At 37.7% G+C, this 144,179-nt stretch overlaps 2 protein-coding genes and 2 long non-coding RNA genes across 5 annotated transcripts; 3 read left to right on the forward strand and 1 right to left on the reverse strand.

The window, feature by feature from the left end:
- Positions 1–36,888: 36,888 nt before the first annotated feature.
- CD9 (CD9 molecule) lies at positions 36,889–92,693 on the reverse strand. Its single transcript, XM_031938300.1, has 8 exons — positions 92,504–92,693; positions 60,267–60,369; positions 48,219–48,316; positions 47,359–47,433; positions 40,991–41,092; positions 40,749–40,838; positions 39,427–39,510; positions 36,889–37,351 (listed from the first exon to the last, which is right to left on the reverse strand). Exons 1-8 carry the CDS (start codon positions 92,567–92,569, stop codon positions 37,286–37,288), a joined length of 684 nt encoding a protein of 227 aa, XP_031794160.1. The 5' UTR covers positions 92,570–92,693; the 3' UTR covers positions 36,889–37,285.
- On the forward strand, positions 64,546–74,144 carry LOC116419253. 2 transcript variants are annotated; one of them, XR_004229514.1, is made up of 3 exons: positions 64,546–64,611; positions 67,846–68,319; positions 73,841–74,144. It is a non-coding gene; the product is annotated as an uncharacterized LOC116419253 (long non-coding RNA). The 2 variants fall into 2 exon arrangements; XR_004229513.1 differs by lacking the exon at positions 64,546–64,611 and having other exon boundaries at positions 67,806–68,319.
- Positions 92,694–92,814: 121 nt separating the features above from the next.
- LOC116419252 lies at positions 92,815–96,143 on the forward strand. The gene is made up of 2 exons (XR_004229512.1): positions 92,815–93,316; positions 94,667–96,143. It is a non-coding gene; the product is annotated as an uncharacterized LOC116419252 (long non-coding RNA).
- A 16,540-nt stretch (positions 96,144–112,683) lies between these two features.
- LOC116419254 (ETS domain-containing transcription factor ERF-like) lies at positions 112,684–115,033 on the forward strand. The gene is given in 2 exon segments (XM_031938301.1): positions 112,684–112,977; positions 112,980–115,033. Coding segments are annotated over 2 exon segments (1,356 nt in total). The 5' UTR covers positions 112,684–112,760; the 3' UTR covers positions 114,119–115,033.
- Positions 115,034–144,179: the final 29,146 nt, after the last annotated feature.

A 144,179-nucleotide genomic window follows, 5' to 3' on the forward strand; every position in this document is an offset into this window, starting at 1 on the left:
CTCTCAATCTCCACCCTCGGACCTCAAGGCTGCAGCATTTTTGGATGGCATTCATAGCAAGTTTCTACCAGTTCTGGCTTGAGTACACCATAAGTAGGAATTTCTCTTACTTCCTCAAGCTTCTACCTCTACCAATCCACCAGACATTGGAAGCAGCACTCTTACTCCTAAACAATGTACTCTCCCACCCCAAATAGAAAAGGACGTGGATAGTGCTGTTCAGAGTCAAAGGGAACCATCATTACCAAGATGGAGTGATCACAGCTCGAGGAAGCCGTCTCCGCTGGGAGATGAAAAGATTTTACATAGCAGGGGTAATATAGTGTCCAGAGACATTTCTGAGGTTACAGAAAATAAGAGTAAGATGGTCCCATATACTTAAAATCACCTTGTGGGGAGGGGGTATTGTGTTCAGATCTCCTATTTCGACTCCCTTTTGGGTATTCATAGGATACACTGCAAATTCCTGGACAGTTTCTACCTTTTCCAGTTACTAATTATGGAAAAAAATATGTAAAAAAAAATCCAAAAATTGACAACAAAACTGAAAGTAGAAAGCAAAGTTTGTATAGAAGGGCATATTCTCTGGGAGATGAATGCATTAAATTATAACAAAATTCCATGGAAGGCAGAAAGATGTCTTAGGTGTTCTCATGATAAGAAATAAAATTTCTGGAGATACTGTTTTAGGATTTGGTTTGGGTTCTCTGAATGGCTATCAAACTGGACTTTATCTGGAGGGCTGAAAAAAATATAGCATAGAAATGGGAAAAAAGATAGAAACTCAAATGGAGGTGACATGAGGAGGGCCATAGAATCAGAAAATTACATTTAGAAACACGTAGAGAGTTATGGTTATTCTATGAGATTCAGGAGAAAGGGGAAAAAAGAAAAAAAAAGCAATTTTATTCAGGTTACCCATTGTGAACAAGATATTATCCTATAAAGAAGGAGGTAAATCACAGAAAATCTGGACTGGATATTCCATCAGGTTCCATTTCCTGAGACTGAACATACAGGCTGAGAGATACACTGAATATCATGTTCCATAGCTATGGAGCATAATAGTGCTGGGCATCTATGAATTCAGGAAAACCTGAGTTTAAGTCTGACTTTAAACACTTAAAAGCTATGTGAGCTTGGGTCTGTCAGTCATTTTCAGTTTTTTCAGTGATGAAATGGGGATAATAATAGGCTCTACCTCCCAAGGTTGCTATAAAGACATTAGAATAAAGAAATATTTGTAAAGCGTTTAGCACAGTGCTTGGCACATTGTGGGTGCTTAATAAATGCTTATTCCCTTCCTTTCCCTTTCTTTGAACAGTTATTGGAACTTTCTTTGATATACGTTGCTCAGGTCCAGATCTGTGCCTAACATTAAATCTGTCCCCTCTCCAATCCATTCCCTAAACAACTGCCAAAATAATATTTTTAAAGCACAGGTTTACCATATTAAACTCCAATAACTCCCCATTATTTCTAGGCTCAATGCCTCTGTTTAATATTTTATAACCTGACTCTAACTACCTTTTCGGTATTTTTATACACATACACTACAATCCAGTCAAATTCACCTTCTCGTTATTCACATTTGATAGGACACCTTTTATTTCTGTCTTTTTGCAGACTTCCTCAATTCTTGGAATTCGGTCTTTCTCCCCCTCTTCCTCTCTAAGTCTCTAGCTTCCCTCAAAGTTTAGCTCAAGCACCAAATCCTGGTCACCCAAGTTGCTAATTCTCTCCATCAAAATGAACTTATATTTATTTTGTCTATATTTTGGCATATCCTTTTATGTAGGGATATGCTGGTAAATGTTTTAAAAACAGCTTTGAAGTTGGGGTACTAATTGTATATGAAACCATGAGGTGTTATCTACAGTTTGTTTTTTTCTGTTATGCATATCTTTTAAAAAGTAAAAGTAATCCAAATTTAACACAATTAGTTCCAATACTATTTTGCTTGTCTTTGTCTCTTTCTAAACTTCCGTCCATTCTCTTTTGCTAATTTTAAAATTATTATTCTTGGCTTTATTTTATTTTTAATTTATGGAATAAAACAAACATTTCCATAACTTAGTACAATAAAAAAGATTGCATACAAAATTTCAAGCCTATGATGCACAAGCAAGATAACTGTATAACTGTGTATACATATATTGGATTTAACATATATTTTAACATATTTAACATGCATTGAACTTCTGGCCATCTAGGAGATGGTGTGGGGGGAAGGAGGAAAAAATTTGGAACAGAAGGTTTTGCAATGGTCAATGTTGAAAAATTACCCATGGATATGTTTTGAAAATAAAAAGCTTTAATAAAAAAATCTACCATACACAACTTGCTATTCCTTTCAAATATACAACAAAATTATTATGTAAATTTCTTTCCTTCCCTCCATTTTTCCTTCCCTACCCCACTCCCCTACCATAGAGATGGCTACTAGTAGATACAAATATATATATGTAAAATTATTCTATATGTATTTCTATTTATCAGTTCTTTTTCTGGATGCAGATAGTATCTTTCTTCATATGTACTTTAAGTTAATATTATTATTATTATTATTAATTTAATGTCCTTTAAGTTAAGTTAATAATTTGTTAATAATAGTAAAAAACATTCACTCAAAGTCATTCTTAAAACAATATTGCTGTCACTGTAAACAATATTTTTTTTTGCTCATTTTAATTTTCATTATTTTGTGCAAGAATTTCCATGTTATTTTTAAGATCTTCGAGCTCATAATTTCTTATGGCACAGTAGCATCTCATCATAATCATATACCACAACTTGTTCTTTTATGTATCTTATGTATGTTTTTCCTTTTTTTTCCCCTTTCTATTTAATGAAACAAATAGCTTGTATTTGAAAATGTATTTTTCATTCTGTACCCTTAGTGTATCATTTCTTTGCCAGAGGTGGAAAGAGTAATTTATTATCATTCTAAAGATAAAGAACCTGAGATGCAAGGATTTTCCCCGCATCAAACAATTTTGTCCTCTAATTTTAGCTCTTGTATTCTTTTCATTGTACCATGCTGTTCCCACTGGTATCAGGGAAGGAGCTCTGCCCTTGGGATCCTTCTTAGCTGATTGTCACATATTATACAGAACTGGATTAGGATCAGAGGAGGACATTTTCATCTATAAAATGACTTTATTGTTCCCTTTATTGTTGTTATTCAGCTATTTTCTGCTGTGTCTTGTTTTTGTGATCTCATTTGGTTTTCTTTTGGCCAAGATACTGGAGTGGTTTGCCATTTCCTTCTCCAGCTCATTTTATAGATGAGAAAACTGAAGTAAACAAGGTTAAGTGACTTGCCCAGAGTCACACAGCTAAGTGTCTGAGGCTAAATTTGAAATCCGAAAGATGCATCTTCTTGACTCCAGCTTTGGCACTCTATCCACTGTGCCATTAGCTGCCTACCTGAGGTTTCCCCTACCAGCTCTAAATCCGATGATCCATCTCCTCCCAGAATCCATAAAGAAATAAGAGGGAAGGGATGGGAAGAGGGGGAGTCAGAGAGGGAGGGAAGAAGACAAGGGAGGGATCCATGGGTGGGGGGATGTTTAATAATGGCAAGGCAAGTTAAGGAGCAGAATGAAAGCAGAAGAGTTAGCAGGGATAGAAAAGAACAGGTAAGACAGACTTAAGAGAGAAATCTACTTTATATGTCAGCCATACTTGATGTTGTTTTGAATACATGTTTGCATGTGGGTGGATTTGTGTATAATATATATGTGTGTGAGTATATGTAGATATGTATGCATGTTGCTCTATGTATACGTGCATATGTCTATATGTGTAAGAGGATCTGTGGGTGGGTGTGAATATATATGTATATATATATATATGTATAATATATACATAGCATGTATATATGTACATGTGTGTGTATATATCTATATATGTTTATAATATATAATCTCTGCTTAACTATATAGGCTGCTTGGGGGATTGGGGAATGAAAGGGGGAAAAAAGAATAAAGTAAAAAAACATAATAACCTACAAGGAAGCAAAGATGGATGCTCATGAATATAATTCCATCTACTATTATATATCTTTCCTTGAACTGGTGATTTATTATTATGTATTTCATATTCTCTCTGATGTTCTGCTGGGCACTTGACAATGTTCTGCTTTGTTTTGTTTTCCTTTTCTGTTTTTCTTTTTTTCTATTATTTTTAAAAATAAAATAAAAAAATAAAAAGAAACAAAATGATGAAAATTGGTGTAGAACCAAGAAAACAATTGTTTTTTCTTTTTAGAAGTAATTACCTTTTCTTTATATATTTTAACCTTCATTAAAAAAAATTTAATTCTAAATTCTCTCCTTCCCTCCAGCCCCTTCCCCACTCATTGAGTAAGCAATAGAATGTCTATAATACATGAGAAATAATGCAAAATATGTTCAAATTAGACACATTGCAAAAAAAAAAAAAAAAAAAGACAAGAAAAATAAAGTGAAAAAAATATGCTTCAATTTGTACTCAGAGCCCAACAATTCTCTTGTTGGAGGTTTTTCAATATGGTTTCTTTGGAATTGGTCTTGATCATCGACTTCAATGTTTTTAATTATCATCTCTAAACTGTTGATTCTTAGGACTACTTATCCAGATTAGAGAATCTGTCACCTCTTTTTGGTTAAAATCTTTGATGATTTCACTTTTAAAATCCATGTTTTGATTGTCTTTGTTTTTATTATCTACCAAGTTTTTTTTGTTTTTTTTTTTAAATCACTCAAAACATTCTTGCCATGCTTCTGGAAAGTCTAAAACATATATTTCGAGCATTTGGCTAAATTTATTTTTTTAACTAAAAAAAGGTTAATAATCAACATACCATAAATGTTTGACAGGTTTGGTATCTACAATTCTGAGATTATCATAGGATATTTTTGTCAGTTTCATGATTTCCTTAGTCAAGATTTCAACAAGTTAAAAAACATTTACATCGCTCTGAACAACTAAGGTCTGAGAATAGAAATGTAAGCAAAAGATGGTCTCTACCTGAAAGGAAGACAACATAAAGAAATGAAAGGAGGGGAGGGAGAGGAGGGGGGGCGGTACCCAAGAGGAGACAAACTCCAGAGAGTCAGGAATGGAGCTTAGAAAAGAATTAAAGTTGGTTGACCTGAGCATTTACTCAAAATGGTGATTCTAGGAGGAATTTACTAGTGGGAAGGAAGAATGGAAGGATCTTTCTTCCAGAGTGAGAATGCAACTGAATCATGGTGGGGAAGAACTTCCTTAATTCCTTGATCTAGCTAATTAATAATAAATATTTCTTGAAGGAAAGTAAATAATATTCTATAAATATATGTTGGATTAATTGCAGCGACTAGAAAAGATACTAAAAGGGGCTTGAGGAAGCAAGAAAAGTGGGAGGTGATCTCCTTGTTTGTTAGCATTTGTCCTGTCAATCAATAAGCACTTGGAATTGGTGGTTTGTGTTTTATCTAAATAAAGATAAAACTTTAAAGTCAGGGTCTGAGCTCTTTGCAGTCGCTATCAATCTACGCATAAAGAATCTTGTTCAGTTTCCTCCCATCTCACTCCACCCTGTAGTTTCTATGACTTTTCGCTGATAACGGGTCATAAATCACGGGGTAATAGAACTTAGAGGTGGAAAAGACCTTGATGATCACATCATTTTAAAATAGAAACAAATCCCAGTGTGTAGCACATTGGTTTAGAAACCACAAATTTACTTGGGCCAACTAGAGGGATACAATGGATACAATCATGGGTCTAGAGTCAGGAAGATATGAGTTCAAATTTGGCCTCAGACACTTAATAGCTGTTTTACTTTGAGAAAGTCACCTTTTATCCTGTTTGCCTCAGTTTCCTCATCTGTAAAAAATGAGCTGGAAACATTGTACGATAATCATCTATGTATGACGTAGCTCTTCTCAGCAATACAATGATATAAAACATTTCCAAAAGACTCATGATTGAAAATGCTATCTACAGGGAGAGAAGAACTGAAGTAGTCTTGATGCAGATCAAAGCACACTATTTTGGCTCATTTTATTTTTTCATGGTTTTGTTCTTTGATCTGTTTTTTCTTTTACAACATCACTAATATGAAAGTAAATTTTACATGATTGCACATATATAACCTATATCCAGTTCCTTACTATCTTAGAAAGGAGAGAGAGCATGGAGGGAAAAAATATAAGATTTTATTTAAAAAAATTAATATTAGTGGATAGAACACTGGTCTTGAAATCAGGAACACTAATGGAGTTTAAATCCAGCCTCAGACATTTAATACTTTTTAACTGTGTGACTCTGGAAGTCACCATTTGACTAAGCAAAAAAAAAAAAAAAAAAGTTAAAAATTCTGCTTATATGAAATTGGAAAAAGATATAAGATACTATTCAAGATTTAAAAAGAAATTTTAAAATGAGTTGGAGAAGGAAGTGGGAAAGCACTCTAGCATCTTTGTTAAGAAACTCCAAACAGGGTCACAGAGAATAGGACTCAAGAATATCAACAAATTTTATATACATATACATATATATAATATATATATATATTTTTTGTTAAACATTTCCCAATTACAGTTTAATGTGGTTCTTGCTACCTTTTGCAGATCTCAGGTAGCAGTTTGAGTCTTATTTTATAGGAGGAAACAGACCCAGAGAAATTATATGACTCTTATTTGATGGTAGCAGAATTGGAATCCCAATCCAGGTCCTCCAACTCCAAACAGGGCAGATGAATTTCCAGAAGGTGAGCCTATCTCGGAAGGTGAGATATCTTCCCTCTCCTTTTCTCTTTTAAATTTACTGAATGTCCAGATCCCAGAACACCACCTAACCCATAGATAACTCCTTGAAGATGTCATATTTGGATCTGGTGCAACAGATCAGAAGTCAAGGGATTTTGAGGGGATTTGAGGTAATGAGAACTCCTATCTTGTATGCAGGATATAGGGGTTAGGAAGTGAATATATTAAGGGGATTCTTCGCGATAGGAATGAGCTGGAACCAGTTTTCTATATGAGTATTTTATGCTTGAAAAATGGACATGTGCAACAAATCAGGGCTTGAGTTATGGTTTTATTGATTAAGATTTAGTAGCATTGTTCATTTTTTTCAATTGTGTCCAACTCTCTGTGATCCCATTTGGGCTTTACTTGGCAGAGGTTCAGGAGTCTTTTTTGCCATTTCCTTCTTTAGCTCATTTTATAAATGAAGAAACTGAGGATCACACAGCTAGTAAATATCTGAGGCCAGATTTGAACTCAGGAAGATGAGTCTTCTTGACTCTAGATTTCTGTGCTTTATCCACTAGCTGCCCCCATTATTTATCTTTGTCAAGAAAACCCCAAATGGTGTCATGAAAAGTTGGACATGACTGGGATGACTGAACACAAACATAACTAGGAGAGATGGGGAAAGGAGAAATAATGACTTGCAGTTGCTTCAGAAACTTTACCACTTCCAAACCATTTTAGAGTCATCTTGTCCCAGGGAATCTGAAGAGGAAGAAAAAAGGACTAGGATGCTGCAGGAGCAGTCAATTAGTCAGTTAATTAAATGTTTACTAAATGCCAGGCATTGTGCTAAGTGATGCAAAAGTAACCCCTGCCTTAAAGTAGCTCACATTCTTTTTTTTTTCATTTAATTTTAATTTTATTTTTTCTCAATCACATGTAAACAAAAACTTTTTAACACTTTTTTAAAAATTTTGAGTTTCAAGTTTTCTCCCTCCCTTTCTCCTCTCCCTTTCCTTGAGAAGGCAAGCAATTGGGATGTAGATTTATACATGTGGAGTCATGTACATCATTTCCATATTAGCTGTGTAGCAAAAAAAAAAAAAAAACCCCAAACAACCCAAACCACAAACCACAAAAACCCAAGAATAATAAAGTTAAAAAAAAAAAAAAGTATGATTCAATTTGCATTCAGACTCTATTTATTATTATTTTCAACCATAAGTTCTTTGGAATTGTTTTGGAAAACTGGATCTGGAAATGACTAAGTCATTGACAGTTTATCATTGACAAATATTGCTATTACTATGCACAATGTTCTCCTGGCTCTGCTCATTTCACTTTGCATCAGTTCATGTAAGTCTTCCCAGGTTTTTCTGAAAGTATCCTGTGTTATTTTAAGAGATGATATACCACTTCTATGCTACATGAGGGAACAGATCTCCCTCCATAAAACATATACGGATGATTTAGAGAGTTCTTTTTTTTTTTTTTTTTTTTTTTCAGAAGTAGGATTTTAAATGAGGTTTTGAAGAACAGTATTGGGTAGCTTTGATTCTCTTTTTATTTTCCTTAAAGATTATAGGTATCTGCAACCTAACGTGGTGGAGAATAGATGCACTTGGCTTGTGGGTAAAGCTGTGGAATAGATTGATAAATTTGATAGGGACAGACCTAGTGAGACAGAAGGATCAAGATGGTAGTCATCGGAAAACACTTTAAACAATAAAAAGGGACATATAGTGAGAATTTAAAAAATTAATTCACCCACTAAAGTCCTTTTCTGATACTTTTCATGTTGTGAAGATGGGTGTTTTTGGATTTTTGGAGGCTATAACCCTAGAAGTACAGACTCTAGCAGGTCCCATGAAAGGCTATGAGGACAGCCTGGCAGGAGACAAAGACACTCTTGCCCCTGGCTAAGTTTAGAGGGCATTATCCCCGAAAGATTGGCCATAAGACAAAGAAGGAAGGAGGGCTGGAGAGAACCCCCATGTCAGGGAAATCAAGCATCAATTATTCAGAGTAGCCAAGAAGATGCTGACAGACTGAGAGCCTGAGGGGAGGAAAAGAAAGTCAGAAAAACACACAGGAAAGGTGCTTTCCCCATGGCAATGGGCCATCTTCTCCAGCCTCTCACCCTGTAACGTCTTAACCACAATGTACCACCAGAGGGCACTGCAGAGCTAGGGATAGTAGCATGCTGGAGTCCTATCTCCTTGCTTCCCTATTGCCCCCAGCCCAGCTTCCCTTGGTCTTGAGGTTTTCCCATCTCTCTCTCTCTCTCTCTCTCTCTCAGTCTCTGTCTCTGACTCTGACTCAGTCTGTCTCTGTCTCTGTCTCTCTTTCTCTGTCTCTCTGTCTCTCTCTGTCTCAGTCTCTCTGTCTCTGACTCAGTCTGTCTCTCTGTCTCTGTCTCTCTTTCTCTGTCTCTCTGTCTCTGTCTCTCTGTCTGTCTCTCTCCCTCCCTCATCTCAGCCCCCTCCATTCTCGTTTCCGTAGGTGGGAATATTTCACAATTTCCAGTCCAGCATTGAAATCTGTCTTAGATTTAGGTTGGCCTGGTCAAACGTTGAAAATTGACTTTCAATCAGATGTGTGTGTGTGTGTGTGTGTGTGTGGTGAATTTCTGAATGAAATGAAATTTTATCATCATCTGGTATCTCAATTGTACTAGCCTTTTATAATTTAGCAGAAAGCTTCAAAAAAAATGGAATAATAAAGATCATAATGAGATTTTCACATCCAAATCCAAATCCAAATCTAAATCAAAAGAACTCCAACTCTCTCTTTTCTGTCGACCACCAAAGGGATTCCAGGGAACAGCACAGTTCCCTAATTTTCCAGCCCAATCGCAAGACTTCCATAGGTCAGAGTTTATGCTTCCATAGCTGTGCTTTCTCTATCTCATTACTCTTCTATCAGCAATTCTATCGATGCTCCCCTATTCCATTGTGTCTTTGGACATCTTCTGCTGAAATTGTCCTAGGAATTGCTTTGCTGCTTTCTTGAGAATCTTCTCTAGCAGAAGGTACCAGTTACCTCCTCTCCAGGAGGTACCATCTCTGAAGAAGTAGATGACATAAAATTTTGTCCAAGGATTAATTGATAGGTGCTGCTGTCCATCATGCTTACCAGCAAAAAATATGCTCCTTATATATTCCTTATATCACTGGAAAATTTACATTGTAGTCTCAGCTCACAGTGAGAAAAGTCTGACTCCTGGGACTGTAAAACATAGGGAATTGTTGAAGGTTTAAGTAGTCTGTAGCATTTAGTGACCCAGAGGTAGGAAAGACCTGTTACATAATACCTAAGTTTTTAGGAGTTCATGGAGTCGCTCCCACTTTCTTAACATTTGTCTTTCCTTCTCCTATTTTTCTCTGGGACAGCTGGCCTAGATTATGCAAATGAAGCCAGGCTATTTCTTGGAGATTACCAAAAGAGAAGGAGAAGGAAAGGGTAAGATCTTTGCCTCCCAACCACTGTTCCCAGGGTTGGGCCAACCCAGCCTACGTAAAGTGTCTATGACTCAGAAGGAGAAGGGTAACCCCTTTGCTGTGTTCTAATTGTTTTACCTTAATCCCGGGTAACCTGGGTAACCAGAGTAAAACCCTGGTAAGGAGAGTATGAGCAAAAAAAAAAAAAAAGGGGGAGAAGGAAAGGTGGGGATATAAAGAGAGAGGGAGGAGAGAGGGGCGTGATGAGAAGTTGTTTAGGTATGGGGTTAGAGGGAGTGGAGGAGGAAAGCCTGGCTGACTTTCTAGATGTGGCCAGGAAGAGGGAGGCAGTTCACCCCACAGAAGGACAGAACTAGCTTTGTGAACTCCTAGGGGCAGGGAACTCAGGCTTTTCATTCCTGTGGTTGACTGACTTCCATGGTAGAAGGATGAGTCAGCCTTCCTTGGGGCTTCCTGCCTACCCACTCCATCTGCTCCCCCTTATCCGCTGCCCATCCCCATCCTCCCACAGTTTGGGCAAACTAAACAGATATAGCCTTCCTTGTTTTGAAAGTGCTCAGGTTGGAATTAAGAACGCAAGGGGAACTGTGTACTTTCCCAACATCCCTTCCCAGCATCTTTTGCCCCATCTGGGGCTCAGTTTCTTCCTCAGGCATAGGTGGGGAAAGATGTTGTGTCCTTCCTAGAATCCAGGAGTCCTGATCTTCCAGTCCAGGTGCCATAGATTAGCACCTATGAGAGGCGGTTATGGAGCAAGAGTTGTGGAGGAAGCAATCCAAGGCTCAGTGTGGCCTTTTACTATTTGCTAGAGCCAGAGTGGGATGGTCACATAGAGACCATATGATTTCATGCAGGAAGGGATCCTTGAGATCTTTTAATATACTGAGGCTTAGGGAGATACCATTGTTTGCCCAAAGCCTTGCAGGTAGTAAGTACACTTGGAAGTTGAACACAGTGCCCTTTCCAATATGCTATGCTGACTTTCTGGACCTCAGTCTTCTCATTTGTATATAAATTGGGTAGAAAAAATAATAAAATGGAGCAACCCATGTAATATTATTGAGGAAAATGTTTTATAAGCTATAAATCTATATAAACCAATCAATAAACATTTATTAAGTGCCTAGTATATTGCTAAGCACCAGGGATAAAAAAAAAAGAGAGAGCAAAAGACCCCTAACTTCAAGGAGTTTACAATCTAAGGGGAAGGGGCAAGGAGAAAATGTGATTTAAACTTTTTCATGTATTTACTTTCCACTTCTTTCCCTCCCTTTTTTCTTTCTAAGCCTCAATTTCTTTATCTGAACCTTAATTTATTTTTTTAATCCAGTAGAATAGAATTGAAGGAAAAGCTTTTTTTTTTTTTTTTTTTGTGAGGGAATATTTTTGCATGGGCAGTTAGGTGTTCCAGTGCATATAGTGCCAGGCCTGAAAGCAGGAAGACCTCATTTTTTTTTTTTAATAGTATTTTATTTTTTCCAGATACATGCAAAGATAGGTTTCAACATTCATCCTTGCAAATTCTTATATTTCAAATTTTTCTCCCTTCCTCCCCCACTTTCCCACCTCCCTAAAACAGCAAGCAATCCCACATAGGTTAAACATGTGCAGTTCTTCTAAACATATTTCCATAATCATCATGCTATGCAAGAAAAATCAGATCAAAAGGAAAAAAAAAATCCATAAAGACTCATCTTGGATTAAAATCCTGTTTTAAGCATTTACCAGCTGTGAGACTGTAGGCAAGTCATGCAATTCTTTTCTGGTTGGAGAAGGAAAGTGCAAAGTACTCCAGTATTTTTGCCAAGAAAAGCTCAGGTAGGATCCCAAAGATTCAGAGAGAACTGAAAAATAACTCAATAACAACAAATGTCTGCATCCTCAATTCCTTGCGTATAATTAATGTTTAATAAATATTTACTAATTTGAATTAATTTTAGTTATCTGCAGGCGTGAAAAGTTAGTTGGGAGGCTCAGCTGATCAGGGCAGTTTGGAATTGGGGATGACTTGACCCATCTAAAAGATAAGGGAATTGCCTCAGTGAGTACTCAGTGCTTTCTCTCTACCATTTTTTTTGCCAGCCCTCTTTTCTTTCTCAAGATGGTTAGTTAACAAAACTTGAGAATGTTATATAGTTCTGTGCCCCTCTCCCCTCAAAAATGAAAACCTAGAGGAAGGCAGTGGATAGAGGTTAGAAATGATAGTACTGCTTTGTGCCCACAACAGGTAACTAATCTGCCTTAAAAACCTATCCTGTCTTAGTAATGTGCTTTGAGATCCATAGGACTTAAGGACCTTTAATTGTCTGCTTTCTCCTTCCCTTCTTCCCCCCCACATTCCCATTGTTCTGGTCAAAGGAAGGAAGGAGTATATCCTATTTTTTCCTATTTAAATTTAAATGGTTTAGTAATATGAAGTGGGTCTCCATACCAACCCTCCCATTAACATTATTCAATTTTCCTTGAAGGAGTAACAAACACACTGGGTGGTTTTTACCTACACCCTTAATCTGTGTAAATTGAACTAGAATATTTTCCTGAACCACATACTCACTGAAAAGGGCAGATTCCTTCCCAAATTGAATAGACATGGCTTAGGTTAGTTTTTGGGCTGATGATTTTTCCCACTTCTATGGAAATAATAAATACCTTCCTTGGGACTCTGAAATTTGAACTGCCAGAGGTAAGACTTAGGGGTCTTTGGGACTGATTGATTTACTTGAGAGATACCTAGGCTTTTATTTAGACTTTATCCCATTATTGATTATCTTGTTGTTGTTGTTGTTGTTGAGGCAATTGAGGTTAAGTTCAGTGGAATCTGAGGATAGATTTGAATTTAGGTCCTGATTTCTGGGCCAATGCTCTATCCACTGTGCCACTTAGCTGCTCTGCTTATTGATTCTAAAACAAACACATCCATACATTATAGAGTATTGTTTGGAAGTTGTTGCTCTCTTATGATATTTTGTTAATTGCTCTAGATGAGAATATTCCAGTTGAAAGGACCCTTAGGGACTAACTTTCATGGTACAGCTGTAAACACACATGTAGGCTTTAATGATACAAATAATTTGTACCTTTGCTGTTTGATCAGTTTGGGTGCTCTTTAGTCCCTGGGGACTTAGAAAGACAACAGGCATTCAGAGCCTCATAAATCCCCTGGTGTCCCTATTTAACTTTTGTAAAGGACACTCTGTAGTTTCCTAGGGGATATGGTGAGGCAGGACAAACATCAATGATTGTCCCTTGTAAAAAGGAGATAATAGGCTTTGAATGACCAGTTTCAGCAGGGATGTTGTGATGAAAAAGTGCTTTGCAATCTCAACGTAGTTTCTGCATTTGTTGCAACGTAGAATTTGTTGAAAGAGGTCCAGTCTCAGGGAGAGAGAATTGTCTTAGGATAAAGAAACATTATAAATGCTAGGGGATTGAGTGTTATTATGTTATCATTTTAGTTAGTCAAAAAAAAAAAAAAACAAAACAAAACATTCTTGATCTATGTCTGGCCACAGGACCCAGAGGGCTTTGGAGGGGAAACTGAGGCAGGTGAATTTGCACAGCCCTCCCTCACTTCAATCCAATTCACCTCTAAGTCATGACATCACCTCCCTGATGTCCTCGTCCTCTCCCAGAACGAACCACAAACAATCGAGCTTCTTCTCTATGACAGGCACTTTACCAAGTGGTGGATAAATTATTCTCATTTTTTTAATTGATCATTTTAATATCTTTTCCATCCGTCATTTCCCTGAGTTTCTGGCTTTCCCAGAAGCAGAGAATTTAAGAGTTAGACGGGACTTTGAAGGACATCTCATCTATAGAAAGAATCCGTAAAAGGAATCCCCATGACAGCAAACTTGACAATGTTTCTTTCGCATCCCCTCCGGCCGCTTTCCGAGCCAGCTGAGTTACTTTCTGGACAGAGGCTACAAGAGCTTCCCTTTTTCTTATTGGCCCAGAAACGTGGTCTGGTTCAGCCGCCAATGGAAGATTCCGGCAAGGAATCCCCAGCCTGCTTTGACTCTTTCCCTGCCCCTTCCCGCCTCTCACTAAGCTGTTTTAGGGCATCTCCCCCTACCCCCCCCCTTTTTTTTTCCAGCGAGGCGTGTGACACCCTAACTCCCCACCCTGCCCAGTTGTTCTCTAAGCATTCAGCGCTGAGCAGCTGCCGCCCCTTCCTTCAGCTGTTTACATTCCTCTTCATTCCTCTCGGCCGTTTCTTACATCGCCGACCCAGCAAAGAGTTCCGGACTTCTTCACTTGGGTCCAAATCTCAGCTTGTCCGGGGCCATACAGGTAGTAAGTAGCAGAACAGGGATTTGAACCCAGGGCCATACAACACATTAGAACGAAACATAATAAAAACCTGGAAGCAGGAACAGAAGTAGTTCTACAGACGTTGTGTAGAATTCTATATAAATATATCAATTCTCCTTGTCTTTCTGATTGCTCGCAACCCTTCCTTCTTCCCCCTTCTCTTGTTTCTCCACTTTCCGTTTCCCTTATCCTTTTCCCATCCTCTCACCTTTTTTTCCCTCCCTTTTCTCTTTTCCTCTCTCTTCCCCCTCTTTTCAAACCTCTCTCCTATTAACTTTTCCCCTTCTCTTCTATCTTGCTGCTTCTCCTATCCTTTCTTTCCTCCTTTCTATTCCGTTTCTTCTTTCTCCTCTTTATTCTGCTATTACTTCCTTCTCCTTCCCCCCACCCAACCTTTATGTATCCAGGTTCCCAGGCTAGATTACCCTTCTTCCCCCTACCCAACTTTTATGGACCCAGCTTCTCGGATTAGATTGCCCTTTTCCTTCCCCCTGGTGCCCGGGCTAGACTCCCCTTCTCCTTCCCTCTACTCAATTTTTATGGACTTATGTTCCCGGGCTAGATTGTCCTTCTTCTTCCCTCTACCCAACTTTTATGGAGTCAGATTTCTGGGCTGGATTCCAGTGTCCCTTCATACCAGGGACAGCCCACCTCCCTTCCCCCTCTCCCGCAGTAGAATTTGTCCCCAGTCTCTTTTCCATAAAAGCATAGGTCAGGTTCCTCTCTGAGCCTGCATCCCATTGTATTCCCAAAATTCTCCTTGGGAACTGACTAAACATGGGTAAATATTCTCTGTTTGGGTTTAAGGAAATAGGAAAGAAGGAAAGAGGAAAGGGTGGGTGATAGAAAAAATGACTCAACACATGACTCCAGAGCCAGACAGAATGACAAGGGCCCTGTTCTGGTTACCACGGGTGCACAGTAGAAAGATATGTTGTTCTTCCCTAAACATTTTCAGTAGGGAACCCTGGGCTTCCTCTACCAGCTTACTCTGTTTATAACTTTTTTTTTTTTAATGCAGTTGACCCAAATCAAGAAGGATTCTTCAAGTTTCTGAAATAGATACTCACCATTCCACAGTTTCTCCATGGAGTTAACAGTTGGGGCCACTGAAGCTGATGGGAAAGTTCCATCCCTTAAACTGGGGCTCAGATGGGTTGGACCCCCTGTTTGGCTGGGTCTGATCAATGAACTGGGCTTGAGAATTTTCAGAAAAATGTGAGCTTTCTTACTATTCGGCCCAGTAAGAAGACAAAAACTAAAGAAACACACACCTGCTATTGCAACAGAGATTCAGCCACCTGGCCAGGGTCACTCATGTGAAGAAGTGTACAGGAGCAAGATCTCAGTGGAAGTATATGTTCACAGAGGAGTCTGAGAAGGGAAGTTTTTCTACCTTAAAGATAAGGTTGACTGAGAGCAGATAATTGATGTCAGATATTTTGGCAGGGACACATTTCTAATCAGACCCAGAGATGGTGAGGAAATTCCCCATGTCCTTATCAATAATAACTCTGGTAGGAATTTTCTACTTGGGTCTAAAAATTGGGTGATTCGTTATCAATGACCCTAGAAATGTCTATTAGTATACTGCCACTGTAGAAAACTGAGAGCCTTTCAATTAGGAACTTTGATCATTTATATATATAAAACATAGGGTCAGGATAAGTCCAATCACTAGAAAGTACAAGCTGTCGCTACTTTTATATTTATGATCATTAAGACCACTTAGCTTAAACAAATCCACTTTGGAGTTTTATCATTTATAATTACAACATTAAGCAAGATTTTTTAAAAATCACATTCAATCACAATTTTAAAAAATCACAATCACAAAGAGGGCTTGTCTTAAATTGGAAGGTACCACAAAAATTGTCTTGTTTTGAAATATTTGCTGAAATTGTTTAAATTGTCCTTTTCTTCTTTAAACTCCCTCCCCAAAAGTTGATCCTCTAAAGTATCCCAAATTATTAAGGGATTTCTTCTTTTTAACAACTGGCTGGGAGGAGCTATTCTGGAAGGATGAGAATTTTAAACTCTCCAAACTTGACTACATTTTGAGGGCTGAAGAGGCAATTTTAGGGTTTTGGTGCCTAGAAGATAGGGTACAGTCACTGAGGTGCTGAGCAGTTAGTCTAGGATTAGGCTGGGGCTAGAATATTTATGCCATTTCTTTTCTAAAAGGGCTTTTCTGATCTGGATCCATGAATGCTTTTGGACCAGGTTCAGTTCTGGGAGAATCTGACCTTTAGGGAAATAGATCAGACTCTTTGTCCATTAAATTCCCATTTCAGTGCTCTGGAGGCAAAATTTACTAATAGTATAGGTAATCCAGTCAAAGGGGCATAGATATTACATTATGAATTATAGGTGAGACAGGTGATGGAGTGGATAGAATGCTGGGCTTAGAATAAGTCAAATCCTGCTTCAGACTCTCAGTAGCTGTGTGACTTTAAACAAATCAGTTAACCTCTCTCAGCCTCCATTTCCTCGATTGTAAAATGAGGATTAAAAAAAAGGGGCATCTATCTCACATGATCGTTGGAAGCATCAAAAGGAATAAAATATGCAAAACTTAAAGGCTAGGTAACTGCCGTTATCATTACTATGCAAGAAATAAATGCTAAACATAAAAGACTCAGTTTGCAATTACAAAATAAACAGGATTTCATAATTTAGCTTGTAACTGGTTATAGTCTGCTGGGACATTGCTATTTAAGCCTCATCAGTTGATAAAACAGTTTGCTGATTGGGCTTTGTGCTATCTGTGGGAGATAACTAGGTTCCTGTGAGTACCATGTGAGAGTGAGAGAAAGAAATCTAGGATAAAGTCAAGTGGAACAACAGGAAAATTTCACAGGACCCCATGCAAAGGGAGGAGAGCAAACAAGAGAAGGATAGGACTGAGCTTCGTGGGGCAGATGTGCTCCTGGGGCTGAAGTCCTGCTTATCCCACTAAGCCCCAGTACCCTGTTCTTTGTGGGTCCCAGTCTGGGTGCTTGTCAGAGTGTTAGTCATTCCCATCATGGTGGGTGGGGAAGAAGTGGGAGATGGGGGAGGACCCTGAGGGTCAGCAGCCCAGAGGGCAAGTAAGGACAGCTGGGCAGCGGCAGCTCCCCAAGATGTTGGCACGTGGGGCAAAGTCTCATCTATACTCTGCTTGTTCCTGCTCTGGCAAGGTGAAATGAGGTGGGTGGATTTCATTACTTTTGAATCTCAAATCTCTTGTTTCTCAAATAGGAAATTTGCCACAGTAGGAGGCTAAAGGAGTTCCCAAGGGAATCGACAAGAGAGAGAACAAAGGATTATTTCATCCAAATATGGATGGCAAGGAGACTTCTGCTGTGACCTGTTGAGAGTATGTTATGTTTGTGTTTTTTGCCAGGAGCATGTCACACCTGTATATGTCCAAAGTGCAAATTGTCTAGATGAGAAATTGAAAGAGCTACAGGAACTCATTTCTCTTCTGCAGGTCATCTGGGAGAATGAAGTGTTTCTTGAAATAATTGAAGTGCTTCAGGGAGGAAAAAAAGAAGGAAAAGGAGGTTAAAGAGACAGAAGGGATTTTTCTGCTGTGTCAGGAAGGATTTAGGAAGTGAAAAAGAATGCAACCATTGGAAAGAATGGTTTATTTATCATATTTAATTGATCATCATTCATTTGTTATAATTTTAATTACAAATTATGATGAATAAAATTAAATTTTTGTTTCAAATATTAAGTTCTGAAAATAGTATTTAAATTATATATATATTAAATTCTTGTATATTCTAAAGGTACATGATAGAAATTATGATCTTTGTAAATTTTACTTAGGAATACTAAACAACATAAGTTAACTGTTTTAAAGATGCAAATATAAAATTGCAAATTGGGAGATATTTTTTCAGAGAAAATACATATCTGAGTAATTTTTATAAGTATTCTTCAGTTGTTCACCTCTGAAAAGGCAAATATCCAAATATAAATAAACAATGTTACCAATCCAAAAGGAGGCTATGTAAATACCATATATGTATTGTGTTTTAAATGCATGTATTAAAATATTTAAATATTTACTTGTTAAAAAAAAAAAAGAACGAAGAGTACAAAACAGTTGGAACATTAGAAAATATAGGGTGTAGAAAGAAAAACTAGGTCCTCTTTAGAAGTGGGCAAATGAAAAAGAGGAAAGGAAAAAGCCAAAGAAATTTATAATACAGGGTAATAAATGATAAATGTATCAGAGAGTGGCAAAACAAAAAACTATTTGGTATTATATCTGAGGAGGGGAAAGATCCTTATTAACAGAAGGAATTGGGGAATCTTCATGGAAAAGGTAGTTTTTTAAACTGAGTCTTAGAAGCATTGAAAAATTTGCTCAATCAATTACTGGAGGTTTTGGGGTTTATTATGTTCATTGTGATGTCTTCCCTTTCCCCCCCACACACTTTTTTTTATATCGTTATGGTAAAAAGAGTTCCAGTTTTGCTTCTAATTAGTTATGATGTGACCTGACATATGAAATTTCCTTTCTGGGCCTCAGTTTCCTGATTTGTAAAATGAGGAAGTTATATTAAGTGATCTTTTAAGTTACGTTCCAGTAAAATTTTGGTGAAAATAGGAGCCATAGTCTTGGAATCTAAGGTTCAAGAACATAGATTAAGTGCTGTTCAATGCCTTTCATTAATCAATCGATAAATATTTATTAAGCTTCTATTACAGAGGCAGCATGCGGGAATAGATAAAATACTAGACTTAGACTTTAAGTTATGGCCCTATGTGCCAGACATTGTGCACATAAGTGTACAAAGACCATGGTTAAAGTTATTGCTCTCTGGGGGCATATGGTTTAGCCAGAAGTAAGCATATATAAAACAGAGGAGGGAGAGAGTCACTGGCTTGGGGTGCATCAGGAAAAGCTTCCTCCAGCATTTAGTGCTTGAGTAAGAGCTTTGATGCAAACCAGGGATTCTGAGAAATGGAGGTGATGAGTGAATGAATTCCAGACGGGGGGGATAGTCAGTGAGAAAGCATCACTCAGTTTGACTGAATCATTGTATTTATGGAAGGGAGTAATGTGAAATAAGGCTGGAAATGTTTTATCTTGGAATAGGAAGTCACTTGAATTTCTTGAGTAGTATGCCTGACATGATGAAGTTTGTGCTTTGAAAATCAGTTTGATGGGGCAGTGGCTAGAGCATTGGCCCTTGAGTCAGGAGGACCTGAATTCAAATCTGGCCTCAGACACTTAACACTTCCTAGCTGTGTGACCCTGGGCAAGTCACTTAATCCCAATTTTCTCAGCAAAAAAATAAAATTAAATAAAAAAAAAATCAGTTTGGAAGCTAAGTGAAGGATGGATAGAAGAGGAGAGAGATTTGAGGCAGGGAGAACAATTAAGAAAGAGGCTACCAGAAGAGTCTAGGGAAAGATAAAGGATTGAACTAGTGTGGTACCCCCCAAACAAGGGATACCACATAGATAACAGGATGCTGGGGAGTGGGGTGAAAGGAGCTCTTGAGATGGAACAGGCTCTCTATTCTCAAAGAGGTGTTTCCTTGCCAGTTGTTCACACTTTGTTGCTCCTTTCCTCCCCAACAGCCACCTGACATCAGTTTCTCACCAGTTCTTGTCATACCGTGTTCAAGACAATTACTGGTCTATCACAGATCCGTTTCCATTCTGAAAACCCAAGATTTTCTGCAACTTCTATTCAGCATATTTTTGTTGCTGTTTCAGACTCTTTGAGCATGCAAGGCAAAGACATTTCCCATTGATTTCCCATTGACTAGGTACTATAAAAATTATATCCTATCTGGAATGCCTAATTCCCCTATGTGAGTCTGCCCCGCTAATTATATCTCCTAGCCATCTTACCTCCTTAGGCTTTTGGCTTAAGCAGGATAGACTTCTTAAGAGATTTGCCCAGGGTCACATGGATACTATGTGTCAGGACGATGAGTCTCCCTATCCACAGTACTACCTAGATGCCCTTATTCAGCATCTAGCTTCTTTCACATTTCCTTCTCTAGCACTCCCCTTCCCCAACGAAGATCAGAGATTATTATCCTAGGATACATAGATCTTTGATAGATTTAATAGGATCTGTGAATTTAGATGGGAGAAAAAAAAACACACCTTTATTTTTATTAATCTCTTACTGAAATTTAGAATTTCTTTCAAATATTTGAAAAACATTGTTCCAAGAAGGAATCTATCATTTTTACCTGATTGCCAGAGGTTGTCAACGACATAAAAAAAAAGACAACAAATGATTTAAGAACTCCTGGCTTAGATCTATCAAGGGATGACAGCTTCAGCAGATGATCATCTTCCTAACTTTCCTAACATATTCTCCCAAAGGAGAAAATTTGGAAATTCCTAGAACTTCAGATCTATGAATAATCAAGTTTGGAGGGTAGGTACTCTTTTGGGATTCTGCCATTCATAGCAAGGCATCTTCTCCCTCCCCATCCTCCAAAGAGTAATTAGAAATGTTATGTATGCAGGAAGAATATTTAGTTTTCGAAGACCTACTTGTTTATCCCAATTCACTTGAATTTACTTGAGAATTGCTTGACATAAATTACCATCTGCTAGTTACTGTCCTGGTTACTGTCCATTGATTTCATGGTGAAATAAGACATGACATCAGTTAACACAAAGAAAGAAAGGAAGAACTGGGGTCAGATCAATCAAACACTTACTGATCCATGACTATGTACTTAGTACAGGATCGTATAAAATATCCTCTCCTACAGCCCAAGAGTGCTGAGTCTACTTAGAGAAACAGATGAATACGTATGAAATCATTGTGAACCACACAAGAAAATCTATATTTAAGCATACTACATAATTAACCATACAACTGTGTGCTATAGTAGATTAGAGCACAGGGAAATTGGTGAAATCTGGAGCCTGGAAAGATGGAAGGCTTGACTACTATAGACACCCAAGAAGTTGAAACTATTTGCACAATTATACCTGCAGTTATTCTAGTCCTAATCGCTCTCCCTTCCCTCCATATTCTTTATATAATAAATGAAATTTTCAACCCATACCTTACAGTCAAAGCCATGGCCCATCAATGGTACTGAAGTTACGAATACACTGACTACGAAGATTTGTCATTCGACTCATATATAGTACCAACCCAAGACTTGACTCCCGGACGATTACGACTTCTAGAGGTAGACGATCGAGTAGTTCTTCCTATAGAACTTCCAATTCGAATGTTAATCTCATCAGAGGATGTACTCCACGCATGGGCAGTACCTTTTCTAGGGCTAAAGCAGATGCTATCCCAGGACGATTGAATCAAGCCACTCTAACCTCCACTCGCCCTGGAGTTTATTTTGGTCAATGTTCAGAGATTTGTGGCTCCAACCACAACTTCATGCCCATTGTACTAGAAATGTCGACCCTAAAATATTTTGAAAACTGGTCGCATATAATGCAAACATCTTTGAGAAACCAATATACTACTGGTCATCCTGCCATCTGGGGGAGGGGATGGGAGGTAAGAGGTGAAAAATTGGAACAAGAGGTTTGGCAATTGTTAATGCTGTAAAGTTACCCATACATACAACCTGTAAATAAAAGGCTATTAAATAAAATAAAATAAAAAAAAGAGAAACCAATATAATACTCAAGTATATTGAGGTTTAGTCGGTGGAAGATATGTGTCAAGTACCCTAGTATGTTCGAGAAGTTGTGTGTATGGATTAGGGGTTTGATTGGTATTTTGTTTGTCAGTGTGTTAAGTTCTACTGCAATTAGGATGCCCGTGATGGTTACGATTAGGGCTGAGAGTTTTGTTAAGGTGGGTATTGTTATTGGAATACCTTTATCCGCCACTCACGAAACCCGCCATCTGAAGATACACTATCCTTCAGAGCAAGCCCATAATCTGCGGACGAACCTTATTCCCTCTGACTGGCTACCGGTTGTTACTTCAGGCCCATTCGTTTCTAAAATTCAGCTTAACCATGCTTTTCGTGGAGGCATTTGTGATGGCAACAATGCTGTTTGGCTTCATATCGTGGCATCTCCAGTGATTGTCACGGCATTAGGTAGTTTTTAATTTGGGGGTGGTTTATCAACAGGGCGGGAGCCTGGGGGATGCCATTAAAAATGCAGACTTACATAACAAGGCCAATAACATTTCAACCTGACATCAACTGAGAATGAACATCGGACACGCGTTTATTTCCAAAATGGTGTTATTCAATGAATGATAATTAAACATAATATTAATCAAAAGCAACAATAACATACAATGTTTAGATATTAAGTTAAGTAATTATAATCAATTATATTAAAGATATAATTAATCAATGATCGATAGACATATTATTATTATATTACTAAAACCTCACTAGATATGCGTTTATATTCCCCCCCTCTCCACAATATGTAACCCATCGACTAAACGAACGTACTAAGGGTGTAATTATGTGTGAGTGTGAGTATCTGTGTGTGTATGTGTGTATGTGTATGTGGGAATGGAACCTTGAAGAATAAACGTTATAATCTAAGAATTCTAGATCCTGGATGCTTTGGTTAGAATAGCTCCTGGGAAATGGAAGTGAAACAAAACAAAGAAATAAAATGTTAGCTCTGATTCCTCAGCTCCCTCTGTTTAGATGAAGATCCAGCATTCTTTGTTCATTAAAAAAATTACTTCTGGACCCAAGGGGTTGGGGTCCTACATCCTTTCTCTACTTTTTTCTCCAATAAGGCGGTTCTCTGCTTTGGAACCTTATATGTGGTCCAGAAGAAAGCTTCTTAAACTGTGGGTTGTTACCCCATATGGGGTCCTATAACTGAATGTGGAAGTCTTGAAAAAAAAAAAAAAGGTATCAAAAATTTCACCACGATTTAATTCTTTACATAAAAATAAACAAGCACATCCATCTCACTAGTATGTAAATTTCCTCCTCCTCCTCCTCTTCTTCTTTCTTCTTCCTTCTTCTTTCTTCTTCTTCTTCTCTTCTGTCTGTCTCTCTTCCTCTTTCTTTTTATCTTAACCTTGACCTTTCTGAAAGTGTAGCAGTGACCACTGCTGATAGGCACAGAAACTTTGACCCGCTGTGTTTATGAACTGAATCAGTTCAAACCTCCTTGGGTAGCCTGGTGGATCCCTGCTCCTGGTGATGTAAATTATGTCCCCCTTTAACCTTTGGGGGGGCCCCCCTGAAACTCTGTCCCCCTTTGTGGGGAATTCCTGAGTCTCAAACTCTCCCAGCCTCTGGACAGGGCCATACCCATCTGTGGTAAATAATCTCATTCAGTTGGAAATCTCACCTGGGGCCCAGTCAATGTCTTTTTGAGCGGCTCAAACTCCCAGTTAAGTAATTTCATCCAATTTTGAATTGAACTGAATTGAAAATCAGTGTCTCATATTCATTCAAAGATCAAAAAAGCCTCAAACTTCAGAAGACTAATAAAAGGAGACTCTGAACCCCAAATCTTTGCCAAATTCCTAATCAGGAAGACCCACTGATGAAGATATTTTCATCTCAGTGTAACGTATCTTTGCAGTTGTCCTAATAAGACCTTGCCCACTAAGAAAGCTGTCTTCTTAGTGTAAATAAATCCCCTTTTTGCTGCAGACTTCGGGTTTGCAAATTCCACAAGGAATCTGCAACATAGACCAGAGGGGATCTCTTAATCTCAATTCTTGTATTTTATCACTGGGGCTCACCAAATTGGTTCCAGATTTAGTATAATCTCACTTTCAACTCCAGCTCTGCTGAAGCACAGAAAATCCATGGTTAAATGATCCATCAACTTCAATCTCCCCCATTAGCAAGGATTACAAGTGCATACCACTAATTTTTATTTTAAAACTAATTAAAACTATTGTTTTTGTTTTTATGGAGCCTAAAAATTTCAATATATCTTTCTTCCCTTCCCTTCCAGAGAAATTGATAATATAGAATAAAGATTAAAAAAAATCAATAGAACTAACCAATTCTCAAAATCTACTAATTTCACACCATTCAAGTTCATTTGTTTTCTTGTTTTACTCCTTATTTGCATTATTATAGTTATTGTCATATTATGTTCTTGGCTTTGTTTATTTCATTTTGTATCAATTAATATTAGATTTCCATGCTTCTCTATAAACATCATATTCATTGTTTCTTATAACACAGTAATATTCTATGACATTCATAAGCCTGTATTTAAGAGACATTCTCTAATCAATGGACATCTATTTTGTTTCCAGTTCTTTGTTTTTATAAAAAGTCTTGTTATAATATTTTTCAGTACATAAAAACTTTCTTTATATTGGTAACCTTCTTGACACATATGCCTTGAAGATTTTGGGGTCAAAAGTTAGGATTTTATTCACTTTCTTAGCCTAATTCCAAATTGTTTTCCAGAATAGTCTGAATCAGTTAATACTCCTTTGTCTTTCTGAAATTATGTATATTTATGGTACTAAAAGATAAAATATGTTGTTATTATATAAAACTACACATATATTTTTTGTATTTCTGAGTTTCTAAACTTTTTCTGGTCATCGGCTGGCCTTTGCATCTTATATGTACAAAACTCCCCCTCATATTCCCATTTAATTTTTTTATGCCAAGCTATGATGTATCAAAATATGACAGGGAAAGTTGCGATGTGGAAGGGATAACTCTACTGAGACATGACTAATGAAAATTCCAGGAGAAATAAGAGAAATTCTATGAATTGATAAATTTGCCATGCACTTGAGCAAATTAATATCACCTGATTGATAACAACTTTTGAATACATGATACGTAAAATTTTCTCTTGTATAATGATATCTAAGAAAAGCTTTTAAGTAAGTCATTTCCCCTTTTAAACTGAATATTGTTAGGTAATATATATCTGTTACACAATATTACTATGCGTCTGGAAACTGCTACTTGACTAGTTAGACTTGTTATTTTTATATACTAGTCAAGTTATAAAAGTTATAAAACTTGACTAGTTATTTTGCTTTGAATTAGAAAACAATAATGACTCATTATTGGGTAAAAGAGTAGCAAATTCCTCTTTAGAGGTCCTTGTTTGGCAAGTTCCTTCTCACTTCCTATTTAGGCTAGATTTTGAGATTTTAATAGCCTTTCTGACAGTGTATTGCAAAACTGCAGCATTGCAATTTACATAATGTAGTCACTATTCCAGTCAAAATGGAGAAAGTTTTAATAATAAGTGAATTTTATTTAAGATCATCAGGAAAATAACAAAATTGCGTTTTCAATCCAGTTATTCACAGTCTTTATGTGGATACAAATGCTGATATTTTTTAAGACAATAACTCTAGTTTCTTACAATGATGCTGAAATGAAGAAGTAGAAAAAAAGAAGAAAGCAATACAAGGCTCCAGATAGCAGTCTAATGGCAACTTACCTAACAGCCCTTTGTTCAATTTGCCTAGCTGTTAAGAATTATGAACAATTAATCCTATTTTTGGATTATTTGTCCAAATATGGACAAATGTGGATGTCCATATTTGTATGGATGATTATATTACTTATATTTATCAGCTAGATTCATATAGTTAGACATGTAATAAAAGTATAATTGCTGCATTGCCCTTCATCACACCCCCCCTAACTCTTTAATGTACCATAATGAGGTTTATTTGCCTGGCTTTTAATCAGTGTACAATTTGAGCAATATCCTCTCATGTGCATCCTTTAAGCTACTATATATGCTACTATAATGTGACATTTTTTCTAAATTATTGTGAAATACTATTAATAGTAGGGGCCAATGTTAAAGAAGTCATTTCCTTCTTGAGTTATTAAAATGAACATGATAATAGTCTTTTACAGTTGTAATAATGGTCTTTCTCCCTAGAATTCTTGTGTTTTAACAAGTCTGTTTCCAGGTATAATCATTGAGAATATAGCCTATTATATATATATAAATAAAAAAATTATTTATATATATAAATCTATAATATAGACTATGATAGAGGATCTCATTTCATTGATTCTGTTCTCTGTGAAATGAATTCTAATTATGGGATCTCTCCTGAATTTTATACTCTATATCATCTTTAAAGTTCTGGTCAAGTTGAGCATATGAATTCCATTTGAAATAGCCTGATGTTCTCCTCTTGTCTTTATTCTGTTTGCCTAGCAGATCAAGGTGGGAATTATAGAATTATGTATAGATGAAATCTGAGAAGTTTGATGCTACTATAATGTGACATTTTTTCTAAATTATTGTGAAATACTATTAATAGTTAGGGCCAATATTAAAGAAGCCATTTCCTTATTGAGTTATTAAAATGAACATGATAATAGTCTTTTACAGTCGTAATAATGATCTTTCTCCCTAGAATTCTTGTGTTTTAACAAGTCTGTTTCCAGGTATGATCATTGAGAAATATTATTGATTCAGCAGCTAATGAGAATGACATCTGCAATTCCTTCAGGTAAAGTTTTGCTACCAAGAAAGAGGGGGAGAGTGACTTTGGGCTAAGGTAGTACTCTCCAGACCTGACTTTTCCATTGGATCATTTCCTCTTGAAATGAAAAATTTCCCACCTGACTGAAATTCTTTTTTTTTTTTTTTTTTTTTTAAATTTTTATTTAATAGCCTTTTATTTACAGGATATATACATGGGTAACTTTACAGCATTAACAATTGCCATACCTCTTGTTCCAATTTTTCACCTCTTACCGCCCCCCATCCCCTCCCCTAGATGGCAGGATGACCAGTAGATGTTAAATATATTAAAATATAAATTAGATACACAATACGTATACATGACCAAAATGTTATTTTGCTGTACAAAAAGAATCAGACTCTGAAATATTGTACAATTAGCTTGTGAAGGAAATCAAAAATGCAGGTGTGCATAAATATAGGGACTGGGAATTCAATGTAATGGTTTTTAGTCATCTCCCAGAATTCTTTCTCTGGGCGTAGTTAGTTCAGTTCATTACTGCTCCATTAGAAATGATTTGGTTGATCTCGTTGCTGAGGATGGCCTGGTCCATCAGAACTGGTCATCATCTAGTATTGTTGTTGAAGTATATAATGATCTCCTGGTCCTGCTCATTTCACTCAGCATCAGTTCGTGTAAGTCTCTCCAGGCCTTTTCTGAAATCATCCTGTTGGTCATTTCTTACAGAACAGTAATATTCCATAATTTTCATATACCACAATTTATTCAGCCATTCTCCAACTGATGGACATCCATTTAGTTTCCAGTTTTTAGCCACTACAAAAAGGCCTGCCACAAACATTCGTGCACATACAGGTCCCTTTCCCTTCTTTATAATCTCTTTGGGATATAATCCCAGTAGTAACACTGCTGGATCAAAGGGTATGCACAGTTTGATAACTTTTTGAGCATAGTTCCAAACTACTCTCCAAAATGGTTGGATTCGTTCACAACTCCACCAACAATGCATCAATGACCTGACTGAAATTCTAAGCCTGCCTGTGACATTATGTCACTACAATTGGCTGCCTAGATGATTCTTACCTGGAATTGAAATTAAGTTAGGGAAGTATTTTTCCATTCTTATAGCTATGTCCCTTTTTTTCTTTCTATGACAAATTTTTATAATCTAAGCAGGTGCTAAGTTAGCACCTAACTATTCAACCTGAAATTAATGCTTCTTTCCATATTCTAAACTATTAGACAAATGATCATTTGCACTTATGTCATAATGTCTAATATATCCCTATTACCGGTAATCCAGGATAAAAGATAATATCCTCTGTATATCTCACCTTTACAATTTTCTTTTAACTTATTTTCTTTTGTGTAATCTATGATCAAGTGATACTGATGTGATATCAAATGATGGCAGGTACTAGAAGTTGGGGTTCGGTCGTGTGAAGAATTCACAATGGCCATTCTCTTTGGCAAAAGGTAGATTTATTAGGGAATAGGTTACAGACAAAATGAAGGGATATAATAGACACTGGGAATAGTAAATATGACATAGAGTGAGAGAGCACATGAAAGACAAATTTCTCAGTGGAACTCACAATTACTCAATAGAAAGGGAACACCCCATGAGATTGGGGCAAGCCCTTTGCCAGCAGGTTAAATCCTGAAAGGGGACTTAGCACCCAAAGAGTTAGCTTAAGGAGAAGGGGGTTGGGAAGCAGTGGACTTAGGGGAGATATCACATGGCATGGGGGAAGGAAAAGACATCACAAGGTAGAGTGCTGTGATGGGCTGGTCCTAAAAAAGGCAGCAGCATGGGATGGTCCATAAGTGGGTTTTATAGGGAAAATTTAACCTCAGGGACATGACTGGGATTTCTGACAGGACAAGGCAGAGTGAGACTGCTGGAGACCTCAGCAGAGGTTGAGTCTCAGGAGTTTCACATAACTTGGATTTCAGACAGAAGACCTAAACTGATCTCTCTCAGAGCCTTCTGCCAGCTTGCCTCAGGGATCAATTCTTTAATTTCTCTTGGTCCAAAACAATGTTCAGGGTCTCAAAGGTGTGCACAGTTTGACACCTCTTTAGCCATAATTCCAAATTGCTCTCCAGAATGGCTGGATCATTTCACAATTTCACCAACAATGCATCAGTGTCCCAGTTTTCTTGATGTATTTTCTATTCAAAACTCCATCTTCCAAATTTGTAATTTTTCACTTATTGTCTTCAATGTCTACAACAAAGCTTCCCCCATTGCTTTCCAGGTTTCCATCAAGAGATTTTTGCTGATTTCTCCCAGTTCTAGTGCATTCTCTCACAAAGTACCTCCATTTTAACTTTGTGTGAATGTCTATATCTTGTAAGAATGCAATTATTTGCATGTTACCTCCTCCATTATAATGTGAACAGTAGGGGCTGTTTCTTTTGTTTTTTTTTTTTTTTTTTTGTCTTTCTTTCTACCCCCATCATTTAGAACAGTATTTGATATATGATAAGTGCTTAAGAAATACTTGTTGAAAAAAAGATTTTTAAAAGGGAGGAGAAAGGAAAAAGACCTATATGTACAAAAATATTTGTAGCAGCTCTCTTCTCAGGGCAAAGAATTGGAAATCGAGGGGATGCCCATCAATTGGGAAATGGTTGAATAAATTGTGGTGTATGATTAGTCCCTTCTCTCCACTTTTCTTTCTTTCTTTTTTTTCTTTCACTGAGGCAATTGGTGTTAAGTGACTTGACCAGGGTTACACAGCAAGGAATCGTTAAGTGTCTGAGAAAAGATTTGAACTCAGGGATGGTGCTCTATCTAGCTGCCCCTTCCTACATTTTTTAAGGGTAGAGATACTTAGGACTAGTTGACCCACTTAGGTTTTACCACAGGAGGATTCTGATCTAGCAAATATTTAACAATCAGCTCTCAAAAAACTACCCATGACACATTTTTGATCTAGTCTGCATTACTAATATTTTCTCAATTAATTCTAGACAGTTGACAAAATAATAAATCAAGCCCTGCTTTGTAGTTCTGGTTTCCGAGGTATAAAAGACTCACACTAGAAAATTTAACAATCGGCTCTTAAGAGCTAATTTGAGCTAGTTCCACTACAAGTTCTGGTTCTGTACAAGTTATGTTAGGTGGGGGCCAAATGTGTCATGGTGCCTTACTTGTTCCTTCCCTTTTTTCAAGTACTACTAGTCCTTAGGTTGGTGAAACTTAAAATTCAAATCATATTTTCTTCTTTTTGAAAAACAAGTTCTCAGGGATGTCTGTGTCACAGCATCGTGTACAGTGGAAACCACAGAATTGGAATTAAAGGATCTTGATGCATTTTCTTTTTCTTTTCTTTATATTGGAAGCAGTCTGGGTTAAATGATTTTCCCAATGAAGGTCAGATTTGAACTTAGGTTCTATTGATTCTAGCGCATTGCTACCAGCTGCCCCACCTGGGCACTTCTGGACAAGTCACTTCATTTGATAGACCCGTTTCTTCCTTTGTAAAATGAGCAGATTGTACATACAAATAGGGGGCACCAACTATGCTTAAGGACTTCCAGGAGTGACATTGATTTAGAAAAACATAAATTAACATCTGTGTTTTATTGTATTTTCACATAATTAAATATTTCCCTATTACATTTTAATCTGATTTGAGTCACACTTGGGAGTGTTATAGGCTGCCTGGGGGCTAAGGTATGTTTGACATCTCTGGGTTAGATTCCCATGTAACAGCTAATTTCTGGATATTATTTTCTTTAATAGTATTTTATTTTTCCAAATGACATGAAGATAGTTTTCAACATTTATCCTTGCAATATGAACAGACAATTTTCAGATGATGAAAGTGAAATTATTACCACTCATATGAAAGAGTGTTCCAAATCATTATTAATCAGAGAAATGCAAATTAAGACAACTCTGAGATACCAATACACACCTGTCAAATTGGCTGACAGGAAAAAATAATGATGATTGTTGGAGGGGATGTGGGAAAACTGAGACATTGATGCATTGTTGGTGGAGCTGTGAACGAATCCAACCATTCTGGAGAGCAATCTGGAATTATGCCCAAAAAGTTATCAAACTATGCATGCCCTTTGATCCAGAAGTGTTTCTACTGGGCTTACACCCCAAGGAGATTCTAAAGAAAGGAAAGGGACCAGTATGTGCCAAAATGTTTGTGGCAGCCCTGTTTGTAGTGGCTAGAAGCTGGAAACTGAGTGGATGCTGATCAATTGGAGAATGGTTGGGTAAATAGTGGTATATGAATGTTATGGAATATTATTGGTCTGTAAGAAACGACCAGCAGGATGAATACAGAGAGGCTTGGAGAGAATTACATGAACTGATGCTAAGTGAAATGAGCAGAACCAGGAGATCATTATATATGTCAACAACGATACTGTATGAAGATGTAATCTGATGGAAGTGGATTTCTTTGACAAAGAGACCTAATTCAGTTTCAGTTGATCAATGATGGACAGAGGCAGCTACACACAAAGAAAAAAAACACTGGGAAATGAATGTAAACTGTTTGCATTTTTGTTTTTCCTCCCGGGTTATTTCTACCTTCTGAATCCAATTCTCCCTGTGCAACAAGAAAACTGTTTGGATCTGCACACATACATTGTATCTAGGATACACTAGGACATATTCAACATATATAGGACTGCTTGCCATCTAGGGGAGGGGGTGGAGGGGTGGAGGGAAAAATCGGAACAGAAGTGAGTACAAGGGATAATGTTGTAAAAAAAAATTACCCTGGCATGGATTCTGTCAATAAAAAGTTACTATAAAAAAAAATTTATCCTTGCAAAACTTTGCATTACAATTTTTTTTCTCTCTCTCTCCCTTCCCCATTCCCCAAGACAACAAGCAATCTGATATAAGTTAAATATGTGCAATTCTTCTAAATATATTTCCATATTGGTCATGCTGCACCCCCCCAAAAAAAATCAGATCAAAAGAGGAAAAAAAAATAAGAAAAAAAAACAAGCACATAAACAACAACAATTAAAAAAAGGTTAAAATATTATGCTTTGATCCACATTCAGTCTCTATGGATGCAAATGGCCCTTTTCATCACAAGTCTATTGGAATGACCTCAAACCACCTCATTGTTGAAAAGTGCCAAGTCTATCACAGTTGATCATCACATAATTTTTTGGTTAGTGTGTACAATGATCTCTTGGTTCTGCTCGCTTCACTTATCATAAGTACACATAAATCTCTCCAGGTCTCTCTAAAATCATCTTCCTGAATGTTTCTTACAGAACCATAATATTCCATAACATTCATATATCATAGCTTATTCAGCCATTCTCCGACTGATGGGCATCCATGCAATTTCTAAATCCTTGACACAAGAAGGGCTGTTACAAACATTTTTGTACATGTGGCTCCTTTTCTTTCTTTTATGATCTCTTTGGGATACAGAACCATAATTTTTGTTATTTAGAACTGGAAAGGAACTCAGAAATCATTTAGTACAACCCCCTCATTTTTAAAAATGTAAGATTTTTAATGTTTCAATCAAATACAATAAGTTGAAATAGATATATTTTTTGATAATGTTGATTTGGAGCAAACAAAATAGCATCCCTTCCCTTTGGGTTATCAGCAAATGCAGTGTTTGTTGAACAACAATTTTATTTAATATTAGAGCATACCTAGAAAATCATATATACAGCACCAGATTTTCTCTTTTTGTGGACATTTTGTACCAATAAATTTATCAAAATTTCAAATACATTTATGTGGTATCTAATCTTTCAACAAGTGTTTCCATAAACATTGTGTGTCTGGCAAGAAATCATACAGAATAACTGCAAGTTATTCAGAAGCACTGATAAACAATTACTATATTTTGATAGAGCCATAATCATTTCAGGGACAATCCCCTTATTTTACAGCTAGGTCTCAGTGCAAATAATGAATCTCTTGAAATGGTAGCATGTATTTGAGTTTAACCTATTCAAAGTTAAAATTATGTAAAATTTGGCCACTGGAAATGTCATGTGAATCTGAATAATATGACTACTTCAGCAAATTTATTATTTACACTAATTGGGACTTAAATTATATAGAAGAGGAAACTGGAGTATCCACTGACCTCTGTCTTCCTAATTTGCTCTAACTTGGAAATATCATTCACTATGATTTTTTTTTAAGATTTCTTAAAAAGGAGTTTTGTTGAGGAACTTGGTTTTATTTCTTCCTACTACTCTGCCATGCCATCTTGGCTCCCCCTATTACAAATGTCAAATTTCATTTAGAAAATAAAGATGATGATTTTTTTTTTCCCATTCAAGTTCTTGGACTCCATAAAATCTAAACTTGGGTCCCAGGTTAAGAACCACTGAGTTAGAGGGAAGTACAGAAGATGCTATAATGACTGATGAATCCATTAAGTACAACTCTTGGCCCTGACCCAAAGGAACTGTAAAAACTCCCCTGGTCTTTATCATGTTTAATGCATTTATAAATGGTTCTAGCTGTCTTGATGCACCTCTGTAGAACATCCTTTGGATTTTAACTGCCCTGGGCCATCCAAATCTGTCTGAATAGGATTGATTACCCTGATTAATCTTTCAGAGCCAAAACCCAACACTGAATGAAACCTGGGTGGTTGTGAGGGAGTCAGGACACATATTTTTCTTCAATATCTTATGTCCACCAGGTTGGTTTGTATGCTAACAAATAACCCTATAGTTTGATCAACAACAAAAAAGATAAGAAATAAACATATTGTGTTTCTTTATAAATATTAATTCATACTCCATACAAATATTATTTTATTATCAAACAACTATATTGGTAGCTAGGTGCTATTATTGTCATCCCCTTTATACAATTGGGAGTCTGAGGGAATTTGAGTTTAAATGACTTGCCCAAAAATGTCTGAGGGAGGTTTTGAACTCATATCTTCCTGACTATGGATCTAGATGCCTCTTAATGTAAGGATTTCTTATGAATTCCTGGGTTAAAGTACAGAAATAGGACTTTGGGCAAATTACTTGTTCAGACTGTCTCTTCATTTATGATTGCTACTATCCCTTCTAGCTCTGACATTTTGTGATTTTTCATCTCTGAAGATATGTGATTTTTCATCTCTGAAGATATGTGACAATGTGACTTGGGATCTGAGTATCAACTAAAGAGAATATTTGTAGCAGTTTGGGATTTTTCCTCCCCTAACTTCTGGTCTTAAAAATTCACTGAATTATAAATAAATTATAAATTTAGTGAATTGTAAATAAAATAAATTTCACTGAATTTATAATACCAGAAGTGAAATTCACTCTACCTATTGGATGGTGATTCTGGAGGGCTTTTTGGGTCACTTGTTGATTCTGTTGTACGTGGGATGCCTGTTACCTACAACTCGGCTCAAGAGCAAGGGACTTCCTCACAGATGCCTAATGAAACCTTTTGATCAGATGAGATAGTCTGTTGACATTTCCACAATGCATGCAGCTGGTTCATGGAAATCCAATTTAAAAGGAAAGGAATTGTGTTAGCTGCCTTGGGGTCTGCTAGTGCTTCAGTGATGGCAATTATGTTGGTGCTCAGAACTCTACCAATAACAGTAAAGGTTAGGAGTTGAAGGGATCTTTGAAACACATCCTGTCTGTGTTTTATCACCATTGGAGTGGAGAAGAGAGAGAAGTGAACAGAACTCTGAAGCTTTCCAAGGGAGGTGCTTTGCTAGCGATTCCCAGGCCTTCAGCATCTCACATGGCTCCCCCCTCTCTCCCCACCCCCCCGGTTTGTTTATTTATTTTTAAAATTTATGATAGGTTTTTATGTTCCAAAATACATGCGAAGGTAGTTTTCAGCATTCACCCTTGCAAAACCTTGTGTCCCAAATTTTTCTCTCTTTCTCCCCACTTCCCTCCTACTCTAGACAGCAATCCAATATAGGTTAAACATCACATGATCTCTTATATCTTAATTAAAGCCCAATGAGAATAACTCCTGCCCAATTTTCCCTACTTAGATAAAGGGACCTATGAGATTCTGATGGATAACAGCAGCGACCAGAAAATAGATAGTTATTCCAGAAAATATTTCCTTAGCTTCCCTCCGAAAAGCAGCACTGTGGGGGAGGCAAATATTCAGGCTCCAGTATGCACCTATAATTACAACTATCTTGGGGTGAAAAGTCATTTGTGAAAATAGTTTACCTCATGGATCATCATTTGCTGATTTTTTATTTAACCAGTTCTCTTTCTTTTAGAACAAGTTCTAAAACTTGTAGGTTTTAGCTCAAGTAGCAATCCATTCTATGGGAAAGTTCTCCCAAGAGATGTGTGTGTGTGTGTGTGTGTGTGTATGTTGAGAGGAAAGGTTGATTCTTCAGGAGAGATTATTTTGTATTTCATGTTCAACCACTCAAAAGATATCTCTACTTGAATGTCCCGTTGGTGCCTCAAGTCAAGATGTTTCAGATAAGAGTTCTCTCTAAACTGATTCCCCTTTCTGACTTTGCTCTTAGTGGTAATGCTATTTACACAGGATCCCATGTTCAAAATCTGAATACTGTCTTTGACTCATCCCTAGTTTTGCTTGTCACAGCCAATTCATCACAATGGAATTTATTTGCACAGTATCACTTACATTTGCCCCCTTCTTTAATTTCATCGCTGCCATCCTAATAGAAGCCTTTAGTCCTATTAGTCTGGACTATTGCAATTACTTCCACTCTCAAAAGCAGGCTCTTTTGCCTTCACTCTGTCACTATACATCCTACTCACCCTTGCCAGATTTATTCTCATAGTACACACAAAAGATTTCTGACTAAATGAATAAAATTCAAGTTCATTATCTTGGCATCCAAAACCTTTTACATTTTAAAAAATAATATTGATGTTTACCCTTTTTTATATCACTATAGTTTTCCTTAGTATCCCTCATCTCATAGAGTGCTGTCCTATATAAAAATGGTGTTTTTCAAGACAAAAAAGAAAAAAAAAAACCTAGCATCACTAACCACTAAAAAGAAAAAGTCTGAAAAATATGTACAATGTGCTCTCAGATCTACAAAGAAGTGGGTTGGAAATCTCTTCTCATATCTCTCTTTTTTCAAGTGCATGAGTCAAGGTATTGGTCATCACTGGCTGTCTTTCAAAATGAAGTATTATAAAATTATCTAGTATCAACTGGACTGCACTTGAGGATTTACTAGCCTCAGAGGCCATTTCATATCATTTATCTCTACTTATACTTCTTACAAAATCTCCTCCTTCCATCCTCTGAGGATGTTGCCTCATGCCTCATTGAAAAAATTGAAGCTGTTCACTTCAGAAATCCTTTTCTTATCCTCCTCCTTATCATGAATTGCTTAAAAAGCCTTTCCTGGTCTCTGTCTCTGAAGAGGTGGTTTTCTCCTTTCCAAGGCCATTTCTTTTATATCTGAGCTGTGCTGCCAGAACTAGTCTAGAATATAAGGGAAAATGTTTAACAAAATAAATGAAAATATTACATAATGTTAATTTGTGATTTTCTAAGTCAACATGAAGTCAGGAGATGTGTTTCTATTTTGAGTCTGAACATTTGTTCACACCTTATTTAGAATAGTGCTTCCACTATTATTGCCATTTTAGTTCTATATCTCTCCTTACCTACTTGTTTCTTCCTCTATTCTTATTTGATGGGGATTAGCAAATGTCCCAAGTACCTCCATGAGGAGGACTTGCATCTGGAAGAATGGTGATGTATGACATGTATTTGAAGAATTTTGGGAAGACTTGAGCATTTGTAAGTGTTTTATAACTTATTCCAGTCTACTAACCCACATAGTTAGAAGACTTTTTGATTGTTTACTTAAGCAGAATTCCATTTTTAAATGAGTTGGCGGAGAGAAAGGGAAGATATGCAAGGTATGGATGCTCCACAAAGAGCATCCATAAAGCATTAAAAAAAAAAAATTGGATTTAATTTAATTATTGAATGATAATAATGGTCAAGGGAGAGGAGGCTATTTAGAAAAACCAGTCAAACTTATTGTCGTAATCTTTATTATGTATGAAATTGTCTTCAACATAAGTTACATCCTGATTAAATCTGAGATAAGACTTTTTTTTTTAATCTATTTAAAGGCCAACATGGTCCTTTTATTCTATTCTGTACAATATTTTTAACTAGAGTCTAGCAAATATAGTACCTTTCATTGCAGGATTTCTTTGACCGTAAAAGCAAAAACCAAAAAACCCTCAACTATAAACATCGGTATCAAATAAGGCATTAAAAAGATAACAAATATAGAACAACTTTGTCCGTTTAAAAATGCAGAATGAATACTAAAGTTAGTGGCAAACAAAACAAAATAAAACAAAAGACACAAACAGAACAATTCTAGAGGGCAGACTTTCCTGCTCAGGGGTTGAAAGCAAAGACTCTAGACCATTTCTCGGTTCCTCCGGATAGCACAGCACAGAATCATACTGAAAATCATGCCAAAGATCTGGAAAAAGAAGAAGTCAGACATCAGATAGTTCTACTAGAAGGAGAGCAGGCTGTCCCGCGCTTGGCAAAGATGCATGAGGGTGTAGAGAATAAGACAGACATTTTCAAACATGGTTAATGATTTGTGCTGTTTCACTATACATACTTATTTTAAGGGAGAGTTTTATTTGAGAGGTGATAAGGAGTCAAAGGTAAAGGATGTTTTTTTCCCCTCCCAAAATCAAAAGTATTAATAAAACATTTAAAAAGGAAAAATGAAGGAGGCTGAAAAGAAGGTAATGTAATTATCATCTCTAAGGTAGGGCAAATTACAAGCAGAACATTGTCTACAGGAAGCTATTGCTTAAACTCCTCAGCTATAAACATTGGTCTCAAATAAGGCATTAAAAAGATAATATGGAACAATTTTGTCCATTTTAAAAATGCAGAATGAATACTAAAGTTAGTGGCAGACAAAACAAAAATATCATATAAGAGAGTAGCATAAAATAATAGAGACAGAACACCAGATTAGGCATCAGGGGACTTGTTCTAATTTCTACTTAATACCTAATTAATATTAATAACATAAGCACTTTTTTGGGCCCCAATTTCCCCGTCTATTAAAATCAGGAGTTTAGACTAGATGATTCCCTTGGGCTCTGGATCTCCAAATTCTAAACTAACAAGCCCAGAGGTAAAAAGACTTGTCTAAAGTCAAAGGGAAAAAATGGCACAAGTAGGACCAGAATCCAGATCTTTAGATGAATGCATGATTATTTCCTCTGTAGTATTGATGTAATAGGACTCTGTCCCTGATCTTTGTGGAGGGTGGGCCAACTGGCCTGGAGAAATTCCTAAAAACGATCTCCACCCACCTGAATCAGGCTCTGGGAAAACTACCTGGGGTTCCCACAGGAAACTTTCACCTCCAACTGATCTGGGAATCACTTTGGTCTGGGAAACGATCACCATCCTTATTGATTTGGAAATTAGCCCCTAATTACTTCCTAGTCCCAAACCACAGAAATCTAAATAAAAAATAAAACTCTGTACCCCAAACTTTGCTATCTTCCTAATCAGGAAGAGGCCCATTGAGAGAAAGTTTCTCAGTGAAATGAACACATTGTAGGGATCCCCATTGCTGTTAGGGTATCCTCATCCCTCAACAGTATGAGGACCAGCTTGGGGGGTAACAAGGACTTCTTCATCAGAGGTCTTTGTTTTCGAATTCAAGTGGGAGATCTGTCTCAGATCTCTTTATCTAGATTAGAGGGAAACTTCTGTTTAAGAAGGGGCAAGCTCTTTTCCCACTTTTTTAAGGCAGTTTTTAGGGTGGGTATCCTGTTAAATTATGCCTAATTTCATGACAGATTAAAGAATGTTTAGGTTCCTAGATAGCTTACTTATATTAGGTAGGGCAACTGTTCTTAGCTACTAAGCAGTAGCTCAGAATAAATTGTAAGCTGTGTTGATAAGCCATAAAGTGAATTATTAGCTAGTTCAGGATTTTTTTTTTCAAGTTTCATTCCAGAGGCTCTCTCAATGCTGGTTTTGGAGCAAGGAAGAGGTAAAAATAAATGAGCTCACAATGATCAGCACTGGTTTTTAAAAAAGCTGGCAAGGTAAGAGTTTACAATTAGGGCAAAAGGCAGTCTGAGGACTGTGTATAAATAAGAGCCTGAATAATTATATATAATCTGACATCAGCCCTTGGAAAACTGAGCAGTCCATATTTGTGAAGTTGAGGGGGAGGTGTGGAGAATCATTGCCAACATAATTGGCAGTGTGACACACACACAATGCACAATACTGTGGGATCCCCCCTGCCCTATTTAATCACCACATAGGGTTCTTTCAACTGTTCCTCCCCCATCACCTTTCCCTAAATGGTACCTACCACTTAACAAACACCTCACTGTTCATTCATACCCTGGTTTAATGGTCCTATTCAGGTGCATATCTTTGTAAATACCAGTGCCCATCCTGGAGGGCAAACTTCTCAGGTAACTGAGGCCTGATTTACTTCCTTTTTAACATGGCCTACCATTACACCATGAGCAACCAAGGCCTTCCTCCCCGGCCCCTTCTCACCATAACAACAGCAATCCCTATGCCGACCGCTCCAATGATGTGGAATTTATTGTTGAAGACTTCCTCAATGGCTGCTGGGCAAGACTGGGGAGAGAATATAAGCACATGTATCACAACCCATGCTCTGGCCCGGCTTTACCCATTAGGTATTACTCATCTTCTTGCAAACAGCATGTTCTGGGATAAAATGAGGAAAAAGACAACAAATGGGGAAAAGGCAGAGAACAGGAGAAATCAAGAGAAGAAATCCTGGTAGGGAAAACTTGGAAAAAGGTTTACTAAAAACTGGTTGGGAGATGTAGGGAAAAGTAAAATTTTAAGCTTCTGTCTCAGGGTTTGGATCTGGTCTCAGATTAGATACTTTCCTCTGAACCAAAATTGCATGAATACAGCACTTCATATTTACAAATCATTTTACACTTCACTATCATCTGAGATTCAAGACAAGCCTGGAAAGTCAGTAATATATTATTTTTGTTTTCCAGAAGAAAAAAACAGAGGCTCAGGTGTCAAAATTATTTGTTCAGTAATATACAGATTAAGTGTCAGATCAAGGAATCGAACTCAGGTCCTCTCGTTCAGTCTTCTTTTAACTATACCATGTTAAAAACCTTTATGTGGTGAATCGAAGAAAGTAGCTCTAAGTTTTTCTCTCTCTGTATCTCTCTCTCTTGATACATATCTATATATAGATATATCAATATCTATCTATATCTATCTATCTATCTATATATATATACACACACACACATATATTTATACTCCATCTATGAGACACTTTAGGAACATCTGCACTCACAGGGGACAGTCAGAACTGAATGTGGACCATAACCTAGCATTTTCACTTTTTCTGTTGTTTGTTTGCATTTTGTTTTCTTTCTCATTTTTCCCCTTTTTGATCTGATTTTTCTTGTGCTGCAAGATAATTATGGAAATATGTATAGAGGAATTGCACATGCTTAACATATATTAGATCACTTGCTGACTGGGGAGGAGGTGGAGGGAAAGGAGAGAAAAAAATAGAACAGCATTTTGTAAGGGTGAATGTCAGAAATTATCCATGTATGTATTTTGAAAATAAAAAGCTTTATTTTTTTTTTAAAAGATACTTTAGGCATTATAGTGATTGCCAGGAACATCTGGGTTCTCTCCTGAGTCTCCATTTGCTTTGCTATGAGGTAGAAGAATATCATACAGAAAAACATAGGGAAGACAAAGTTACCTACTATCCCAGAGGGGAGAAGGGATTTTTTTAAGAAGATATTTGGAGACTATAGCTGGGGTGGGATGGGGTGGTGAGGAGAGAAGAAATTAGTTTTTACCTTTATAGTTATGGCTGTGGCCAAGTCCTGGTGGGGGCAGGTGTCTGTGATAAACTGATCAAGAACTCCAGTCATACCGCAACAATTTAGCTGTAATGGAATAAGTGCAGGGCACATAAAAAAAGGACAGAAAAGTTTGGTTCAATTATTAGCTAAGTTAGCACGACATAGACCGGCACATGAACTCACACCCCTACCCCTCTGTTAAAGTCAGAATAACTAAGCGTAAAAGGAAGACTTACCGCATGGTGGATGGCTTTGAGGGTGTCCCTGTATGGGGGGGTGTCTTTGGCCTTCAACTTGTTGTATGTTTCCTTATAAAATTCCTGGATTTCTTTAATCACCTATAGGTGGATGGATAAAAGGAAGAAGAATGTCTCTTATACTACAAATTTTTTTTACTCATTCTTGGTAGCAACTGTTGAAAACTGTTTCTATTTAAGTACTTCTCCTCCCTTCCCTCTTTTAGTAGATGAGTTCATTTCTTATTTTTGGAGAAAACAGAGTCCATGTGAGGTGAGCTGTCATGTATCCTTCCTCTTCTCTCCGGGAGTTCACATTTTCCCTTCTCTCTATCCTTAATCTTCTTTTTACTGGCTCCCTTCTGCTTCCAAACACACTTAGGGGGACTTACATCTTCAAACAAAACCCAACCCTTTGCAACCATCGTTCTCATTCCATCTCCTTCTAATCATCTCAAGAGCAGAAGTGGTATGGCAATGAAGGGAGCTATTTAGGGAGACGTCAGAGTCAGACTTTTATGAAAATGCACACACTCTGATGCTATTATAGTTTGCTCTCTACGGCATGCTGGAATGTGTTTTGTGTACCATCAATCAAGTCCCACGGGTTCTAGAGTGAAGTCCTCAACAGGCTAGAATGATGAGTCAAATTGAAGAGGGAATCTATCTAAAAGCCTGTTTATGTGATTAATTTGTTTTTCTGAATTAAAATATTAACATAAATACATCATCCTAGCTCTGCTCAAGAGCAGAATCATAAAACCTATAATTACCAAGTACCTCATTGTCGACTTGAATCTACAGGAAGCTCTTTTGTATTATACAAAATTCCTAATTTACAAAACTTTTCACTTTGCTGCTTCATCCATTGGTCCTAATTTTCTCCCGAGACCAAGCAGACACATGTCTAACTTTTCTTTCACAGAAAAGTCCTTAATTTGTTTTTCTAAATCAGAATAAAACATAAATACACCATCTTAGCTCTGCTCAAGAGCAGAATCATAAAACCTATAAATGCCAAGCTCCTCACAGTCAACTTGAATCTATAGGAAAAATCTTTGTATTATACTAAACTCCTAATTTATAAAACTTTTCATTTTGCTGCTTCACCCATTGGTCCTAATTTCCTCCTCTGGGACCAAGCAGAAACATGTCTAATCTTTCTTTCATAGAAAAGTCCTTCATATCCTTGGACATAGCTATTGTGACCCTCTTACAGTCTTTCTTTTCAGGATAAGGCTCTCTTTCTCTAGGTTCACTCCATCCAGTCATTGTCCTGTCAGAGAAGGTCATTTTCCCATCTTTTCTCAAGAAGTTCAATACCTGAATTCCAGTCATAGGACCAAAGATTTAGAGCTGGAAAGAAGTTATTTAAGCTGAGGAATGAGGAACCTAGGGCCCAGAAAAGCCATCTTCTATCTGGGGACTTCAATACACAAGTTAATTCCACCTCAAAATCTGTTTCTTCCTAGTTTAATCTTAATGCTCATGATCTGCATCCACCTTGTCTGCATCCAACTGTGGTCCACCTTGGCCACACAAAGTGATGGTCATACAATTGATCCCATTATTCATATATGTTCAATTTCCATACTTCATAAATCTGGGATTCCTGAACAGAACCCTTTCTACTATTTTTATTTATAAATAACCATTCCTCAGCCTGCTCTGTTTTCAATACAATTTTTAGTCACTTCACACCCATTCATCTTTCACAAGCCATTAGTATGCCTTCACTATTCCGCCTTTAAAATTTTGACTTTATAGTCACATCAATTTGTGACAAATTTTTGACTTTATAGTCACATCAATTTTTCACTGTCTTTGACCTCAAATCCTTTGTCCTTTGGTCCTATCAGTCAAAAAGCATTTATTGTCCTCGTGTCATGCATTCTAGACTCCCATTTTCTGCCTTCTTAGTTCTTACTTACTTAAGTTAAATCACACAATTATATTATATCTACAACAACTTTGTTATCTTATCTCTTTTTAGTCTTCTCCAATCAATCGTATTCCTTTAATTCATATCTGCCTGGGAAATTTAAAAGCCATCCATTAACAATTCTCTCTTCTACTAAATACTATATTTCAAGTCACGGCACCACCTCCCTTCATTTTTTCCCCTCCTTTTCCTTCAAGTTCATAGGAGCAGGTGGCTCTTTTTGATAACATCAATCCCTTTCCTCATGCCGTTGATCCCAAACCTTCCCCTTGCCTCTAAGAACTTTGCTCTTCAATCATCCCTTTTTGTTTAATTTTTAACTCCTCCTTATCTATTGCTGTATCTATTCTGTTAGATCTCACAGCTATATCTCTCTTATTCTTTAAAGACCTTCACTTGATCTAACCATCCTATCAAGCTATCATCCAATACTTTTTGTTTCTTGTTTTATATGTAGATTTCAAGGAAAAGATATCTACAATGAATGCTTCCATTTTCTCAACTCCTTATGATAGGGCTTAAATCCCTACGAATTAACTGCAACTACTTTCTTGAAAGTCACTAGCGACTGTTGTCAAATCCACTGATGTTTACTCAAGCTCTCCTTCTTTTTGACTTCTTTGTAGTGTTTGAAGTGCTGGCCACCTCCTTTTGAATAATTTCTCCTCCCCGAGATTCAAAACATTGTATTGATGGATCTTTCTCAATCTCCTTTCTAAAATCTTATCTTTCTGAAGTTACACCCAAATCCATATTTCCAGTTCTCCTAGACCTCCTATTTCTGCTAGTTCCAGTCCCCTAACTCCAATCACCTGTTGGACATCTCCACTAGGAAGTCCCAGGGGGCATCAGCATGTTCCAACCAGAATTCGTTACCATTCCCCTAAACTCTTCTTTTCTCCTACCTTCCTTTTTTCTTTTTTTAAATTTCCTTTTATTTTTTCCCTTTTTCTTTCAAAGATACTGGTATTCTCCCAGGCACCTGGGTTTGAAACCCAAGTGCCAAATTGACTCTACATTTCCTCCTTCTCTGCCTGATATTTTATCAGTTCACAAATTCTGTGGCTTCTACATCCATGACATCCTTTTGTGTCCATCCATTTCTTCTCACTGACATCTGAGCTACTCTGCTTTCAGGTTTTCTTTACTTTTTCCTTGGGCTATTACAATCTCTTCCCAATTGTTTTCTTTACACCTGCTTTCTGTGTACTTCAATCCAGCTAGCTAAGTTGATATTTCTAAAGCACAGGTCTGACAGTGTCACTCTCCTATTTATTAAACTTCAAGCATTTCTCTATTGCTTCTAAAACAAAATTTTCAGTCCTTTACAATCTAGTTTCAGTCTATCTTTCCTGGTAGATTATGTTACTTCTCCTCAGACAGGTCACATTCTAGCCAAATTAGCCTACTTAATATTTCCTGCATATATTTTATTCTCTGCCTACTTACCTTTGCATAAAGGGGCTTTTGTATGATGCCTAAAGTATTTTCCCTTCTTACCTCTGACTCTTGGAATCCTTAGCTAATTTCAAAACTTGAGTGACTTTTTCAAGGACTTTTTCCTGATTTTCCGAGTTGTTAGTGTCCTTTCTGAAATTATTTTATGCTTTTTTGGTATACTTCTTATTCGTGGAAAACTGACCTCAGAGAGGCAGGAAGATCTGGGCTCAAGAACCTTCTCTAATATATACTGCAAGTCAATTTAGCAAGTCATTTAATCTTAAGTGTTCCAGACAACTTTCTGACACTGTATGTTTCAGAACAGGTGTCAATCTGTGTTGGTGAAGGAAATTTCCTTACTGAAATCAGAGGCCTGGTTCGAGTCAAAAAATAAATTCTAATCTTTACTTCTCTGGGAACATGTATCTCCCCAGGAGAATGCAAGTTTCTTGAGAACAGGGATATATTTTATTCTTTGCCTTCTTTGCTCTCTCCTTGAAATCTCTCCATGGACCCCAGGTTAAGGCTTGTCACTTACTTTATTTTTTTAAAGAAAGTCAATTTTTTTTTTTCATAAAACCAAACACATCAAGTTAATATTTCTATTTCTTTTCATGCCCTTCTTTGGATAAAACTAGAAAATTACAGAACTTCTATAAATTACAAGGACTCTGACATAGAGATGAGATGGATGGTCTCAGAATTTCCTTTCATCTCTAAGGTTCAAGGATCTCGAGTGATCATATTGTGAACAAAGTTGTTTGCTAAGGATTTAAATGCTTTTTCCTTTTTCCAGTCATAATTCAATAAATACTAAGTGCTTGCTTCTTATAAGACATTATGATAAGTATTGAGGAGAGGTATAAGATTCATTACTTTTATAATATCATCAGATGGCATGAATTTAAAAGAGTTTCATTATACTTTGAACACTGCCCAATTCATCTAAGTACTTCTTAACTGTAACTCAGAAATGGATACGGAACTCCCCATTTCATCTGAACAGGGCAGAATGCAGGGTTATTATTTCCTTTAGTCCCAGATATAGTTTAAAATTTCATTAGCTTTTCTTATAATGAAGCAATACTGACTCAAATTGAACTTGTAGGCCATCAAAATCTTAAGATTTCCCTCCAGACAAATATCAGTTTAGACCTATCATATCACTAGACTGTGAGCTTCTTGAAAGTAACTTTTTTTTTTTGCTTCTTTTTGTATCCCCAGAATTTAGCACATTGACTGACACATAGTAGGTACTACTGACTAGTAGGTACTAACTGACATATGAAATGAGATTTTTTGAATCCAAGTAGAAACTTTATATTTACTACTATTGAATTTTATCTTATTTTATTTTATTGACCCTTAGTTTCTCATCTAATAGATTAGCAATAATAAATTCTTTTATCCAGCTCATTCATAAAACCAAACATAGATTTCTGGGGTACTCCAGTGAACATCTTCCGAAGTGACACTGAACTGCTAATACTACTCTTTAGGTTTGACTATGCAACTATTCCAACTGTACTATTTTCTAGCTGATAAATGTGTAGAATTCATTTGATCTGTTAATCTAATAATCCTGTCTAAAAGAAAAAAAAAGAAACTTAGGTTGGCCTGAGCTGTTCCTGATAAAGCCATGTTTATTCTTTATCACTCCTTGTTGTCTCCATTGATTTTCTTCTAACAGTGCAGCTGTTTTCTATGGTATCTAACTTAGCATATCTCTCTATCTCTGGGTGCATGTATACAGTTAATAATTAAACTCAATTATACCATTAAGGCTTAAAATTATACCAAGACTTTGGAGGTATCCTTCTTTAACTCTTCATTTCTCTACTCAAATGTGAAATGAGAGTGATATTAACCACTTTGCATAAAGGAACAATAAAATATTTTCCAACAGTGAGCTGGAATGACACAGCTAATGGAGATATGTGTCTCTAAATTTGCAAAGGAAATGTGGCTGATGTACTGAATTTCACAAAAGATATCCTCTTGGAGTAATTCTCTTTTAATTGGACTTAAATGACAAAAGTTTTGTAAAGTTCAGAGTTGCCAGCTTCTTAAGATTGTAAATTTCTAGAAAATAAAGAGTGTATGTGTATGTGATGAAAAGAACCTTATATAGGATTATTGTTTAGTATGTGTTTATCAATGCAGTTAGTGGATAAAGAACGAGAACAAGTCAAAAAGATAGTAATTGGCAAATTACTGGACACATGCATCTAGATTTATATCCAAGACACATAAAACTATACTACACATTTATATGCATATAGATATGAGCATTTATCCACATGTATATCCATTTGCATGAATATATAGCTATATATGTAGATGTGGACATACACAGTGGGTATCTCAAGTCTCAGTGAAGTTTTAGGCTTCCATAGCTTAATTTCCACACTGAAAAGGAAAGATGAGAGTGAAATCTCTTTCCAGCTTGGAGCATTCAGTCGTTCTTCCACCCTCCAACTCATGTGATATTTTCTCATGTGATTCCTTTACTGTGCAAACTAAATGACTCTCCCTTTCTTTGTCTTGCTCAACATTTCTTACCCCATCTCTAGAATTTTACCTTCTTCCCCAAAATCTTCTTAGATTACCTTATCTAGGTAAGATCTCTCTTAGCTCAGAAACTTAGAATATTTTTTTTTCACCTCTTATAACAGTCATCATGTTCTGCCTGGTATTCTGGTTATCTGTTATTGTTTTATCTCCTCTACCAGAGGAAAAATCTTGTTTTCTACAGTTTTATAATCTCCATAATATTTATGGCTTTACATTTATTGAATAGATACTCTATAAATACATACTGACTCAATAAAGATAAGTGTTTTAAATATATATATACTTGTCAAGTATGTATTTGTGTTACTTCATGATAAACCAAGATTTCGTTAAAGACTGGTAAAGAGGAGGAGCAATGTCATTTCTTCAAACCTATGCAAGAAATGGAAGAGTCCTTTCAGGTAAAACTTACCTCATCTTTGTGGGAATAACCCCAGATGGCAGCAGCTATTTCAATGGCAAAAATCACCAAAAGGAAGGCAAAGAACTAAAAGACAAAAATGGGTATCAGGTATCAGGATTAAAACACTCACACGCACACCAAATATTTAGAGCATGTGATTTCAAGATGTGTTTTGTATAATTTTAAAATATATCCTTTGCAGAATTCTCAATGTGTCCTGGAAAAAAAGGAGGATGGAAACTCTAGGGAATGGTCTTCTGGGGAAATAAATAATTAGTCACATGCCAGGGGAAAAAAGGGAAAGCATTATAGTAGCAGTAGAATTAAAAGCAGGGGGAAAAAAGCCAAGGATTCAGAAGAGATAAAAATATAGATAATAGGAAGTTAATAAGTTTACAAAACATAGCCACATTTTACTTGCAAAGATCCTAAAGATCTTGGGAAAAGGAACAAGAAGTGGTAGATGCTGGGAAATGTTAAGGGAACTAGAGTTATTTTTAGTGGAGAGAGGTCAAAGATACCTGTGGATTCAGGGAAAAAAAGCAAACGTGGTCTTCAAAAAAAGAAAAAGCAAAGTTCTGGCACTTAGTTGTCTAGGGACAGCCATGGGATAGATTCCAGGAGGAAAGAAGAGAAAACCAGTTACCACCAGGGAGGAGAATTATGTATAATGAGACCGATCACTCATCACCCCCATCTCTTGCTGAAACATAGGGAGGGCTAGGGGAGATACTGGGACAATTCATTTCCTTGGAGAACCCTATTATTCCAAGCCAAAGAGGGGTTCTGTGCTATCTGGAACACAGAGGATTGGGGTGTGTGTGTGTGTGTGTGTGTGAGAGACAGACAACTTCAAAAGGGACACTCACCAATCCCAGCATGCACTGTGACTCCTGTACAGCCCCACAGCAGCCCAGGAATCCTACCAGCATCATGAGGGCACCAGCCCCAATCAGGATATAAACACCTAAAAGGACAGATGGGAGAGAAGGAAAAACACTGCAGTTTTACGATCAGTTTTTAGTGCAGCTCTGCAAATAGTTTAACAATCCAAGGAAGTGGCTGATGTACTGAATTTCACAAAAGATGTTCTCTTGGAGTAATCGGATTGGACTTAAGTGACAGAAGTTTTGTAAGTCCAGAGTTGCCAGCTTCTTAATAAAATAAGGATTGTGTGTGTGTGTGAAATTTTGAAAAAAAGAACCTTATTTAGGATCTACTATTGATAAGCACATATTAAACAAAGAGTTAGACTTGGAATCAAGAAGACAGTAGTAACTGGCAAATTACTGGACAAATAAATCATTTAACCTTTTTTAAAGTTCAATGCTCTATCCGTCTTTTCTCCTCCCAACCTCTTTCCTGAAATGGTAAGCTATCTGCTATAGGTTATACATGTACAGTCATGTAAAACATTTCCATATTAGTTATTTTGGGGAAGAAAACTTGAACTAATAAAAAGAAACAAATGGAGAGAGGAAAAGAAAGAAAAATAGTATGTTTCAATTTGTATTCAGTTCTTCTTCCAGGAGGACAGCATTTTTCATCATTAGTTCTTTGGGAACTGTCTTGGATGACTGTATTCCTGAGAAGAACTAAGTTGTTCACAGTTTATTCTACAATGTAGGTAGATGTTACTAATATTCTCCTGGTTATGTTTACTTTACTCTGCATCAGCTCATCTAAGTTTTTCCAGGTTTTTCTGAAGTCTGACTGTCATTTCTTATAGCCCAATATAATCCAGTATAATCATACACCACAACTCATTTAGCCATTCCCCAATCAATGGACATCCACTCAATTTCTAGTTCTTTGTCACCACAAAAAGAGTTGCTATAGATATTTTACTACAAATAGATCCTTCTTCCTTCTCCTGATCCTTAAAAAAACAAAACAAAACAAAAAACTGTTTGCAGTAGTACTCCTGGATCAAAGGTTATGTACAGAATTTGATGGTCCTTGGGAAATAATTCCAAATTGCTTTCTAGAGTGGCTAAATCAGTCTACAATTCTACCAACAGTGCATTTGTGTCCCAGTTCCCCCACATTCCATCCAAAATTTATCATTTTCCTTTTTTGTCATATTAGCCAATCTGATAGGAGTGAAGTGGTACCCTAGAATTGTTTTAATTTTCATTTTTCTAATCAATAGTAGTTTAGAAGCATTTTGACATGACTAGGGATAGTTTTGATTTTTTTTCTTTGACTATCAACTGAGGAATAAAAAATTTGATTATATATCTGAGAAGTAAGGCCTTTATCAAAGATTTACTATAAAATTTCTCCCCACTTTTTTGCTTTCCTAGTAATTTTGACTACATTGGTTTTATTTGGGTAGACTTTTCAATGTAATTATAATCAAAAATATTTATTTTATGATGATCTCATTTGTTCCCAAATTCTTCCCTGATCCATAAACCTGACAGAGAAACTATTCCATGCTTTTCTAATTTCCTTATGGAATCCCCTTTTATGTCTTAATCATGTACCAAGATATACTTTATCTTGGTATATAGTGCGAGATGTTGGTCTGTACCTAGTTTCTGCTATAGGTTTTCCAGATTTTCCAACAGTTTTTTGTCCTCAAAGGTTGTATCTTTCAGTTTATCAAACACTAAATTGCTACAATCATGTACTGTGATCCTAATCTATTCCATCAATTTATTTCTTAGTATCAAGTTGTTGATGAATTTTTTAAATTCTGGAGGACACGAGAGGAAAAGCCCTGACTTTGGAGAGCTTTGCAAATAAAGATACCTATTGGCTTGGTGGAATACTGTCCTTTTTAGAGGCTATAGCATGCTCTAATTTTTAAAAAGGATAGAACATTGTTATTCCTTGTCTAATTGAGTATAAAGACTCAGAAATGTCATCTGGGATGATTGCTATATTATAATACTACAATTTCACATTCAGGGAGCATTTCTAAAACTTCTCTTATGGTCCAGTAACATGTTTGTCCCTAAAAAGTAGAATGATTTGCCCATAGTTCCATGGCTAGTCTACAAAATGATACTAAATGACCTAAGGCAATGATGATAAATACTAAATGACCTAAAACAATTCTTGCTCTGAAATGGTTCATATTATTTTATTTGGATTCATGTATGTTTAGAACGGAAAGCTTTTGGTCATCCTCACTTGGTCATGAATGTGGAGTAGAACTTGATAAACAATACCATCAAAGCCTGAAAAGAAAAAGGATTTGGAAAGAAGATAGGAGAAATGTATGGGTGCTTCATAGGAGAAGCACTAAGATTGGTGGGGATGGGGTCCGTTCTGGCCATACTCTGCCAGACAGCCAGGGAAGGAGCCTCCGGAGGACCCAACTTTTGTATTTGTTCATCTTGCCAGGTTATTGTGTATGCTACTGTTCTCAGAAATGGTAAGCATAATTAATCGCAATTAAATAAATTAATGATAATTAAATAATTAAACCTAATTGTGTGTCTATACATCCAACTGGATGACAAAGGCAATCCCAGAATACAAACAGACAGAAAAGTCTCATGGGACAGTTGACTTTTTGAACCTATATTAAGTCCAAGAAACTGTGGAAAGGTAAAAAAAAATATTCTTTGACTTCAGCAGGTCTGAGAAATTGGACTTGTGAGCTTCCTGGCACAGGGAGCTCTTGAAGGGAAGCTTCATTTACCTACGCCAAACTGGCAGCTTCTTAAGAGTCTTCGAAGGTTGACTAGGGGCAGGGGGAGATTGAGTTCTTTGGCCAAGTCACAGAGCCAACGCTTAGAATGGGGAAGGAGCTACTCGTCCAGTCTGGCTGGAAATAAAGTTCACCAAGAACAGCGTTAGGAAACAGCTTCCTTGTTGTCTCTTTTTTGGACCTGTTTATATAGGTGTTTCTCCCTCATCAGAATGTAAACCCCTTAAAGGCAGGGAGTTTTTTTTCCCTTTGTATCTTTAGTGCTTGGTCAATATTAAGACTAGGACTTGGGTCTTTAAGACTCTACAAACATGGCATATGATCTTATGAATACATAGAATTACATTTAAAATGATAGTTACTAATATGAGTAGTGTTGAGATTACTAGACTAAAATCATATGGTCATAGAGATAAGACTTGAAAAGAACCTCAGAGTGCTTCTAAATTAATTCCCTCATTTTTCAGATGAGGAAGTTGAACTTCAGAGAGGTTAAGGGATTTGTCTGATCACAAAGATAAAAAGCAAAGCTGGCATTTGAAGTCAAGTCCTCTGCCTTGTAATTCAGTGTTCATTTCTCTACCCAGGGTTATTGCTTCTTTCAGGGGCTTCCTGCTTTTATTTATTTTTACTTTTGTTTCAATAATTTTCTTTCAGTTTTATTGATTTCTCCTTTTATTTTCAAAATTTCAGATTTGGTATTAAATTTTTTTATTCAATAGTCTTTTGACTTTATTAATCTATTTTCAGAATTTCAAATTTGGTATTTGTTTTTTTTTTTTGTTGTTTATTCAATAGTTTTCTTACTTTCAATTTTATTATTCTCTCCTTTTATTTTCAGAATTTAAAATTTGGTATTTAATTGGAGTTTTTTACTTTGTCCTTTTTCTAGCTTTTTTAGTTGTATGCCCAATTTATTGATCTTCTCTTTATTTTTTTTATGCAAGCATTTAGAGATATAAAATTTCCCCTAAGAATTGCTTTGGCTGCATGCCTGGCTTCAAGCTATGTATTTCATTCATTCATTCATTTATTGCTGAGTTAATTGGAGTTGAGTGACTTGCCCAGAGTCACACAGCTAGGAAGTGTGAAGTGTCTGAGGCTGGATTTGAACTCATGTCCTCCTGAATTCAGGGGCAATGGTTCTCTAGCTAGCTGCCCCGCTTTTATTTCTATTTATAAAGTTTAATAACTACTTCCAATTTATGGATAGAAAAAAAGGCTTAAAAATGGACTTATTGAAAATCAGTAAATACGATGGTGAAGGTTCTCATCCCCATTGTACAAATCCAGGCCAGAAATCCCCAGGCTCAACTCACTACTGAGCCCAGCTTTGCATACAATGACCAAGATGAGTGATGAGGGACTGGAAGTGAAAAATTCTTATTTCCTCTGTCTTCAAGGACCACTTCCTATCTGCAATGATATCTAGTCTTATTGCAAAATCCTTGCCAATTATGGTTTCTGGGCCATCCCAGGGGAAGAAGTACAATCCCAAATTATATTTAAATGTTGAGTTTCATAGAATCATACAGTGCTGAATGCAATAGGTATAAATTCTACACCAAACTAGTAGAATCATAAAAGATCACAGCAGCTAATATTTTATGGTTCTTTATGACAAAAAAAAAAAATCACATGACAGAGAGAGTACAAGTATCATTTCCATTTTGGAGAGGATGAAATTGGGGCTCCATGAGTTTAACTGATGCTCACAGCCACAAAACTAGAAAATGTTAGAAGGCAGAATTTGAAACTACAACTCCTGGCCCCAAGTCCAGTGCTTTTTAATCTACAAACAACATTTCTTAGCTGGAAGTTAGGAGGCTGAAGTTCTGAACTCAGAGCTGCTTCCAAGTTGGCCATCCTCCCCCCCTGACTTTTCCTGCTGCTACCTGGGGCATGGAAAGGGTGAGTTAAATCAAAGCATTCCACAATCTGGCTCTAATCTACTTCTCTGGCTCAGTTTCACAGCACTATTCTTGGTAAACTCTTCATGTCCAGCCAGCCTGGACAAGTAGCTACTCCCTGAACTTGACATTATATCATTGCCTGTCTCCAAGAATTTAAATAATCCCTTCCTTCAGATTCCTTATCTTATTTCCGACTTTCTGAATCTGGACCCCAATTCTTGGGGCTTTCCTTCTTCAATCAACATTCATTTACTTATTTCTGGATTTATTACATCCTCCAGGACAAGACAAGCTTCTAGAGGATTAAGGATATTTGACATCCTTTTATTCTTGGATCCTGGAGCCAATACAAATTTGGTGATTAAACATTCTTTACTGAATTGACTGAAAGGTAGTGCAGAATTTGTTGAGTTTAAATCCAACCTCAAATACTTAGTTGTGTGACCCTGTGTAAGTCAATTGATCTCTGTGTGCCTCAGTTTCCTTATTTGTAAAATGTGGATAATAATAATAGTACCAAACTCCCAGGGTTGTTTGGAGGAGAAAATGAAAAATCTGTAAAGTGGTTTAAAATACATTAAAGTGCTATGTAAATGGGAATAATAATAATAGTACTAATAATACTAACCTCCCAAGGTTGTTTTGAGGAGAAAATAATCTCTAAAATGCTTCACAACACATTAAAATGTTATGTGAATGTTAGCCATTATTTATAAGAACGATTAAGAAATTAAAAGTAATTTACAGATTATGAAAGTGGAAAGATTCCTCTGAATCTGTTCCAATCCTACTTTATATAATAGGGAGAGATGATTTCCATGTAATTCCATGATTACAGGAAGGGGGGTTATTAGAACTTAATGTTTAGAAAACACTCCTATTATTTGGTTATCTGTCCTAGTGGTTAGAAAAATCAAGCATAAAGTTCTCTCAATGATTTTTTTTTTACTTTGACAGGTATAGAACAGATTGTTGGTAAAGATGGGGACTTTTTTTGGTTAGTTAATTTATTAAGCATCCACCACATGCCAGGTACTGTGCCAAGTGTTAGGAATACAAAGAAAGACAGAATTCAGATCCCTGCTGTTCTCTAGGAGATCCCAATCTAATGAGGGTGAACCTATGCAATCGCTTTTAGCCGGAGATACCAAATTATATAGTAGTCTAATCAGAAGCCAGGCTCCTAGTTAACGTTTTTAGATTAGAGCTAGGTTTTTTAAATGGACAGTTATTTAGTCTCCAAGAGAAATTCCATCCTTATTTTCAACCCCAAACTCTTAGGATCAGCAGCCAATGATAAGCTTGCTACAGTTTACAAAACAAATGCATGTTAGCTTTTTGAGTCTGACTCATGGAAAAAGTCATCTGTCACTAGACATTCTCTCCTCTAGGATTACAGTATTAACTTCTGCAATAACCATGTTGTTTATCCCATTCTTTCAAGCAGGCGCTTCGGGCCTCATACAGGCATTTGAATTAGGAAAATTTGAACTGTGGGTGTGACAGTTAAGGAAATGCAGAGATGGTCATCTCACCGGGAAGATAGGGCTAGTTTTCTCAGAATCAGCAAAAGAGAAAAGAAAATTTCCTACTTGTTCCTCCTGCTCCCCGCTCCTCTCCCTATCCACCCCCCCCACCTCATTTCCTTTACTGAAATGGTACTTAATATATTTAGCTACCTGTACCAGAGAATTCCCAGACGTGTGTGTGTGTGTGTGTGTGTGTAAATAAAGCCCAGGAAAACCTTTGCGTTCTACTTATTTGGAACGAATATTTCTCCCTTTTTTCCCCCCAAATTCCGGCTTTCATGTTTATTGCCTAGATGATTGAGATACTCCTTTACTCTCCTTGTGCATCAGTTTCTTTTTTTAAACATATATTTTTAATTTTTAATAGCTTTTTATTTACAAGTTATATGCATGGGTAATTTTACAGTATTGTAAAAGCCCCAGCCCCAGCCCCAGCCCCCAGATGGCAGGATGACCAATACATGTTAAATATATTAAAGTATAAATTATCATTTATTTCTTATCAGAGAAACACATATTGGGATTAACCTTGGGAAACAACATTATATATCAGATTCTCTTGATATCGATTTTTGTCATTCTTTCTTTGAAAATCAGTATCCTTTAGGTGGCCCAATGGAATAACAATTTATTGTCTCTTTCAGATGCCCAAAATATCTGGTTGCCTGCTCAGGTCAAAACACATTCTCCGCCCCCCCTGCCCCCATGATAGCAAACTTCCCTAACCCCAACACATTTATTCCAAGCATCATACTGCTTGTTAGACCTACTAATAATAAGAACGCCTTTACCCTGAGTTAACCAACAAGGAACCCAGCCATTAGCATTAAACCCTCCCAATGGCAAAAGCTTTGTCACCTATGAAGGTTCTCTCTGACCACAGACCTTCTGGTAGGACTGCTCCCACTGTAACAACTCCAGATGTTAGCCACAGGGATGGAGTGTCCACTCTGTTAAGCCTTGGGGTGCCCTTATCTACTGAAGGGTCTAGAATATGTCCTGAGAACAATGATACTGATATACTAGTACCTAGATGGATTCAACTCTCAGGCCCAATTCATGAGATTCTCATTCTGCCTGAATAAATGTTCCAAAGTATATTGTTCATGTTTGTCCGAGTGACTTGTTCTGGTCACCTAAATAAGTGGCTGGGCTACTCCTACTACTTCAACTGCAAGTACAAGACAGAGGGAGGTGGGGGGTGGGGGGGTCATTCCTGCTGGGATCCCAATTTATCAAGAGTCTTTGTGGAGGAAAGAAGGGTCGCTATTACCTGGACCCAGGGGTAAAGCTTTTGGGCTTATTCCCATGCAAAAGGACTTCTAAGAAGTTTCTGCAAACTATCTGCTCCCTAAAATGATGATGGAGGTGAGAAGATTAAAACTAGAGCAACTTCTCTCTATATACTCTTCAGTACAGTTGTATTTTTCAGCCCTTACTTAACTGCCAAAACATTTCCAACGCCACAGTCATACAATATGTCTGCTATATAAAATGTATTTATTTTTCACCCCAATAATTAGCTGAGCCAGTTTGCTATTATCACAGACACAAATCACCTATTTCAGCCAGGCCCACTGATGCCCGTGGCATTTGGCATATGTAGTTAAGAGAAACTTAGGAAACGGCTGGCAGATAAGAAATGGGCACGAGATCAAGGGAATAATCACTTGGGCTAACCTATGGCCACGTCCCACCCAACATGATTTCCCATTATCTTCATTCATTTAGTGATGGTTGTGCAGTTAATGGGAAGCTGGCTTCAGGTTCAAAGTCTGTCCATGATCCTAAGTCACTTCTACCTTTCAATTATTTTTTTATTTTTATTATTATTATTTTTGCTGAGGCAATTGCAATTAAGTGAACCTGTCAATTCTTGAAACAATTTCCCCAAGTTTATAAAATGCTGGACTTATCAGTAGAGGGAATTTCCTAAACCACTGAATTCACAGATCCAATTTCCCTCTAGAAAGTGGCTGCCTTAAAAAAACCTTCAGCCTATCCAGAAGAAAGTAATATCTCAAAAATGGTACCTGTGATTAGCTAGGAAAAGATGGCAGTAGTTACATATTGATGATACTGGAAATTCTCAGTGTTTTTGATTGTTGCTTTTTTTTTTTTTTAAACATAGGGAAGAAGGTTCTATTTTTGTATTCCTTAATAAACAATTCTTAAACAGTCTGCCTATACAAAAGAAAAAAAGGTTTGGCTTTTTGAAGGTGATCTTGAGGGGCCTTTCCAAGTCTAAATCCCAGGAACGTGTGAGATTTCCTGGTTTGTTCCTCAACTCCAGTTTCACAATGGTTGTCCCTTAGGGTTTTGGACTTAGGTACCCAGGGTGGTGTGAGCTTGAGAAACAAATCTCAAAAGCTTTTAGGTCTGCACATAGCCCAAGGCAGCTGATCTGGCTTTCCTAGGGGGATAGTCTGGGCTGCTGGGAGTGTGTGTGTGTGTGTGTGTGTGTGTGTGTGTGTGTATGGGGGGAAGGAATCACAGTTCCTGCTCCATGAGTGGCAACAAGGATTAGGCTCTTGACTGGCTCTTCCCACTCTTCCAGGCATTCAGAGCCATTTTCCAGCTGGCAGTATTCCTGCAATGATCCGATGTCTCCAAGTACAAATGAAAGAAGGGCTTGCCCCTTAATGTGACATGGGACTACCTTCCAAACCATAGGGGAAAGGTTTCATGGCGAGGGAATAAGCATTTATATAGTGCTTACTATGTGCAAAGTGTTTTATACAAATATTATCTTATTTGACAGATAACACCTGAGAGATAATATTGCCATGTTTCCTCAAGTCTCCACCCATTCATTCCATTTTACAAAACAGAAAGCAGCCTAGGTATATTCTAAATCTGCCCTCGTTGGCAAATTCAGCCAGCATCCAGGCTATAGTCAATAAAATAAACATCAGCAATCAGAAAGGGGAGGTTATTCATTCTGTGGGGAGTACAATGAAAGAATTAAGGGCCTTTTGAGGGAGGAGGTAGAATATTGATATGCCTTTGTACTTATGTCAGGAAGAAGCATTGAAATGACTTTTTAATTTTCTCTATTGGCAACTCTACTTTCCCTAAAGTATGGATCAGAGAGTCTCAGAGATGGATAGAAGGAAACAAGCATTTATTAAGTACCAGCTATGGTATGACCCAAGCATAGAAATATAATCAAATGATGCTCAGGATCACTTATACCTTGTGAGGTAGGTGCTACAATTATTCCAATTTTACAATTAAGGAAACTGAGGTTAAGTAACGTAACTCCTAAGGAGCAGTATTTCCTGAGTCCATGCTCAATGTTTTATTGCCTTGAAACAACTCAAGAATCCATCTTGGGACACTCTATCACTGTACGGTTCTTTTTAGGATCATAGGATCCTCAATCTAGAGATGGGAAAGTGTCAAAGGTCTTCCATTCCCTTTCTTTTATTTGAAAGAAAACGTGAAATCTTTAGATATATAACTATATATATAGATATATAACTATAACTTTGTCCAAATTCACACAGAATGTAATGTATGTTTCTGCTTCCAACATCCAAAGAATTCTTCTTGAAGACTTTGTGAGCAGAAACCCATTTTTGTTATACAGCTGTGTCTGACTCTTCATGACCCCATTTTGGGGTTTTCTTGGCAAAAATACTGGAATAATTTGCCATTGCCTCTCCACTCATTTTATAAATGGAGAAACTCAGGCTAACAGGCTTAAGTGACTTGCCCAGAATCACCCAGCTAGTAAGTATCTGAGCCTGGATTTTAACTCAGGTCACCCTCCAGGTCTGGCAGCTACTCCCTGAACCACTTTGCTGCCCTAAGAACCTACTTCTATATATTAGGAAATTTGTCTCGTCTTCCTCTCACAGTTTGGGCTGCTGCCCTCTGCGGCTAATAGGACAAATTGAATCCTGATTCCACATGACATCTCTTTAAATACTTGAACTTTCTTTCTGGCCTGAAAGAATGAGGGATTTTTTTTTTTAAAGCAAAAGTACTGTATTACAGCAAAAGGAGATTATCTGCCTCCCATCCCCCCACCCCCACCTCCAAAGATCCTTCAACCCCATTCCCCTATTTCCTTTTAAGCTACCTCTTTGTAAACATTTCTCCTGAAGCCAGCTGTATAAAACGGCAAAACAACCCTCCTGTGGCCTCTCCCTCGCTCTCTGTTGCTAAAAACAAGCCAGGACACTATGGAAACCTGTTCTCTTAAAACTGGTTTTTTGACACTGTGCTCACTCCTCTATTTCACTTTCTTTTGATAGTAGGTGGTACACCCTAAAATAAAACAAAAGACAAAAGAGTTAAGCCCCAGCACTGAGTCTTGTTTGGAATGGAACCAAACAGGCAGTGTAAACAGCCTCCTTCCAGTTCTAACCAGGCTCAGTGGAAAGTCAAAGTCAAAACTCATCTCATTCCACCAATATTGTTCTCCCCTTCTTTAAATGCCTTCTTTGGTGAGTGAGGAAGCTTGAATTCTATGATAGCCTCATTTGAAAATTATGAACTTTCTTTTGTTTCTTATAAAAGTAGCCATCTATTCAAAATATTTAGCAGAAAACAGAGAACTTTCCGTGTTTTACTTGGAAGCCTGGAAATCCAGTTTGATGGCTCTCAACCAACATTAACTCGGCCTTACACCTTCTATTTGTGGTGAGGCATTCCATTACATAATGCTTTTTCAAAGTATTTTGAAGAGCTTAAATGTATGAGGAAATGAATCGAAATAATGGTGAAGATTGGCTGTAGAAAGCAGTTGAGAAGATGTATCCTTCTTCCTTTCTCTGCAGAAAAGTGTAGGTTTGCTGTATTGCTTTTTATTCCATCCCCAAAATCTTATTTTAGAATATTTGTTACAAGGGGCAACATATTTGGTTGGTAAAATAGCAATAAAAGCTAAGATTTAAAAAACGGAAAGCTCTGGGGTGGAGTTGGGGGGAGAAGAGGTACATGCATATCCATGTAGGAAAAAGTTGCATTTTTAATACTTGTTCAAATGTTCCCATGAAGTTAGGTGTCAAAATGGATAGAGCACCGAGTTAATTCAAACCTTAGACACTTACTAAGAGTGTGATGTTGGGCCCTTAATCTGTTTCCTCAACTGTAAAATGGAGATAATAGTTCCTACTTCCTAGGCTCTTATGAAGACCAATGGAGATGATATTTGTAAAAATGCTTAGCACAGTGTCTGGCACAAAGTAGGGGTTTAATCACTACTTGTTTTTTTTCTTTCCTATATCTTTCCATTTAAAATCTTTACCATGTAATACAAGCAACTTGGAATACAAATGCTGGGGTTCACATCTGAATAGGAAGTCTACATTCTTGGAATCTTTGATTTACTCTCACAAAATGACTTAGGAAAGAAATCTGAACTGAGTCACAGCTTCCCTAACTTGGGGGAAAAAAAGGGAACAACAAAGCCTTCCCAGTTCCAGCCCTGTCTTTGGGTTCTGGTAAGTATGAGTGAATCAAAAGCACTTAGTTATTTGGGTAAAGAGATAGCAGAGTCAAGAGATGTTCAATAGGGAAGGATTTTTTCAGCCTTTGAGGTTTAAGCAACCTTCCTGTAACCAATTTAGTATTTCTGGCTCAAAATACCTTCTACTCAAGCTTAACTGGAAAAATAATCCTGCTGCTTTCCCAGGCCCACCTTTAGCTAAACTCCATGATTCCAAAGTAGTGAAAATTCCACAAAGTGAACTAAGTAAACCATAGTTAGCTACAGAAAAGACATTCCCCCAGTTCTTCCCTGAAAGATCACTTCTCTATGGCTGGGAGGTTCCCATCCTCTTCCTCCCTTTCTGGCTTTACCTGTATAGAAAGTAGAGTTGTTTTCTTCCTGCTCAAAGATACTCTTCGTCTGAGAATCAAATCTGAGCCATAGGCCGATGGCGAGGACCGCAATTCCTGCGAGCTATGAAAAAAAAGGCACACCCATATTAATAGCTATTACTGAGAATAACACTCCTGAGCTCTGCATTGTCATACTATCAAAATGCTTTGTCCTCAATCAGGGCTCTTTACCAAAAGCCAGCGAAGGTTATTTATTAGGTGGCAAATTTTACCCACAAGCACTCAAAGGAGGACGAACATGGCGGATCTTAAGGCCAAATTGTATGAATGAACGAATATCAAAGAATTAGTTTTGCCCCTCCTAGTCTCTCTTATTTACCTTACTTCCCACCAAACCCATGAGCCCTAAATGAAAATATTTTTCTCTAGTAAGGATCCATTAAATATTAACCAATGAGATCATGTTTGCCCAGCTAGAAGAAATCATCTTATTTTAAAGATGGAGAAATTGAGCCCTGGGAAAATGGGGGATGGATAGCTTGCCCAATGTGTGGCAACTTGACTATCTTTAGGTCACTAGGAGAAAGACTGAGCCAGATTTTCTAGTTCTATGTGCTCCAAACCACCCTATCCTGCTCCATCCTATCTGTGATTCATTAGAGATCTCTACCTAAAATTTTAACAGCTAAGTGGCTCAGTGGATATAATATAAGGGCTGGAGTTGAGAAAACTCCTCTTCATGAGTTCAAATCCAGCTTCACACTGTTCCTAGTTGTGTGATCCTGGATATCAGTTAATCCCCATCTATAAATAAATGACTACAAATAATATTTGTACTACCTACTTCACAAGGAAGGCATTTTATGAAAGCCTTACAAAGTGATCTTTGCTGTGGATAGTCTGCTTGAAATCAAATTTGTCTAGCAGCAAGGGAAAAGGAGCATCCATATGCTACTCCCAAGTTACATGTGTCTTCTCCATAGGGAAAGTTCCAAAATGATTTGGTAGTTTTTTGTAAGCATTTTCCCAGAGAAAGAACAGAGAGATTCTTGGATTTTAGTTTGCCTCAGAGTTTTTCTACTTTTAGCAAAAAAGAATAAGGCACCATTATCTGCCTAAGTATGGTTAAAAGGCTAGAAGGTCAGTCAGCCAACAAGTGTTTATTAAGGACCTATACTGTGCTAGGTCCTGTGCCAAGATCTGTGCTTTCAAATTCAAAGAATGAAATAATCTCAACTTGCAAGGAACATACATTTCAAAAGAATACAAGTACAATAAGTACAAAGAGAATAAATACAAATAAATGCAAAATAGTTAAACACAAGATGGCAATTTTGGGGCAGGGATGTCAGAAAAAGTTTCATGTAAAAAATGAAGGCAATATTACTGCCTTCCTTACTTCATAGTCTCAGGCACCATATAAGGAATACCTTAGTTTTTTTTTTTTTTTTTTTAAACAAATTGAAGGTTTGTACAATTCTATGTTGAGCAAGTTTATCAGCATCATTTTTTCCAACTACATGTGCTCCCATTATGTCTCTGCATCACATCTTATAATATTTCAAGCTTTTTCACTATTACTCCATCTGTTATAGTGATCTGGAACCTTTGGTGTTACAACTGAAATGGTTTTGGGGCACCCTGAAGTGCATCCACATATGTCAGTCAATTAATTCATAAATGCTGTTCATATTCTGACTGTTCTACCCACTAACAGTTCACTACCTCCCTCCCTTTCCCCTCAGGCTTCTTTATTTAACCAAGATACAATACTGAAATTAGGCCATTTAATAACCCTACAATGGCCTCTAGGTGTTTAAATGAAAGGAATAGTCAATGGATGTGTTGATCATTGCTTTATTCTAAGAAATTGCCAGTCAGCCCAAACTTCAGCAACCACCCTGATCAGTTAGCAGCCATCAATACTGAGGGGCAAGATCTTCCACCAACAAAAAGATCACACATAACTTATTGAAGGTGCATTGTTTAGCAATAAAAATTTTAAGATTAGACACCATACCAAAGCTTCTTAAATTGTGGGTCACAACCCCAAATAAGATTATATAACTGAAAGTGAGTCACAAAAAAATTGGCAACAGTAAAAGGTATCAAATATTCCAAAAATTTAATTTTATATATAAAAGAAGATTTATCTCATGAGTATACAAATTAGCTTTTATCATTGATAAATGGTAAAATTTATATGTATATCAAAGAATTTTTAAAATAAATGTCTTTATGATTTATTATCAGCAAGTGTTTGATTTGTATACTTACTTTATGTAGCTATAAACCTGGGGTCAGACAAAAGGGGTCATAACTGGAAAAAGTTTAAGAAGCTCTGTACTGTATACTATATTACAGTAAATGGTAACTTTTTTATTCACTGGGAAAGAAAAAAATTGTGACTCATTTTGATGTGACATTTACTTTACTGTAGTGGTCTGGAATGGCAACAGCTAGGGGATAAAGAGACGGTTTTGCAATCAGGAGGACCAGAGTTCAAATCTGACTTCAGACCCTTCCTAGCTGTGTGACCCTGAGTAATTCCCTTAATCCTGTTGTCTCAGTTTCTACATATGCAAAATGAGCTGAAGAAGGAAATGGCAAACCATCAATGTATCTTTCAAATATGTCTATCAAATAGGCTAACAAGGAGTCTCAATCAATTAAATAGCAATAAAAGCCATTCCAGTGTCTTTGTCAAGAAAATCCCAAATGGGACCATAATTGAAATGACTCAACAGCAGGGACTGTTTTTGATTTCCTTTGTATCAGTCAGTAAATACTTATTAAGAACTTACTGTGGGCCAAGCAGGGCCTGTTTTTTATTTTCTTTATATCAGTCAGTAAAAACTTATTAAGAGCCTACTGTGTGCTTCTAAGTACTTATTAAGAGCCTACTGTGAGCCAAACAGACTGTTTTTGATTTCCTTTGTGTCAATCAATAAATACTTAAGAACCTACTGTGTGCTTTCCTTTGTATCAGTCAGTAAATACTTATTAAAAGCCTACTGTGGGCCAAGCAGGGACTGTTTTTGATTTCCTTTGTGTCAATCAATAAATACTTAAGAACCTACTGTGTGCTTTCCTTTGTATCAGTCAGTAAGTACTTATTAAGAGCCTATTGTGGGCCAAACAGGGACTGTTTTTGATTTCCTTTGTATCAATTAGTAAATACTAATTAAGAGCCTACTGTGGGCCAAGCATGGGGCTAAGCATAAGGAATACAAATACAAACATAAGATTACACTCTAATGGGGAAGACAATAGGTAAAACGAAGCTGAAATGGCTAGAGTCCAGGAGTGCAGCCTGGTGGGAAATGAACATGTAGCCGGGCATTAAATGGAGGTTCTGGGAGGAGGCTTTCAATCAGAAGGAGGGGCTAGGCATCTTGGGAATTTCCCAGGCTGATTATCCAAAGATAAAGGATGAAAAAAAGGTTTCCTAGCCCATGATGGAGAAATCCAGAGCAACACAACCTGATGACAAAAACAAAACAAAACTTAGAAAAATTAGAAGTAAAGGATAATAATACAGGATTATGATCCTGGGAGATAGGAAGGATAGAAAGTGCCTTTGCCAGAAATAGGACAGTTTGGAAGAAGAGTCACACAACGTCAACACAAAAATGTGTGTTCATGTATTTCAAAAAAACAATTTTAAAAATATTTCATTCCCTCCAATTACATCTTAAAACAATTTAACATTTGTTTTTAAAGTTTTGAGCTCCAAATTCCAACCCTTCCTCCTCCCTCACTGAGACGGTAGACAATATATGTGGGTAAGCAGGTAAAAAATTCACGATAGTCATTTTGTATAAGACTCAAAAAAAAAAAAAAAAAAAAAGGATAGACAGAAAGAAGAGTGAAAAAATAGTATGCTTCAGTCTATATTCAGTCAATATCAGAGGTTTGGATATCAGAGGTGGGATAGTATCATATAAACTTTTTTTTCTAAACAAACATTTTATGACAAATGCTGTTTTAGGAGCTGGAAGGGCCATGAACTTGATATAAGAAAAAGTCCATGCTTTCATAGAATTTATAGTTAATGTCTCTCTCTAGATATGTATGTATACATACATTTTTGTGTGTATATATATATGTGTATACACACACACTATATGTAAAATTACAATACTGCATTATCATGGTAAAATATTGTTATTGTTTGTCCTACATTCTCAAACAGGATTGTGACATGCTGTGACATAGAGGTGAATTGAATTCAAGTGAGGGAGGGCTGGGCAAGGTCACCTGCCTCACTTTCCCCTCCAGAGCCAGCAGGGTCCAGTGGCCAGATAGAGACAGGAAGACTGGAGATGCCCTGGATGCAGTGGGAGGCCATGGCCTTTTCAAGGTAAGGACTTCAAGTTTGACTGAGACTATAACCCAATCAGTGATTAAGGTTAGGTAGCAATTGAGGCAAAGAATTACAACAGGGTTAAATATGCCTTTCAAGGGGATCAAAGAAGGAAGGGATTTGGAAAAAGGAGGCATTTTGAATTCATTCAACAGTGATGAAGCATAGGAACCCCTTTCCTGTGAATCACAGTGTTAAGGTCACTTGGGATTGTCCTTTGAACACTGACTAGTCAATCCCACCACAGGTCAGCAGACTAAATGGTTTATTGCTCAATATCTGTGTAAGTTTACTGAACTTTGTGATCCGATTTGATAGCAGAAAACTTTAGAAGAAAAGAAAATTAAATTTGAAGGAACAGACGATTTTTAGATGAGACAAGTTGGTTAAATTTTTATTATAATTACAAATATTCATGCAAAGAGACATTGGTCCACGGGCCTATAAAGAAAAATAAAGCATCACTTCTTTAAAAAAAAAAAAAAAAAAAAAGCAAAAATATATTCTCTATTTCCCTTTCACCCTCTTCCCTTGATGACCCTATTTAGGAAAAACATAAGATTACAGATGTGGTCTGGAAGGGACCAACTAGTTCAACATCCCCATTTCACAGATGAAGAATTTGAGGTTGAAAGATAAAGTAAATTGCTTGGGATCACATAGCTAATATAGTTCTGGGGCAAGATCTGATGAATCTTTGTGCTCTATTCACTCTGCCACATCAGCCCAAGGACCTGATATTATCAAGGGTTCTGGCTAGCAAAACTGTGTGAAGATGGATTCTTAGATGCCTTGATAGGCCTCTGAATTGGATTTTAAGGAAACACTAAATAAATGATTCTCTAACAGGGGAGCAGGAAAGTTGATTCACTCCTTTAAACAAAGCAGTTCATTTTCAGTATTAATTAAGTAGTAAGGACAGCAGAAAATGGAGGAAGAATGAACAAACTCATATTGGCTTCCAAGGACAGAGGGAAAAGTAACAAACAAGTCTCTCCTGGTTCCTTCTTTCAGCCCCCTGGCTACCTTATTTGAAAGGTTACCATCTAAAAAGCAAATAGAATACAACCCTACACACAGTTATGGGCCCTGGCAGAAGGCTCAGGTTTTGGACAGACTTCAGCCCACAAATATTTTTCCTCAATCAGTAGTGCTCTTGTGATGGACCGCAGCTGATAGCCAGCACAGTAGTGACCTGGGGAAAGACCATCCTTTCCTCCTCTGAACTTCTATTAAGGGGGCAGCAATGGCTTGAGTCATTTCAAGGCATTTTACTTATTAGCAAATTATTGAAGCTATCCAGTTATAGTGTTTTTCTTGGCATATGAAGGAATATAAAAAAAACAACCCACCATGAAAAGAAGATTTTATGTGTTTTTTGTTCTCATCTCAACACATGAAGATGTAGGAAAAACTGTGGCCTTGGAAGGAGTCAGATAGAAATCAAGTTCCAATCCCAGTTTAGCAACTAATTTGATTTTGTGAATTTAGATAAAATCACATCTCTGTGACTCAGTTTTGTTCTCTATGAGACGGCTGGGATAAGATCTCTTCAAATAATGTAATTTTAAATGAAGAATATTAAGCTTCTCATGGATAGCAAACCAAGGTAGAAACAGGTTAAATGACTTGTCCATAGTCACTTAGGTAGCAAAGGACATGGCTAAGATTCAAACCAACATCCTCAGACGCCAAAATTCAGGTTTTTTTTTTTTCCCTATTGAACCACATTGGATTCTGAGAAATGCTGAGAAGCTGCAGAAACCACTGAGGGCAAAACCACATCCAGAGCAGAGGGGTCCCCATTACCTGGGATGCCAATAATGCTATTGCCTGTTTGTGTTAAAGATAAAGAACTTAGTTACAAATGGCTCTGGAGAGGGAAAATTACTTATGTTCCAGTCTTTCTGAGTAAACTTAAAAGGAAGTCAAAAAGAAAGGGAAGTGAGAAAGAGTTGGCGTAGTTCTGACTCATGAAACTCATAGTTATGATGGAAGGATGGACGAACTTTGCTTCCTTTTCTAATTAAGGATCTAAGCCAAATGGGAAGATGTCATGATTGCCACTGAAGACATCATTTTTACCCTAAATCTGATGAAGTTCTCTTCCAGGCCATACAAGGAGGGCTAATAGAAGATAACAGTAAGTGGTTCCAAAAATAACAAGTACAACGTGGGCTCAACACAAAAAAGAAAATTTATTAAAGAATTTAACTTTTTTTCAAGTGCTTACTGTATATAAGGCAAGAGACATCATGGAACTGTGGATAGAGAACTGGCTTTGTGATAAGAAACCTGCCTTTGACAAATACTCATTGTGTAACTCAGAGAAGTTTTTGTTGTGGATCCATGTTTTTGAAGAGAAGCCATAATGACATCATGCAAGATGTTTTGACTTGCTCATGAAGTGGCTGCTTTAAGGGGGGCAAAGTTGCACAAAGTTGTTAGCCTTCCAAAATCCTTGAAGTCCAGTGGCAGGAGAAAAGTCAAGGGGACTGGTGATGGCCCAGAATGCAACTTCAATGTCTGAACAACTTCTGAGCAAATGGTCAAATAAATTGTTCATCTGTCCATTCCACCAAGGGAAAGTCTTCACAAGTTTGGGGTGGACAAGAAGGGAAAGTCTTCACAAGCGTGGGTTGGACATTGCCTTAACTTACTGATAATGTCTGAGGTCTTCCAATTACCCTTAACCTGGTTTAAAAGCCCATCTGCTGAAACAATTTTTACCAGGTTCAGGAAGCATTCCAAACACAGGGGACAGATAACTTGTGAGATGAGGTAGAATGGTGAATGGTCTCTGGGTCTCAGTTTCTTCATCTGTAGTTTAACTTACTATATTTAGATTATAACAAAGATCCTTTTTGACTTTAGAAAGATATGAGAAATGCCATATTTAAACTCTGAAAGGGTCAAACTAGAACATTCTGATTCAAGCTGCCATTTTGTTTAGAGTCCAGGAAAATACCTGTAATTCCCTTAAAGAGAATTTTGTCCTTAAATGAAAAATTCTATGAATAATAATTAAAAAAAAAAAAAAAAAAAAAAGACTTCAGAAAATAAACACATGGAACTTTGAGGTTAAGAAATTGCCTGGAGGTCCTTCAGTGATGATGAAATGAAACTCAGCCGTGAAAATGACAGCACATAGTTGTCATGCTCCTTAACAATAGCTGATATTTTAAGTTTCTATAGAGCTATTTACACAGATTATCTCATTTTATCTTCCAGTGAACCTATGAAGTAGGTACAAAAGCTGCCATTATTCTCATTTCCCAAGGAAGAAAATGAAACTCAAAGGTTAGTCATTTGACTCAACTTTGGCCACACAGCTGATAAAAATGGAAGATAGGATTCAAAGTCGGGTTTCAAATGCAGAATTTACTACATCATCTTTCCTCTCATACTTGTTCCATTATTGTCTGCCATCAGAGCATTACTATCTGTCTGGTCGAGAATGTCTTCTTCGGAAATATTTTACCCGGGGGGTCAGAAGGGAGAAAGCTGCTTTTGCTCTAAAGTCACATTTATATCATGTGACAAGTAGGAAACGGCTACACTCACAGTTCAGGCTAGAACTAGCTTATTCTACCTTTCATTTTATTTTATTTCATAGTAGAACCATAATCTTTGCCGAGAAAAGCACAGAGCACATACCAACAACAGACTTGTTGATCTGGCCACTGGGGAAAAAAAGATGGAAGGGTAAGAACTTCTCATGTTGTTCTGGATAATTGCACTATGTTTTCAGTATCTTCTTGGGTGCTGGGTCTGTCGGATAAGGGATCAGTGCACCCCATCCTCCCTTATTTCTTCTAGCTGGACCATGGTCCTATCTTTTACCCCTTCTTTCCATTGAATTTCCAAACTTCCCTATCATCAGAGGTCACCCAGATTCCCAACCTACCTGTCCTCCCAAATCCCTCATTATTCCTCACCCCACTTATCTGTCATTTGCTGAGTCTTGCCTATTTTACCTCCATATTACTGCCTGAATGTGACCTCCTCCCTACTCCCAGAGCTACCTTCAGGCCCTCTTCATTTTCTTCCCTGAACCATTGCAGTAGCTTTCTATTTGCCTTTTAGGATGATACAGTAGATAGAGTGCTGGACCTGGAGTAAGGAAGCTCTCAGTTCAATATCCAGCCTCAGATACTAGCTGTGTTATTTAATTTCTGGCTGCTTCAGTTTTCTCCTCCGTAAAATGGTCATAGTAATTTGCAACATCTACATTTTAAGGTTGTCACTGAGAAATAAAGTGGGATGTTTTTAAAAGCAATGTGTAAACCTTAAAATGCTATATAGGGCAACTAGTGAATAGAGCACTAGGCCTGTAGTCAGGAATACTCCTTTGTGAACTTAAAAATCCAACTTCAGACTTATTATGGACAAGTCACTTAGCCCTGGTTTACCTCAATTTCCTCTTCCGTAAACTATAGTAGCAAAGGAAATGGCATACCATTTCAGTATCTTTGCCAAGAAAACCCCAATCTGAAAACAAGGTGCTATATACTGCTTATTGTTGTTAATAATTATAATTATTGGTTCTTCCACTGAAGTGCTAAGGTCATTTCCCTAAAATGCAGGTCTGAATGTGTCACTCCCCTGCTCAAAGTCTATGGCCTTTATAATCATATAAAGGTCTTTGGTGGGCATTTAAAGAGTGTTACAAATCTGGCTCCACCCTACCTTTCCAGCTTTGTTAAATATTACTTCCCTTTGTGCACTCTGTAGTCTAGCCAAACTAGCCTTAATTAGGCTAGCCCCTAACTTATGTCACCATCCCTATGTAATGATCACCTCCCATGGCTGGGATCTTTCCCTCCTCATCATGGCCTTTCAGATGGCCTTGAAATTACAGCTCAGATTCATCCCTTTACACAAATATCCCTAGATGCTAAGGCCTTCCTTCTAAATTATCTTTCATTTATTTTGAATCTTGTTTGCCAACAAGATGGCAAAATGTATCGAGTGCTGAGCCTGGAGTCCGAAGATTTGAGTTCAAATCCAGTCTCAGACACTTACAAGCTATGTCACCCTGTGTAAGTCATTTAATTGTTTGCCTCAGTTTTCTCATCTGTAAAATGAGCTGCAGAAGGAAATGTAAAACCCTTCCAATATCTTTGCTGAGAAAACCCCAAATGGGGTCACGTAGAGTTGGACATGAACAAAAAAAAGACTAAGACAAGAAAATTTATTTGAATCATGGGTATGTAGATAAATGATATGTTTTCCTTAAATTTTGAAGGAAGCTAGAAATTTTAAAAGTGAGGAGGAATAAAGCTTATTTTCAGACATGGGAAATAATATACCTATTCTAATGAATGGCAGGAACCAGTGTGCCAAGGTTTGTAAATAGGAAGTAGATCAATTAGACTTAGACTTAATAGGGGAGATGAAAGATGTCCAGATCTGGAAAAAGAAAGTAGATTACTTTAGGAAGAGAGATGAAGGAAAGCCATATTAATCTGAAAAGGTAGAATGGAGCCGATCTCAGAATGATTTTAAAAGGCCATACTAAGGAGATTGATTGTATCTTAGCCTAAAGAGACTAGGGAGCCACTGAAGGTTCTTGAGCCAGAGAATATGGTTCGACTTGTGTTTTAGAAAGATTATTTGGTCTATTTAGAAGAAGTGCACATGTTTAGCCTATATCAGACTGCTTGCTATCTTAGGAAGAGAGAAAAATTTGGAACACAATTTTGCAGTAACTGTTATACTTTCTTTGCATGTATTTGGAAAAATAAAAACAAGAAAAATTAAAATTAAAAAATAGATTATTTTGGATAGTTATGTGGAGAATAGGATAGAATGGAAAGAGCACTAAGCCCAAGTTCAAATATCAGTTTTGTCACTTGCTATGGAAACTTGAGCAAATCAGAGCTTCTCTGTAAAATGAAGAGGCTAGACTATGTTCCCATGCAAAGGAAAAGAATGGAGATCATCCAGCAGTTTATGGAATAGTCCAGCAAGAGGCAAGAAGGCTGCCACATAGATGAACAAGAAAGATAGATACAAGAGATATTGGGAAAGCAGAATTAAAAAACTGGACAACTGACTGGAAATTGGAGGTGAAGAAGAAGACGGAATTAAAGATAACTCCTGGGTGACTGAAAGGATGGCGGTATACTCAACAACAATTGGGAAGTTTGGAGGAAGGGTCAGTATGGGGAGAGGAAGGAAATGAGTTTCATTTAAGAACTCTTAGTAAAGGATGAGCAGGGAGCTAGGGAAGTGGAACTGGGGTCCAGGAGAAATATTGGAAATTGGAGGACTTCCTAAAACATAAGATAGGGAAGGAGAATAAAGAACCAGGATTTCTGGCCTTTGTTCCAGGGTCTCTCACTAGCTAGCTGTGGGGTTTTTCTCTCCCTTTGCACTTATAGCCCATTTCCTTTCCTATCCCAAAGTGACAGGAACAATAGGTAGCCAGATTACCTGAATGTGGAATGGACACTTGGCTTTGGGTCGAGTATGATTGATGTCCGATTTCATGGTACCAAGAAACTCTCGGGTTCTGAGCAAGACAAGTTTCAAGATGCCAAGAAACCTAATGTCTGGGTGCTAGATTATTTTAAAAGGCTCTCTTGGATGGTTTGGTGAAGCCTTTGCAGATAAGGAAATAAACACTGAAAGGTTAAAAGCACTTGCTTTAAACCACATAGCTGGCAGAGTTGCAGAACTGAATTTTCAAATGGACCGCTAGTTCAATCTATACTAGAAGCATAATCCCCTCCTAGATCCCCCATTAGGCAAACCTGGATCTCCTGAGTTTCAGGCCATGAAGCTTTCTACTCACCCAACTAAATAGTTTGAGAGTGGCCAAGCCATATTAAGTTTACATTCATGAGTCATTTCAGCTTTGGCAAACCAAAAAAGTTCCAAAATAAGCACTAGCTCACCATTTCTTGTTATTCCTCTATCTATTCACTTACTTCTCTAAGTGTATTTAAGCTGAGCCAAAAGCAGCATTCATTAAAAAAAAACAAACAAAAAAACAGTATTTTATTTTTCTCCAAGTACATAAAATAATATATTTGAAAGATTTACCCTATTTTTAAAAAATATTAATCAAACTTTTTAAGGATAAGATTAAAAATCAATCTAACAAAAGCACCCAGAGTTGAAATTAGAAACAAGTTTCTATTGCAAAATGGGGCTTAATTTTTTTTTTTTTTTTTAAGTATTATGGAAATTTGGGTCATCTGGCAGTACAAAAGTTGCCAAACTGGTTTCTATTTAGAATGTGAGTAAGTATTTCTATTCAGTCAGCCAGTTCAAAAGAAATACTTGAAGTAGGTGTGGATGGGGGGGTGGGTAAAAGATTAGGAATCTGGGGGCAAATGAAAAATTACACATGTCAATAAAAAACAGGTTTAGCTTTATCAGAGAACCACAAAATGTCAGTTAGAAGAAATATCTTAAACCAAGGAGTCCAACCCATATCTGAACAATAATCTACCCTGCAACATATGGCCACCACACAGACAGTTCATTGGTGTTGTGGAGAGAGTGCTGGGTCTAGAATCCGGAAAACAAATTCATAGCTTGCCTCAGCACTTACTAGTAGATGGAAGATCTGGCAAAGGTCCCCCAAACAAGTTGTGAAGGCTCCAAGTATTGCTTTGCAAATCTTAAAAGTACTATATAAATGTTAATTATTCTTATGAGGGTATCTAGTATCTACTTGCCCTTTAGAGAAGGAAAACCACTTGGGGTAGTCCAGTCTACTTTAATTATTTAGGAAGTTTTAATTATTAGAAGTTTTTCCTCCCATCAGATCTAGGTCTTTCTTTCTGAGACTTCTACCCTTTCCATCTACTCCTTGTTTTGCTCTCAGAAGCAGAGTTAATTGCTCTTTGATTCTTATATGGCATGGACTCCAGTTCTGTCCATATCTTTAAGATGGAGTATACCTTATTGGATTTCTTCTTCAAATATGGTGTTTGGAACATACTTCAGATGTCATCTGAACTGGGTGATCGCTGCTGGAACTGTGACCTGTCTAGTTCTGTCTCTCTCTTAATGAGGCTTAAGGTTACACTGGGGGGTGACTTCTCCTTTGAATTTATTCCATGAGACCTTTACCTGTCCTTGTGAAATCTGTTCTCCAAGGCAAATCTGTTGAAATTAGCTATCTCCTTAAAGCAAAAATTCCCAAGCCGTTTTTACTTAGCATTTTTCTTAAGTTTCTTCCTTATCAATATCCTGGATTTAATGCATTAATATATATTTGTGTGTAATTTCAATGTCGATTTTAAAGGATTGTTTCCATACCCAAGCCTTTATAGTACACAAAAATCCATATCCATTCTTCAGAATGGAAGCCAATATGTACTACTTTGTCCTGGGATCAGCCTAGAGCCTAGAATGTGTGAAAACACAATGTGTTTTCACAGCAGTTGTCCATAGGTGTTTACTTTGAATTTATCTGCCTCAGAGTTAAGGTAAAAGTTTGCTTCTTAAAAAATAGAAAGTACAGAGTTGGAATCAGCATGTTTTGCAGAAAATTTTCTTCTAAATCCTGACTAAACCCTACTGAAGGTATTATTTCTTTTGCTAATGTGACCTTAAAGAATGGGGACAGGGACACATGGTGAGGAGAAGGGAAGGAAGGAGAAAGATGCTGCAGTTGGATAAAGTGCTTGAGAAGATGGGGTAAGATAGCAATGATACACTTAGAGGCCGAGTAGATTTTGTTCTATTAGGGAAGGCAGTTAAAAATACTGGGAAATTCAGGACACCAGCCTGCAAGGCTGGTGGTGGGTGGGAAGAAAGATGGAAAAAGGGGTAACAGGACAAACTTCCCAGTTACCCCAGAACCATGAATTCAGTTCCTTGAGGCAAGAAGGATCTAACTTAATTAGATACAGCAAAAATATAGGTAAATTTCCTACTAGCCATTTGGCTTTCTAAAAACATGATGTATGTGGCCTTTTAATCTTTGCAAGGTACATTTATAGCATTGAACTTACTAGAATGAATCTCACAACTTTGGGATAGTTATTATTAACATTATTTTACGAGTGAAGAGGTTGAGGCAGAAAATGTGAAATGACCTGTCCCAAGTCATTATTTTATTAAGTTTCTGAAGCAGGTTTCTTGCTGACTCATAGAAAATCCCTCCATCTGCTTATATTAACACTGCCCCTCAAGCAAATAGTAAACTCCTACTAGTCCTCAGTAAAATGAAAAATTCCATTCATTGTTCCTTCTATCTTCACAGGTAGTGAGGTTCGATTAAGAAAATGCATGTAAAACATCCTGAAATCCCTACATAATTCAAGAAATATTCATGAAGGTACCAGCTGTGTAAGGGTATTTGGAACCACAGAAAGTACCAGACTTGGACTGATCTCCGGATGCTAATGCTCACCAACCCAGTAACCACAGCAATCACTTCAACTTTCTGAACCTCAGCAGCAATTTTACCAGTCACCCATGTTAAAGTTGGAAATTTTTAAGCGGATGGAGACCCAACACCCAAGAAAAACACAAATCTTTGATTTCTGTTCAAGACATAGTTCAGCTGGGGATAGAAAAAGAAAAATAAGTGACCAACAACCCTTGGGATTGCTGAAAACTAAAGGAGAGAAGAAAATCTGGAAAGAACTCAAACAAACACAGAATAAAATAGAACATGTTTAGGACAAAACAGAGAGCCAGACAAAAAGTCTAGAAGAACAGCTAAAGAGCGAGAAGTCACTGGTATATATATATAGTGCATATTATTATTATTACTTATTTTCTTCTGACGATCATGAATATGTTAACCAGGGCCAACAAGGATCTTCTTATCCATTTCTACTGTCACTTACCCTAAAGTCGAGAAAACTGGACCTTAGAGGAGGGTAACAAAGCTACCTTCTTCCTAGCTTCCACCTTGGAATTCAATCTGCCCATCTACCTGCAAGCCCTTGGTTCTGTTTCCCTGTTTCCACCAGGACCAACTTCTTCTGCTTATCTCTCCATCCCTAATCTCTCTATCCTTTCTTCTCCTTTTGGCTCCAGAATACTCCTTATTTTCTGTGGCCATTTCCAGGTTTTCCTTCTATCACTGTCAGTCAGCAACTTCTCCTTTGAGGTTCACATTATACAAATAATCCAGATTCTGGTGGCAAGTTATCTAATGACTTTCAGGACAGTCTTTTTCCTTCCTCAGTGAGGAATGAGCCTCAATGAGCCAGTGCTTGGCTCCCCTTCTCTCTCCACCACAGATCCTCCCTTTATACTAGGGAAATTCAACAAATATATTGATGATCCCTCAAATAATTAATACCCCACACTTCCTTAATCCATTCAACTCCCAAGACCTATTTGTCCATTCTATCCAGATGTGATTATACCTTTGATCTTTCCCTCATCCACAAGGATTTCACCTCACACACTCGTCAACTTTACCAATTGGACCCTTACTACAAAGGGAATTTTTCTAATTATTTTTACGTCAGTTTTCACAATAGCTATCCCAAATCTTCCTTATTAAGTCTTCCACAGCATCTTCTCCCTCTGCTTTCTTAAGCTGAGGACCTCATTTTATAGATCCTGCTGTTCTCAGTCTCTGTGACATCACTTGGGGTTTCCTTGGCACAGACACTGCAATGGTATGCCATTTTTCTTCTTTAGCTCTTTTTCATAGATGAGGAAACTGAGGCAAATCAGATTAAGTGACTTGCCCAGTGTCACAGGGTTCAATGGGTCTGGATTTGAATTCAGGTCTTCTAGTCTATCCACTGTATAACCTGGCTGACTCCTTACTTTACACTTCATTGAAAAAATTTAAGGTCCTTGTCAGAGAGCCTTATTCCCTATCTGTCTTAAATGAAGAAGGGGCCTTTCTCCTTGCTAAGGCTTGTATGTTGACTCTTGATCCCATCTCCTCCCATCTTCTCCAGAAGATTGCCCCCCATCCCATCATTCCCAGTCTCTCTTTAAATCTAAAGGTTACTTCCCTATTGCCTACAAACCCTTTGTCTTCCCCATCCATAAAAAAAAAAAAAAAAACCCAAACCTCTTCCCTGTTCCAACAATTCCTGCCAGCTACCAGTCTAATCCTTCTTCCCGCTTCTTGGCTAAGTCAGAGACTTTCCCTTCCCCACTCTGTCCTAAACCCTCTACAATTTGGCTTCTGACTTCATTGTTCAAATGATGGCCTATTAACTAGCATTCTCAATTACTTTTTGGTTTTGGTTCTGGTCTATTTTAGCTCCTACTTTATTCATGTGAGATGGAAAGATGAGGCAATTATTGAAGGATTTTAATGGGAGAAGGGCAACATGGCCTAATGGAGTTAGAAAGACCAGGAACCAGGATCCAAATTCCATCTCTAACACATACCGAGTGTGTGTCTTTTTACTTTTTTGGGCCCACTGTGCAACATGGTCCTTTGCTCTCAAGGACCATGACATCAGGGAGGGGATGCTGTGACTTGCAAGCGAGTTGGACGTGAGGAAGAGCTGGGCAAAGTCACCTGCCTTACTTTCCCTTCCAGAGTCATCTGGGTCCAGGGGCCAGATATGGATCAGGACCACTAGAGATGGAAAGCAGTTGCTGATCTGCATTGATAGAGGAAGTTTTCCTACTGGGAATTGCCTCTACTGATGAAAACAGACCTAGTTCAAACAAAAACAGCATAAAACCTCAAAAAAATCCCACTAACCTCATGCAAATTAACCACAAGAAAACTAAAGGGAAACATGACGGTGATCTTTCAAGTATTTGAAAGGCTATTATGGGAAGATGGGTTGGACTTATCCTGTAGCAGTTAAAATTGCAGAGAGGCAAATTGAAGTTTCCTGTAAGGAAAATGTTCCTAAGAATCCAAGCTACACAAAAGCACCAGGGACTACTTTGGGAAGTACTGGGCTCCTCACTGGAATCTGACAAGCAAGAGCTGGAGGATGTGGAGAGGATGCTTACTGCGACACTTCTAGAACTCGTGTACTTGGGTTCTGCGACTGGCTACTTTCAAAGGTCCAGGAGGAAAGTGGAAGGAAGCTGGGGGTGCAGGTAGTAGAACACCAGGGTCTAGGACTCTTCCTGTGTCTCTGCCAAAGAAAAACTACCAATGGGGTCATAAAGAGTCAGATAAGACTGAACAACAAGACGCAGTCAAGTTCACGTGGTAGGAGTAAGCCAGGAAAGATGATGGATATACAGGTTTTTCTCACTTCATCCAACTTATTTCCTACCTTTCTGCCTTGGGAACTTGTTAGACCTTTGCTAGAACCTCAATGTGGATCAATATTGCTACTATCCTCCGTTCTGGACAAGGACCATGACCTCAAGGAGGAGATGCGTGACATACAAACACATTGGCCAGACAGAGATCAGGAGGACCACTACTGCTCCTTCCAACAAATACTCTGATGTATCTGTGACTGTGCTGACATGGCCCCTTCCTGGAATGACTCAGATCTCCTGTGGCTCATTCTGTGGGACTGCTCAGTGTCTTCCTGGGAATTCCCTGGAGCCTCTCCCTCCCACACTGGCCGGGAGCCTCAGTCCCCAGTCTTTGACCATCACGTGCACACCGATGGAGCACACAAGTTAGCCTAAGGTTTCCCCATATAACCAGTCCACCTTCTTTTGCAATTACCCATCTGTCTCCCTGAGGAGGCATTTTGCCATTTCTCTTGTGTAATTCCTTGTGAAAGGTTCCACATGCCCACCACACCCTTTGATTCTGAGAAGCTTCAATTTAAATCCTTAGGAAACTGATGATACATGAGTTATACAGAGCACTACTAGGATAAGGGGTATGAACACTTCATCTGTTATTTTATTATTATACATCATATCTGGTACACAGAACTGCTGGTTGAGAAAATTCCCTATATTCAATCTGCTTAGGTAGCTAGAAACTTTTGACGTTATGGGCCTTGTCTAGAATGCTTCAAGGGCCAGAGGGGCAAAGGCAGATTGGATGGGGGAGAAAAGGTCTTGATTCAGCAAAACAATATGGTTGTTCAAAAGAACTAAAATTTTAGGACGTGGTCCTGTGTAGAGGCAGCAGGCAAAGGGACAAATTCTGAAAGCACTGTTTACCTAACAGTAAAAGAGGTAAAGTGGGGAGAGACATTACTGAGGTCTCCCTAGGCTGCTGATCATATGATTCTATTCAGGGGATGAACACAAGCCAAGGGAGACTTACTACATAAGCAATGCAAATTCAGCATATGTTATTCTAACACTTCTATTCAGGACTCAACCTCTGGCCCTTCCCCCACCAGTTGGGGCTGAAGGGAAGCATCAGTAGTCTCCCATCAGTCCTTCAGTGTGGGGGGAAAATCCAGCAGTCACAAGAACTTGAAAACACAGCAGATGTATGTAAGAAGTCTTTCTAAGGGTGGACATGACTTCAAAACAGAATTGTCATCCTAGCGACTAAACAGCTTTTTAGAAAATACAGTCCGTGCTTTCACCCACTGTTTAAGTTTTGCTAAACAAGTTTAGTCTGTTCCCATACTGTCCTCTCATAGCTTTTGACTTTGCCCAGGTTAAAATGCAGGGCTGGGGACAGAATGCCTACTCCCACTTTCCCCCATCTCCACTGGAATTCCCCCCTTCGTTTCAGACACAACTCACAAGCTTGAACATTGGCAAAGCTCTCTCCAAAATCCATTCTGCTAAAAATTACCTTAATATTTTTATTTAAAATTATATATATATATGTATATATATATAATATTTTTAATTATGTATATATGTATGTATGTACAATGTTTGGCTCTTGGCTCTAACCTTCTTTACTTTTTTATACTTTCTTCCTAACTTTCCATAGTATTTTATAGATGTCAAGCCCTTTCCTCCATTAATCTGTAACCTTGGGGCCAGAAAGTGATCATTCCTCTCCCATCTTCACTTTCATATAGTACCTTGCACACAGCAGGTAATCAATTTCACATTCAATTCAACGTTGCTTAATAATAAATTAAATCAAGTAGAGAAAAATCACTTAATCAAGGAATTTAAAAGTAAAAAAAGTCTCGTGACTGGACACACTTGCTTTGTGTTATGCTTGGGTCTCAAGATTTAGAGTTCCCCTGTAATTGGCTGTAGTTTCAGACACTTTTCTCTATTAACTGGCTTGTGATGCTCCTATTACAGAGCAAGGCACTCCCATAGATCCAAGTTCTGAGTGAATTAGCACAACAATCAAATGGAGCTCTTCAGCATTTCACAAAGATATTTCTTTATTTCCCAAGCATGAGTCACGGGGAGGTTGGGTCATTGGAAGCATTGAGTCAGGCAAGGGAAATACTATTATTTTAGCCTGGTCAAAGTCAATCTCTACCCCACTCCCTTCCTCCTCCTCCTCCTTGCCCTCTGCCACAATAGGATTTCTCCAGAAATCATAGGGTCTACTTCCTATCTACCTAATGAGCTTCTGTCTCCTTTCCAACACCTATTTTTTTTAAAAAAAAAAAATCCTTCCTTTCCTGCAACGTGCAATCCTGAACCAGAAGGGAAAACTTCTGGTTCTTAAAGATCCCTCAGAAACCACAAAAGCCATTGACTAGGGGTGGAAGGGTTCCCTTCTCCAAGACTTTTCATTGATTTGAAGTCGCCCTTTACATTCCAACAATAACACTAAAGGGCAGCCAAACTCTGGTTAAATATAATGAACAATCTTGATCCAGGAAAACAAATGATAAAACCCACTTCTCATGTCTATAGAGAGGTGGAGGGCTATGGGTATGAAATGTTGCACATGATGGGAAATTTAGTGGTTGGGTCTACACCCAGGAAGATCCGAGTTCAAATTCAATTCCATATTCTAATTAGGCACGTAACCCTGGGCTAGTCATCTATCACTGTTTCAGTTTCCTCATCTGTAAAGTGAGGATGATAAACTATTCAAAATTCCCAGGGATGTCATTAGGACAAGATGAGAGATCTGTAAAGGGCTTTGCTACTAAAGCACTTTATAAATGCTAGTTATTATTGTCATTATGCTTTCCTCTGTTAAAAGGGAGTGTTCAAGATGTTGAGTGAAATGAGCAGAACCAGGACATTATACACAGTAACAGCAAGATTATGTGATGATCAACTATGATAGACTTAGTTCTTTTCAGCAACACAGTGATTCAAGATAGTTCCAATAGACTTGGGATGGAAAATGCCATCTGCATCCAGAGAGAGAACTATGGAGACTGAAGGCAGATCGAAGTATACTATTTCCCCCCTTTTTTGGCTTGCTTTTTCATGTTTTTTTCCCCCTTTTGTTCCAATTTTTCTTTCACAACATGACTAATGTGGAAATATGTTTAATATGGTTGTACATGTATAACCTATCAGATTGCTTGCTGTCTTGTTGAGGGGGGACCCAAGAGAGGAAGAAAAAAATCTAGATCTCAAAATTTTACCAAAAAAATATTGAGAGCTACCTTTACACTTAATTGGGAAAATAAAATGTTATTTTTCAAAAAGGGGAAAGTTCAAGATATAAGTGAGAAAATGTGATTAAAAGCAAAACACATCATTGTTACAAAGAAGGACAGACATATTCTATATAATGCTCCCAACAGAGTGCAACTAACTAAAATTGGTTTCTAAAATTGTTCCATTTCTATTATCTCAAACTGCTTCCGTGTAACATTATTTTGCCTAAGTAGGAACCAGTTAGTGTGAACAGAAGCCTCAATGCATGGCCATTCTCCAGAGCAGGGCCCATAGTGGGGAGGGCCTGTGCCAGCAAAAGCAGCTTCTTTAGCCCATAAGCCCCGCTCTTGGGAGTAATTTGGCACATCTGCCCAAGTCTGTCAAAAAAAAAAAAAAAAAAAAAAAAAAAAAGTGTGGTGGGGGAGGGGAGTCAGCTTGGCCGAAGTTGGAAATTTGGCAAGGACCCCCACTGTGCATCTATCAATAGGCCATTGTGCCTGTGGACAGAGGGCAGTTTATCACGCTGGCCCCACTCTCAGAATGTGCTTAACAGCGGCCTGCCCCTTCCAACGGCAAGGTCCTGGCAGCAAAAGGGCCCAAGCTTCTCTCGGCGGCTGCGGCCTCTGGTTCCAGGCTGGCTCTGCTTGGGCTTGGCTCCTCTGCACTGAACACGTCCGGCGCCCACGTTTTCACTAGGTGCAGGAAACATCCTGACAGGGAACCTCATCTGCCAATTTACCAAGCCTGCTGTCCAACTTCTGCACAAGGCTTCAGCTTTATATGTCAACTCAACTAAAAGATGTGTTAGTCGTCTCCCATGGGCAAGCAATCAGGGCGAGCCAGTACACTGGATCGGAGTGGGTCCTGTTCATGAGGAATACCTGTGTTTAATGCATTGTTGGGGGTTGTGAAATGATCCCCCCATTCTGGAGGGCAATCTGCCCAAAGGGCACAGCAGGGCCCATTGCGGGCTCTGCACCCAAGAAAATCATAAAGGAGGGAAAAGGACCCACCTGTACAAAAGTGTCTGCGGCAGCTCTCTTTGTGGTGGCAAAGAATTGGAAAGGGAGTGGATGTCCTCAGTTGGGGAATGGCTGAAGATAATGGAATATTATATTGTTCTATCAAAACTAATGAACAAGCTGATTATAGAAAGGCCTGGAAAAATTTACATGAACTAATGCTGAGGGAAAGCAGAACCAGGAATACACTGTATACAATAACAGCAAGAATCTCAGTAGTTCAGTGATTCAAATACCATCTGCATCCAGAAAAAGAACTAAAGAGACTGAACGTAAATCAACACATGCTATGGTCACATCTTTTTTCTGTTTTGTTTTTTTTTTAAATCTCTTCCATGATTTTTCCCTTTTGCTTTGATTTTTCTTTCTCAATGATTCATAAAGAAATGTGTATTAAAAATAAATTTACTACAATACTACAATTAAAAAAAAGGAATACCTGTGTCTAAAATCTGCCTCAGACATTTCATGGCTGTGTATCATTTACTTAACCTCATCTGTAAAATAGGAATAATACTAGCACAGGGTTGTTGCAAGAATAAAATGAAATAACATATATAAATTGTTATGTCCAACTCTGTGACCCCTTTAGTAGTAGTTTGTCTTTTCCTTTTCCAGTTCATTTTATAGATGAGAAAACTGAGGCAAATACTACAAGTAAGGGTTTGATGAATTTGACTCTATTCACTACCTGCTCCAAACATGTTTAGCACTTTGCAAACCTTAAAGAGTAAAATATAAATGCTAGTACTTATTCCTATTATTATTCTTATCCAATACCAAAGTTAAATGATTGAAGTCTGAGCAGAGACCCTGTGGAAGTCATGGGCTAGCCTATACTCTATAGAGAAGAAAAAGGAAGCCTCTTTAATGAACAATCAAAATCTGTCAGCTGGCAATGGTTATGGAGATACTTTAAATATGTAAATTATTCCAAATCATCTGTCTCCAAACCTTTTCAGCTCTGTAACTCTGGAATGAGAAGCCCCCTTATTAGAATCACAATTTCTCCCCTAAATTGGGAGGGACCACCACTGGTCATATTATAACTCATAACTGCCACCAAAGAAGTCATAAAATAACTGACAAAGAGCCAGTTAATCTTTTCTTGAAATGGGTGAGTGGGAAACACTGAAGGACAGACAATACAAAAGCCAAGCTCACCCACTCCCCAATGTGACAAACTTGCCATTATTCTTGATCTTTCCTCCCCACATCCCTGAGTCTCCAGCTGAATGCTCTAGATATCAGTTCTGGGCTCGCTCTATAGTAGGAGTTAATAAAAACGAACGACTTGGATAATGGGACATAAAGCATGACTATTAATACCTGAAGGTGTTACCAAATAAGTAATAGTCAATATGTTGTATTTTAGTATTTTGTAAATACAAAAAAAAATTGACAAAAATGAATCTTACATATGGTTTCAAAAACAATGAATTTTACAAGTACAGGACAGAAGAGGATGTACACTAGCCAACAAATTGTATTAAAAAAGATCTAAGTGGATTTACTAGATTGTATATACAAGTGACAAATGCTGTTAATAGTATGATAGCAATTAAAAAAAAACTGAATATGATAGTAGGCTGGATTAAGAGTAGCAGAGATGCGAAGCACAACAGTATTCTCTAAATATTTAAATAGCTGTCACATGGAAAAGGATTTAGGCTGGTTCTGGTTGGCTCCAGAGTATCCTCTTCAAGCAATAGGTACCAGCTTCAAAGAGGAAGATTTGGGGTTCAACTTAAGGGAAGACTTGAAGAATTAGAGGTTTAAAAAATTTGCTTGCTTGAAGAACTTTCCCCACCCTAGAGGCTTTCAAAAGTAAAGGTTGAATGACCAGTTATGGAAGATTTTGTAATTGGGTATTCTTGTTTAAGTACTGCCTAACACTGGGTGGCCTTCAAAATACCTTCCAATGTTTGAAATTCTATGTTTATCCTTCAATTAGGGAGCAACTCATATTCTTACAGATTTGACAAAGTTCCTTATACAATTCACATATGAGACCTTGATCAGAGAAAGCGTTTATAAATTCTTCTTCCCATTTTTGTTTTCATTCTGATCTTGGCTGCATTTATTTGTACAAAAACTTGTAAATTAAATGTGATTGAAACTATCCACTTTGTACCTAACTTTGCTCTTGTTGATTCATAAATTGTTCATGTATCCATAAGTCTGAAAGTAATGTGTTCCATGTTCTAATTTTCCTGAAATCTTATATGTCATAAATTCATTTTGACTTTATTTTGATAAATGGCGTCTATGCCCAGTTTCTGCCATACATATTATCATCACATTATCATATTATCATATAAAAATCATATTATCAAATATGAATTCTCCAAAATCTAAAGTCTGTTTTACACTTATCAAATACAAGATTATTATATTTATTTGTTGCTGTAAATTGTATGTCTGCTCTGTTCCATTGATCTATCTTTATATTTTTTAGCATTCATGTAACAGAAGGTTCTTCTGGAGCCAAAAATCTTCTTTTTCTCAAAAATTACTCAAGAGAAGGTCAGGTAGGGCTTTCTGGATCTCCTGTTTTGGGGAGAAGTAAAAGATGATATGGTCTTCATTTTCCTTTGTTTTGAAATAGTGTCAAACTATGAGAAAACCAAATCAGAGAGGTGAAGCTTGGCAAGAAGCTAATAAAGTTACACTTGTCTGAACTATAAACGTCATCACTCATCACATTTAGAAAGAAAGAAAAAGGACCAGTGACCCTGGGCAAGTCACTTAATGCCAATTGCCTCAGGAAAAAAAAATCAAGTCTTACTTTTAAATACAACATAGTTTCTTGATTTTCTCCTCCCTTTCACTAACCCCTCTCTTTTAAAAGTAAAATCAATTCAAGGACTATATTGGATAAAACATACAATATTCTACACCCACAATCTTCAGAGGACTTCCACACCTTACTATGGAGAGAAGTGAGACATGTTTTAATCATCTGTTTTCCTGGATCAAGACTGGTCATTACCAACTGTTAGCGTTATTGTAATTCACTGTAATTATATCCTCCTGGTTCAGATTTCTTTGTCTACAATAGTTCATGAGAATGTTCCCATGTTCTCTGACCCTTCATTTCTTATGGTTCAACAGCAATTCATTACATTAATAAACCATAATTTATTCATCAATCGATGACCATCATCTTTGTTTCTTGTCTTTAGCTACCAGAGAGAAAACAAAGGAAATTTTGGCTCATTTTATTTGTGTCTTTTATCTCTTTGGGGCATGCAGTTAGTTAGCCATATTGTTGGGGTAAGGGTAGGTCGATTTCTTTCCCTTCTCCTTCCCTTCCCCACCTATTACCTTAAATGAATTTTCATAATAGTGATAGTAATTTACACCTTCTTTTTCTTAGCAACCCCAAGGATAGAAGTGAGGAAAGGGAAAAAAATTCTGAAGATGAGGAAAGGGAAAAAAATTCTGAAGATTTTCTACTACACAGTAGGAAAGTTATAGGACATAAGTCAAGAGTCCAGGAACACCTGCGGGAAGATGCTTTTGAGATAAAGGGGAATTATAAATGTAGGTGTTCTTCAGGTTCCCTCACCCCTATACTACTTCATTTGGAGATTCACCTCAGCTCCCATGGATTTAAACTATCTCAATGCTGATGGCCAGCTGCTGGATGCTGGGCCTAGAATCAGGAAACTCATCTTTGCGAGTTCAAATCCAGCCTCCATACTTCCTAGCAATGTGCCTCTGCACAAGCCTCCACTAGAGAAGGAAATGGCAAACTATTACATTGCAATGGCAAGCCATTGCCAAGAAAACTTTCCCAAAGGGGGGACAACTACAATGAACAAAATGTCGACGATTCTCAGATCTGTTTTCCCAATCTCTCTGCTGACCCCCAAATTCACACCTCCACTGCCTTTTGGACATCTTAAGCCAGATGTCCAGTAGATGTTTTAAACTCTACAGACCCAAAATAGAGCTCATTATCTTTCCTCCCATCACCCTCTTACTTTCAATCTTCCCTATTATATATACATAGGACAACACTATCCTTCCAGTTCCCCAGGCCCAGGAGTTATCTCTTTCATATCCAGGACAAAGCCATAATCTGATGAGTTCATCTTTGTAATTATTCTTGAATATGTCCCCTTCTGTCCCCTGACACTATCATTCTAGTGCAGACTCTCATCTCACACCTGGACTCTGGCAATAAGTCTGCAGGTGGCTGCATGCCTCAAGTTTGTCCCCCCTCCAAACCATTCTCCATTCAGCCAGTATAGTGATTTTCCTAGAATGCAGATCCCATCGTGTTACCCTGCTATACAATCAACTCCAGGGGCTTCTTACTACCTCTAGTACAAAATACAAATACAAATACAAAAATACAAAACCCTCCATCACCCAGTGTTCTTTATAACCTAGCCCCCTCCTAACTTTCCAGTTTTTCACTTTACTCTGACACATGTTCTTCACTCAAGTGACTCTACCGTGTTCTACCGACCAAGAGCCTGCATTTCTTGGTTCTGGACTTTTTCTCTGGCTGTCCCCCATGTCAGGAAGGCTTTCTACTCTCTGCTGAGGACTCCAATGACCTCCCTGAATTGGAGGTCTCAATTTCCTTCCTTAACCTTTCTCTAAATTCCTGTGTTGCTTCTAATCATTTCATTTTGTTCCCCCTTTTTTCTTCTGAGGCTTTTGGGGTTAAGCGACTTGTCCAGGATCACACAGCTAGGACACATTAAGTGTTTGAGGCTGGATTTGAACTCCAAAGCTAGTACTCTATCCACTGTACCATCTAGCCACCTCATCATTTTTATATAGTTTGCTTTGCATAATTTTTTATTGAAGGTTTTTATTTTCGAAACATACACAAGTATAAATTTTCAACATTGACCCTTGAAAAACCTTGTGTTCCAATTTCCTCCCCTTTTTCCACTTCCTCTCCTGGATGGCATGTAATCCAATATATGTTAAACATGGTAAAGATATCTGCATATATTTTTTGAATGTTTTCTCATTAGACTGTAATCTCCCCAAGAACAGGGATTCTTTTCTTTTTTAATTCTTTAGCAGTGTCTGTCATATTTTTATGGCTGTTGTCATTTCAGTCATGTCTGAATCTTCACGACTCCATCTGGGGTTTCTGGGCAGAGATACTGGAGTGTTGGTTTGCCATTTTCTTCTCCAGCTCATTTTATAAAGAGGGAAACTGAGGCAAACAGGGTTAGTGACTTACTTGCCCAGTGTCACACAGCTAGTAAATATCTAAGAATTCCTGCTCTACTATACCTCCTCCTAATTGCTCTGAACATAGCAGATGCTTAATGTGATTGATAATCGCACTAGTAGGAGAGGAACAAGTACAGAATGGTAATCCATATGTCAATGAGCCTATAGAAAGAAAATAAAAATTATTAGTGATAAGTTACTAGACTGAAAATTAAAGTTTTCTGAAAGAATGAAGTATATAAACTGTTGTCAAATCTCAAATATTACAAACACCAAAATCTGAAAAGGTGCCACAGTTGATTTTTTACATCCCCTTTTGATAAGAAATAAAACTTAGTAGGTACAGGGCTTTATCTGGGGGTCGACCAGGAGAGAAAGCTTATAAAATTCTACCTTCTATTTTCAAAAATTATATTGCTGACAATGGTGACTATATGTGGCTGTCAAGATTGATGTATGACCAGGCACCCTGTGCTGTGAACCTGAGAGGTTTTTAGGGATTCAAGGTCACACTGTGCCCTGCAGTGCTTATTATACCCATTGTCAGCCAAAGACACAGAAGAGAGAGTTGTCCAAGTTTGATTCAAACAAAGTATATATTAGTACTAATTGAATCAAAAGGTGGAAAGATGAGAAAGAATGAATATAGAAGAGGGAAAAAAATTCTAATTTCATCTCTCACTTTCCATCGGTGTCCACTTCTCCCCCTCAACAAAGCTCTTTACAAGTTGCTGCTAGCAAAATATGTTGTTCCTCTTGTGATCAGAGAGTTTGTACAGTGACAAGTCCACTGGACTGGGATTCAGATGGGTTCAAATCCTTGCTGTGTCCTTGGGTAAATTAGGAATGCAATTCCGTTGGGCCCTAATTTCTTCATTTACAAAAAAGAGGTTTAGATGATTTTTTTTAAAATTCTAGATTTTAAGACTAATATATACTAGATGTTACTTTTCACTTGACTGAGAGACTAAACCATGTGCTGATCTGTAGGACATTGAGTTCAGCAGAAGAAGGGCACCCAAGTACCATTAAAAGTAGCCACACCCATTTACAAATGAATGTTGAAAAGAAGTCAAATGGAACTCAACATTTTTCTTTTAAAAGAATGGAAAATTCCCATGCAACCTGCCTCCCCAGAGTGGATCCTGACTTGGGGGTGGGGAGGAGGGCAGAGAAGAGATGTCCTTTATCCCTGGTTTCAGGTGCCCTACCCTTTCCCTTCCCTAACCAGCCAGAGCTTCAGCGATAAGTCTCATCCGTCCATTTTGTATATATGCCAGAGGCGGGAAGCCATTTCAGTACCAAGCTCCCTCTTCAGAGATGGTTTTTTTAGTCCAAATACCCACATCAAGAATTAGAGCTTCTTGGAACTCTGGATAAATCAGGGGATTTGGTGAAGGGACATCAGACTCCTTTCTATTTTCCCTGAACTTCTGCTCTACATGTTAGCACTGGAAAAAGTATTGTTGTTTTTTTTTTTGTTTTGTTTTTTTAAAGGCGGGGCACTGCCCCAGAGCCTCACAAGTTCTAACACATGAAATGTGGCTACATGATTCAGTAATTGCAGAGAAAAGAAGGTATAGGATGGCCTCCACTAGGAATTGCTCCCATCCCATTACAGGCTCTACATGCTCCTCTTTTAGACCCTTAAAAAAAAGTGTTTAGTTTAAAAAGCATAAGAGACGTGTGTGTGTGTGTGTGAGGAAAAGGAATATCCAAACAGAATAGTCCTAAGCTCAGAACTAGGAAAGAGCCTCCCTCCACCCAAACTCTCCAATCAGAAGTCTGGTAGAGACAGGTTGGAGCAGTGGGCAAGGCTCATTACTGAGTACACAGCTAGGAATTACATGCTACTTTCAAACGATTGTACATGTAGAACCTAGAAGCATCACGCTGTTTGCTGTCTTGGGGAGAGGAAGAGATGAAAAGAAAATCAAAATCTTACAAAAATGAATGTGGAACAAGTCACTTGACCCCAATTGCCTCAGCAAAAAAAAAAAAAAAAAAAAAAATTGGAAAAACAAAATACTATTGAAAAAAAAGAAAAAAATTCAAAAACTAATTACGTTCTGGAGGTGAAATTCAAGGGGCCACACACAATCAGGACCACTGGATTTAGAGCTGGCAGAGGGCCTCAAAGACAATATATGGTTGAACCCCTTTATTTTACAAGGAACTAAAGCCCAGAGTAGTGAAGTGATGTAGTTAGTCTCAATGCCTTTGTGTGGGGCTAGATCTTTTAACTCCAAACAGAGTGCTTTTCCCACAATATCATGTAAAAGTGAAACCAAAGCCTGTGAAAACTGGCATAATCTTCATAATCTTCTCAAGCTTCCCAAGAAGCTGTTACCTTTTTTATTGCACAATTTGTGCTCACCTCTACTTTTTGGTTTTTGCTTCAAGCTGGCAGAGGGATTGGATCAGGCCCTGCTACAGGATATTGAGGTAGACAAGTTACAGAATCCTAGCTCTGTCATTTAGTCCAAACCCCTCATTTAATAAATGAGAACTGAGCCCCCGAGCAAGATTAATGACTTATACTTGAACACACATCTGGTGCCAGTTATGAGAATCCTGATAACAATCAAGAAGCATATATTAAGCTCTTGTTCTGGGCATGGCACTGAGCTCGTTCCATTTATTACACAGGGCTTCTTGGTAAAGGAATGGTTGCTTTGCCATTTCCTCCCTCCTCCCTGTTTCATTCAGAGTATTATGTGTAAGACACTGGGGGGTCTGGGGGGGTGTGGGGTGTGAGGTAAAGCTGAACAAAGTCCATATTAGAGGTTGATTTTTTTCAACCATAAATACTAGGAATCCCTTCTATATCCTCATCAAATATGCACAAAGATACTTAAATACTATTCCATATAAATATTGGTAATAAATATAAATTTGGTAATATTCCATATAAAAATGCCGTGCCGTAGCTCATACTTTGTCCCACCCACATCGAGTGGGACTTATTTTGGAAAGGGTGGGTAGGAGAGGAGAGTCTGAAGTGAAAAGGAAAAACTATCATAAAACTGGGTGGTTTGAACAATTCAGTAACTAGAACGGATTGCTGGTGTGGTTGCTGGCTTACAAGAAGCTACTCCACCCCTGAGCACCAGCCTAGATTGGATGTCAGCAGGCCTGAGAAGGATATGTTTTAGTGAAGTATCCCTTAGCCCAAAGATATGAATTCAAAACAATCACATTTACTGAGTACCTACTATGTGCCAAGACTTGTGGGAATAGAGATAAAAACCAAAAAAGCACTTTTGAAGGCGCTATCTAGTCACTCAGCAATAGGATGCATCTGACACAAAACTGTTTTAAGATAATACAGCATATGATAGTTTAAGTGGAAAATAAAAGGGAGTCTGAAAGACAGAACTAGTCTCAGAGCTTGAAAAGCTCTGGCCCAGTTCTGTTTCTAACACATACAAACTATATGAACTTGGGAAAATGACTTGCTCTCTCAGCATCCCAGGCAGGATTATAATTTGCAGAACAGGTGGCTACTCACTTAAAATGGGAGAGAGTTTTTGCAATGGGATTTTCCAGTCCAAATGAAGATACAGGTTGGATGCAAATTTATTTAAAAAAAAAAAAAAAAAAAAAAAAAAGGCCTGGACTAGAAGACATATAGGTTTTTTAGTTTACTAACTTTTCCCCCAAATTCCCGACTAATTCTTTATTCCAGCATCTGCTTAAAAATACATACATACATACCTAAATTCTTGATACAGAGATAGGCAGAGAAGTGAGAGCATGATATTTCGAGAATCTACTATGGTTCCTGGTCTCTCTCCTTTCCCAACTCTACCTTTGCCAAGTGGCCCCATAAACACGGCTTTTTGTTGGTATTTGAAACACCTTTAGAACAGAACCTGAGAAAATGGGTTTACAATGTCATGATGTAACAGAAAATGCTGAATCAGAGAAACCTGGATTTGAGACCTCTTACTGCCATTAATTAGTCCATTATCTTGGATGGCTCATTTTCTTTATATGTAAATCAAGGATACTACTCACCACCTACCTAACAGGGTTTTGTGGGGAGCAAATGGCTTAATAGTTATAAAGATACCTGATAGTTGTAAAGCACCATATATATGTTTAGATGAATACAAATAGTCTGCTAAAATTTCAGTATTTGGAGGACTGACACAAATACTGCGACCCCCTTATTTCTCCTTCCTATTGAATTAAAAGAGAGCTGAACTTTTCTGACTTAGATCTGATTACTCATTAGTGGTAGAACCCGGATTAGAAACCCTGTTCATATAAAACTCAATGCCTCAGTTTGTCACTTTTTGTAAAATGGAGTTTAGTTAAATAATCTGTAAAAGGTAAACGGCTTATTACCCTTTCTCACTTTCTAGTAACTGAATAGGGACACATAGCCCAGGATCTGTCCTAATTCTGGAAGCACCTTCCTAGGAAGACTAAAGAAAGAGCCAGCAGCAAGAAAAACCAGCCCTATAAGTGGGTCTGGGCTGCTGGGAAGGACACCCCTTAGGATCTGAATACACCCAGCCAGTGGTTCTTCACCGAGGAGGAAAAGGGAGGCACAAGGTGCTGCTATGTCTAGATTTCAGTTTCTGAGAGTTTGCAAAAAACTGAGGTGTGAAGTGGAAGGAGTATAATATTTATAATATTCAGAGGGGGCAAAGGTTAAGTCCTATTTGCTTCCCTTTGATGGCTGAGCGGGGCGGGGACAAATGGAGGTTTCCAAGATATTTTCTTCATACTAGTCCATACAAGAGGCCTCTCATCAATAAGTACTAAAAAGGAGGTAGATAATCAGAAAAGAGGAAAAGAGCTGGTCAGCAAAAAGGTTCACCAGAATCCCCCAGAATAGTGAGAAGGAAGGAGGGGGCCCAAGCTAAAGGTGGCTTTCCTTGTAGCAGTTCAGTGCCTTGTCCCTCCACCCATGCCTTCCTTTAACTCAAGGCAATAGACAGAAGGGTAATAATCCCCATAATCTGAAAGAGTAGATCTGGAGTCACAGGATTTGGGTTAGAATCCCGAGTCTGCCCCTTGTTCTGTGACCCTGAGCAAAATTTACCATTTTTGGATAAAACTCCTCATTTCTAAAATGAAGGGGTAGGAGTAGATAATCTCAAATTCTTTCTAGTCTACGGGTCCTCTGGATGAAAGAAGGGATTCTGTGAACCAACAAGGTGTCAGAGAGAAATTTCCCTCAGATTATCTCAAACTCCAGTGAAAGAGAAGCGTCATGCTTCACTTCCTGGTCCCCCTCCTCTCAGGACAGTAGCCTTTAGCCAAATTTCCCCCCTTCCCTTTCTGAAACAGCCTCGGGCAGAAGCCTGCGGCACCCTTCTAGCGAGGATGCGGAGAGGAGGATCAGCGGCCCTTCTCCCAAGGCGAGCTCCTTCTCCGCAAAGGTGGGGGCCGCGGGGAGGATGCCAGTCCGTCGCTGAGCTCCCGCTGGAAGTCCGGGCTCGGGGGGAGCGAGTGCCCCCTAGGCCCGGGGAGAAGGCGAGGCGTCTCCTCAGCTTTGCGGGCACCCGACTGCCTCCCAGCCGCAGAAACGCCGGGACTCGCCGGGAAACGGGCCGATAGAGATCTCGGTTTCTCCTCCCTCCGCCCCCAGCATTTTCCCAGATAAGACACTTTATCAACCTTTAAGAGAAAAGGGAACGCAAGAGAGGCGGGGCTTTGAGGCAGAGCGACTTTGTCAGGATGCTAGAGCCCGAGCCCGGCTAAGGCGAACGAGCGGTAGAAGGGGAAGGGCGGAGGTTCTTCCCGGTGCCCTCGGAGGGGGACGGGCATCGGGCAGGACAAGGCAGGTGGCCCTCGCACCTCTTTCTCAGTCCTCGACGGGGGGGGAAAGGGAGAAAATTCTTTCCGCTCCACGCTTACGCGCGGCCTTCCTCCCAAAGCCCAGAGATGTTCCCCAGCGCGAGTGGGTTCGGGACGGGGTGGGGACTAGGTGGGGCAGGGGAGGAGACTTCCAGGGTGGAGGAAAAACAAGCTCCGGCTGGTCCTTGCCCAAGGGCCGCCGGAGGAGGAGGAGGGGGGCAAAGATGCCCGCGTCCCAAAACGGATCCCACCCGACCGTACAAGCCGCGTGCGCCCCGCGCCCTCGGGGGAAGGGCTGCTCCTGCCTTGCCCGCGGGTCCCGCATCGGCCTGTCCCGCCCGCCGCCCGCCCCTGCCATCTTTCCCGGCAGCCCCGGCTACGCGCTCTCCGCGCTGGGATGAGGGAGCAGGTGGGAGCGGGCAGCGGCCGCGGGCGCGGGGCGGCCGCCTCCGCTCACTCACCCAGAAGACGAAGTTAAATCCGAACAGCAGGTACTTGATGCACTTGGTGCCTCCTTTGACCGGCATGGTGGACGCTGGGCTGGGCCGCGCGCGGGTTCTGAGCGAGGGAAGCCGGGCACACACGGGGAGCGCGTCGGAACCAACAAGTAACTAAACTAAGACAGCCGCGGGGAGGGGGTGGCCTTGGGGCTGCACTTTTAAAAAGTGCCACTCCTTAAGGCGCTTCGCCTGGGCCCTGTGCGCATGTGCGAAGAAATCCCGTGCCCCCGCCCCCGCAGACCCCTCCCCTTTTTGCCAGCACCTGACCCGCCTCCGCCCCTCCCGACCCGCCCCATCCCACCCGAGTTCTGGGGGAGGCGTCCCGCCCGGGAGGTGCCCGACGCGCTTGCGGCTTCCCTGTGCCGAGGGGCCCCCCCCGGGAAGCGACCCCTTCCGTCCTGCCGCAGCCGGACCTTTCCCGGGAGGTCCGCGGCCAAGCCCCCTTCGGGGGGCTCGCCCCGCTAAGTCGTCGGAGACCCAGTCAGAACTTAGAACCCGGGGGGACGCAGGACTCTCCTAATCCGAGGCTAATCGCTTTCTTTTACAAGTGAGGAAACTGAGAAACGAGAGACTCAAGAACGGAACTGACCGACTCCAGCTCTCACGGATAGTGAGGAGCGCCGCGTCCCTCGTTTCAAGGGAGGTTTCCTCCTTACCCCATTCCTTTTGCAGCCACTCTAGCGATCCATTACATTTAGCGGAATAACAAGCTGCCCGGAGAGGGGCGGGAGAAGGAACCTTTCTCAGGGTCTTTGCCGCGGGAGGAGAATCAAGGTGCGGGGTAGTGCACATCCTTCCAGAGTCAACTGATGTCTTGGCGGTTTTTGCCGAACTGACAAGGGATTATAGTTAGTCTGTGATGACTGCATCCAGAAGCTTGACCAATTGTTACTGCGAGGAGACAGAAAGAGCCCAGAAAGATCCCAGAAATAAACAGATGCCTTGCTTGCTGAGAAAAGAGATGTAGCTGCCAAAAGGAACATAGGGTTAAAATAGAAACCTGCTCTTAAAAGAGGGTGATTGAAGGTTATGAGCACTATTGTCTCATAAAGCGGAAAGGAATAGTTGTGGGTAAAATCAGTTTAAATGAAGCTTGGCAAGCTATTTGACTAGCAAAGTCAATCTGAGGATGTTTAAAGACGAAAATGGAAGGACTTCTAGTGGAAGAAAAATGGGAAATATTGATAAAAGCCATTGAAAGAAACTTTTCCTGATTGAGAATTGTAGTAGAAGTCTGTTTCAACCCTAACCTCATAGTCCCTTGAGAGGAGGTAGAAATGGAGGGCAAAGGAAAGGAGTTGGAGTCAACTGACATATTTGTAGAAGAGATTCAAATTGGTGGTAATATAGCTGTAAGGATGTTGAAAAAGCAATGTAGATATATATAGATATAAATTCAAATATAGATAAAAAGGATCTCAAAGAGAAGATATCAAGAATGTGGAAAAAATCTTGGACCTTAATACCCCAAAGGGTGAGGAAATATTAATAACTAGTGATCTATGCCTTCTCTTCTATCTCTATAAAATCTCTAAAAGTCTTTTTATACCTGAATTGAAGGCATCCTCTATGTAAGATTTAGTAGAGGGAAAAAAAAAAGATTCTAGAAATAATATTCAACAATCAACCAAATCATTACCATTTTAAATTAAATTGAAAGATATAAGAATTTAAGATTAATTGTACAATTTGATTTGATAGAATAAAATGATGACTTAAATTTTTTAACAACAGAATTTTACAACAGAATATTTCCCATGACATCAAGATTATTCAATGTTCTTTGGAAGTTATAACAATAGAAATAATATGATAAGTAAACATCAGGTAAGACTTGAAACTAAAGATATTAATCATTGTAAAGAGGAGAGACCCAGCATAGAGTCAAGGTTTAGAGAGATTATCTATGGTTGGTGGGGGGATGTTTAAAGTGAAGGTGATACAAATACAAAAAAGAAAGGCAGTTTCAGCCCTCAAGAAACTTACAGTCTACTGGGGGAAGACAATACACCAAAGGAATCAAAGATACAGATTGGGGTGATGAGGGAGAGTACAAATGCTGATGGGATTGTGCAGGATAATGAGTTTTTTCTAATAGTTTCTTGGGTAATGTTTCTGTTGCAGATGACTTGAAGTCCCAGAACATTGCAATCTCCAGGAAGAAGTTTGCAGTCACTCCAAGTCTGATTTGCCTGTTGTTTGTTCCTTGTTTTTGTTTTCCAAAGAGGACTAATGGTATCAAGGAGTGATATACTGAATTGCCTATGAATTGGATTTAAGTCAGGCAGAACTGCACAAAGTATACAAACTGCATTCATTCTTTCTTCCAGAATTATTGAAGTCCGGTGACAAGACAAAATGATGATTGGCAATGTCTAGGATGCAAAAACTTAGTGTTTTTGATATATCACAAAGCTCTAAATACTTTGAGGTCTTTGGAATTGTTTTCATCCACCCATTCTGCCAGGGGAACTTATATTCCCCTAACTCACCAATGGTTTTGTGTCCTGACAGTTACCCTCAATCTGGTGTAGACCTTTTGCTGAGTAGATTTTATTAGGGCATGGCCCTGTATATGCTATAGTTTCACTGTCACGGCCACTGCCAAGGTGCCGCTGCACGTCCAGCTGTCCTCCAGAAAGTGACCCCTTTCATCCTGTCTTAGCCGGTACAGAAGGGTCTTTGCAGAGGGCTCCAGCGACCATCTCCCACCTTTCCCTGAATGCTGTGGCCAAGCCCACTGAATCCTCCCCTTATTGACATACAGGACTCGCCCCACTAAGTTCTTCCCAATGAGGTCATTTGGAGATCCTCTAAATGTCAAAGGTGGATGAGCAGACGTGAAAAAGGCTCAGCAAGCTATCACATCACAAGTGTTGGTCTGTCTATCCACACAGGAAAGACCAAGTGGATGAAAGATGTCAACATGCATTTGGATTCAACATGCAACAGTATACTCAATCGTTTGTCCAACAGTATGTTGAATATATGAAGTGCACTGATCAGGATTCAGATTTGAATAGAAGGAGGGGAGCAGACTGAATTGCTTTAGGGAAATTGAAAATCTCTTTTGCTGACTTGGCTTGAGAAGCCAAGCTCCCCAAGGAAGCCAACCCCCATCTTTTCAATCTTAATATTTAACTGGCTTTGCTGTATGGAACTGAGATTTGTATAGAATTATTCTCTCCAAAGACTTAAAACTGAGTAAGACACAGAAAATGATGGAGGGGATGAAGTGGTGTGAATTATTAGGCTGCAACTGTGGAACTCTGAAGAACAGGAATAAAGAATATATATTATCAAGAAATTATGTGATGGAAAGAAAAGATGAATTGGTGAAGAGTGACAGGTAGAGTGACAGAGTGCTCCACTACCACAATTGGGATGTCAGGAGAAAGCATGAAAGGATTCTAAATGTTGGGTTAGTTCCTGTCCTGAACATTTGGAAAAGTATGGACAAGAGTAGATCCAGGCTTGGATGGATAGCCATCTATATCAAGAAAAAACACTCATAACTTGATGAGATAACAGATTCAATTGAATATCGCAAGTCACATGGACCTGGTCTTCTTCCTTTGTCCTTGAAGAAGACCAAAGATATCAAGAGAGTACTATGTCTAGATTGAGCTGTGAATTGGATATGAGTAGGGTAGACCGGTACCAAGTTGTCAGCTTCACTTTTTCCTCTGGATTCATTGAAGTCCAGTGGCAAGACAAAGGTCAAGACTGCCAGCAAGGGCTCGGATATAGTGGGTGACCTTGGCCTTTCTCAATTAAGATTCATTTTAGGTCTCAGTTTGTCTGAGACCACACCATTCCATATCAGAGGGCTGGGTTAGAGTCTAAACAAAAGAGGCTTAATTTGCTATAGTAAAGATATGTTTGTCAATCCTCTGAATATCTGACCTGAACAGAAAACAGTTTCTATTACACTTAATCTAAGCCCTCAAAAACTTCAACAGTTTGTTGTGGAAGCTTGAATTAAAGTGGACTACTATTGGCCATTTGATGAAAGCCAGAGTGATTTGGGTTTTAAAGGAGAGTCAAGTAACTCCATTTCAAAATGCAAGCTTAAAAAAAGCAAACAAACCTTTCTTTTCAGTGCTATATTTAATGAAATTAAAAATGAAAACCATACAGGAAAAAAATAAATAGTCCCAGCTTCTTGAAACAAACAAACAAAAAAACCCTAATAAAACAAATAAATAAATAAAAATAAAATTAAGTAAAAAATAAAAATGAGGAGAAGGAGGAAAAAGAAAATGAGGAAGAGGAGGTGGAAGAGAAGGATGAGAAGAAGAGAAGGAAAGAGAAGAAGAATTAGAAATAATAATAGGAGCAATTTTCAACTTCTGCTTAAATTGGGTCCCCAGAGGACAAGGGCTTCTATTCTCAGATAACATAATAAAGACAGTTAATACAAAACATTTTCCTAAGAATCTAGTTCACACTTTCCCACAAATTTAGTTTCCATAGGAAGAGTAAGCTTAAATTTAGACCACCATAATTGTGGTGAGGCCCACATTTAAGAAATATGTGTGACAAGGTTTATCTCACAACATTTGCTTGGGAAGTCCTCCTCTTTATGTGGAGACTTCTTGTTGTTTGTTCTCAAAGATATCATGAGGTCCCGTTTGTACTTGAATAAGAATTCTTTTTGTAATATAAAGTGTTCCAAAAATCTTAATGCACTTTTAAAAATGGTCATCCAACGTTTGCTTAAACACTCTAAAGAAAAGTTATCTACTACTTCCCAAAGTATCCTCTATTCCACTCTTGGATAGCTCTAATTTTTTGGAAGATTTTTCTTATGTAAAGATCCCTTACACCTAGGAGCAATAGTACCACCTCCCAAAAAGGCCCTGATATTGGGATCAAGCCAACTGGGCTTAATATTTGGGAAACCTTCCCTGCCTCATATCCCTACCCCCTTTTAAAAGCATTGTCTTTGGCTCCATATATTTTCATTCCAAAATAGAACTCTGGGGACAATTTCTTGAAGAATGCTTATATTTAGCTATGGATTAGGTCTTCTCAAAAGCATATATTGGAGGGAGTGGGGTGCTGTCCAATAAGGGCTCATTCTTTACAGCATGTGAAATATACTCCACGTAGAGGCTTGCTGAAATTATTTCTGGAAATGCAAGATGGAGAGCTGGTTTCCTACATCACTTCAGAGTGCATGCATAGGTATCTTAATGATGGTGATTAAAAATCTATTAATTAACTATGGGGTCAAAACTGAGTGTGCATGTTTTTAAAAATTGCCACTATTTCCCTGGTGGCAAGTGAAACAAGTACTGTCTGAAGCCATTTGCCTCTGAATTCACATCACTTCTCTCTCCCTCTATTTCTTTATGCTTATACTTTACTGAACTTAGAGGAGTAACAGAGACAGAGCAGACCAGGTTATGACTTTATCTCCCCAGGGAGTGTGGAATCGAGGTTAAAGTTGTTTTTATAAGACATTCCCTCTCCACCCACCAGCAAGTTCACTTCTCAGGATTGTATTGCTGGTGGAAGAGTAACTCTCTTGCTTGCAGTACACAATGTCTTGGCTGTGCTGGGTTGCACAGCTCACTGCTCAGTACAAAACTTGGATATTAGATCCCGTTGTTGAGGGGAACTTTGATGTTTCTTTTGACCTTTCGAAATAAAATTGTAGGCTGATTCATCTCATTTCCGACATTTTTTTTCACCTAATATCATAAAAGAATAACCATAAAGACAAAGGAAACAGAGATGTCATGTGCTCATGGCCATATGGTGACCAGGTAGGAGAGAGAGCCTGAGAGCCTGAGGTCCCTCTCTCTCGCCTGGAGTTAGTTCCACATCAGTTATTGCCCACCAGGGAAGAAAGAGAAAATTCATTCATTCAAACCTTTTATATGCAAACTTAGTTCTGACTCAGCATCCAATTATAAAGCTTTTTATAACCTTGCAGTAAGCCAAAAAAAAAAAAAAAAAAAGCAGAAAATATCTTGACATTCTCTGAATTAGGAAAGGAAATGACTTCTACCATGCATTTCTAGAAAGAGATTCATCAAGTCTCCTTGATCTAAGTAGTCAGTCCCCTCTGTTACAAGGGATTAACAGAGTCCTTTCCAAAAAAGTATTCAGTGTTCAAAGTTCATCACTATGGTTATTAATTTCTTTCACCAAAGAAACAGGTGGTCATTGACAAATGATTATGATAAAATAACATTCTACATACAGAAGGTGGATACTTAATGTTAAACATCAAATACTTTATGGGCCTGCTGAACAGTCATAGCATCTTGAGAGAAATGATTATTTTTCTCATATTAATGTTATTTGTTATACTTTGTAATAATTATTAATATTGTGGAGACTCAGGATTTTTCCCTCCCTATTTCCTTATCTACTAAGTAAATCAGTGCTTGAAGAATAGGGCTGATAATGAGATTGGATATTAATATTCTCTTCAACCTTGTTCAGCCCTCACCCAACTAGGCAAGATTAATTCTGATTTAAGAGTAAAAAGAAGTCTGCTCATTTTATTCTACTTAGACTTGAGGGAGAAGGTTGAGATCTAGGTTGTCCAAAGTGGGGGGTGGTCTTAGAGTAAGTCACATATAGTCCCTCATTAGAATAGGTTAACTTTTCATTATAATAGTCATCCTTCTCATTAAATGTTAATCAGAATTGATTTGCCTTCTGTCAGGAATACTCTTTTTCCAAGGACACAAAAGTATCATTAAGCTGCCATGGTCCATAGTTGGTTCAGGAGACCCAACCAAATGACCAATTCTTTTATTAATTACTTGCTAGCCTAATTTATAAAATGATTAAATACTCAGAAATTATATCCCTTGAACTTTTTATATATCATAATCTTTATGTAGATAATGCACTGTCTACGCAACTCATTCAAGGTCTATATCTTCTGGCAAGCCAGGATATATAATAGTTCTTGTTGCTAAGTGGTCAACTTTGACATAGTCACACCATAATGGAGGAGGAGAGATGTGACACATAGAGACTAATTAAAAACCTTCACTTACACCCTTTTTAAGAGACCAAAGTATATGTCCTTTGTTTTTTAAGGTTTACTTTTTTAGTCACTATATTTTACTACCTTTTTTAAAATAGTATTTTAATTTTCCAAATACATGTAAAAGATAGTTTTCAACATTCATTTTTGTACAACTTTATGTATCAAATATTTCTCTCTTCCTCCCTTACCTCCCCCCTCCCCAAGACAACAAGCAATCTGATATAGGTTAAATATAAGTTAAATAGGTTTAAATATATTTCCATATTTGTCATATTAAGTGAGAAAAATCAGATCACAAGGGAAAAAAACATAAGAAAGAAAGAAAAAAACAAGCAGACAAACAGAAACTACAACAAAAAAAGGTGAAGATACTATGTTTCAATCTACATTCAATCTCCAGATTTCTCTCTCTGGGTGCTGAGGGCACTTTGCATCACAAGTCTATTGGAATTGCCTTGAATCACTGCATTGTTGAAAATGGCCAAGTCCATCACAGCCAAAGTACATGTTGATAGAAATATCAAGGGCTTTATTGCAGACCTCTCCCTGCACATGCTCCAATAGCAAGTCATTTAAATTTAAAATCAAGATTTAATCTACCTCTCTAAAACTTATTAGTTCTCAGTTCTTCCTTCTGCAGACCAATAGAATAAGTCCGACTCTTCTTTCATATGATGGACTTTCAGGTCTTGGGGACAGCTATTATGTCAACTAGGTTTTCAGTCCCTGATTAAAGAGTTTTTAATTCCATTGTATACACATTTAAGGATATTATCAAGATGAGAATAATTGGTGACCAAAGAAAGGGAAAAATTCAAATATTTAAAAAATTTATAGCAGTTTTTGGGGGGTCAAATAATGTAAGGGGAGCCCATCAACTGAGGAAATGCTGAAGAAGTTGATGTGAGAAGCAGTGAATGGAATGGTTTCTAAGAAATAGGAAAATTTATATGAACTAATATAGAAGGAAGTGAGTAGAACCAGGAGAGCAACAAAACCAGAACAATAATATTGTAAAGACAAAAAATTTTGAGACTATAATGAAATGACTAACTGCAATTCTAGAAGATTTGTGATAAAAACACATGCACCTCCTGACAGAGAGGTGATAGGCTCAAGTATAGATTGAGAAGTAGACTTTGTGGACATGTAGGAATTTGTTTTGCTTGATTACATATGTTTATTAAAAAGGCTTTTCTTTCTTTCTTTTTTTAATGGGGAGGGTAAGGCAAGATGAAGAGAGAATTAAGTAAAAGCAATTAAAAAGATATAATTTGCTTAGAAGATCATAGGATAGTTTACCTCTCAGACTTGTGGAGGAGGAAGGAATTTGTGATAGAGATCATTATTGATCGCAAAATAGATAATTTTGATTATATTGTTAAAAAGTTTTTGTATAAACAAAACTAATGCAGACAAGATTAGAAGGGAAACAATAGATTGGGAAAACATTTTTACATTGAAAGGTTCTGATAAAGGCCTATTTTTTTTTTTTTTTATTTAATAGCCTTTAATTTTTAAGGATATATAATGGGTAATTTTCAGATTAACAATTGCCAAACCCTTGTTCCAATTTTCATTTACCCCCACCCTCCCTAAATGGCAGGATGACCGTAGATGTTAAATATATTAAATATAACTTAGATAAAAAATAAGTATAATGACAAAAATTATTTTGCTGTACAAAAGAATGACTTGAATTATTGTACAATTAGCTTTGTGAAGGAAATCAAAATAGGTGTTAAAATAGGGACTAATTCAATGTAATGGTTTTTAGTCATCTCCCCAGAGTTCTTTTTCGGAAGTTAGTTCAGTTCATTACGCCCATTAGAAATGATTTTGGTTGATCTTGTTGGGGATGGCCTGACCCATCGGACTAGTCATCATCAGTATTGGTTTGAAGATATAAGATCTCCTGTTCCTGCCATTTCATTTGAATTTTCTTTTCAGGCCTTTCTGAAATCATTTGTTGGTTTTTTACAGAAAGCAAATTCCATACATACCAACTTTCAGCCATTTCTCCCCGATGGACATCCATTCAGCCGTTTTAGCCACGGGGCCGCCAAAAATATCGTCCCTTTTTCCCTTCTTTATAACTTTTGGGAATAATCCAAAAGTGGGATCAAGACAGTTTGATATCTTGACATAGTTCAAAACACTTCCAAAATGGTTGATTCCATAACCCACTAACAATGAATAAATTCCCGTTTTCATCCCTCCCAATCATCATTTTTTTTTTCATCTTAATTTGACAGGTGTGTGGTGGGAGAAAACCCATTTGATTTCCGATTAATAGACTTGAGCATTTTTCATATGACAGAAAGTTTCAACCCTTCATCTGAGAATGTTGTTAATCCTTGATATTTTTTCAATTGGAAGGCTTGATTTTATAAATTAGGTTAATTTCCTTATATTTTGGAAATGACAAAGCCCATTTCTAAAATACATAGAGAATTGACCCAATTTTATAAGAATTCAAGTCATTCTCCAATTGGTAAATGGTCAAAGGATACGAACAATTTTCAGATGAAGAAATTGAAACTATTTCTAGTCATATGAAAAGGTGCTCCAAATTACTATTAATCAGAGAAATGCAAATTAAGACAATTTTGAGATACCACTACACACCTCTTAGATTGACTAAGATGACAGGAAATGATAATGACAAATGTTGGAGGGGAAGTAGGAAAACTGGAACACTGATATATTGTTGGTGGAACTATGAATAGATCCATTTTGGAGAGCAATTTGAAACTATGCCCTAAGAGTTATCAAACTGTGCATGCCCTTTGATCCAGCAGTGTTTCTATGGGATTATCTTTCAAAAAGATCATAAAGAAGGGAAAGGGACCCATATGTGCAAAAATGTTTGTGGCAGCCCTCTTTGTAGTGGCAAGAAACTGGAAGCTAAGTGGATGTCCATCAATCGGAGAATGGCTGAATAAATTGTGGTATATGAATGTTATGGAATATTATTGTTCTGTAAGAAATGATCAGCAGGAGGATTTCAGAAAGGCCTGGAGGGACTTACATGAACTGATGCTGAATGAAATGAGTAGAACCAGATCATCATACACGGCAACAACAAGACTATATGATGATCAGTTTTGATGGATGTGGCTCTCTTCAACAATGAGATGATTCAAGCCAGTTCCATTTGTTCAGTGATGCCATCTACAGTCAGAGAGAGGACTGTGGGCCACAACATAGCATTTTCACTCTTTCTGTTGTTTGCTTGCACTTTGTTTTCTTTTCCAGTTTATGTTGTTTTTTTTTCTCCCTTCTTGATCTTATTTTTCTTGTGCAGCAAGATAACTGTATAAATATCTATACATATATTGGATTTAACATATTTAACATGTATTGGACTACCTGCCATATAGGGGAGGGGGTGGGGAGAAAGAGGGGAAAATTTGGAACCGAAGGCTTTTTTTCAAAGGTCAATATTGAAAAATTACCCATATATGTTTCTTAAATAAAAAGCTTTAATTAAAAAAAGGAAAATTAAAAAATATATATATATAATTTGTGAAGCAGAACTTTTCTGTTACAAATTTAGACTAGGTGGACAGAGAATAGAGTACCAGAATACAAGTCAGGAAGATCTGAGTTCAAATTTGGTTTCAGACATTTACTAACTGTGTGACATTGGGCAAATTATTTGACCTCTGTTTCTTTCTGTTTCCTGATAGTACCTATCTCACAGGACTGTTGTAAGGATGAACTGAGACAATAACAAATATGAAGTATGTCTAGCACATAGGAAGTTTTATATATCTATTTTTAAATGAATTCATGAGCATTTTAGTTTGATTCAGAGGAAGCTGATGCCCAAAGAATGTTTTATGAAACAACTGATGGAAAAATAGATCAACTTTATCAATAATAATTAAAGATGACAACATTCTGCAGAAATCTTTGATGTTCAGAGAATATTGGACAGATCTGAAATAGAAATTAGAGATTTGAACCTGAGATAGACAATCTTGAAAATGAACAATCTTACCTGAAGAAGAAGCAGAGGTACAGAAACAGCCTGCCTTTAAAAGAAAAGAAACAAACCATATTCTTGATAGAAGTTTTTAGATTGTTTTTCCAAAAACCAGTCCTGTGAGATAGAAAAGTACCTGGTGTGAAAAGTACTACCAACTTGTGCAATAAATCTAAAGAATATAGGCATTGAGAAACCTTTTTTTAAAAAAATTTAATAGCCTTTTATTTACAGGTTATATGCATGGGTAACTTTACAGCATTAACAATTGCCAAACCTCTTGTTCCAATTTTTCACCTCTTACCCCCACCCCCTCCCCCAGATGGCAGGATGACCAGTAGATGTTAAATATATTAAAATATAAATTAGATACACAATAAGTATACATGACCAAACCGTTATTTTGCTGTACAAAAAGAATCAAACTCTGAAATATTGTACAATTAGCTTGTGAAGGAAATCCAAAATGCAGGTGGGCATAAATATAGGGATTGGGAGTTCAATGTAAAGGTTTTTAGTCATCACCCAGAGTTCTTTCTCTGGGCGTAGCTGGTTCAGTTCATTACTGCTCCATTGGAAATGATTTGGTTGATCTCGTTGCTGAGGATGGCCAGGTCCATCAGAACTGGTCATCATATAGTATTGTTGTTGAAGTATATAATGATCTCCTGGTCCTGCTCATTTCACTCAGCATCAGTTCGTGTAAGTCTCTCCAGGCTTTTCTGAAATCATCCTGTTGGTCATTTCTTACAGAACAGTAATATTCCATAATTTTCATATACCACAATTTATTCAGCCATTCTCCAACTGATGGACATCCATTCAGTTTCCAGTTTCTAGCCACTACAAAAAGGGCTGCCACAAACATTCGTGCACATACAGGTCCCTTTCCCTTCTTTATAATCTCTTTGGGATATAATCCCAGTAGTAACACTGCTGGATCAAAGGGTATGCACAGTTTGATAACTTTTTGAGCATAGTTCCAAACTACTCTCCAAAATGGTTGGATTCGTTCACAACTCCACCAACAATGCATCAATGTCCCAGTTTTCCCGCATCCCCTCCAACAATCATCATTATTTTTTCCTGTCATCTTAGCCAATCTGACAGGTGTGTAGTGGTATCTTAGAGTTGTCTTAATTTGCATTTCTCTGATTAATAATGACTTGGAACATCTTTTCATATGACTGGAAATAGTTTCAATTTCTTCCTCTGAGAATTGTCTGTTCATATCCTTTAACCATTTTTCAATTGGAGAATGGCTTATTGAGAAACCTTTAAAATTTGCTTATATTGACTTTTTTGCCTCTTGAAGGAGAAACTAAATAGGTCATATCTTAGTGATAATTGATCATTTTATCAGATATGCACAAGCATACCCAACCAACAACCAGAAAGTTCCCATAGTTCCTTAAGTATTATGGGAAAAGTATTTTTCCATATATGAATGACCTTTTAGGATCCAGAGACTTTGAGAGCAAGTTACAAATAATGGAACACTTTGACAGATATCAAGAAGTATAGAATTGTGCCCTACCATCCATATAAGCCTAAGCATTTCAGCTGCATGCTGTTGAACATAAGAGGAACAAAAATCTCAGTGGAGTTAATGTGTAGCATTTAAAATTTTTAAAATTAATTTTGAATTTAAACACAAAAAGAAAAAAAAATTTCATGTATGTAACACAACACAAAAAGGATATTCATTAAGCATCTATGAATCTCCATTTCACAGTTTACTTTTTTTTGAAAAACTATGTAATAAATACTATGCATTATTTTCAAAGATTTTCTGTGCTTTCTTCTGAGTTACCTTTTGTTCTCTGATGTTTAGTTTTTATTTTATTTTTTTCTCCTTTCTTGCTCTCTTTCCACCCTACAATAGACACAGATAAGTGTATGTATGTATATATACACGATATGTATATATGTATGTACACATATAAACATGCACCCAGATATATAAATATATATATATACATACTATCTATGAAGATTACAAATTAACCATAACTTTGTCTCAGAAGAGAGCTGATATGAAATGATGATGTGATACCTGAATCTTTGTCAAGACCTCCCACATGGAGAAAGCACTATTGGGAGATCTTAATGTTAGGGACACCCAGATTAGTAGACCAATGGAAAGGTGATTCATACAAAACTGTTAAGAATTTAGGAAACTTGTCTATTCACAGAATAGCTCCAGAGATAGAGGGTATTATAAAAATAATAGACCACATTTAATTATTGCTAGTTGGATTTTCTTTTATTTATTTATTTTTTAAGTGGGATCTTTATTTATTTATTATTAAATAACTTTTTATTGACAGAACCCATGCCAGGGTAATTTTTTACAACATTATCCCTTGCACTCACTTCTGTTCCGATTTTTCCCCTCCCTCCCTCCACCTTCTCCCCAAGATGGCAAGCAGTCCTATACATGTTAAATAGACTACAGTAGATCTTGGATACGATATATGTGTGCAGAACCAAAGTTTCTTGTTGCTCAGGAGAATTGAATTTAGAAGGTATAATAACCTGGGAAGAAGAACAAAATGCAAGCAGTTTACATTCATTTCCTAGTGTTCTTTCTTTGGGTGTAGCTGCTTCTGTCCATCCTTGATCAATTGAAACTAAGTTAGATCTTGTCTTTGTTGAAGAAATCCACTTCCATCAGAATACATCCTCATACAGTATCGTTGTTGAAGTATATAGATTTCCTGGTTCTGTTCATTTCAGCTCAGCATCAGTTCATGTAGGTCTCGCCAATCCTCTCTGTATTCGTCCTGCTGGTCATTTCTTACAGAACAATAACATTCCATAACATTCATATACCACAATTTACTCAACCATTCTCCAATTGATGGGCATCCATTCATTTTCCAGCTTCTGGCCACTACAAATAGGGCTGCCACAAACATTTTGGCACATACAGGTCCCTTTCCCTTTTTTAGTATCTCTTTGGGGTATAAGCTCAGTAGAGACACTGCTGGATCAAAGGGTATGCACAGTTTGATAACTTTTGGGCATAGTTCAAATTGCTCTCAGAATGGCTGGATGTATTCACATTCCACCAACAATGTATCAGTGTCCCTGTTTTCCCACATCCCTCCAACATTCTGCATTATCTTTCCCTGTCATTCTGGCCAATCTGACAGGTGTATAGTGGTATCTCAGAGTTGTCTTAATTTGCATTTCTCTGATCAATAGTGATTTGGAACATTCTTTCATATGAGTAGTAATAGTTTTAATTTCATCATCTGAAGATTGTCTGTTCATATCCTTTGACCATTTATCAATTGGAGAATGGCTTGATTTCTTATAAATTAGAGTCAATTCTCTATATATTTTGGAAATGAGTCCTTTATCAGAACTTTTGACTGTAAAATGTTTTCCCAGTTTATTGTTTCCTTCTAATCTTGCCTGCATTAGTTTTGTTTGTACAAAACTTTCAATTTGATATAATCAAAATTTTCAATTTTGTAGTCAATAGTGCTCTCTAGTTCTTCTTTGGTCATAAATTCCTTCCTCTTCCACAGGTCTGAGAGGTAAACTATCCTATGCTCTTCCAATTTATTTATGATCTCATTCTTTATGCCTAGATCATGAACCCATTTTGACCTTATCTTCGTATACGGTGTTAAGTGTGGGTCAATGCCTAGTTTCTGCCATACTAATTTCCAATTTTCCCAGCAATTTTGTCAAATAATGCATTCTTATCCCAAAAACTGGGGTCTTTGGGTTTGTCAAACACTAGATAATTAAAGTTATTGGCTGTTTTGTCCTTTGAACCTAACCTATTCCATTGATCAACTAGTCTATTTCTTAGCCAATTCCAGATAGTTTAGTAACCGCTGCCTTATAATATAATTTTAGATCTGGTACAGCTAGGCCACCTTCATTTGATTTTTTTTCATTAATTCCCTTGAAATTCTTGATCTTTTGTTTTTTCCATATGAACTTTGTTGTTATTTTTTGTAGGTCATCAAAATAGTTTTTGGTAAGTCTGACTGGTATAGCACTAAATAAATAGATTAGTTTAGGGAGTATTGTCATCTTTATTATATTTGCTTGCCCAATCCAAGAGCATTTAATATTTTTCCAGTTAGTTAGATCAGACTTAATTTGTGTGGCAAGTGTTTTGTAGTTTTGCTCATAAAGTTTCTGATTTTCCCTTGGCAGATAGATTCCTAAATATTTTATACTATCAGTTGTTACTTTAAATGAGATTTCTCTTTGTAACTCTGACTGTTGGATTTTGTTAGTGATATATAAGAATGCTGATGACTTATGTGGGTTTATTTTATAACCAGCAACTTTACTAAAATTGTGGATTATTTCTAATAACTTTTTAGTAGAATCTCTGGGGTTCTCTAAATATACCATCATATCATCAGCAAAGAGTGATGATTTGGTTTCCTCATTGCCTATTCTTATTCCTTTAATATCTTTCTCAGCTATTATTGCCAAAGCTAGCATTTCTAATACAATATTAAATAGTAACGGTGATAGTGGGCAACCTTGTTTCACTCCTCATCTTATTGGGAATGGTGGCAGTTTGTCCCCATTACATATGATGCTTACTGCTGGTTTTAAATAGATGCTACTGATTATTTTAAGGAAAAGTCCATTTATTCCTATACTCTCAAGTGTTTTTAATAGGAATGGATGTTAGGTTTTATCAAAAGCTTTTTCTGCATCTATTGAGATGATCATATGGTTTTTGTTAGTTTGGTTATCAATATGGCCAATTATGCTGATAGTTTTCCTAATATTGAACCAGCCCTGCATTCCTGGTATAAATCCTATTTGATCATGGTGAATTATCCTGGGGATGATTTTCTGTAGTCTTTTTGCTAATATTTTATTTAAGATTTTAGCATCAATATTCATTAGGGAAATTGGTCTATAGTTTTCTTTCTCTGTTTTCAACCTACCTGGTTTAGGTATCAGTACCATGTCTGTGTCATAGAAGGAATTTGGTAGGACTCCTTCATTCCCTATTTTATCAAATAATTTATATGGCATTGGGGCCAATTGTTCTTTAAATGTTTGGTAGAATTCACATGTAAATCCATCTGGTCCTGGGAATTTTTTCTTAGGGAGTTGTTTAATTGCCTGTTTTATTTCTTTTTTCTGAAATGGGATTATTCAAGCAATTTACTTCCTCCTCTGTTAGTCTGGGAAGTCTATATTTTTGGAGGTTATCAAATTTATTGGCATAAAGTTGAGCAAAATAACTCATTATTTCTCTAATTTCCTCTTCATTGGTGGAAAGTTCTCCTTTTCATTTTAAGACTACTAATTTCATTTTCCTCCCTCCTTTTCTAATCAGATTTACCAAAGGTTTATCAATTTTATTGGTTTTTTCATAAAACCAACTCTTAGTTTTATTTATTAGTTCAATAGCTTTTTTAGTTTCAATATTATTAATTTCTCCTTTTAATTTTAGAATTTCAAGTTTAGTAATTGATTGAGGGTTTTTAATTTGGTCTTTTTCTAGCTTTTTAAGTTGCAAGCCCAATTCATTGACCTTCTCTTTCTTATTTTGTTCAATAAGCCTCTAAGGGTATAAAGTTTCCCTTATTACCGCTTTGGCTGCATCCCACCAATTTTGTATGATGTCTCACCATTGTCATTATCTTGAGTGAAGTATTAATTGTGTCTATAATTTGCTGTTTCACCCAATCATTCTTTAAGATGAGATTATTTAGTTTCCAATTACTTTTGATTTATTTACACCTAACTTTTGTTGAATGTAGTTTTTATTGCATTGTGATCTGAAAGAAAAGCATTTACTATTTCTGCCTTCCTGCATTTAATTTTGAGGTCTTTATGTCCTAATATATGGTCAATTTTTGTTAGGTTCCATGAGCTGCTGGAAGAAAGTATACTCCTTTCTATCACCATTCAGTTTTCTCCAGAGATCTATCATACCTAGTCTTTCTAATATTCTATTTACCTCTTTAATTTCTTTCTTATTTGTTTTGTGATTTGATTTATCTAAATCTGAGAGTGCAAGATTGAGGTCTCCCGCTATTATAGTTTTGCTGTCTATTTCTTCTCATAACTCTCTTAACTTCTCCTTTAGGAAGTTAGATGCTATACCACTTGGTGCATATATGTTTAATACTGATATTGCTTCACTGTCTATAGTACCTTTTAGCAAGATATAGTTTCCTTCCTTATCTCTTTTAATTAGATCAATTTTTGCTTTTACTTGATCTGAGATAAGGATGGCTACCCCTGCTTTTTTGACTTCACCTGAAGCATAATAGATTCTGCTCCAGCCTTTTACCTTTACTCTGTATGTATCTCCCTGTTTTAAATGTGTTTTCTGTAAACAACATATTGTAAGGTTCTGACTTTTGATCCAGTCTGCTATCTGCCTCCTCTTTATGGGGAGTTCATCCCATTCACATTTACGGTTATGATTACTAATTCTGTATTTCCTGCCATCCTAATATCCCCAGATTATGCTTTTTTTTTTTCTGCCCTCTTTCCCACTTCCTTAGTATTAAACTTATTGGTCCCACTTAAGGCCACCCAGCTCTCCCTCTTTAGTATCCTCTCTCCCTTTGAATCCTTCCCTTTCTTGTACCCTTCCTTATTACTCTTTTTCCTTTTCACTTTTCCTCTCCCACTTTTAATGAGGTGAGAGAAGATTCTCTGTAAAACAAATGTATCAATTATTTCCTTTTGAGCCAACTCTGATGAGAGTAAGATTCGCATAATGTTCCTCCCCTCAAGTTCCCTCAGATATGATAGGTTTCCTTTGCCTCATCAACGCATGAAGTTTCCCTCTTTTATCTCCCTTTCCCTTTTTTCTGACACTATCCCTTTCCATTTCTACTTCCTTTTTATGCTATATCAGTAAAATCAAATCATACATGTGATTTTATGTATATCCACAACAGAAATACAGTTCTCAAGAATTCCTTTTACCTTTTCTACTTGTCTTGAGTCCTGTTGTTGGAGATCAAATTTTTTGTTTAAGTCTGGTTTTTTCTTTAGAAACAGATTCAATTGCTCTGTTTCATTAAATGTCCATCTTCTTCCATGGAAAAATGCTCAGCTTAGCTGGGTAGTTTATTCTTGGCTGCATTGCACGTTCTTTTGCCTTTCGGAATATCAAATTCCAGGCCCTTCGATCCTTTAATGTTGAGGCAACCAGATCTTGTGTGACCCTTATTGTGGCACCTTGGCATTTGAATTGTTTTTTCCTGGATGCTTGTAGAATTTTTTTCTTTAATCTGAAAATTCTGAAGTTTGGTCACAATATTCCTCGGAGTCTTTATTTTAGGGTCTTTTTCAGAAGGTGTTCGATGGATTCTTTCCACGCCTATTTTACCTTCCGGTTCTATTACTTCTGGGCAGTTCTCTTTAATTATTTCCTGTAAAATAGTATCTAGGCTCTTTTTTTCATCATATTTTTTGGGTAGTCCGATGATCCTTAGGTTTTCTCTCCTTGATCTATTTTCCAGGTCTGTTGTTTTTTCAAGTAAATATTTGTCATTTTTTTTCCAATCTTTCATTTTTTTGGTTTTGCTTGACTGATTCTAGCTGTCTCAATGAGTCAGTCATTTCTATTTGTTCAGTTCTGATTTTTAGCATGTTATTTTCTTCATTAGCTTTTTTTACTTCTTTTGTATATGTCCGATTGAGTTTTTAAATGAGTCATTTTGCTCTATGGAATTTTTTTCTATTTCACTAATTTTTTTTTTTAGTGAGTTATTTTCTTTCTCCAATTCACAAATTCTGTTTCCCTGCACTTCTTAGGAGTTTTTTATCTTTTCCAGTTCACATTTCAAGGAGTTGTTTTCTTTTTCCTTTTTGTCAAATTTTTCTTTTAGTGAGTTATATGTCTTTTCTGTACTTTCTTGTATAGCTTCTCTTTCCTTTCCCCATTTTTCTTCTAGTTCTCTTTTAAGGTTTTTAATAGTCTCTCCTAGGAGAGCCTTTTGTATTGGGGACCAACAATTGTCTGGAGACTGTCTGCTATTAGTCTCTTCAGGCTTGAAAAGGTGTTCTCTTTCTGAATAGAAACTATCAATTGTCCTTTTGATTTTCTTACTCATTTTGTTAGAGCCTGTAGGGTCTGCCTTCAGGGCCAGGAGGTTACCAGCTTCCTCTGCAGAGCAGTGAGAGATGTATGGACGGGTAGCTGTCCTGCTTTTTGCAGCGAGGTCCTGGAGTGCTCTGGGAAAGAGTTCCCCACCTGGAAGTAACTCAGGCCTGCAGGACCCAGCTGGGAAAGTCCCCTGCAAAGAACCCCTGCTCTGTGAGATGATGACTGCCCTGGGGCTAGACGCTGAGCAGTGAGCGTTTCACTATCCCAAGCCAAATCCCACCCTGGGGCTGTGGGTATTAGCAGTTGAGCAGTGAGTGGATTTGCAGGACAGGAACTGTCTCTGCTCCAAGCAGCACAGTCCTGTTGGGGAAGTTCTGTTGCCCCAGGCCGAGCCCCACACTGTGCAGATTAGAGGCTGCCCAGGCTGTGCCCTCCTGCCGTGTGGGTTTGTAACTGCCCCAGCAAAAGCCCTGAATTGCAGTTTGTGGCTGCAGGGCTGCCTTTCAGTCTCCTGAGTCACTTCGGGGTTTGAGTAGCTACAGCCAGTGTTAGATTCTGGCGTTTTTTTAGAGTACCCTCTGTTTTAGGGTTTAATTTCTCTGCCAGTTTACTGCTTTGTAATGAGGGCAGAGCAGTTAGCCTATAGCAGAGTGGTCTCTATAACTTCTCTAGCCACAGAGATCGCCCCGCCCCTGGTCTGCTCAGGACGCTAGCCTCTCCCTGCCTGCCCTGGTCTGTTCCTGGACCCTCAGGACAAACCTTTCCTGGCGATCTTCCAGATTGACTTCAGCAGGTAAATTGTATGCTTCTGATCTTCATGAATTTAAGCAGTGAAGAGCTATTTCTGAGGCTGGATAAAATAGTTGGTTATGAGGGGAATGAGAGGAGCTTAGAAAGTCACATGCGCCTTCTCTGCCATCTTGCTAGTTGGATTTTCCAATCATCAGGTAGAGAGAAGTGGTAGTGCTTGTCTCATTGAATTTTGAGTAGGAGAGGGGAGAGGCGAGGAGGCCGGGGAGCCGTGCGGGACGGGGAGCCATGAAGACCCCGGCGGACACAGGGCGACTACGGCGAGTTCGTCATCAAGGACCCCGACGAGGTGGCGCGCCTGTGGGGGGTCCGCAAGTGCAAGCCCCAGATGAACTAGGACAAGCTGAGCCGGGCCCTGCGTTACTACTACAACAAGCGCATCCTCCACAAGACCAAGGGCAAGAGGTTCACCTACAAGTTCAACTTTAACAAGCTCGTGCTGGTCAACTACCCCTTCATCGACGTGGGGCTGGCCGGTGGGGCCGGGCCGCAGAGCGCGCCGCCGGTGCCCTCCGGGGGGGGCCACTTCCGCTTCCCCCCCTCGACGCGTCCGAGGTGCTGTCCCCCACGGAGGACCCGCGCTCGCCGCCGGCCTGCTCGGCCTCCTCGTCGGCCTCGTCCCTGTTTTCGGCCGTGGTGGCCCGCCGCCTGGGCCGGGGCTCGGTCAGCGACTGCAGCGACGGCACCTCGGAACTGGAGGAGGACCCCAGGGCCCGCCCCCCGGGGCCCCCCGAGCTGGGCGCTTTCCGGGGGCCCCCCCTGGCCCGCCTGGCCCCCGACGCCGGCGTCTTCCGGGTGTACCCGAGGCCCCGCGGGGGGCCGGAGCCCCTGAGCCCCTTCCCCGTCTCCCCCCTGGCCGGCCCCGGCTCCCTGCTCCCCCCCCAGCTCTCCCCGGCCATGCCCGTGACCCCGACCCACCTGGCCTACAGCCCTTCCCCCACGCTGAGCCCCATGTACCCCGGTGGGGGCGGCGGTTCTGGGGGGGGCTCCCACTTCTCTTTCAGCCCGGAGGACATGAAACGCTACCTCCAGGCCCACACCCAGAGCGTCTACAACTACCACCTCAGCCCCCGCGCCTTCCTGCACTACCCGGGGCTGGTGGTCCCGCAGCCCCAGCGCCCGGACAAGTGCCCGCTGCCGCCCCTGGCCCCCGAGACGCCGCCCGCCCCCTCCTCGGCCTCTTCCTCCTCCTCGTCCTCCTCGTCTTCCCCCTTCAAGTTCAAGCTGCAGCCCCCGCCCCTGGGCCGCCGCCAGCGCGACCGGGAGAAGCCCCCGGCGGGGGCCGAGAAGGCCGCGGGGGACGTCCCCCTGGCCCCTGGCCCGGCCCCCCCCCAGATCAAGGTGGAGCCCATCTCCGAGGGCGAGTCGGAGGAGGTGGAGGTGACCGACATCAGCGACGAGGACGACGACGACGACGGGGAGGTCTTCAAGGCCCCGCGGGCGCCCCCCGCGCCCCCCAAGGCGGAGCCCGGTGAGGGCCCCGGCCCGGCCCAGTGCATGCCCCTCAAACTGCGCTTCAAGCGGCGCTGGAGCGAGGATTGCCGCCTGGAGGGGGGCGGCGGCGGCGGGGGGCAGGAGGAGGAGGACAAGAAGGTCAGGGCGGGGACCCCCCTGGCGCCGCGGCGGGTCAGCGCCGACCTCCAGCATGCCACTGCCCAGCTCTCCCTGGAGCACCGAGATTCCTGAGGGGGCCGCCCGCCCCCGCCCCGCCCCCACTTCTGCTGCCTTAATTCTGCCCTCCCGGGGGGGCCGACCGGCGGGGGAGGGGAGCAGCCAGCTCTTGGGGATCCCTCCCCCAGGCCGGGCCCTTGCGGGGCCCCTCTTCTGGACCCTTGCCTGCTTCCTCCTGCCCTCTCCCCTTTTGTATAAAACTTTGGTTTTCTTTTTTTTTTAAAAAAAAAAAAATGGGTGGGGGGGGGGATCCCAGAGCCTCCATCTCTGTATTTAGGCCCTGGGGAGGGAGGGGGGGGGTCATCTTTCAGGGGAGGGGGCTGACCTCTCTGGGGCAGTTTTTATTGGAACCGAGGTTTCCCTTCCCCTGACTCAGAAGTGCACAGGAATTAAATAACTACAGCTTAGGAAATGAAGCCTTGATTTCCCCCCCTCCCCTTGGGGCCATAGCACAGTCTGTCCCCTCCCCCAGCCTTTTTGTCCTCTCTTCCCTGCTCCCCTTCGGGTCGGGCGGGGGGGGGGTCAGTGCCCGGGGCCGGCCTTGCCCACCAGGTCTGGGGTGGGGTGGGGGAGGGGAGGGGACAGCTTTGTACTTAACCAAAAACTTCTTGGGGTGGAGAGGGAGGTGGCACTGCCCTCCTGGGGGCCACAAGTCTCTCTCTCTCTCTCTACAAGTGGCTTCTGCCCCCTCCCTCTTGCCCTTCCCTCCCCTCGCCCCTCCTGTCCTCCCGTAAGCTCTCCCTGGGGGGAGGGGGGCCCCAAACCAAACAGAACTGGAACTCTGGGGGGTGGGGGGGACACAATCAGCCTTATTCTGTATAGCAGGGGTGGGGGCCGGGGGAGGGACCTGGAGAATGTATCGGAGACAATAAAATTTTGGGATCTTTAAAAAAAAAAAAAAAAAAAGAATTTTGAGTAGGAGAAACCATCCACAATTTATACAAAGACTGACTGCAATTGATGTCTCTAGTGAAAGATTTCTTATATTGAACTAAGGGAAATCCTATTTCAGATAGGATTAAAAAAATAACCTTTGCAACTTTTTTCTGGCCTAGAACTTCAGTCAGAGAGATTCTACGGAGTGTGGAAATACTACTAACCCTAATTCAATAAGTTCAGGTTTAGTGTAGCCAGCTTATAGGTGATGGGGAAGAAGAAGAGGAGGAGGAAAGGAGAACTAGGTGGAAATCCAAATTCTGGATTTGGAATCAGGAAGATTTGAATTCAAATCTGGTCTGAGGCACTATATTTGTAACCCTGCCTCAGTGTTTTCATCTATAAAATGGGATAATAATAATAATAATATCCATTTCACAGGTTTGTTGTGAGAATCATGTGAAATAATATTTGTAAAGTGTTTGTAAATCTTAAAACATTATACGAACACCAATTATTATTATTATTGTTTTTTCTATCATTCCATCAACCAGTTTGGTTATTAGGTAACAAATGAACTAGACCCATTTGACATGGGTTAACAATGTTGAGAGTGAACCAAAAGAAATTGTTATATATATGTATATATACATATTTATCATCTGTAATATTGTTGCCTACATACATACATATATGTAATATTAATGGGCCTTTCCTACATTTTTATTAACACATGCTAATTATAGCATTTTGAAGTATAATTTTTTCTTATTTCATCATATTTATTTGCTTATACATGTAGTATAGCAGCATCATCTGCCTATTAGCTATATATTTTTTGTTCATTTTTCATTTGTATGTTTACTAATGATTATACTTGTTTATTCTTTATAGACATTCATATTGCTATAGAGCTTTTTGTGTGCTTTATGGTTATCTGATTTTGTTCTATGGATATGCATTTACTTTTAGGATGTGTATGTATTATGTTCTGTGTGCATTTTGGACATTTTGTCACTGAAATACCCTCTCAAATTATATTTTGTATTGTGCATTTATATGGTATGTATTATTAATGGATATTTACTTAGAACAATACTTTGGGATAATTATTTGGTATTCTGAGATAAATATCCATGTTATTTTAAAATCTTCATATTTATTTTAAAGCTTGTATTACATAACTTCAGATTTAAGTATAACCCAGATTACTTTTATTAAAGCATTGCAAAATTTCTGGCCCTGAGGAGAAATATCACCCTCAGTTCCCAGACTTCTTGCCCTGATCACATTGTTATGAAGATGAGTGACTTAATCAGGTATTACTCACTAGTTTGGTGATATCGCTTTGATTTGGCTTTTTGAAACTTCTGAGAAAACTGTATTGTCTAGCTTTTTCCAAATGTAGGTAACAGGGTCACCAGTTTCTAGACAAAAACTCAAATGAAAATTGGATATTATACAGTTTTTATTTCACCTTGGAGAAAATATACAAAGATTCATTTGTTGTTCAGTTTTTTATTTGTATCTAACTCTTCATGACCCCATTTTAGGGTTTTCTTGATAAAAAACATTGGAGTGGTTTACCAATTCCTTCTCTATTTCATTTTACAGATAAGGAAACTGAGGCAAATAGGATTATGGGACTTACCTAAGTATGTGTTTAGTAATAAATAGTAAATGTTTGAGGCTGGATTTGAACTTACAAAGATGTTTTCCACAGTGTACTCTATCCACTGTGCCACATAACTGTCTTAGGAACCCATAACCAGATGAAAAAAAAATACATATTAAAGTATTTAACCTATTGAACTTTCTCTTAAGGAAATAAACTTGGGGTTGCTTTTAAGACAACTTTTTAACATTCCAGCAAATCCCTCATTTCCAGAATTCTTCAGACCAAGATTCATATAATCAAAGTGTGCTTTGAATTCCTCCTAAAGGTAAATGTATTTTGGGGGCTGCCAACAAGCATCCCTTGCCATTGAATCTGCAATAGCAGAATAACTCACTAGCTTTTATCTCCAGGATGGACTCTATAATCTGTCAGTCAACAAGAATTTATTAAACACTTACTAGTGCCAGTCTCTGTGTTAAGTGCTAAAAAGACAAAGAGGGAAAAAAAAAACAAAAACAAACCATAGAACTTGCCCTTTTGGAGCTGATATTCTAATGGAATCCAAATGTCTACTTATATACAAAATATATCCCAGTGTAAATAGGAGATGATGTTAGGGGAGACATTGTTGATGAATGGGAGGATTTGGGAGAGGCCTTTATCAGAAGATGGAATTTGAATTCTATCTTGAAGAAAGTCCAGGAGATGAGGAGAATAAGCAGTACAGGTGTGGGGTTGTTAGATGAAATATTGTGTTTAAAGAACAGTAAAAAGGGCAGTGTCATTGGATAGTAGAGAATGTAGAAAGAATCAAAGTAGAAGAAGGGATCTAAAAGCAAACATAGGATTTTGTACTTGATTTTGGAGGTAATAGGAAACAATTGCCTTAATTGTACCTGTCTGGAAAGGAGGGGAGCTTCCTAGTCTCCTTGTATAACCATTCCAGCTCACTACAGGCATCTCCAGATCAATTATTCCTTGCAGACACACCTTGTTCCCCTCCCACCCTAAACTTTTCCCTACTCCTTTACAGCTATACACAGCTTCTTGATGAGATAACTCCAGTCCAGGCAAAACATGGACAATGATCTTCTTGAACTCATTCCTCAATGATGAACATATTTCCATGTATCATGCCCTTTCCATCCAAAGGGCTGACTGCCACCCATCAGACGCCATTCTCTGAGTTTTCCTGTTTCCTTATTCCTATCCCTCTTGACCTCCCCTACCACATCCTACTCTAAAACTGTATTTTTATCTACTGTGCTCTCTAGAATTTCTGCTCCAGAAATAACTACTAGCTTTATTTATTATTATACTATTGCTTTATTTCCTGTCTTCTCCCACCTTTTACTCCCTGAGATCTGACTCCCTGATAACACAGCTTCCTGAAAGCCCTTTCCATCACAGGGTTCACTTCAATTTTAAGCCACGGATTTACTGATTGTGGAATACTCTTTATTCTCCATGGCTACTTTCTGCTTCTCCTTCTACTATCATCACTCATTAACTTTTCCTTTGAGGTTCACTCAATCTATATCTATTATCTACCTAATCAATATTCCAGTATATCTGTTGCCTACTAATTTCCAGGAAGTTCTCCTTTATTCCTCAATGACTTCAGTGGTCTGGTTGACCACTGGTCACAGTCTTTCTCTCTTCCCTAACTCCTGGCTTCACTCTAGGAGACTTCAATAGACAAACTCCCTCAAAGATCCTCAACTCACAATTCCTCAGCTTCCTCATTTCCTCTGACTTATTCCTCCATTCCACCCTTGATCAGCAATCACTCACAAGTGTTTCCATCTTACTTAATCAGAATCTGATCTTTCCACCTCTCCTTTTGCCTTTCACTATTACCTCCAATCTCTCTGTACCTCAGTTCTTTCTCAAGCTATCACCCCTTCACTGGCTACTTTCTTTTGCTTTCCCCGTCTTGATCTCTTGGTGAACTGGGTTAATTCTACGTTGCCCTCCTATTTTCAGTTTCTTGCCTCCTTATCTTATCAAAGATATTATCTTATAATCAGAGAAATGCAAATTAAAACTACTCTGAGGTACCACCTTAAGAGAATTGGATGAAGGCTTAGATTCCACAGAGTTATGTTTTAAAAAAAAATCAGAGAAATTTAACTTAAAGAGAAATAAAAATGAAACCTAAGAAATAAAACCTAAAAGTTAGGCTGATATGAAGCAAAGGAAATGAAACATAGAGGGAAGCCACCTACTGATAGATTCAGAAGGGGTGTATATTCACTCAACTAAAGGTAAAAGAAAGTAAGTGCTAGAGTAACTGAATTATGGGGAATGGGAGTTATAATTAGGGGAGAAACTGTTAATAGAGTTAATCAAGGGGAAATATGATCAAATAAGGTTAACACCAATGGGAGATGTAATCAGGGGTGGGAACTTAGGTTCACAGGGAGGAATTAGGTCTTCAGATAGACTGTAACCTAGGGGGGAATGGGGAGGGACTTATGTTTTTGGGATAGGGGATAAAAGGTTTTGCTTTTTGTGTTTCCAGGGTGTGCCTATTAGCTTAGACACCTGCTCTTGTTAAACATGAAATGAAAATCTTCCTGGATTCATCAGGGAATCAGTAGAGTTCTTGATAAGGTCTTTGTCTCTTACAACCTCATACCTATCAGAATGGCTTAAATGACAGGAAAAGATAAGGATAAATTGTTGGAGGGGATGTGGAAAAACTGGGACACTAATGATTGTTGGTGGAATTATGAATTGATCCAATCATTCTGGAGAGCAATTTGGAACTATGCCCAAAGGGCTATAAAACTGTGCATCTTCTTTGACCCAGCAGTGTCACTATTGGGCTTATATCCCAAAGAGATCCTAAAAGAAGAAAAAGGACCCACATGTGCAAAAATGTTTGTAGCAGCCCTTTTTGTAGTGGCAAGGAATTGGAAATTGAGTAAATGATCATCAATTGGGGAATGACTGAATAAGACATGGTATATGGATGTAATAAACGAGTATTGTTTTATAAGAAATAATGAGTTAGTTGATTGCAGAAAAGCCTGGGAAGATTTACATGAACTGATGTTCTGAGCAGAACAGAACTGTAACAGCAAGGTTATGTGATGATCAACTCTGATAGATTTAGCTCTTCTCAACCATACAGTGATCTAAGACAATTCCAATAGACTTGGAATGGAAAATCCCACCTGCATTCAGAGGGAGAACTATGGAGACTGAATATGAATAGAAGCATACTACTTTAATGTTTTGTTTCTTTTGTTAGCTTTTTCTTTCTTGTGGTTTTTTTGTTCCCCTTTTGTTCCGATTTTTCTTTCACAACATGACAAATAAGGATATATGTTTAAAATGATTGTTCATCTGTAACCTATATCAGATTGCTTCTTGTCTTGGGGAAGAAAGGGAGAAAAAACTTGGTACTCAAAATCTTATAAAAATGAATGTTGAAAACTACCTTTACATATAATTGGAAAAATGAAATACTATTGAAGTTTTGAAAAAAAAGAAAAGATCTTATCTTGCTAAGCTTAGTCTGGATTACTTCTACCACCTTTTTTTTTTTTTTTGTCACATGCTGTTGAACAAAGCTGTAAAAAAATCATGAAATTGTGCTGATGGAATCTATGACACAGTCACATATAATTTCAACTGACACTCACTATACTAAGGAAACCCTTTTATAGCTCTCTAATAGATTCACCCATTTTCAGAGTTTAATCCAGTTTGGGAGACTTTGAAAAAAAGTGTGGAATAGAAGAGGTATTTTTTGCCTACCAAACTGAAGGTTTTCAGAGATGTTTGTACTGCCTTCTTTGTTGTATGCCTGTAAAATCTGGATAATATATCAGAGCCTCACCAGGAAACTGAATCGCTTCTGTTATAAAAAAAAAAAAAAAATGTTCCCCTCCATTATATGTTAAAACATTTCTCAACATGTTTTTTAAATTTTGAGTTCCAAACTTTGTCTTCTTCCCCCTCCCAGAGATGTCAAGAAATTTGATATAGGTTTTATTTGTGCAATCATATAAAACATTTCCATATTAATAATTTTGTACAAGGAGACAAAAAAAGAAAGAGAAAAATAGTATGTTTCAGTCAGAATTCAGACAATATCAGTTTTCTCTGAAGACAGATGTCATGTTTCATTATAAGTCCCTTGGAATTGTCTTGGATCACTGTATTGCTGAGAATAGTTTTGTCATCCATAATTCTTCATGGTATATTACTGCTGTTACTGTATACAATGTTATCCTGATTCTGCTCACTTCACTTTGCATCAGTTCATGTAAATCTTTCCAGGTTTTTTTTTTTTTTTTTAAATCAACCTGCTTGTTATTTCTTATATTTCTTTTTTTTTTTCCTTATATTTCATCACAATTATATATCATAAGTTGTTAATCCACCCCCCCCCCCAATTCAGAGGTATTCCCTCAATTTTCAGTTCTTTGCTACCACAAAAAAGAGCTGCTATAAATATTTTTGTATATATATGTCCTTTCCCCTTTTAAAAAATCCCTTTGGCTAGAGATCTAGCAGTGGTATTATTGGATCAAAAGGTAAGCACATTTTTATAATCTTTTGGACATACTACCAAATTGTTCTCTAGAATGGATGGATCACTTCACAACTCCACCAACTGTTTTTAATGTTCCAGTTTTCTCACATCTTTTTCAACATTTATCATTTTCCTATCATATCATATTAGTCAGTCTGATAGGTATGAGATGGTACTTTAAAGATGTTTTAATTTCCATTTCTCTAATCAGTAGTGATTTAGAGCATTTTTTTAGATGACATATGGTAGCTTTGATTTCTTTGTCTGAAAGCTGCCTGTTCATAACCTTTGACCATTTATAAATGGGGGAATGACTTATAATCTTATAAATATGACTCAGTTCTCTATATATTTGAGTAAGGCCTTTATCAGAGATACTTATAATATTTTTTCCTAATCTGCTTTCCTTCTAATTTTTGTTACATTGGTTTTGTTTGTGCAAAAGCCTTTAAATTTTACACAATCAAAATTATCAACTTTATTAACAATAATAGCTGTCATATTTAAAATAATTGTGCAATGATTATTTTTATTGACACTTAAATGTCAATACTATCTAAACTACTTGGAAAAATTAACAAAGATTGCCAAATTCTTTTTATGCCACACACATATATGATGATTATACCTAAACCAGTAAGAGCCAAAATAGAGAAAGAGAATTATAGATCAATTTACCTAATTGATACAGAAATTGAAATACTAGCAAGGTACACATAAATATATATAAAAATAGGATCATACACACTGAATAGGTTAGATTTATATCAGGAATGCAGGGCTGACTCAAAATTAGGAAAGCTATCAGCATAATTGACCATATCAATAACAAAACTAACAGAAATCATATGATTATTACAATAGATGCATATAAAGACAAAATATAATATCCATTCCCACTAAAAACACCAAAGAGCATAGGAATAAATGGAACTTATCTTAAAATGACTTATCATTTTAAGTAATATTTATCTAAAGCTACCAGAAGGTTTTATCCATAACAAGGATAGGCTAAAAGCTTCCCCAATACAACTTGGGGTGCATCAAGGATGCTCATTATCATTGTTGTTATTCAATATTGCATTGGAAATGCTAATTACAGCAATAGGAAAAAAAATTGAAGGAATTAGAGTGGCCAATGAAGAAACAAAACTAGCATTCTTTGAAGATGATATGATAATATACTTAGAGAATCCTAGAGAATAACATAAAAACTAGTGAAAATATTAGCAATTTTAGCCAAGTTTCAGGATACAAAATAAACTCACATAAATCATCAGCATTACTATATGTTACCAACAAAGTCCAGCAGGAAGAAATAGAGAAATTACATTTAAAGTAACTATAAACAAAATAAACTATTTGGGAGTCTACCTGCCAAGACAAAACCTAGAATTCTATGAGCACAATTACAAAAGACTTTTCACACATAGTCAGATCTAAACAATTAGAACAATATTAATTGCTAATGGGTGGGCCAAGGCAATGTTAAAAAAAATAACAATTCTACCTAAATTATTGTATTTATTCAGTGCCATATCAATCAAATTTCCAAACATTTATTTTATAGAACTAGAAGAAATAATAATAAAATTTGTCTGGAAGAGAAAAAGGTCAAAAATATCAAGGGAATCAATGGAAAAACTATGTAAAGGGAAGTGGCTTTGCTATACTAGATCTCAAACTGTATCTTAAAGTGATAATCATCAGAGCTATCTGGTATTGCTTAAGAAACAGAATGCTAGGTTAGAATAGATTAGATAGATACACAGTATATATAGTAAATGATTATAGTCACCTCACATTTGATAAACCCAAAAGCTTTCAGGACAAAAGATGACTGACAAAAATTTCTGGAAAAACTAGAATAGAGTATGGCAGAAACTAGCTATGGACCATCATCTTACATTATGTGCCAAGATAAGTTAAAATGGGTATATGATTTAGTTGTTAGCAAGTTAGGAGAACATGGATTAGTTTACCTTTCAGATCCATGAATAAGGGAAGAATTGAACAAGAGGAAGAGAACATTGTGAAATATAAAGTGGACCATTTGAATTGTCTTAGGAAGAGCCTGAAGATCACTTGGCAAGATAAAGTACCAACACTGAGGTCATTTCTCAAGCTGAGTTCCAAGCATTCAGACTGTAATGCAGAGAGCATAACTTGGATGGGCTGGCCACATTGTTTAAATGCCAAAGGTATGTTTGCTTAAAAGGCATATTTTATGGAGAACTCACACAAGGCAAGCAGTCCCAGGGAAGTCAGAAAAGGCGATACAAAGGCATTCTCAAGGTCTCTCTGAAGAACTTTGGGACTGATTAGGACATATGGGAACCTCTGGTGCAGGATCACCCAGCATGGCGAGCCCTCATCAAAACAGATGCTCTAGGTACAAAGCAGAAAAGCAGTAACTAAAAAGAAATGTGGGATGTGCAAATATAGAGACATCTCCCTCCAAATGTTTGTGCCCACCTGGGCTAGAGCCTTCCAAGCTCGTACTGATCTGATCAGAGGCTCTGTACCTTGGCCCTAATAGAGAGATGACATTTTGGATCTCTTTGAGAACAAAGAACAAGAGCCAATTTAATTTCCTGCCTAACTTGGAAGCTTTTCTAAACATTTTCACTTGGTCAAACCCCGCTCAAGTTCCCCTCCTCTCACCTTCTCAGTTAAGAACCTTCCCTGATATTTCACATTGAAGTCCATTTTCTGAGAGCTCCTTCTCTTTTTCATTTCACATCACTCAGAAGAGGCTCTCTCCTGGGCCTGTCTCTTCTTCCTTTTTTTTTTTTAAACTGAGGGAATTGGAGTTAAGTAACTTGCCCAGGGTCACACAGCTAGGAAGGGTTAAATGCCTGAGGTCAGATTTGAACTCCTAACTTCAGGGCTGGTGTTCTATCCGCTGTGCCACCTACCTGCTTCCCTCTCCTCCCAATACACTATTTTATTTGCTGATTTCATCTGCTACCATGGATTCAATTATTATCTTTGCAATAATTCTCAGATCTAATCATTTAACCTTAACCTTCTCCTGGATCTTCTACTTTTGGACACCTTAAATTGTATGTCTCCTGGATATATTAAACTCATTATGTCCCCAAATGAACTCATTATCTTTCTTCTCAAATCTTCCCTTCTTTCTAACTCTCCTATTACTTTTGAGTTTGCCATCATGTTTCCAGTCATTTAGACTGAGAACTTGGGGTTATTTAGCAACACCCTGTCATAAATTTCTATGCTCCCCTTCACTCAGCTATCAGAGATCTTGGCTGTTGTAGTTTATAATGGGGTGATGACTAAGATCTGCACAAGAAACAATTAAGGATGAAAACAAGACAGGACATGATATAGTGAAGCATGAAACTAAATATAACGAAGAGTCAAAACATGCTGAAAATTGTTTATAGATGGCAAGTAAGTGCCATGGACAGGGAGGTATGAGGAGGAGGAGATGTGAGACAATATAGTAAGTATCAGTTGGGAAAGGAAAAGCTGTGGAAACCACTAAGTCTGAGCTCATAAAAAGCTTTGTGAGGGCCCTTTCAAGCCTTGACATCTTTCCCTTCAGACTTTTCCTTCATTCCCTCAGGGCATCTATTTTAATTTTGGAAAGCTTCCAGTTCAGGCAATGGATCTGCTTAAACTCTTGGTGTCCTAGTGTTGTGAATTTTTTATTCAAGCCCTGGAAGAGATTCTGACTACTTGGATTCATGAAACATTCATTCATTCATTTTATGAATATTTCTTAAATGTTGCATTAATAGCTTCTCATATTCCAGTCACAGATTACCTAAAGGGTAATAAGATTAGAATTGATCTCTCAAAATTACTAGGATCTTCCTAATTGACTTCTCAAATGGCATTTCCCCAGTCCTCATCCTTCCTGATCATTGCAACATTTCACAGATATTGACCACATTTTCTTTCTTGAACTTCTTTCCTGATGGATGTCCTTGTCCTTGTATCCTTCCATCTCTCTGTCTCTCTCTGACTGTATCTCTGTCTCTGTCTGTCCATCTCTATCTCTGTCTGTCTCTGTCTCTGTTTTTCTACCTCTGTCTGTTTCTCTGTCTCTCTCTGACTCTATCTCTGTCTCTTTCTGTTTCTCTATCTCTGTTTATCTCTGTCTTTGTTTTTCTATCTCTGTCTCTCTCTGACTCTATCTCTGTCTCTGTGTGTCTCTGTCTCTTTCTCTCTCTCTCCTTCTCAGTTCAATTTCCATCTCATCCATCAAGCCTTTCTCATCCCTCCAGCCAAAAGAAATCTCTCCTTCCTGAGAACTCCTCCTCTAAAGTAACCTGCATATGGCCAGGGACACGACAAAATCCTCCTTAAACTGGGCTGGAAACAGTAGCTTATCATATTTTCAAAGTGAGCACTTATACCTCTGAAATCAGCCAGTACTACAAATCAGGACTTGATTTATTATTTTGTCAATTGTCTAGACTTAAAAAAGTGATGAAGAAAATATTAATAATGCAGATTAAATTTCAGAGTATATACTACATACAGTTTTAAAGAGGTGGTTATTAAACATTTACCAGCACAGCCCTGCATGTAAGCCATGAATAGAATAGATCCTTGATAAATATTCCATGCTATTTTATACTGTAGTTATTTGTACATGGCTCTCTTAAGTATTACAAATGTTATGTCCAGCACACGTAGGGGCTTTCCAGACTTTCCTATATTATTGTTGTTCAGTTGTGATCCCATGGGTCATGGCACACCAGGCCCTTCTAGCCTCTACTATCTCTTGAAATCTGTCCACGTTCATGTTCATTGTTTCTATGATCCTATCTATCCATTTCATTTTCTACCATCACCTTTCCCTATTGCCTTTCAGTCTTTCCTGTAGGGACAAACTCCATCCTATTGGTTTATTAAAATGCTGCAGAATGCTGCTGGTTGGCTATGTTATCTAAACTGGTCTGAAAATTGTGTAAATAAGCAAAATTTGTAGAAACCTGAAACTGCTGCCAGTGAGCAGTTTCCATAATTGTGCTAATAAATATTTATTCATTTCAATTTGGTTATTGACTTTGACCTCCATTATTGTTGATTTAATGGTTAGTGGGCTTTCATAAAAACATTCTGAGAAATTACCTAATACTAGCTGTGTGACTCAGGGAAAGTTTCTTAACTTCTCTGAACTCAATAGCTTCAGCTATAAAAGGTTATTATTATCATTACCCTATTTAACATGATTATGGAGAACTAATGATAGTACATGTAAAGTACTTCTTTAACCTTTAAGGGCTAGGTAAATGTTAGGTATCATTAAAAAAAATTTCCTCAATTATATGTAAAAAACATTTTTTTAACATTTAAAAAAAGTGTTTTGAATTCCAAATTCTATCCTCTCTTTTGCTTTTCCCCTCCCTGAGATGGAAAGCAATCTGATATAGGTTATACATGTGCAATCATGTAAAACATTTCCGTATTAGTCATTTTGCGCAAGAAAAGTCGAACAAAAAAGAAAGTGAAAAATCTTATGCTTTTGTCTCTGTTCAGTCACATTTTATTTCTCTTATTAAGCTTCTTATCACTGTAAAGGTGGCTGTGAGTCTTACTCAATATTTGTCAGATATATCTTGGCAACCAATAAAACAAAAATTAAATACACCCAGGTCATATCTGGAGTCATAATTATTACATATTAGGAAAGAAATGGTCAAGCTGTAGCATGTTCATGATGGAACTGGAAAACATGTCCCCAAACCTTCAAATCGCTTGAAAAACTAGGGATAGCCTAGAAATAAGATGAATATGACAATTGCACCTGTATTTGATAATGGCTCTTAGCCATTTGAAGCCAATCAGGTAGAAGGATGATTGTTTTCATAGAATATAACTAGGAAAAGGGGCAATGACGTTAGATACACAGAGATAGACTTTAATTTTATATACAAACTTCAGGAAGACTCCTTTTCATGAGTTCAAATCCAGCCTTAGATGCTTAACTCTTAACCCTGTTCACTTCAGTTCCATCATTTGTAAAATGAGTTGGAGAAGGAAACGACAAACCACTTCAGTATCTTTCCCAAGAAAATCCCAAATGGACTCAAAAAGAGTTAGACGTGACTGAAAAGCTACTGAACAATACTGCCAACAGCAAATTTCCATGTTACAGGGACAGAAAGAAATTTTTTCTGGGAACCAAAGTAGCTTCTAACCTTGGTCCTATTACTATTTTCCAATACTTTTATAGTGGATGAAATTTAGGTTGGATTAGATGATCCTTGGGATGTCTTCCAATGCTTGAAATCTGTGATGCCATTTAGGAGTGTGATTGTTTCCAATAAGATGAGCACAAGTAAGGTCACTGAGGACTTTTGCAATAATATCTAATAATAATTGCCAACCTCCAGAAATGTTTTCAGTTCAAAATAATTCTTTGGAGGTAGCCAGAGTAGTGAGTTTTAAACTTTTTGTTATCAAGAATATCTCTTGAATTAAACTGGAAACTAGACATTTTATATAAAATTTTGTTTTATAGTGAAATGTTTAATTATCAGACTTCAATATAAATTCTAATAAATTACAAATATAATAAGGCTATTGAATCAATTGAAAAGTGAAATATGCTATTGTTTTCTGAATTAATCATCTACTATTTGCGTGTGTGTGGACACACACACAGCCTGTCTGCTGGTAGTTTAGGCCTTATGAAATGTGCAACTTATATACAAATATATTCCATAAACATATGGTTATATTTTAGATTTTTTCTTCTCAGAATATTTTCTTTTTCTCATCCGTCTAGTTTGATGGATTTGAAATGGGTCCTTTGAGTAAGATCAATTGCTAGAGACAGGCAGTGGGAAGACAATCAGTCTTCAGCCTTAAAAAAAATCCTAAAACAAAACCCATCAAAGATTATGAAATTTTAAAAAGAGGTACAGGCATGTATGATCTATATTAAATTATTTACCTTCTCAAGGAGAGAGAAGGGGATGGAGGAAAGGAGAGAATTTGGAACTCAAAACTGAAAAAAAAAGTAAAAATTGTTTTTACATGTAACTGAAAAAATATATTAAAAAAAAAGGAAAAAGAAGTGCAGGGATCATAAATATGGAAATACGTATAGAAGAATTGCACATGTTTAACATATATGAGATTACTTGCTGCTAGGGGAGGGGATTGGGGAAAGGGAAGGAGAAAAATTTGGAACATGAGGTTTTACAAGAGTAAATGTTAAAAATTTTCTTTGCATATAGTTTGAAAATAAAAAGCTATTACTTAAAAAAAAAAGAGGTGCAGGGAAATGTCTGCAAAAATGCATGTATATGTTATGTGGCATTATAAGAAACCTAGCTACTATGCTTTGAAAATAATGTTTTAATTTGCCAGTCCCTTCCCCCTTCTTAATTATAGCTTTACAACCTGTTTTGGTTAGTTCTTTTCATAAAAGCCACAGAAGCTTTAAAGTTATATCCCTAAACTTTGCTTATAAAGTAATCTGAAGATGGCACTGGAAATGCTCATTTTATAATTAGGGAAACTGAGTCCGAGGTACAATGACTTGTCTGAGATCACACAGTTAGTGTTTGAGACCAGATTTGAATGCAGGTTTTCCTGTCTCCAGGCTCAGGTTCTATCCACCTAGTTGCCTTTAGACTTGGAAGATACCTTAGACTTAAACTTTTTCCACATATAACTTCTTTTTTGCTGGAGAAAATTTTACATGGCTTCAGGAATATAACTATATAAAATATAGTTTATTATATTAAATTATATTTATTTTTATTATTAAATATATTATATTATAATTGTATACATTATAAAATATATAAAGTATATTATATTAAATAGTAAAATTAAACATTTACTGATAATAACTTATAATTTTGTGACCCCTACTTTCAGTTATAAGACTCCATCTGGATTGCAAACCATAGTTTAAGAAGCTGGGCCTTTAAGAATATCTAGTCTAATGTTTGCCTTTAATGTTTATTATAAAGTCCCTAAATGTTAACTTCAGATATCCAAAGTCCTGTTCAAATTCATATTCAATCAGTTGATATTTATTTTCTCTTTTTTTTTCTTTAAAAATTTTTTTTATTCAAGTTTTTTATTTTCAAAACATATGCAAGGATAATTTTTTCAACACTGACCCTTGAAAACCTTGTGTTCCAATTTCCTCTCCTTCCTCCCACTTTCCCCCTTAGATGACAAATAATCCAATATATGTTAACATGGCAAAAATAAATGTTAAATCCAAAATAGGTATACACATTTATACAATTATCTTGCTGCACAAGAAAAATCAGATCAAAAAGTAAAAAAAAAAATTAAAAAGAAAATAAAATTCAAGCAAACCACAACAAAAAGAGGGAAATGCTATGTTGTAATCCACCCTCAGTTTCCACAGTCCTCTCTCTGGGTGTGAATGGCTTTCATCATCACAAGATCATTGGAACAGGCCTGAATCATTTCATTGTTGAAAAGAGCCACAACCATTGGAATTGATCGTTGTATAATCTTGTTGCCGAGTATAATGATCTCCTGGTTCTGCTCACTTCACTTAGCATCAGTTCATGTAACTCTCTCCAGGCATTTCTAAAATCATCCTGCTGATTGTTTCTTATAGAACAATAATATTCCATAACATTCATGTACCATAACTTATTCAGCCATTCTCCAACTGATGGGCATCCACTCAGTTTCTAGTTTCTTACCACTACAAAGAGGGATGCCACAAACATTTTTGGACATGTGGGTCCCTTTCCCTTCTTTAGTATCTCTTTGGGGTATAAGCCCAGTAGAAACTCTGCTAGATGAAAGGATATGCACAGTTTGATAACTTTTTGAGCGTAGTTCCAGATTGCTCTCCAGAATGGTTGGATCAGTTCACAACTCCACCAACAATGCATCAGTGTTCCAGTTTTCCCACATCCCCTCCAACATTTGTCATTATCTTTTCCTGTCAGCTTAACCAATCTGAGAGGTGTGTAGTAATATCTCAGAGTTGTCTTAATTTGCATTTTTATGATCAGTAGTGATTTGGAGCCCCTTTCCATATGACTAGAAATGGTTTCAATTTCTTTATTTGAAAATTGTCTGTTCATATCCTTTGACCATTTAACAATTGGAGAATGGATTGAATTCTCATAAATTGAAGTCAGTTCTCTACATATTTTAGAAATGAGGCCTTTATCAGAACCCTTGAATGTAAAAGTTTTCTTATTTTATTGTTTTCCTTTTAATCTTGTCTACATTAGTTTTGTTCAAAAACTTTTTAACTTAATATAATCAAAATTATCTATTTGTGTCCAATAGTGATCTCTAGTTCTTTTTTGGTCACAAATTCCTTCCTTCTCCATAGATCTGAAAGGAAAACTAACCTATGCTTTTCTAATTTGCTTATATCATGTCTAAATCATGAACCCATTTCAACCTTATCTTATTATATGGTGTTAGGTGTGGGTCAATGCCTAATTTCTACCATACTAGTTTTCAATTTTCCCAGCAGTTTTTGTCAAATAGTGAATTCTTATCCCAGAAACTGGGGTCTTTGGGTTTGTCAAACATTAGATGACTATAGTTATTGATTATTTTTTTCTGTGAACCTAACTTATTCCACTGATTGACTATTCTGTTTCTTAGCCAGTACTAAATGGTTTTGATGACTGCTACTTTATAATATAGTTTTAGGTCTGGCATAGCTAGGCCATGTTATTTACATTTATTTTTCCATTAATTCCCTTGAAATTCTTGACCTTTTGTTCTTCCAGATGAACTTTGTTATACTTTTTTCTAGCTCTGCAAAATAATTTCTTGGTAGTTTGATTGGTATGGCACTAAATAAATAGATTAATTTAGGTAGTATTCTCATTTTTATTTTATTAGCTTGATCCATAGTAGCCCACCTATGAGCACTTGATATTTTTCCAATGAAGAGGTCTGACTTTATTTGTGTGGAAAGTGTTTTGTAGTTGTGTTCCTTAGTTTCTGATTTTGCCTTGGTCTATAGACTCCCAAGTATTTTATATCATTGACAGTTTCAATCTACATTTAGTAAGCATCTATTATGTTCCAGGCACTGTGAAAAGCTTTGGGGATACAAAAAATGAAGGGAAACACAGTCCCTACCTTGTTTAATGGAGACAACATTCAAAGTGTAAGTCCCAGGACACTCATTTGCCTTCTTAATCACAATTAGCTAGAATTCCATACATGAAGGCCAAGTTATACAAAAGGATATCTCCTTAAGATAGGAATTTAAGAGAAATAAGGAAATGAAAATAAACTTGAACATTCTTAATATCTGTTTTTCAAGGAGAATACTATTCCCAACCTTCATGAAGAAAAGGTGTGAAGTCCAGGTGGAAAGTCTGCCCAATGCTGTTAAATTCACAGATGGTCTATCAACAGGAGAAACAAAATGTGCAAACAACCTGCTCCATTGGTTGGTTTTGATGGTACTGAATCTTAGAATATGAATGGGATTTTGGTATCAGACTAGTAAGTTTTTAGGATTCTCAAGCTTCCCCAAAATGGAAAGGGCACACTTCAAAAAGTTGCTCAAAGCACTTTGATTACATCAAAGTTTGATTGTCCATCATCTACATGAGCTAGGCTGGTGTTCAAGGATACCTCAGTGGGCTGTCAAATTGCTGCAGCATCAATGGAAAATAATCTGGCATGAGAATGGTGGGGAAATGGAGGTGGGGAAGAGGAGATTGTTTGTACTCCCAAAGGCATTGTCCCTTGCCTTTTAAAATCCTTAAAATATATCTCTCTTCATTGTTTTGCATAGTACCATAGTTTCCACAAAGTCCAAAATCCTTGTAGAGGAGACATGATGTAGTGAAAAAAACAAACACATAAAAACAAACCATTATTTGGAACTTGGAACCAAGGGATATGGATTTGTTTTTCAGCTGTAATACTAAGTAGTTTGGTCAAATCATGGAGATGGTGACATTAGTGCAATCTACTTTACAGAGTTGTTGGGGGAAAGCTCTTTGCAAACATTAAAATAATATGTAAATATGAACTGTCAATGTTATTATTCTGCTTGTTTGTTTAGCACTTCCCTGCAGGATGCTCTAGCAGGTGGACAGATAGGTGGACATTGCAAAAGGGCAATGTGAAGATTACCTAGCTCTGCCCTTCTGAAAAATATAGCTATTGTTGATATTTCAAATCTGTTTATTCAGACACAAAAACAAGTAACAAAAATAATAATGAAATATCTTCTTTGCTGGCAGGTTTTTTTTTTTCTGCATTTCTTCTCTTGGTGTTATTTCTAGTTCAGTGGTCTATCCTAATGCCTACAGTTATTTTTGGGGAAGATGCAAATTGAAGCCTGATTTGCAATTTAAGGTCTTAGATTCCTAGAGTAATGAGATTTTGTGACTTGCCCACAGTCACATAGCCTAGCATCTAACTTAATAGATGATAAGATAATTAATAAATGGTTGTTGGATTGAATTGACCAATAACTTTTTAAAGAAGAGTTATTTTTAAAAATTTATTCCTATTTTCAGGAGAACTGGGAGAATGGAGGTATCATGGCACGTTGAGGTAGAATGGGGCTTACATGTGGTACTTTATTTTTCATTTTATTGTGCAATGAGAAGTATGGGAGAGATTTGTGATTTCTTCAGAATGAGGAACACCCAGTGTGGGAAATCCTTCCACTTTAGATAGCAGATCAAAACTTCTTAATCACTTTTAGTCCCAGGTATTGGCTGAATAACAGAAAGCTAATAAGTAAGAGATTCTAAGGAGACACTTCAGCCTTGCTGAGGGTGCTTTATGTCAGGGTATTTAGTCAGTGGGAGCAGAGTTGGTGTATCATTGATTAGACCAGCTGATATATAGTAGTTTGTAGAACATATGAATGTGGAAGCAGAGAATTTGGCTGAATAAGAGAGGACTGGAAGGGGCCCAGTGTCAGAAATGGCTTATGCCTTCACAAGAGATTTAAGTCACAAAGAAATTTTGATTTGCTATCTACAGGTTAGAAGGATTTCTCACACTTGGAATTGCTCATTCTTTTTGTTTTTGTTTTTGTTGTTTAGCAAGTTATGGTCTTCAGTTCCTTGGTAGCCTTGAAGTTTGCAAATATCTGGAATGCTGTCTTTTATTTGTTTGTTTTTTTGGAATTGCTCATTCTGACAAAATCACAGATCTCTCCCATATATTTTGTTGTACAATATCATGAGTTAGGCTAATTGCTGAGCATTTCAATTATAGATTGGTCTGTTTGGCCTTTCTTTATCCATTCCTACTTAACTACAAAATGATAAAAAGACAAAATAATATTTATTATCTCCAGAAGGTCTTTGTTATAATGTACAACTATGGCCTCGATCTTCTTTAAGAATGAAGAATAAACAAGAATATCTATGGCCTAATACTGAAACTGGGATGCTGAGAAGCTTCTATAGTGTTTTCTCATTAGTACATAATACAATAAATTTATCAGATGAGCTAATTTGCCCAATTGGAAGATAGGCCCTTTGGGGCTGAGAGAAAAGGAGTGAGTGAAGGAAGGAGTCAAGGGAGTAATAAAAGAAAGGGATAGAAGAAGTAGAGAAAAAAGAGGAAGAGAAGAAAATGGAAAGTATGGGAGCAAAAATCCTTGAATGAGGGCAGTTCTATGGAAGGGCTGAATGGGATTTTGTTATAACTGTGGATGAGAATGAAAGCGAGAGGGGCGTGGAATCCCATAAGGATTTTGTGCATTGGGCACTGAAAGAACAGAAGACATTAAACTTGATGTCTATTTTAGTCTATTATTGACTCATGCTTCTTATTACTAACATTTTACCAGTTAAAGAGATGAATGAACAAACAAGCATAAACTTGTTTCTTTGTTCTGGCTAAAAGAATTAAGATACACACTAAAAGAGCCTAGCTTGCTGATAAGAGCCATAGTTAATCTTGTCATGCATTTATTTGGACATTCTTCAAAATGGTAGTAACTAGACTGTAAACTTACTGAGGGTAGGGATTGTCTTTTATTGTTTTTATTACCTTTACAATGCCTAACACTGCGATACCATAAAGAAGGGTAGCTATGATTTTTTTTCTTGTGGACATTGTTATGAATTTGTTTCAGAATGAAACCTGTTCACAAATGAATCTGTTCATACTTTCAGCCTTGAAAAAGTGAGTATTTATAATGGGAAATGATTTAGAAACTATGGGACAGAAGTATCAAATTTAGAATTTTCCAAATTATTGGTATATGGACAACAATTCAGGGAAGTGAGTAATCTCCCAAAATATATATAGGAATATCTAGGCCCTTTTTAGGAGAATGTTTTTAATACAAGGTTTCTATTCTTGGAGGCTATCTGGGGTGGGATTTTCAAGTTTAGGTTTTTAAAACTTGTGATTATACATTTGGAACGACACTCCTTGTAAGGATTAAGGTAGGCAAGAAACTAGTAAAAACTACCCTGATTTGTTTTACCATGTAGAGAGTAAGCAATAATAATGGCTCTTCAGTTAGAGGGCACAGAGATGAATATAAACTCTTAGAAAGAACTGTTAATTTGGGATATACCCATAGACTGTAATTGAGAGTACTGATGGGGAAAAAAACCCTATGTAGGGTTAGGGTTAGGGTTAGGGTTAGGGTTAGGGCGGATTCTGGGTGATTTCAGAGTATTGACTAGTCAATAATAACAGTGGCATATATGTTGCCTTCTATGTGTCAGGTACTATGCTAAGCACTTTGCAAATGTTTTTTCATTTTACCTTTACAGGAATTTTGGAAAGTAGTATTATCCCCATTTTACAGTTGAGGAAACTAAGGCAAATAGAAATTATTGGCCTTTGTCTTTGAAGGTCATTTTTGAACTGAATTCTTCCTGCCTCCAGGCACTTTGTACACTTTGCACTTAGATGGCTTTAATTAATTGTCTATATGTTCTATTTATGTGCCACCTAAAAGTTTATAAATGAGACAACTAGGTGGTATGATGGATAGAGTGCTGGCCTAGAGTCAGAAGTTTAAGTTGGAGACAAGAAGACTCATCTTCATGAGTTCAATTCTGGTTTTAGCTGTTTAATGGTTGTGTGACCCTGGGCAAGTCACTTAACTTTGCCTCAGTTTCCACATCTGTAAAAATATCTGGAGAAGGAAATGGCAAACCACTCCTGCATCTTTACCAAGAAAACCTCAAATGAGGTCAGGAAGAATCAGATATAACCTAAAATAATAACAAGGTTTACAAAGTTCTATTCTCATAACCACTATGTGAGGCAAGGAGTACAAATATTATTATCTCAGTTTTGTAGACATGGAAATTATAAGAGAGGTTTGATGATTTGGCCAAAGTCTCAGGGGTAGTAAAGGCCAGAATTGGCATTGGGATTTAGGTATTGTTACTCTGTCTGACCTTTTGATTACATTATTTTGCCTCTTGAAGGTGTTTTAATGGATAGAAAATGTAGCTGTTACCTTATGTGAGCCATCTGAAGCTGGTACTCAGGGAGATGGAAGTACTTGGAGACTGGTTAACAACTCTTTATCTCTAAGACATAGTTCCTTAACAAATGTGAAAGGAATTAGGGGAGACTAGAAGATATGATAGAATTATCGGAATGTGAGAGGGACATTTGAACTTGGCTCCTCCTGACTTCAGGGCTGGTGCTTTCTCCTCTGAGACATTTTCTTTTTAGTCAACATTCAATACAAATAAGGACAGTAGCTAGAAAGAACTAATGTCAATCAAAAGGATACCAGAGCAATCTGTTCAAGCATGACAGTTGAGACTGATGTTGAAGCAAAAACAAGGTTTATCTTGTAGAACAAGTTCAAACTCTGGCAGTTGCCATTAGGATGGCTGTTCAGGTTCCTAAGAACTAAAGAGCTCAAATGATTATTAGAATAAATAACTTAGAATGACTAGCAAGGAGCCTTCAGAGGGGGCTGGATGCTGGTTTATCAAAGCTCTGAACAATCGCTGTGTGATAAGGCAAGTCACTTAACTTTGTCTCATGCAAGTAAATTGGATTTGCATGAGGAAGGTCTGGGCAAAGTGACCTGCCTCATTCTCTCCTCCAGAGTTATCTGGGTACAGTGACAAGATATAGATCAGGATGACTGGAGACGGCCCTGGATGCACTGAGAGACCTGTAGCTTTTTTAAGGTCTCCTTTTGACTGAGGCGGGGTTCATTCAGTGATTAAGGGTAGGGAAGAAATGATACAAAGAATGGCTTCTTTAATCTAGTTAAAAAAAATCAGTCTGGGAGGGAAGACTCTTAGGATTTCTTGCCAAAACAGAAACAATTGCTATTTAGATTCACTCTGAGTCATTGGGGTTCAAACAATGAGCAAGTGAGACTAGGATGAGACTTATTATTGGGCAATCAATGAGAGCCAGAGTGATTTGAATTTAAGGCATGGCCCTTGAGAGAACCTGTAAATTTCTAGATATCAAACATTTACATTCCTTTCTGCAAAGTAAGGGTATGATACTGTCACCTCCCCAAACCCTCACCCCCAAAGGCAACAACTTTTGCACAGCTCTGTGGATTATGAAATCATTAAAGTCACAGGAATTCATAAAAGCATTTGCCCTCATTTCCTAAAGACCCTTCCTTCTATCTCTGCTCTCTGAGTCATCCCTATCTGCCTTATTGTTCTTTAGGTTGAGAAGAATTCAAACCAGGTTTATTTCTGCAGCAAACACTCACAGGTGTTTCCCCAACTCTTTATCCTAATTCTGGCATTTGTCCATGGAAAAATCCATCTTCTTTCTTCCACATGATTCCTACAATTAAAGTAGCTTTACTATGGCCTGTTGTTTTTTAAAGCTCTGAAATGCAAAAAATGGTAAATGGAAAAAGATATCCATGCTATGATTTCTACAGAAATTTAACAAATTTAAATCAATCACCACAAAGAGGAGGTCAAAAGGAAGTCAGAAACCATGTTAGCCAGCAAACTCTTGATCTAAATGGGAAGAGAGGACAAAGACAATGCAGACTTCATTTGAATTGTGTTATGGGAAATGATATTGGAAGATTACAGAAAGAATTGAGCTCAAAAGTGGAAAAGTTAGTGGAGGGAAAATTAATCTGCAAAAAATGGTTGTGATATATTAACTAAAAAATTTTCTCAAGACCATTTAAATATGAGATTGGAAAAACAATAAAAGAATGTAAAATGAATTAGAACCATCAGCTTTTTTTTTAATAAAATATTTTCAACCAATGCATTTGAACTCCCAATTGAGAAAGTAGAAATGTCATGAAAGATGAAGATAGGAAGAGACAATTGGACCAGAGGTGACCCACTTTTTAAAGTGATGAAAAATCAGTCCTCAAGAAATCTGAAAGAAAAAGGTTACAAAAAATCAGTTACAGCATAACTGCTGAAAAAATGAAATTCAAAAATAACAGTAGCTATTTACCCATGTTTTCTTTTTCATCTCCATAAAATTTTTTGAGAATTATTTATACATGGATAGAGGTTACTCTTAATGAAAATATGGGAAAGTAGCTGAGAAAATTTACAAATGACTTTCTGTAGTAGACCATATATTTTTTCTTGTATATAACTAAAATTTTGTTATTTCATTAACTCATTGTTAAGTCTGCCTCATAAAATGTACATATTGATTTCAACATAGTTCTTATTTCCTGATACTTTTTGGCCATCTTTTCACAAGATCTATCATAGGAATATCTATCTATCATAATCTATCATAGGAATAAAAATAGAATCATGCTTGGGTTTTTTAAGGGAAGCTAGACTTCTGAGTTCAAATTTAGCCTCAAATACTAGTTATAAGACCCTGGACAAGTTACATAACTGTGTTTGCCTTAGTTTTTTCATCTGTGAAGTGAGTTTGAGAAAGAAATAGCAAGCCATCCCATTATCTTTGCCAAGAAAACCCATGAACGATCATCAGACATGACTAAATAGCAACAATAACATTTGAAAGGTTGTCATAAGGAAAGACTAGCCCTGTTATATTTGTTCTCAGAGAGTAATAATAAGAAAAATGGAAGGAAATGATGAGTATGGATGTTGAGGTATCATTTTATGCTAGGTAGAAAGAGTACCAAAAGGTACACTCAAGGACAATCGTCACTTCTATGCCCCTGGTCCTCCTTCCTTAACTCTGAGTTCAAAGTCTAGTGAGCATAATCTGAAATTAGTCAGAATTTATCAAAAAAAGAAAATTCTAACTGACTCAAACCCTGATTCCAATTCCCCATCCCATATGGACTGGCTTTCCACATCAATCTCAAACCTTCCAAAATCATATAATTAGGCAAATTCTTGTTAATGGTCATGTGAGTTTTGGCAGTATCACATAACATAAAAATGCAAATAGACATGGACAATATGTCAAGTCACAATAGGGTTGATTTTTCCCATGTAGATTCCTCTTCTCAGCCTGTCTGAGGGAAATACAAAAGAAAAGTATTGAGCTGTAAACTCTGGGTCAAAATTTTTTAGTGTTGCTCTGAAGAAGCAGGGGAAGAAAGGAGCTGTGGTCTGCATTTATTTTATTCTCCCCCAAATGCCTGTGGTGATCTAGTTTTGATCCAGTTCTGGGTCTGGTCAACTCTCTTTTCTTCTTCAGCTGTCTTCAACTTTTTGGGTCAGCAATTAATTCTTCTGGGCTTCCCTGCTCACTCTTTCCTTCAACTGATTTTAGTCTTCTCCCATTCCACTTCTATTCTTATTTGGCAATCATTTACAAGTACACCTTATTCTATTGTGCTTTGCTTTCTTGCACTTCACAGATATTGTGTTTTGTACAAATGGAAGGTTTGTGGCAGTAAGTCTATGGATACCATTTTCTCAACAGCATGTGCTCACATCGAACTCCTGTGCCACATCTTGGTGATCTTGAAATATTTCAAAATTTTCCATTATTATTATTATATCTATTATGATGATCTGTAGTTAGTGATCTTTGATGTTACTATTGTAGTTGTTTTTGGGATACCATAAACCACGTCAATATAATATGGTGAACTTAATAAATATGTGTGTTCTTACTGTTCCATTGACCAGCCGTTACCCCACCTTTCTCCCTCTCCTTGAGCCTCCTTATTCCTTGAGATACAACAAAATTGAAATTAGGTTAAATAGTAACTCCGCAATAGCCTTTAAATATTCAAGTTAAAGGAAGCCAATGTATGAAACAAATTTCATTCTTGTTTATTTTAATAAATTGCCACTGTTAAGCCTTCCTTCAGCAGCCACCTCCCTGATCAGTCAGCAGCCATCAACATCAAGGCAAGACTCTGTGAGGAAGAAGATTAGGACTTGCTGAAGACTCAGATGATGGTTAGTATTTTGAGCAATAAGAAGTTGTAAAATTAAGACATATACTTGGATTTTTTAAAAAGACATAATATGATTGCACACTTAATACACTACAATATAGTATAAACATAACTTTTATATATATTGGGAAATCAAAAAATTATTGACTCATTTTGTGGGGATCTGGAACCAAACTCATGATATTTTGGAGGGATATTTATACTCTTTTCATAATTTGAAGCATCAGAGGGGAGCAGTTGTACTCCTGATTCATGTCTTGACATATAGTAGGACAAGCATTGAGAACTCTCAACAGTTTTCCTTTCTTTTTCTCTTCTTGGTTTTTTCATCTCCTCCTATCCTGTCCTCCAACCTTAGGTAGAAGTCTCTTCCAAAGTGATCAGAATCAGAAAGTCTAACAGGGTTTCCAATATATTTTGGTTCTCCAAAATGCCTATGCTTTGTGGTCCTCCCAAATTGGGACTACAATTCATTAGAACTACCCAACAATAGATTGTTTTCATAGTAGGTAGGGAATTCCCTCTCATTGGAGGTCTTTCAACAAAGACTGGAGGATTATTTGTCAGGTTTGTTGTAGTGGAGATTGTTTTTCAGTTATGAGTTGGTATATATGACTTCTTGAGTTCTCTTCCAACTGTGAAATACGGCTCTTAATGAATGTACTATAGCATGAACTTGAAGCTGTTTTTGTTGTCTTTAACTGTATCATCATAGTCAGCACATAATTTCGTGTTCATTTTAATCTTCATAATTTTATATAAATCTTTCTATATTTAATTCTTGACATTCAGCCTTATTAAGGTACAATAATATTTTGCTGTATTTTTGTATCACAAAGAAAACCAATGGACATGGTTTGCTTCTTGTTTTAAAAATTATTAAAATCGTATTGATAGATTTTTATAGAGTGATATTTAATTTTTTGTGCCAATATTTGCAAGATATGAAAAATCAACAAAATGTTTTCTTGAGGTATACCCAATTTTGGAATTAATTACTTAAAAAGGAATTCTTTTCCTTCTTTTTTTTGGTAAAGCAATTGAAGTTAAGTGATTTGTCTAAGGTCACACAGCTAGGAAGTGTTAAGTGTCTGAGATCACATTTGAACTCAGGTCTTTTGACTTGACAGGCCAATGCTCTATCTATTGCATCATTTAGCTGCCCCATTTATGTCCTTTTCCAAAAATCAAATCAGAAAAATTTAAAGCTCTACTAACCTATAAATTTTACAATTATCTCATTCTTATTGAATATTGATCTATTAGGACTCAACTGTTAGGGGTCCTTCTCAGGAGGTGATATGAGGATCCTTTATCAGTCCTTGTTTTGTACCAGGCAGACAGCACAATGGTAGCATGAGGTTTGGGATGGTGGAGGGAGGTAAACTGTAGGGGGAAGACATGGGAAAGAGCAAGGGACAAAGAGAATTACTTACAGAACTGAAAACCAGACCCTCAGGCTCCCATAGGAGCATCCCTTGATATGGACCAGTAGTATGAAGGAATGCTGGAAGGAATGAGGTTTTGAGGTTTTATTTTCATAGGACTTTGGTGGTAGGGGATGGACTAACCCTTATCTATGTCCTCTTGGGAATAGTTCATGAACACAGCAACATCATCTCAAAGTTACCTGTATCACTGTAGGATTCCCTCATTTATATCTTGTTTTGCTGGTGACCTAGGGGACCTAGCTGGTTTTCCCTAATTTAGCACTTAGTCTTAGGATACAACTTCAATTAATTTGTAAAGCACTATGACTTCTTTTTTCTCCTAATTTATGAGACAGTTTTGTAGGTGAGTATACTTTTTTTTTTAACAAGTGACTATATATTTATTTCTTAATATTATTACCTTAGATTGATCATGTATAACTATTTACTATTATATTAATGGGGTGGTGATGGTCATGGAGACAAGAAAATGATATAATTTCAACCCAAGTATTATCATTGTATATTATCTTTGTCAATTTTGTAGCAGAACATTGGAGTTGTTTTAATTTGCATTTGTCTTTTTAAAAATTTTGAATTTTAAACGATTGTTAACAGCTTTTTTTTTTTTTTTTTTTGAGAACTTCCTATTTGTATTCACTCACCTCTCTCTCTCTCTCTCTCTCTCTCTCTCTCTCTGTCTGGTGGGAGAGAATGCCCACCAGAACAGTTATGACAGAGGGATCACAGAGGGAGACAATATAAAGTAGAATCACTTGTGCAGGCAGAGGGTTTAACCTTGCTAAGTAATAAGGATACTTCTTTATGTGAGACAGGGGTGAAGGAGAATGATTGGTGATGAGTGATATAAGATGTGGAAAAGGAGAGGAATTCATGGTAAATGACCTTAGGTTTTTTTTTTTTTTTTTTTTTTTTTTTTTTTTTTTTTTTTTTTTTTTAGGGAAATATCACTTGAGAGGGTGGAGGAGGGAAGAACCATAGGAAGTTTGAGGACAGTGGGAAGGTTTTGGAAGATGGATTATGGCTTGTGGGATAGTGAGTTGATAAGGGAAGTACATTTTCTCCACTTTTCTCCACTTTCATTCAACATCATGTGTGTGTAAGAGTGAAAGCAGTAGATGCTGGGAGGGGTTTTAAGGCTGAGGCTTGGAAAGTCACAATTTGTTATATGATATGGAGACTAGGGACTCAAAAACAAGAGGGCAAGCATCAAGTTGAACTTGATCAAAGGGTAAAGAAGAAAAAAAAAAAGAAAATTGCAGGGGCCATGACCTAAGAGAACTGAGAGATCAAAAGATTGGAGGTCATGGTATTATGAACAGTAGGGTTTGGCAAGGAAAGGCAAAGGAAGAGGTGGAAAGCCAATAGATTATGGTCAGAGAAGAGGATTTTGGAATTCTTGAACATGGAGATCGTACATTTTTAGTTGATGGCAAGCTCGAGGATATGACCATTTCTCTATGTTGGGTGAAGGTCATGGGAAGTGAATAAGTTAGGATGTTTGAGGTGTAATCAGTATATATGTTGAAATCCCTAAGTATGAGGACACAAGTTGGGGAGGAGAGAATGATTGTGCCCTTTCCTATCTATCTATCCATCTTTCTGGATCTTCTCTCTCTCTCTCTCTCTCTCTCTCTCTCTCTCTCTCTCTCTCTCTCTGTCTCTCTCTCTGTGTCTCTCTCTCTCTCTCTCTGTCTCTCTCTCTCTGTCTCTCTGTCTCTCTGTCTCTCTCTCTTTTTCTCTCTCTCTCTTTTCTTTTTTCTTTCTCTCATGTCTTTCTTTCTCTCATGTCTTTCTCTCATGTCTTTCTTTCTTTCTTTCTTTCTTTCTTTCTTTCTTTCTTTCTTTCTTTCTTTCTTTCTTTCTTTCTTTCTTTCTTTCTTTCTTTCTTTCTTTCTTTCCCTCCCTCCCTCCTCCCCTCTCTGTCTCTCTCTCTTTCTGTCTCTCTCTCTCTCTCTCTCTGTTTCAAGTAGGTAAGCTTTGAGTAGCTTTTTATGACTCTTACTCAGCCATCTTATTTGACTTATACGCCTTCACTGAGTAAATCTTATTTTACAGTTCACAAAATTGACCATAAGGTGCAAGGAATACAAAATTCCCAATAATTTATTTTAGGTTGACTATAAAAAAACCCCACAATGTAAATAGGTGAGTGTTTTCCTAATTTATTAAATAGTTAATTGGCTTACTACTCTGCGTTCCAAAAGAGTTTGGTCACTAGAAGCTAAGACTCTGGCAGTTGACAAACTTATGAAGAACTTGTCCCTTTGACCATCCCCTTTGTCTCCCTTATTTTCAACCTCTTATTCACTAGCTCCTTTCCAGCTGTCTTCAAACATACTTAGATTTCTTCTGATCTTAAAAAACTTCTTGGCCCTACCATCCCCTCATTTTAGTGTTCTAGTCTTCCTTTCATATCCAAACTCCATTTTATCCTCAGTGCCTTCACTATTTAACTTCTCCTTTACTACTAAATGTCTCATAATCTGGCCTCTGTTCCCACCTCTCCACCTAAATTACTCCCCTCCCAGGTTACCAGGGATTGATATTGGGAAAGCTAATGGAATGTTTTTAGTTTTCATCCTTTTTGATGTCTACATCTAGGGGTCTTTGGAGAGAATGTCCACCTTAATGAGAAAGTTTAAAAAAAAAAAAACTTCAAATGGATTAGTAAAAGAAAGTTTAAAGCCTATGACTAAAATGGAAATATATTTTGCATGACTTCATATGCAGAATGAATATACTATTTCTTGCTTTCTTAACAGGTGGTGAATGGGGTAGAGTAAGGGAACTAAAAATAAAAATAAAATAAAAAATCAAATTAGCTAATGACATTTATTTTGCTTTACCTCGCCCACCCTCCTTCTTGCTTCTCACCAGCACATTCTCTCTCTCTCTGTCTCTCTGTCTCTCTCTCTCTCTCTCTCCCCTACTGAAAGGAGTCTGCTTGGACTTTTCCACATCTCAAAGTCTTCATGTTTTTATCCTAATTAGTCTTCATTTTTATATTTTCCCTTTTCCCCACTTTATTTATCTATTTAGCCCTGTTAATCCTGGGGCTCTAGTGGGACTGGTTTTACAAAAAACCTATCTTATTTATTTTTATCTTCTCCAGTACTTAGCATGGTATGTTACTTAGAATAAGTTGCAGGAAAGATACATGATACAGAAGTGTTACATGAATGTAAGGATTTTTTTTTGTTCATTTTATTTCTCTGCTTTGTCTTCTTGATATTAGTTGCCTTTTCCTACTCCCTCTTCCCAGAATCCCATTTCAGTGATTTTTATGTAGGAGAGGAGGG

This window comes from Sarcophilus harrisii, chromosome 5 (genome assembly GCF_902635505.1).
Source record: "Sarcophilus harrisii chromosome 5, mSarHar1.11, whole genome shotgun sequence".
NCBI lineage: Eukaryota > Metazoa > Chordata > Mammalia > Dasyuromorphia > Dasyuridae > Sarcophilus > Sarcophilus harrisii.

What these genes read in the sequence shown, in the direction of transcription:
- CD9 (XM_031938300.1), bottom strand. Translation starts at nt 92,569, where the DNA reads ATGCCGGTCAAAGGAGGCACCAAGTGCATCAAGTACCTGCTGTTCGGA. An exon ending in CACAGTGCATGCTGGGATTG is followed by an intron (nt 47,434 to 48,218) that starts GTGAGTGTCCCT and finishes TTTGTCTTTTAG; the next exon opens with TTCTTTGCCTTCCTTTTGGT. An exon ending in GTTATTCCCACAAAGATGAG is followed by an intron (nt 41,093 to 47,358) that starts GTAAGTTTTACC and finishes ATCCACCTATAG; the next exon opens with GTGATTAAAGAAATCCAGGA.